Source organism: Squalius cephalus (genome assembly GCF_949319135.1).
Source record: "Squalius cephalus genome assembly, chromosome: 6".
NCBI lineage: Eukaryota > Metazoa > Chordata > Actinopteri > Cypriniformes > Leuciscidae > Squalius > Squalius cephalus.
Window position 1 is genome coordinate 42,691,165 of NC_137127.1, and position 144,179 is coordinate 42,835,343.

The following is a 144,179-nucleotide window of genomic DNA, read 5'->3' on the forward strand; positions in this document are numbered from 1 at the left end:
AAGAAAATGAGAAAAGATTAGATGAGACAAGTTGAGAATGAGGAGAGGAGGAGATGAGACATGGTTAGATGCGAGAGAAAAAAGAATCGATGAGATGATACAAGAGAAGCAAAATGAGGCAATGAAGAATATATAAAACAAAATGAGATGACAAGCAGAGAAGAAGAGACTAGAGGAGAAGAAACCAGACAAGAGGAGGCCATGCAAGATGATACAATATGAGAAGAAACTAGACAAGACTAGAGGAGATCAGAGTAGTGAGGAGAGAACAGGAAAACCATGTGAGATTAGACAATATGAGAGTAAGAGGAGAAAATAGGACACAAAAAGGAGAGAAGATGAGAATAGATGAGATGAGAAAAGAAGAGAAAAAATGAGATGAGACAAGAGGGGGAAAAGAGACAAGGTGAGGTGAGACGAGGAAGATGGATGAGAAAAGAGAGGAGAGTAGACAAGATAAGAGAATACGAGAAAGGAGACAAGATGAGAAGTGAGAGGAAGACTCATGGGATGGGAGAATGAAGAGGAATGGAAAGAAGAGAATAGATGAGAAGAGACAAGAGGAGAAAACATGAGATGAGAAGAGCAGAAACAAGATGAAGCAACGCCAATGAGTTGAGTCGTGAGGAGAGAAGAGGGAGGTGATATTAGACAATATGAGAATTGACATGAGTTGAGGAGAATAAATGAGATGAGAAGAGGCAAGAAAAGATGAGGGGAAAGGAGAGAGAATGAGAAAACAAGGTACAAGAGGAGAAAAGACGAGATGAGGGGAGAGGGAAACATTTACAAGAGACAAAACAAAATGAGATGTGACAAAAAAGATTTCCTTGTTTAAAAGCCTGAATCAAAAAAGAAAGTCCAGACAAGATGAGAGAAAAGGAGAGAAGATGTGTGAATGCACACTGCAAACCTAAATTTAAGTACTGTGGGATACAAGAAAGAAGGAGAAAACACACTGAGCTCTCCACTAGGTGAGTAAATGCCAGGTTACATATTGAAGAACACAGAGGGAGCACATTATTAACTACACACAGAGCTCAGCCTGAGACATTAATGACACACACAGTATCTGCACATACTCTGATCCTGATACGGCGTTCTTGAGTCAGTGTAAACACAGATCCTGATGCAATCCTTTTAGATGAGGCTAGACGATGAAATCATTATATGATCACGTGATCACTGAAAAGGAAATCAATGGCAGAGATTGTGCCATCTGTCTTGCTGACTTTATCTTAGTACATTGCATCAATTAACTGTCTCCATTTTAAACACGTACAATTTTTACCATAGTAATACAATGGCATTTTGAGGTACCTTAAAGTAAATATCAATGGTATGTGAATATAGCAATCTTCCAGTAGGCCTACCATAGTATCCATAAAATCACTGGGTCTCATGCGCGTGCACAAATTTGTGTACGAACATTTTCACGAACAAATAATGATTCATCAATATCTTTCGACTAAATTTAAGAAAAAATGGAGGAACAAATTAAACTGGCCTTGAAAACATGTTAAGATGAAATTTTAAACATAAATATAGATCTTAAATATATTTCATCATATACAGGCCCATCATTAAAAGAGTAAGAAAAGGTGTGTTATAGCTCAAGCTGCGAGGTAAATCTGCGTAAAGACGCAGATACATGTGTGTACAGCTGGTCTGTAATGTCTGTATAAAAGTTCATTGCGTTTGAACTTGTGTTGAGGATGCCACTTTTGGAATTGCTCGAGGATCTTGCATAATTTACATGCTTTTATGTATTTATTTAGAATACTCAGAATTCATCAACATTAGAACGAGGTTAATAAGAACAAATGATCTATTTACAAAAAACCTGCATGGTTTTACGATTTGATACCATCATTGTGCCATGAAACTTTGTGTAGCCAACTAGGATTTTTTTTTCCAAAAGGACAGCAGGTCCAACAGACCTGTGTTCCTCATAGGGATTCGGGCCTCACTCTACAGTGCCGCCAACCCCCCTGCCAGGCACAGCCGGATCTGTGTTGAAAGAGTGCCACACCTGAAAGCTTTTACCCAGCAAACAGGCCTCAGATAAGACCCAGAGACTTGCACCTTCCCCTCCAATCTCTCCAATCCTATCTTCTCTCATTGCCATTCCCCCCTCTTGAAAAAAAAAAAAAAAAAGAAAACACCCCCAAAACATTTTGTTTTTCTACTGCTCACATTTTCCAGCCTCTCTCTCTCTCCCTCTCTCTCTTTCTCTCCCAGGGCTGTAGGTCTGCCGGAGCAGATGTGTCTGGCCTCCGCAGTCTCAGACTGCTTTAATAAGGGATGTGTTTCACCGGTAAGGAATTTGGTCAGCCAGTCCGCCCCATCTGAAGCAGGCCCACTCATCCTACTCATCACAAATCAACTCCGCTTTGGGATCTCTGCCTTTTATCTAACCTTTCATCATTGTCGTTGTGTGATGCAGCATCTGCTGTAATAAAATGGCAGGGGTTGCTTTTATCTGTAAACTTGCAGAATTGTGGCGTTCCTGCCAAAGAACATTTTGTTCAATACAATATGTGCAAATCAACCGATTTCAGCATATCTCCGCAAAAACTGATATAAACATGTCATGACTAAAATTTAAGGAATTAGTTAGCCTACTTAAACTAGTTAAATTAGTTACGTAATCAAAAGTTACTTAAACTATAAAGGTCCTTGCACACTGAATCCGAAATTTTCACATGCGTTTTTTCGTATCCGTCATTCTGTGGCTCTAAACTCCAAAATTGGGTTTTCATAGCAATGCGATAGATAGAAGAACCATTTTTGGTTCCGCAAAGAACCTTTCAGTGAACAGGTTTTGTATTTTTTTATGTTTTTTTATTATTATTTTGCCTGTGTTAATGCCAACTATACATACATTTTGGCACGTGTGTATTTTTATTGGAATTTTACAAATTTTACATTTTCTTTTAATAAATCTATTTTATACTACGCACAAATATGGTTCTTTAAAGGTTCTTTACATGTAGTAACAGTTCTATTTAGTACCGTATTGTCCTGAAGAACCCTTTATATGCTGAAATGGTTCTTTGTGTTAGAGTTTAGGGTTCTTTATTCCCGCCTTTTTGTTTTTCAAATCTGTAACTGTCAAAGCCTCCTCATTACTGATTTTCTGGAGTTCAGCTGTACAACTACACAGACTGTCAACGTAGGCCTACTCTCAACAGGTAAATTATTTCTTTCTTAAAATGTCTATAAATTATAACTTTTAACAATCATTTCCTAACAATAATGTCTTTTTCTCTTTTAGTTTAACAGAACATGCAGTGTGAGCAGTTCTGTTCAATTAAGGATACTCCTCTTCTCCACAAAGTAAGTAACAGAGATATATAATTTATGTAGGACTATTGTTTGATTTTTTTTAATTATGACTTTATGCCTAAACATACCCAGTCACAAAAAAACATTAAAGCTATACCATGACTTGTCACTTTTTCCTGTTAACATGGTAAAGGGCTCATACTGTCCATTTTCGCTAATTTTGGCCTTCATGAACATAATTGTTTTGACATAATCAAATGGAAGAGACACAATGTAACTATAAACTCAATCGTGTATTTCAGATGCTGTCCCGTATCATAACCTCATCAACAGCAGAGATAAACTGCCACTCAGAATACACACATAATGAAGGACGTAAAGACATCATAGGGGATTGTGAAGATATTTCACTGGAACTTGGTCTTCATTACATCTATATCGTGTTCAATGTCAATTGTTATGTATTAATGTATTCAGCTAACAACTGTTATTAGAGCACTGTCATTTTTGCTACAATCTGCATGTCAATAAAAAATAAAAGTACATGAACAAGAACATACAAGAAAAACCCAAACAGAGGCAACAAGATATAAGACCAGGCAGATAGAGTGCTAAAAAAAACAAAAACAATATTAATAACATAATTTATAAACTATTATATTAATAATATGAAGATAATATAGCCTGCTTATAGTAATGAAAATAAATATTGTTGAAAAGGTTATTTATAACACCATTAAGGTTCTATATAGCACTTTCAAAGCATGGTTCTTTATATAAAAAGAGTTCTATTTAGCACCAAAAAGGGTTCTGCTATTGTTACGAGCCGAAGAACCCTAATTTGGTACTGTTTAGAACCATTTTTCTGAAGAGTGTAGGTACACAAAATAGTCCCACTCTGGACCTTAAGGACAAAAATGTCCCCATTGAAACCCATTAAAACTGCAATTTATAATCCCAGGGCCATTTAACTATAAAATTAAGCAGTCTTTGCTAATAGGCTTTCATTCTGTTGGCAAGGCTTCAAAATTAAAAAAACAATTGAATTTTTTTACCAAATGGGGCCATTTTCTCAGGTTTGGCCTGTATGGCAAATCCTTAGTTTTTTGCTTTCTGCTTCTCCATATTATATAGCCAGTTGGATCAATTATGCAGCTATAATTGTGTGGTTGTGTTGGTATGGATGTCAGAGTATGGATTGTATGTATGTAATGAAAAATTTGTGTATGTGTATGCGTGTAATATTTGAAAGAGAAAAACTCCTCTGGAGCTTTGGCATCTAACGCCCAAACAAAATATTTAGATCTTTTTTTTAAATAAAAGATACATTTTTTAGATATTAACCTCAAATTTGGAACACAGCTTATATAGATTCATGGCTTTGATTTTCTTGCAATTTTGGAGTTCAACATGTTTCATAAAATATATTTTTTATATAAAATAATGTTCATAAATTATTTTCTTAAACTTAAACCTCTATAACTTTTTTTGTTTAACTTTTTAAAACGTTTTTACTTTATCAATAATCTGCCAAGGGTCTTCTTTAAAATGAGACCAGACTTAAGTCTGTGCTCCCAAGCTTACATTTTTTATGACAGTTTTGGACATCTATGGATCTATATGTGTAACTGTTTTTAATTGACGCATAAGGGTTCAAATAACAATTTCTTTCTTAGAGAACAGTTTAATAATCTATCTATCTTTTGTCTAAACATTCGGGCTTTTAAACAATTTATCTTGACAAATGTAAATTGTTACCCAGCAACCAAAGTAAATAGTGTGTGTAGATGTGTGTTCTTCTCACGGAACTCCTCTGAACTTGAACTTATTTGAACGGGTAGCAGTCAGATGGGATTTCAGAAAGTCCTGTCCCTCAACCTGCTCAATAATGCATGATGCAGTGTCAACACCAGACACTCCATACCCCACTCTACCAGCAGAGAATGAAAGAAACCATGCGAACATTGGCAGTGTGACTCACTAATAAATTATTTAAAGTAACTGAGATGAAGTACTCTGTCAGTTACCTGAGTCCCAGTAGTCTCTTCATTGGAAGGTTCTGGTTTAGATGGGACAGAAGAGAAACTGTCCAAATGCCTGCTGTCGTCTGTAGGTCTGCTTTCAGCATTTCCTGAAGTTTGTGGCACCATGGGGATCGCACGATTCTTCCTCCTGCTCTGTTGCTTCCTCTTGGTTTTTGTACACGGTAAGGAGCAGCAATGATGGAGGATAATGTCTGTTTTTGGTTTGTGTTTCAAGAACGTTCTTGAAACAATGCAAGAGGAGAGAGTGTTCGTGTTTGAAGTGGAGTCATAAATAGAGGAACGCAGAACTGGGTGTTCTGTTTATGCCTTTTAGTTATTAATGCAATAATATTTGCTTGGGGAGATTGTTGTTAACGATGAAACCAAACTGAGCCAATTAGAACATCACAGGTTTTAGTTTGCATTATTCACAGATTTTAGTTTAGTGCATTTATGTTATCCTAATTTGATAAAGGTAATGCACATTCAGCCATTTTTTTTTAGCAATTTTTAAATAGTTGCAAACCTGGTAAAATGAGGGAGACTGTCATTTATGTCCATCATGTAATATTATATTATATATGGCACTAACATCTGTGATGATGTTAATTTTGTTTTGCTGACCGATGCAACAGGGCTTGCACTTTTTAGGTTTTCTCAAGTTTTAGGTTAGCACTGCCAATGCAAAAATATCATTTTCATAGTTGCATTTGTCACCTTTTATTAACAATTTTTCCGCAGATTAAAGTGTCCGATAATAGGGTACTTAATAAAACAAGTAGGCTGTTCATATAAATCTCAATTTGGCGAACCCAATTAAAGGGCGATTCACCTTAAGGAGATTTTTTCACTTTATCTCATGTGAGCTCATGTTTTATATTTAATTATATTTGTCAAAAGTGCTGGGTCCAAAACTTTAGGACAACTTTTGTATATGATTTCTGGAATTTTACTGTCGAGTTTACAGTTAGACTGTGTTTGTGTGTGCTTAGGTCTAGATATCCCTGACCCTGATGAAATCGAGTACATCAGGCAAGAGGTGCAGGCGACAGTAAACAGCACTGTGCACCTTTATTGTGGATCCCATATGCCCACCCTGTTCATCTGGGTCTTCTCCAGGCCAGGCACAGAGAGAAATGAGCCTCTGGCCTACAACCACGGACAGGGGACCAAACTCCTGGCCTTAGCCAGCACTCTGGGAGAGATTTCCCTGCTCACCAACACAACTACTCTGGTGATCGAGGGGGTCTCAGATGAGGCCGAGGGGGTCTACACCTGCCAGGCCCTATACGATATGGATGAACCGCCTAAGGTTACGTTTTACTACACCCAGCTGCATCTGCAGGATGAGGAAGAGAGATCCAGGGGGTCAGGGTCCCCGCCCCCAGAGAGTGATTGAGGGGCAGTTTAACTAACAAGAACAGTAGAATGTAACTAATCACAGTTTTCTATAGTGGACAATATACCGTATTTTGTGACAGCATACAATATATTTGTGTGAAGGTAATTCATTGCAATTCAGTTTGACTTAGAGGCAACTCCCTAAGAGTGACATATTCACATACATTAAATGAGTTTTAAAAACGAATAAAATGCTGTTCATTGCTGTGTTGATTTCATTTCAACCAAAACATCTTTTTTTCTACTGAACTAAAATCCAAGGCCTAAACACCCACATCCGACTGACTCCACCACATACACAGCTGTCCTCCAAGTTTCCATCTTTCCATCCGAGGTGCCAATAACACAGTCATATCTGTCTGTGAATATCTGTGTTGCTAAATATTTTGTTTGTAGGACACCACCAGGAAAATAACGATTCCTTAGTGTGGGAAATAAACAGCTTTTGGCCTTGAGTTATGGAGCCATAAACCACCATGTCTGGGCTTCCATGCTGCAATAGATCAGTCAGAAAACCAGAAGTACCGATATAAATATTGGTCACATAACTCAGTTATTTTTATGATGGGGAATTCAGCCTTGGCAAGTGCTAAACTAAAGCAACAGGACTGCACTACAATTGTAACACATCCAAAATGATATGTCAACAGATTATAAACAACAAATTTGTGTTCTTATTGCTCTTTGCATAGTTTTGCTTCCACTTATTTGACTCACCATATTGATGAATGTGATTTTGCAAGGTACTGTAGAAGATGGTCCTGAATCAACAAACATAGGCCAACTCTATTGCAAAACCGCAACCCTAACCTTAACCCATAATCAGAAGGAAATGATAGGTTGATATGCCGGTTATATCCGGTTGGGTAAATTCAATAAAGTTGCAGTACACTGTGATTCACTTTACCATTTCATAAAAGCACCCAAGTTAGTCAGCGCAAAAGTACTTACAACTAGCTGGTCATTTTTTACATAATCCAATAAGTTTTGGTGCCAAACAAGCTGATGGCAGAAAAAGAAGACTGCAGAAAGAGGAGTGCATTTCTGCCACCTTCTGGACTGGAGTGTGAAGCACTAACTGGCGTTTAGTAAAGCAATGGTAACTGCCATAGTGTTCCTGTTAAATTTGCTTACATATTGGGTTGTTTATTTTTTTACCAAAACCAATTGAAGCACTTGAAAATTATCAGCAAACCACACGCTTTATTATGTGTTAAAGAAAGTCACAAGGTACTGCCACTGTATGGAATTCATCCAACCAGATATTCATTAAGTTATCTCCTTTTCTTTTTCACAGAAGAAAAAAGTAATACAGGTTTGGAAAGACATGATTAGTTGATATTAATATTGTTCCAGGATAAACAATTATATCATACTTGGCAAAATGACACTAAGCAATAATACTGATAGGTATGCTCTTTCTCCCACCTCACAAAGTAAGAAAAATAATAGAATTGACTTTCACACAGCGTCAGTTGGGACTGGAAAATGTTGTGAAGATTGCCTGAGGTAATGGCTGGTCCTGTCAGCATGTATAAGTGATTTGTCATTATTGGTCTAATTATGAACTGGAGAACAGACACGTGGAACGCAGAAGTATAAAGCAGGTCTGACCTTTATCCCTTCCACACAACAGAAATATAGTGATAGCCATACATAATTTAAGCCCCATATGAAATAACAACCCAATCATCAGCTGACATGATAAGTCGTGCATACATTTCCTGTTGACCGTGGAGATCATAGTCAAGAAAATGGTAGTTTATTTGTTCAACACTGATTATAGGGCTGAAATTTGCCTAAAATAATAGAGGGCTGGGGCAGGGCCAGAGTCCCAGAGTCTTTGTGAGGTTTTGTAACCTCTCATGGATAAACGGCTTGGAAGCTGAGTCAAATCAGGCCACTCTCAGAACAAGAGACAAGAAAAGAGAAAGAAACACAGCCTAATTCATGAGTGTTACATTCATTCAGGGTGTGCCAAAGTGACAGGCGAAGAATGGTGGGCGGAGGAGGGGGTTGGAGAGGGCGCTAACAGGTCCACTCAGAAACTGGGGGAGGAATTTTTGGGGTGGACAATGGGTACATTTGTTCCCATGGTGCCCTTAATAAGGGTTCTGAGTGCGGTGCAGGAGGCAGAAGGACAGGGTGGAGGCAGGGCAAGTAAAGAGCGACTTCAGACAGAAGCAGGTCTTTATCAGGAGGTCTTCAAACTTATCTTCATCTCATCAAATGACCTGAGACCTCTGTCAACATTCCTTCTACTTTCTCTCTCTCTGTCATAGTCACCCTATTCTTTTTCAGTGTCCTTTTCTCATCCATTGTTTCTGGACTCTTTCAAAGTAGAACAGTGATGGGCAACTTCAGTCCTGGAGGACCACAGTCCTGCAGAGACAGGTGTGTTTTTTTAAAGATGGAACGAAACTCTGCAGGACAGTGGCCTTCCAGGACCAAAGTTGCCCATCCCTGCAGGAGAGTATCAAATGGTTTTAGTATCAAATGGTTGGCGGCAAAGTGGCTCAGTGGGTAGCAATGTTGCCTCACAGCAAGAAGGTCCTTGGTCCTTGGAAGACCCTTTCCCCCGGATACTCCGGTTTCCCCACCAATCCAAAAACATGCATTATAGGTGAATCGGAGGCGCTAAATTGCCCGTAGGTGTGAATGCGTGTGTATGTGTGAGTCTCAAGCCATGTAATAGCCTGGTGACCAACCCCAAAAAAAAATCATCACCAAGAAAATTCATGGATAGAATCACCAAGAGTTGCATATGACTGACATGATTAATGAACCAATTGGTTTTAGAATCACCAGTTCTGATTCTCTTGGCCACTTTTATCCAAAATGATTTACATTGCATTCAGTTCTTGGATTCCCTGGGAATTGAACCCATGACCTTGGTGTTGCTTGCATCTTCCTCTACTATTTGTGCTACAGGGATGACTTCATGGCTCAAGCTATACAGGACACCACTCTAAAAGTCATCTTCACCATATTAAAGCAAATTCACAGATCCAGGAGGATAAGCTTCGATATCATTTGTGTGATCTGATACGACTCAGATTTCTGGGCCTACCTATGCCTGTTGTTTAGATCCTGACTTTGGTTTTCCGGCTGAAGCCCAGTGGAGCAGAAGGGATATTTTAATTTCCAGACACTTGTCAAGCTCAGCCAGAATTCAAGAAACCAGCTTGAAGTGGCCTGGATTGTGCACTAAACGGTTTGCCACAATCTGGAAACAGTAAGACCTCTTCTCTTTCCTCCATCTACATTTTTCTTTCCAACCAAAAATGACAGATGGAAGCTTCATGGTGTCAGAGGTTTTGGGGGAACAATCCAGCAGGCCTGGATGTCTGTTGGCACTATAATGGAAGGATAGTGAAGGGGTTTACCAAGGACTGAGAGAATAAAAGCTGCCAGCTCTGTTAACCACTCTTACCAGCCTACTAACCAGCCTAGGCTAAAACACACAAAAGTTGAATATCTCAGTCATGAGTGGGCAAGTTATGATATCATGACAAGGGTTAACTCATGAATATAAAGTTAGGTCACATACCATTATCCCCTTATCTGCATTTTAGAGCATTTTAGCTTATTTCCAAGTTACGATAGGAACATCAACGATTAATTAACTCTTTCCCTGCCATTGACGGAAATTTCCCCCCTTTATGAGACAACGCTTTCTGCAATTTCACTGTTACAGTATATGGTAGGGGGGCGCTATGACGCATGACGCTATGATGACGCATCTTCTGAAAGAGTACTGAATCTCCTGATCAATAGACATGTGAAGAAAACGCAGAAACAAGCGATAGCACATTTAAGCAGATGCATATGTAGTCTAGTGTTGTCGAAAGTACCGACTTCCGTACCAAGTCGGTACTGAAATTAAAAAAATGTCACGTTTTGAGCGCTGTTGAGCGGAATCGTAAACACCTCTGATTGCACATTGTTCTCATGCGTTCATCAAATATGTATGTGATTGGCTACAATGATCAGCACTTCAAAAACATGTAAATATATATCAATGACGCTCTTCACCGAGCGCTTACACAGATACACTCGAGAGCGTTTGAAAGCAAGCGTCTATCAGCGGACTGGTCCAGACGCCTACTTGTGCTTTCAAACGCTCCCACTTCCGCTTTCAAAACACTTTTAAACACTTCCGTGTGCTCTCAAACGCTCCCGTACGTTAATCATTGTAGCCAATCACGGACATATCCGAAGAGTGCGTGAAACAGTTCTACAATGAAACTAAAACAGTTTCAACAATACATTGAATGAGTGCAAGTTGTGGGTGCAATCATTCTTTTCTATCAATGTTCATGCAAATACGTGAACACAACCGCTCGGTCAACACATGGCCTGGTTAAACATACTTGATGTGTATTCTTGCGTTCATCTGGCACTGGCAGTAAGAAACCTCAGTACTGTGAAAAAGTAACATTCAAATGTCTGCATTAATATCTATGTACATATCTATAAACATTGACTTGTTCAGGAAGATTCTCACCAAACTGTTGCTCTGCCATGACAACAGCAAAAACAGTCCATAAAACAGATGATTAGTGCTAATTCCTGCTATACTGCCCCTTGTGGAAAGAGTGAAAAGCAACACATTCGTGACAATCATGCATGATATAACTTTTGCATTAATACACAAAAAATGTTAACTAAGTTAGTGGATATACTTTATATCAGCAACCCGATATGTTTGCATTTTATTTTGTAATATGGGAAGAGCTGTAGATGGAGAGTTTCTGAAAACTTTGTATGACAGAGAAATTTGTGGCTTGCACAGCAAAAAACAAAAAACAAATTCTGAGTGTTTGCATTTGACTTTCTATGTGCTTTTACAGGAAGGGTGTAGCCTGGAGTCACTATGTGTATAGGGTATCGACATAGAGGGGATATATAATTATTTATTTTCATCATGGTTGTTCCTTGAGGGATCTTTAATATTAAAGAAATAAGTGTCTAGGTCCAACTTCCTCCTTATCATTTCACCTTCAGTACACACCAAATAGGCGTCCTTGATGTGCATGATGGAAATGTGTTTTTAAATCTAAATCTAGTTGATGTCAAAAAGTCAATGCAAAAAGTACATTTTTGAAGCTTTGTTTCGGTAAATACTCTTTATGGATGAGGGAGGATCTGAAAATTACGGTATGTTTTCATAGTACATCTCTCTCTTGTATATCAAAAAAAAAAGGAAAAAAGAAAAGAAAAAAATATGATGAAAACATCTTCTTAATTCAACCATCCATCAGTGGCTGCCTGAAATCAGCTGTTAAAAGACCGCAAAACATGACAATGCACCATCCACCCTTTGGCAGTCTGCTTATGTAGACAGTCAACTTGAGTACAAACCACATCTGAAGCTGAAATGAGGAGACCGCAGTAAAGACCTCCACTAAGCAACCAAACAAAAACACTCACGTGATTTGAACACGACCAGCGCCCTTCAACACATTCTGGGAGGGTCAAAGGTCATTCAAGCACTGATGTTTGTTTATGGTTAACAAAGAGGCATGGATAGGAGGTGTGGCTGGGAGGCTGCGGGATTGACTCCGGAAAACTTCAAAGAGCTGTTGCAATTGCCGGACACTTTAGTAGATATTTCTAATATCCCTCAGGCACAGACAGTCCAGGCTGCTTTATCGATTATAGTAAAGCGATCAAATTTTATGCTTGCATGGAACCTTTCTAGGTTCCAATTGTGCATTTCCATATGTGCTTTAGGGGTGCAATAAGTCATTTTGAGGGGCCATATAAATTATTCATCATTTTCGGTAGTTTGAGAGCCCTATAGTAAGGTAGAGCGTTAAAACATTAGAGAAGGATTTAGATAGACATAATACTTAATCTTCTCTTTATATTATAACAAAACTTTACACATACAATGGCTAAACTCCACACTGTGTGGAACAAACAAAAAAATATAAAGACAAATAAAGAACAAAAAATAAGTTTCTCATCCAAAAAAAAAAAAAAAAAGCATAAATAATATAAAAGACAAACTTTTTTTTCTTACAACAGATACATTCATATGAAATAATATTTTACTACTACAAAAAAATAAATAAGTCATCTAAAGAGTTTTTGCTTTTACTTTTAAAAGTCCTCCCACAAATGGGATCGTTTCAGCCTTTGAGTTTTCCACCATCCTTGCACAAAAGTCTCTCGATTCTTTCTTTTCGTTCTATTTATTTCCATCTTGCTTTCCCTCGTCAGTCTTCTCCAGCTCTGAAAGCAGTCAGTTTGGTGTCCACTTCAAATCACACAATGTCTCTGACCATTCCATCACTGGCCATTTTTAAATGTGTCCATGTTCCTGTTCCCAATTTCTCTCGTGCTCTTTCTTGTGTTTAGAGTGTATGCATGTTTGATATGTTCAGATCTCCTGCACTGTAGGCTGGATGAAATCTCCAGTCAAGCTTCCAGTAGAGATCCAGGCTGTTTTATCCTTACAGTCCAGATCAGGCAGTCCCAGCCGTTCCCAACACACCACGGGACCCTCGGAGTCTTCATGCACGGGCTGAACTCCTGTTACACACACAAACAGATAGAAAAGATTTATGCACCAGCTCCAGTATGCAGCAGTCTAGTCAGGTAAAATAATATTGCATGATGGGTAATTTACAGTTTGCCAATGCAGTAATTTCCTGAACAGCAAGAGGAAACACTGACTTTCCTCATTCGGAGGGAGTGTGGAGTGAATCAGAGAGCTCTTTATAGCGCTGAAACTCTCTCACCTCTCTGCTGCTCGAGGGTGGACTTTGTTTCCACAGGCAGACAAGGGGAATTCTGGGAAAGGGGTGGAGTCTTGCCCTCCTCCGCCACTTCGGCTGAATCTCTCTCCTGGGAGCTGTTGAGCTGTGGGCTGTCACGTCCATGGCAGCGAGACAAAACGGGGTTGAGGGGCATCATCTCGAGCCCGTCGGGTTGGCGCGCTGCCACGCGGTGCATTAGGGGGAGAGTGCCGCCCGAGAAAGTGCCATTGGTTTTCGTGTAACACCTGTCCACAAAACACAAACGCAAGACATAAATGATGGCCACTGCACTGCAAACTTTGACTTTCTTGAACCAAACTTAAAACTAAACATTTTCCAGACATTCCCATGAAAACAAATCTATAAATGTATGTCCTCTCGCCAATACTCCAATTTATGAAGCATTTCTACTCAAATCTCGCATGGACATAATTTTGATCAAAGTCATCTGAATTTAAATTGTGTGTGTGTGTGTGTGTGAGAGAGAAACAGTGTTATTTTAGTATCATAGAGATATGATTATATTTTTTATTAACAGTCTAAAATAGTTTTTATATTTTTATTTTTTAATTTTAGATAAAGTTTCAGTAATTTGTTTTTTGTGTATTTTTCTGTCTATATCGGGGTTTTTTTTTAATACAATTTTTATTTCAGATTTAGCTTTAGTTATTTTAGTACATCAAGGTAAAATTAAATGAAAATGACAAATGCTTCCTTGGCAAACTACAAGAAATAAAATACATTGTTTTTACATATTTTTATTTTATTTGAACATTTATTTTATTTCAAGTAACAATTTTAATGGTTTTAACAGACTGGTGTCAAACCTAGTGTGACGCATCTTAACAACATATTAAAACTATTATTTTCATGTTATGACCAATAACCAATAAATATATTCAAATTCTGTAATATATTGTGTAAATAAATTAAAATCAAAACACTAAAAACTAAAATCAATTGCTTAAAATACTTCACTGGAGTAAATTTAGGAATTTAGGCATCACAACATTATAATGCACAGTATGAAAAATGTATATTTATTATGAGATTTGCATTTTAAGCATTTCATTTTTTTAATTGCCTATATTATATTTTTGCAAAGATTACATTTAACAGTGTTATTAAAGTTAAAGTTATTAAAGTCTTTTAAAGATGAATTATTTGATGACAGCAAAGGTAATTGAATGTCAAAATATGGTAATTGTAAACAAATAATTGACTTAAATCATGCATACCTACCTTTATTATATTTCAAAGGTGCTTTTGGTGGAGTTTGACAGCTCTTGTCACAATATACTTTAGTCGTATGCAAAAGAGCAGCATGAGCATTCTTCAAAATTTCTCCTTTTATGTTTCACAGAAGAAAATCATACAGGTTTGGTAAGAGGATTTTTAAACGACAGCATTTGAAATTTTCTATGAATGTCTTCCTTACAGTACAGCTTGAGCCTGTGCACCAGCTGCAACAAGCATCTCTGCTGTATTCAAACTCTGATCGCATCTGAGATCACAGATTTATTTCCGCAAGTCTCTACGCTGCCTGACCAGACTCAACAGCCTGTGTCTCTGTGTGTTTGCACATGCTGATAAGACAGAGAGGCTTCAACACACACATACGTAGACATAAACACATAAACAAACAATACCTGCGAGTATAAATACACATGCGCTCGAGAAGTAATCGCGGATATAAAGTGCGCACAGATGCACACAGTTAGTGCGCTGATATCAGCTCCATTCAGAAGGATTTCCCTCTGCTCCCCCGTCGGCCGCGGCTAAATAAACACTCCGCTCATTAAGACTGTAGCGAGGGTGCGTTCAGTGTAAACTGTTACTGCCGGACACACTAGAGTACACAAACAAGCCTCGACGAGAGGAGTTGCCATGCGTGTGTGTGTGTGTGTGTGTGTGTGTGTGTGTGTGTGTGTGTGTTAGCCCAGAAGAGAATAATCTCAGGTCAGGGGTGAAATGAGAACCAGATGGAACAGATGATTGGTTTGCTGACTGGAGGCGTGCAGCGCAAAACATAATTCTGCAGGCATGTAAACACCAAACATTAACAAGCTACTGGGCTTGACTCTTCAAGTATTGCATTTCCCTCTCTCTCACCTGTTGTTGTTGCAGAAGTTTTGACAGCTCATGCAGTCCGACGAATCGTTCTGGGGCAGAGCAGTGTATATTCCCCCTCCCTGCCACAACAAACAACAAAAGCCAGATTTCATTTCTCATTACTCAAACACTACACTTATACATGACATGACTGTACTGTACAGTCTCACAATGCTATGCTATGCTATGGGAAAAAATATACAGGACCACTTTTATAAAAATGTTCACAGAGTGCACTAAAATGCCTTTTACTATATTGTATTTGACATATCACACCATACTATACAATAATATGTTATAATAAATGATATCAGGCTACACTACTGCACTATATTACATTAGAACACAGCATACTATATTATATTATTAAATATAATGACAATTAACAAAGATTATTAGATTATTAAATGAGTACCAATAATAATCAGCATATTCAAATGATTTCTGAAGGATCATGTGACACTGAAGACTGGAGTAATGATGCTGAAATTGTAGCTTTGCCATCACAGGAATAAAATATATTTTAAAAAGAAAATTAAATTGGACAACAGTGATTTTGGTAACACTACAATATGGTTTAATTGGTTAACTATATTAGTTAACATGAACTAACAATGAACAATTATTTCTACATATTTTTTAATCTTAGTTAATATCTATTACAACATTTACAAACACATTTTTAAAATCCAACATTGTATTTGTTAACATTAGTGAATTAACTTTGAACTAATAAGAACAAAAAATATTGCTCATTGTTAGTTCATATTAATGCATTAACTAATGTAATCAAATGGTACCTTATTTTAAACTGTTACAGATATTTTAAAATGTAATAATGTTTCACAATATTACAGTTTCTACTGTATTTTTGATCAAATAAAATTCAGCCTTGGTGAGCATAAGAAACTACTTTCAAAAACATTAAAAATGTTTTTTATTCCACGTATTTATTTAAAAACGTATTTATTCCAAATATACAGTATATATATACACATATTAACTTTCAGAAGCGAGGATGAAACACTTTCAAGGTTATGCATCTAATCAAACTTAATTTGAGTAACACATTATAAAAGGTTTTTTTAGTGGTTCTGGATGCTGATTGGTCAATACAGCATTCCACAATATAGTGACAGCTATGACACGAAAACTGTATGCCATATGGGAACCAAAATGGTCAGGCACATATCTTCTACTCGATTGCCAGAAAATAAATACAACCGCACAACATGCACAAACTATTACTCACATTACGAAGGTGATGAGGGTGTGGGTGATCGTACTCCATGGTGTTGTGGGGCAGAGAGGCGTCGTGTGCGTGAGGATGCCCGGGAGGGTACAGGGCTCCTGATCCGTTCAGCAAAGCAAGACCATTGGGCAGTTTGTGGTGGAGGTGATGGCAGGCCTGGGGCATCATGGGAGCGGTGTGTCCACAGCCCGTGTGCACGCTTCCATTCACATGGCTGGAGCCAGGCAGTGTGGAATATTCCAGAACATGACCGTTCATCTCTGCAGACTGGTACAGGTAACTTGGAGGGTCGTATTCTACACAGAATATTTTTACGTTAGTACATTTTTAATGCGTAGTTGACATGTGTGACAAGCTAAACTCCATCTAAAACTATTTGCAAATTAGACACGATCCTTCAAAAGATTACATTTTTTGAAAGAATTTAATCATTTAATTCAACAAGGATGCATTTAGTTGATCAAAATTTCTATTCATCAAAAATTACCACAAAAATATTAGGCAGCACAGCTGTTTCAACATTGAAAATAATAACACAAAAAATGCTGAAGAAACAACGCACGAATATGAAACAACTCTTTTGCCAAACTGACTAGCAGCGAACTGGAGTGTGTGTGATGAAAGTTAGCAGGCCCATTTTTGGCCTATTTCAGGGGGGGGTGTCTGTGTTACTACTTATACACACCGCTGTGGCCAGCACTGTTTACTCTGTTACTCAATCTCATTGAGAGTGGAAAAGAGGAAAAAAGAGAGAAAGAAAGAAAACTTCAAAGGGCCGGCAGTCGAGGAGAGGCAATGAAAACCAGGCCTGGATCAGTAGGTGGACTCCAACTCAATTTCATAAAGACATTATTGACACAGCATAAACTCTCTTAACCTTACAGAAATACTGCATAAACTAAAACAACACAGCGCGGCTGGCCTCATTACTACATATCTAAATAAAATAATAAAGGTAGCAGCAAAAGAAATTGATACTTAAAGTAACATGTTCCACCATAAAAAAATATATACATTATGAGGAAACAAAATATTGTAATGATTTTTGGACACTACAATGATGGCAATTCAATAGTTTTCTTAGTAATCACTCAGTGGCCGCAAAAAGCACAAAAACTAGGAAGTAAACAGGAAAGGTGGCACATACTATGAAGACTGTTCTGCTGACGGTTTCTCCACAAGCACATGACGATGAAGACCAGCAGAATGAGCACCATGACGCCCAGAACACATCCCACGATCAGGTAGAGCAGGCCGCCCGGCTGGCTGGGTGTATCTGCAGGGGAAAACCCTGGAGGGGTTATGGGGCGCTGGCTGGGCACACCTGGAAGTTGACGGGCTGGAGGGGAAAAAAGAGAACAAAGTGAGTCTGAGGGGATGAAACATGTCTTTCAAGCGAATATAGCACAAGCTCTACATTTATTGGTTAGTGATTACGTTTTTTTTTAGTAATTTAATATTGTTTCTCTGGCGCATAAGGTCTAGTGTTTCAAGTGATTTTAGCACTTTCCTATGCAGATTCTAAGGTGTTCTAGGTGAGTATTTGGAGTGAGCTTTAGCACATTTACTATATGATTTCTATAGTGTTATCAGTGGTTTCTAAATCACAAGAAAGCCCACCCCAAGTCTCTGTAATATTCTACTCTATGGATTACTTTTCCTCCCATTTATTGTGCGCAAGGTGAACGATCTTGAGCCAATCGCTCAAAACAGTGCATCTCTCCTCAATAAGCTGCACCATTTGATGTACCATTCATGTCTGTAGAACTAATGGGGTGGGATAAATTCTGTACCATTTAATACTAATGCTTTAATACTTAGGATTAGAGGTTTGTCCAAATCTCTGACCCCAAGTATAAGCAATAATACAAGTGCTGGCATATAACAATGCATCTGTTGTCAGTCCTAAAGTTTGTGGTAGCAGCCGGTCTGTTTGCACTCCATGATTTTTATTTGCTCTGGCTGTGAATGACGCTCTGGTTTGATTTCAACAGCGTTGCATTAAGGGCAGTTATCAGTGAATGATGTCAAGTAGAAGCAGCACAATGTCTCTCTTTGTCTAGCTACTAATAAAACGATAGCTCGCTTTCCTCTGTCATTACCACAGGGGCTTTATGGGTTCCTGTCTACATGTTAAGTATAGCATTCCTGTGACAGTACTTCAGCCTCTCACCTTTGGTCTCGCAGATCATTACGTTACTATATTCGCTCTCGCCACCGTCGTTAAAGCACTGCATCTTGATGTCGTAGGATGTCTCAGGTTGGAGTTGACCAATCATATGCAAGAATTTGAAGCCTGGGGGAGGAGGCGGGAAAAGGAAGGCAATGAGAGTGACTATTGAATGAGAAGGCTTTTCTCAAAGCATGTGTTGTTCTCTCCAAACCACAATTCATTTGCTCAATCTCATTTTTCTCTTGCACACACATACACACTCTCGCACTCTCATTCTCACAGTGTCCCAGAAGGATTCAGACAGTTGCTTTGCTGCAGACAGGCTCCTTATAAGGCAGCTTAACGTTTGTTCTGGCCTGGCTCCAGTATTCCCACTGAACACACTCAGGGCCCTGTGTGTACACACACACACACACACACACACACAGATCGTAGCAGCCGCTCGCCGCAGCCTCTCACACATGTATGCTGAGAGCCAGCTCTCTAATTACAGTTTGTTCCACAATATTTTATTTGTGTAGCTCACTTCTCTTTTTAACAGTGAAGGCATACTGTACACTAAACGAACAGCTGCTGTACTGCATAATGGAAGAGAAAAACACAAAACAAACACTTACAGACAGACACATACATGAGAAAAGCATCACAGGCTGTTTGACGCAGTTTTTTCCCTTGCACACATAATATACCAGTGTTTTGGCAAAAACAATTGTAACATGACAAAATGAATTATACATAAATTGTGAGTTTGCAGTCTGAATTGATAAAAAGTTAAGAGTACCCCAAACAATACAATAAATAAAAGTGTCTTCTTGTGCATTGTCTTTGGTGGCTGTTCACAAAAATAAAACACATCACATTGAGTGAAGTCTGATTCAGAAACAAATGACTCTAGTGAACCGATTTTGATCAATCGGTCAAAAAGACACAAAGACTCACTGTGTGTGTGTGTGTGTCTACACAGTTTACACAGAGGAATGAGTAACCTGATGACCAACTAACAGTAACTAACAATGACCAACATAATTTATACACACACACATTAAACATATTTAGAATTATACTAAAAAGCCTTTTCTTGCTAAAAAAGTTTTAACTATCCATCAAATGACAGAAGCCATGTAGTAGATTGTATACATGATTGTGAGTTGTATTTTCAGTTTTGATAACGTAGAATGCTGAGAACTGTCAGATGATGTAAGCAAAATGGATTGCAAACAACATTTCACATTAACTTTAAGACCAACTATCTATAGAACACACTGCTGAGATACTTCTGCAAAAGCTGAGACTTATGAGGTCATCTTATCTGCCCAGCGTGTTTCTGACTGCTTGTTGTTTGGATGGACGAGGAGAGGTTTGAGGGGCCAATGTGAATAGAGAGAAAAGGTGCAAAAAGTAAAAATAGGAGGCGGAGGAGAGGCGAGGCAGTTAACATTCCTCTCAGAAACTCGAATCCCTCTCTGAACGGTCAGTGTTGGGTTTCAGTACAGGCCCATTAGTGCGGCAGCCATTTATTAAAAACACATTTTACACCGACTCATTACTCTGAGCGCAGGACTCACTACACATCAATCACCAGATTACGCTTTCCTTGTCCCTCCCCCTCTGAGACAGAATATACATTAAAAACTCATTCTTCATGCTTCATTCTGATTGGTCAATTATAGCACTTATCTGTCAAATATTTGTGTGTTATGACTACTAAACTGTATAACTGACCATTGTCCCACACAACGGATTTCCCACAGATCGTAGCAATCAGTTTTCAGAGGTAAAAACTCCACAGGGATTTGTAATGTAATGTTTAAAGTCAGACCTTTGAGGTCAGGGGTTGTTAATCGATGGTATAGGCTTTTATGCAAGCAATCTGTCCACATTATTTCAACTTATTTTAAAATTAATCATGTTTAACAGTACAATTTATGGTGAAAAACTATATTAGCCATTATGCTGTGCAAAAAATTCCACCAATCAGAGAGTCGCAGGGAGCAAATTAAGCCAAAAGAGCTCTTTAGCTCCGCCCACTCCCATGAAGCACTGCGAAATAAGTTTTCGAGTAAACCTCCCTATGCTCTCGAAATACTTAAATATGTGTGTATATATATAGGAATAGTTTTCAATAAACTTAAAATATATTGTTTATAGATTTAGATATAATCAACAACTTTAAATGAATAGTTTTATATTTTATATTAGAAATACACCTTTGTCTTTTTGTCCCATTATCAATTTTTATTTATTTTTTGCTTCAAATAAAAGTTGTTAATGTTGTGATTCACCTCATTGCTGGTTGGTTTGGTTCATGACTTGTAACACTTTGACAAATACTTTTTTTGGGGAAAAAATAATGGAAAAAATACTTCCAGAACAAACGCTGCTGAAAATGTGGGCGGGCACTATGCACTCTATGGCTGTGTTTGTTTCATGTCCCTCGTCTTCTCACATAATGAAATTTCAACATTTCATGCACATTTATTTATATATTGTGAAAGTAGCCGTGTAATAAGAGCAACAACGGAGCAAAGACAGACACCGTGATCTCACCTTCCACCACATCTCTCTTATAATCACTGTCATTGTCGCTGTCTGTTGGCCGATAGTAGATGTAGAATCCCTGGATGGGGGTGTTGTTATTGCTGGAGGGAGTGTACTATGAAAGAGAGTGAAAGAAAAAGCAAATTATATATTTTTTGTTTCCTTATTATACACTCGCTAACAATTATGCCATCAAAAATCAGAACTTAACTAAAGGTTAACTAGAATCAAGACATCCATTTTTACTAAAAAAGGCCACACTTCTGACCCTTAGAATTATTATTTTTTTGGCTACTGTGCCTTTAAGACTTCTAGACGTCAATGACATTTGTTATGATGATTGGCTAACCTTGTAGCTAACATTTTAGAGTTAGTTTATCCAAAAAATTTAATTTCTGTTTTTATTTATTTACCCTCATCCCGTTCCATACATGACTATTTCTTTCAAGGAACCGAAAAGGAGATGTTTTGCTGATTGTCATGGTGCTCTCTTACATACAATGAAAGTGAATGGGAAAGAACACTACCAAAAAAGCACCTTAAAAATATCAAAATGGAGCGGTCAGAGGCAATGTCCCATTAGTAAATACAATTCATTCTTTTCAGTCTGATCCTTTTAAAGAATCCATTGACCTAATTCACAAAACAATGTTTCTTAGTCCAAGTTTTCTGAAGAGACACGTTTGGTATAAACGATGAACAGATTGAATTTAGGCTTTTATTAAAGGTGCCCTAGAATGTGAAATTGAATTTATCTTGGCATAGTTAAATAACAAGAGTTCAGTACATGGACATGACATACAGTGAGTCTCAAACACCATAGTTTTCTCTTTCTTATTTAAATCTCGTTTTTGAAAAACACCCCTGAAAAACAGGCGAATCTCCACATAACACCGACTGTGACGCAACAGTTGGGATCATTAATATGTACGCCTCCAAAAATTTGCATATGCCAGCCCATGTTCAATGCCAGGCGGAACTGCACAGCCGAATCATCAGAAGTTCTGCAGGTGAAGAAACAAGCAGGAGGAGGATCATAGGGAAAATGGCAGATCTATCTATAATCTATCTATAATCGGATACCGCTACAGTTTAATTCGAAGTTGTTAGTTGCTCTGTCCATTTCACCACGGACTGTTTTTCTAACCTGGAACAATATCAAGCAGCCAGGCATCTCTCGGCGTCTCAAACAGACGAAGGGGGCAATTTCAACTAACGTTATATTCCCGCAAGCGGTAAGTAGTGATTTTATTAACAATAATTTACACTGTGTTATCTAGATCCAGCGCGATATTGTTTTTTCCTCGAGAGACATCGTGGCTTGCAAACGAGCGAACGAAGTATGGCAGTTGCTCAGTGTTTGGATGTACAAATGAACACAAAAATATTTTTTAGCTCCTTCATCCGAGCCTCTGAAGAACCAGTGGGTTATGTGAATTTCTGATGTGTAATTGTTCAAGTTCAGACAGATAATCTTTCTCTCAAAGTCGTTCAACACTGTTTATGCATCAGTAAATCGCGTTGAAGTGATAAGATCTTCATTCACGCTATCAACAGGCTGTTATCTGCTCAATGCTCATCACTGCAACCTTTTATGTGATGGGAATAGATCTAAATACTTAAAAAACTTCTCATGATTCGTTAATCCCGATAGCTGTAATAGTAAAAACGTATAAAAGCTGTAATAGTAAAAGTTTTCCAGATAGCTCTACATGTAATGCCAGATATTTCATATGCAAGCATGTCAGCCAATCACAGCAGAGGGCGTTTACACTGAAGTCTCACAGCAGACACGCCCCCTCAAACAGAGTGTTCAAACCAGGGAATGAAATCAGGCTAGGAAATATGCCTTTTATTTCTAAATTATAACAAATTTTGATCTAAAAAACATACTAACATTATAAGGGCACCCCAGGAAACATTATAAAATAATAAAATAATCCATTCTACGACACCTTTAACATGAAAACATTGATCAGTGAACTTAAACAGAAGCTTAAAGCTGCAGTCCATAGTTTTTCCTCTTCGTCGCCATCTCTGTTCGAAATCTGCAATTGCAGTTATTTGCGGAATTATCAACCTTACGTGGGTTGTGCCTCGGCATGGCACAGCGCGGATGAATCCAATGTTTTGAGGAAAATGTGTGGCTGTCAGTCGCCGTGCCGGTGTGGATACTGTCATTCGGAATCACAGATTCTTCTTTTTGGAAGTATGACCAACATAAGAATTTTCACCGGAAAATGTCATGTGAACAAGTAAGGGAAAAAAGCATTGCAGTAAATCGCGCTGATTAAATCTAACGATCGCTTATCATATCACATAAAACCGTGCAAATTTTACTTTGTTCTCAAATTATTAATGTTAACAGCATCAGCATTGCGTGACTACATTTAATGGCCTTCCGATATTTATCCTTGTTTTCGCATGGGCCGGTTGCAGTCTCTTTTTTTCTGTAGCCACTCCGAAGTCCGAAGTCTTTTGCATTTTACAACGGGTGAATCTCCGGTTGTCACTGGTGATTGTCGTTTGAACCTTTCTGGATCCGCCATCATAATTGATAAGTTTATATCAAGTGCTGTGAGAAAAGGCTATAAATCTCCACCTCCAACATCCTCACACTCATAGCCTACTAGCCGAGACTCCTTCTTTATGTGTACAGATGTGACGTAATGATGCAAAGATATGCTCGAATTTCCCCACGGAAATCCACCAGTACCACTGGAATTAAAAACATTATTACAAGCTTACCATTTTGAATCGAGCTAAGGCAAGCAGAGAGTTTTGAACGCTGGCTGGTTATGTACTTGCTCAAATTTATTTTGGATAATTTTTAAGTGCACGCACAAAAACTCTGCTAACGTGCTGAAAAACACTTCGGCACAACTGGCACAACTGGCACAGCAGAGAAGAACAAACCAGGGAGGACTGTTATGTGGTTAGTTCTGGACAGTTTTTACACTCTCATTTTCGAATTAAGCGTGAAATGTGAGTATAATTAAATTTGGCCATTAGATATAAAAGGCATATGTCTAAGCCATTAACACACACGCTAGTTTAAAGCCCTGAGCTGCTAATGTGAGGTTCAGCGTTATTCCTTCAACAGGCCCGAAACAGAAACAACATTTGTTTGTACAAGTGGCGAGGCCCTTTTAAAGATTAATGTGCAAATAATAAACATACAGAAGCATAGAATGATAGAAAAACTCACAGTTTATTCAGTGATGAGTTATTGAGTGCCTGACAGAAACTGTTCCAAAACTTAGTGAGCTGCCTCGCTGTCTACCGCCTCTATAGGCAGCTGCCTTTATTTTAGCCAAAACATTTGCATATTTTGTTGCCCACTGTTAGTAAAAGCCTTTGTGTCAGCATTGGACTTTATGATGCGCTGCATTAAAAGCTAGATGGGCAGCTCAGGTTGTGTGTCAGAGGCAGAGCTAATGAATTTTAGTAATTTTAGATTATTTGGCAGTTACAGAATGTGATTTTAATGCATTGGTGTGGTTGCTTACAAGTATACTCACAGTCCAGCGTAACATTATCTGAGTATCACTGACAGCGTCAGTGGAAGAGATGTGAGGGCCAGCGACCGGACGGTTCGAGACGGGTGGATTCGACGAGGAGACCTGGTACGGCCTGGAGGTGGCGCTAGCAGGGCTTTCACCATAGTTATTCATGGCAATGACACGGAAACGGTATGTGGAACCTGTCATGAAAAGATTTATTAAGCCCATCATACATTTATGTCCCCAGTAAACCACTTTTATACAAATTTGGATGTTTTTCTCAGGTTTTCACATTTTCAAGTGCATGTAACAGGATTTACACACACACACATCAATTTGAATTCTTTAGTCAATAAAAAAATTATAACTAGTATTATATTAATACATTAAAATTTAATTTTCCATGACTTTTTAATACTTAATAATATTATATTATTATTATCATAAACTATAAATATAGTATTTTTAAATAATATTAATTAGGTTTTTCCAAGTTTTCACAAATTTTCCCCTCACCTGGTTCCAGGTTACGCACTTCCACAGACAGTTTAAGTGGTGAGATATTATCGGCCGCCACGATCCAGTCACCACTGCGGCCTTGTTTCCTGTACTCCACTCGAAAGGCCGTGATTGGAGAGCCACCATTGGCTCGTGGGATCCATGTGACATAGACAGAGCTTTCTGTTGCCATAGAGATAGTTGGGCGATCTGGGGCCTCGGGAACTTAGGGATGAAACCAACCAATCAGAAGTTAGTAAAAAGTAAATGCAATCTAAACCCTAATTATTTTGTTTTCCAAAAATAAACAACAGCTTTTATGTCAAGTGCAATATGTGACCTCAACATCCAATCAGTGGAAAAGACCAAAAGAGCAGACGAAGATAAAATAAACCAACACACATAATAGATCCACAGCATGCCAGAGTCAATTGAGTACTTACTGAATGGGCTCTGAGCCATAGACACAGAGATGCAAGCAAAGAGAGAAAGACAGAGCAAAATTTATGTGGCAAATAACAGTGGGCCCAAACCCATTAGGATTTAAATGTGTACACACACACACACACACACACACACACACACACACACACACACACACAATCTAAGAATACTTCACCCAATATGATTCTGTCATCGTTTACTTGCTCTTATGTCGTATTTTGTAATGGAACACAAAAGAAGAAATTCTGAACAACTTTTATGCACTCTTATTACAGAGTTGTGCAGGGATGAAGTCAAAACCTGAAAGACTAATTCGGGACTGGTTCCCTCGAGGTTTTCCTATGGGGTTTTATAATGGTGGTTTTCATTTTATAAGTAAAACAAAGCCCGTGGTAAACTTAACTTAACTTGTTCTACAACGTAAACTGCACACACTCACAGCCCAAACGTTCTTATCTAGTTACTTATAAGCAACACACATTTTCACAAAGAAACAAAACATTCAAAATTTGCATTTTCAGTATGGGTGTAAATTACGATGTAGAACAAAACGTCAAAGTAGCGTCTAGTTATGTTTACCACAGGCTTTATTTTACTCATAAATAAAAAACCCATAGGAAAATCTTGAGGGATCGAGGGAAGAAATAGTCTTCCGGGTTGTGTTGTCATCCCTGCACCACTCTGTTGTGACCATAAGGCTATTTTATGGCTTCAGAAAACTCAAAATAAAATAAAAAGGTTGTGTAGACTAAATTTGTAGTGCTTTTTTGGAGCTTAACAGACCCTGGTCACAATATGTTTCCACTATATGGGGGAAAAAGCAGCATAGGCATGTCTACAGAGGACACATGACAGGATTTAAATGTATTAAGGTATATCACTGATAATTAGTAAGCAGAAGTGGTGCAATATGGTTTTGGGATGTCCTCTTACCTCTGTCATGTATAACCACTCCATAATAAGTGTTAGTGGTTTTATCTTCCGGCACTTTCTCTGGAATAGACACAATTGGAGCCTTGGAGGGATTCTTATTGGGGGAAGTTCTCTCTGAGAGGGAGAGAAAGAAAGAATTATTTTTTTTTTGATTCCTAATGCTGATACAGCATGATCATTAAGATTAATAATATAATTCTTAATGTAGTATCTTATGTTCACTGAGGCTACATTTATTTGCTCAGAAATAAAGTAAAAACAGTAACATTTTGACTGTGAAAATTAAAATAACTGTTTTCTAGTTTATATATTTTTTGTTATTTATTCCTGTAATGGCAAAGCTCACTTGCCACATGATCCTTAAAGGAGAACTCCGGTCAATTTTAACATTGAGCTCATTTTTTGTACATTTGGAGTGCTGTCAATACAGAGAACAACGACAAAAATCGGTGTTGCCTACACAGAGTTATTCTATTTTTAAAATTTGCACCCTGTTGACTTCAGTGGGGCAAGTACTAAACCTGCTTTTAGCCTCTTAACATCCTTGATGTGTCATTACAAGTGCACAGAAAATGTGAGTGATTCCATCTGAGTGAACACGAGTGAGTCTGACTGCAGTAGATGTGAAAGAAATGTATAAAAATGATGTTATTTAAGCCAGCGCAAATACCTTTGTTTACATCCTGTTTTTCGGTTGAAGTCCAAAGTAGTCGATTGCAGAGTTCACACGCATAGGTTTAATACCTATGATCACGCGCGTGAACTCGGCAATCGACTACTTTGGACTTCAACCGAAAAACAGGATGTAAACAAAGGTATTTGCGCTGGCTTAAATAACATCATTTTTATACATATCTTTCACATCTACTGCAGTCAGACTCACTCGTGTTCACTCAGATGGAATCACTCACATTTTCTGTGCACTTGTAATGACACATCAAGGATGTTAAGAGGCTAAAAGCAGGTTTAGTACTTGCCCCACTGAAGTCAACAGGGTGCAAATTTTAAAAATAGAATAACTCGGTGTAGGCAACACCGATTTTTGTCGTTGTTCTCTGTATTGACAGCACTCCAAATGTACAAAAAAATGAGCTCAATGTTAAAATTGACCGGAGTTCTCCTTTAAGAAATCATTCCAATATGCCTATTTGGTAAGCAAATTATCTTGTTATTATCAATAGTGAAAACGATTTTTTGATGAATAAAAAAAATAAAAATAATAATAATAATAATTTATTTGAAATAAAGTAACATCTTTACGGTCACTTTTGATCAATTTAATCAACATATTAATTTCTTTCAAATGAAGAAAAATAATGACAAAAAATTGCATCTCTTGATGTAAATAACATCACAACATTTTTTCCATCAAGAAGTGCATCGATTTTTGGTCAAGATCTTGTGTTGACAATGCAAGAGTCAAGCCCTCTGTAAAGTCTCCTCCAGCACATCCCAATGAATTTCAATGAATTTAAGGTCTGGACTTAGAGGTGCCGATTCATGTGTGAAAATTATTCTTCATGCTCCCTCCTAAATATTCTTTCATAAATTTCAGCCTGATAAATCTTGGCATTGTCATCCTGGAATATGGCCATGATGTGTCTTCCTACATGGTGGTTTAAGAAATGAAAAGCTACACACTCCATAAATTAGTGTTAGATGAACTGTTGCCAAACATATAACATGCTAGAAACATAATAATCACTGCAATAATGATCCAATCATAGACTCTTAAGCATTTGCTTATTTAAATCAAAACAGTGATTTTTTTTTTTTTTTTTTTTGGCCGGGCAGTGTGAAAATATTTTGGTGAAACTACTACTGTACTAACATGCCCAAGACTTTTGCACAGTATTGTATATATTTTTTTGCAAAGTACTATGTATATATGTTCTCACCCTTTCCAGTGCGGAAAGTCAGCATGGCGGGCTGACCCTCTCCTGCGGCGCTGCGGGCCACCATCAGAACCTCATACAGGCTGGACGGCTCCAGCTCAGACAGGGGCAGAGACTTCTCACTGCCTGGCACCCGCACTGTGTGCCAGTTCCCCACCACATTCCCCATGTCGTCCACCTACAGGGACATACAGCACATGCACAATCAGGGAACAGTCTTACCGTATGCAGAGATCTCAAGCACATGGCCGTTTCGTTTCAACCCTCATATTCTGTGTTTGACTTTGCACATACTGCACATAAAGTTCAACAAAGAACAGTAACTTCTTTCTTGTTGTCCTACTCTGAATCATAACAAAAGATAAACCCACTCAACTATTCCTGAGAGCACAAGCTATGTCATTTATTCCTGAGCCAATGTGACAAGCGCTGCCAATGCAATCTTGAAAAGAACCAGAGCAGTTTTATTAGTCAAGGGAGCTTATTATTGAAGAAAACACAGGCTTTTAAAGAGGAAATGACCAACTTCTTACCAAAACGCTCTTGGCTGGCAAAGACTGCTGAATTGTGTTAGCACTGACTTTGCAGTAAACGGCACAGGGCGTTGTTATGAGTATGTGCTCATTCTCAAATCTAATAGCTATAAATCTGACCTTATAACTAACGTCAAGGAAAAAGAAGAGGGTGGAGCGAGATTCAGTCATTCTTGACGGGGTAATAATAGTCTACATTTTGTGCCCCTCTTAAGAAGTACATCAGTAAAACATTAATAACAGAAAATATATGAGCATACTTTGTGATTTCTTACCTTGCGGTATTTTACAAAGTATGCATTGATAGGGATGCCCCAGTCCCGACCTGCTCGCCACTCTAGATCATACATGTTGGGTTTGTGCGTTTGCGGTGGGCTGATTATGATTGGTGCTTCTGGCGTAGGTTTGTCGTTGATTCTCTCAGTGGGCTGTCCTATAGTTTCTCCAAGCCCCTCCTCGCCCATGGAGAGGAACAGTTCATCACCCTCATCACTCTGGATAGGGAGGACAGAAGGCTGCGTCTCCATTGGAACCCCAGACATGGAACTAGACTGTGGTTCTGTAGAGGAATAAAAATGTAATATCAATTAACTACTTACTACTTATAGGGAAAGGTTATGGTTAGAGTTAGGTTAGTTGCTTGAACTTAAGCATAATTTTCTGTTATTACTATAGTGAGTACATGTAACGTGTAACTACATCACATTAAAAGTGTCACCAGTTTACCTTTCAAGTATTAGCACAGTACTGTACTGTATATAGAATTGTTCAACACAGCTATAGTACTTTGCAATATGCAAGACCAGAAACATTTACATTTTCAACTTTGGCATTAAAATAAAAAAAAGCTGCGAAGGAATGTTTAATAACATTCTATTATTCATTGAATTATTTTCTGGTAATCCATGCTATTTAGAAGCAACATTAGTTTCTGACACTGGCTTGGCAGTCGATCATCTGAACAGAATTTTTGTGAACTTGGATTTACATAAACTTGCACACATGTGGATTACTTTTATGTTTGAGTAGCCGTGCACTGTGCGTGTTGTATACACATTACAATATTCAAGTCACTGCAGAGTAAGAGTCAGATAGCAACTGAATAATCCCAGCTAAACAGCTGAAAAGCAGTTTTTTTTTTTTTTTTTTTTTTGTTTGTTTATTTATTTAAAAGGGGCAATGCACATTAATGAACATAAGGACAATGTCCAAATGTAAATGAGCCAGATTTAGCCGTACAGACTAATTTTCGTAGTCGCAGTTGTAGGAGAGGTGAGGTTTGTTGCTGGTTCTTGGGGTCTCTCATTCTCAGTTGTTGGGTGTGTGGCACTGGTTTACCTTACAAAACAAACAGCCTCAGAGTCAGTAACACTAAAGCTCAAACTGGGCCTGCAGCCAGCCACCACACATTCCAACCATCTGCCATTAAAATACCAGAGAGAATACACCAGCTCAACATACCCACCTTCCAATCATGTCCTGTTTGAGCCATAGGGCAAGCCCTGAATAATTTAAGGGTAAGCCACTGTCTTACACCTGGCATTTAAAAAGAATGAAAAGAATTTGAGTAATACTAACAATGCTAGGACTCAGTTTGAGGTTGCCAGGCTGTTGCTAGGGCAGGGATTGGCAAACTCAGTCCTTGAGGGCCACTGTCCTGCGGAGTTTAGCTCTAACCCTGATAAAACTCACCTGCCTATAGCCTTCTAGTTATCCTGAAGACATTGAATAGCTTGATTAGAGATGGAGCTAAACTCTGCAGGACAGTGGCCCTCCAGGACTGAGTTTGCCCACCCCTGTGCTAGGGTGATCTGCATGGTTGCTGCTGGGACATTGTGTAGCTGCTTACTGGCACGAGTACGGAGCTCACCTCCAAGTCATGGCATTCTGGTCTGACTCTGGTTCCTCCTTCAAAATAAGTCTATGGGCCTGTCCCAATGCCCAGAGTTGCGGCCGAGGCCACTTGAAAGAGCATGTGTGCAAGACTGTCCTAGGTCAGACAATACAGAGGCTCAGTGCCCTTAATGCACACTATCTCCACAAAAGTTCTACACACATGTGGTCTTTACAACTACTTGAACACTTGGGCCTAAATGCTACATGTATGTAAACAAGTGGTCAAGTGCAAAGACTGCAAGTGTGGGTATTGGGACGGGCCCACAGTAATTTTTTTTTTCAACCTCTTTTATCTACCAGTCAATATGAGGTACTCATTTCCATAGCACAAAAAGTACTGGAGCCAAATCTTAGGTTATACTTACTTAAGTTACGGGTTTGTTCAAAACCCTAACCGTAAGTATGAGTAATAGTAATAGTGATGCGTGCCTTAGCAAATACCACTAATGAAAGTAAGATACAGTAAATATTGTTCTGATGCTTTGATCTTGTCTCTTTTTCAGTACAGTAGGTCTTTCTCCTTTGTGACTCACATGTGCACGATCATTAATGATTGGCACGCAGGTACAATATAAACATTACAAGGGAGAGACAGACACAGAAAGCGAGTTTGAGAGGAACAGTCAGGCCTCAGACTGCGCTCGGGCTGTACATCATCCCAACTCACCAGGAAGGCTTATTGGAGGCCTTAAAATTGATTTAATTATCTACTAGGAAAACAAACGAAAAATATTGATGACTCATCTTGTTCACTGGGGCATATACACATTTCTGTCCAATCAAATGCTCTCTAGATTGATCATGCCCCTCCGTCTGCCTTTGAATAGGAAAGGCTATAGGAATAGCATTGTCAAAGGTTGTGACAAACTAAAGCCTATAAAACAACGAGGAATTAAACCACGTCAAGAACAGGAAATTAAACAGTACACGTCAAGACATTTCATGGGGTCTTTAAGAACATAAGTCCAATCAGCATCCTTCGCAAAATAGCGGATCACGTCTAATGCTGTTTATTCCTTTTCCAGCAGCCTACGGATTACATATCTATCTCAAATCTTGCCGTTAAACATAAACAACTCTGCTTTTACACTGACCTGAATTTTATCAGTGCAAAATAAATCACTCTTGTAGCTGAGCCAGGAAAAAAGTGATACGAGCCAACATTTGAAAAAGACCTCCTTCATATTTTATCTATTCAGAAGTCTGCATATCTCTAAGCTTATCAATCATGTTTGGAGACACAAAACAAGGCTGAGGAACAGCCTCAGAGGAGGTCAGGGGAGGGCTGTGTGTGAGAGAGATGTGTATTAATAAATATAGGGCTAGTTGTGTGTGATGTTGACAGCTGGGTGGTCTGGTCCTCGTCATAACCTTGTGTAGTTACTCCTTACATTCCGCTGTCCAAGAGCTTATCCCCAACAGCACGCACAAAGCTCGCTCTCACAGCCTTCTCATTGCCAGCCAAATACACACACCCCAACTCCCCCTTCTCCAACCAAACTCCAGCTAAACTCTCTGCCCTACTGGAAGGATATACTGTCCCAACTCACTGTATGGTAAACCTGTATCTTCTGCTGGTAAAACACTGTTTTAAATGTGTGTGTGTGTATATATATTAATATAATATATATTTAGACTGTCAAAGTTAACTCATGCGATTAATTCAAAATCATTTAACGCAAATAATTTACTGAAGCACGTGAAATTGTGTCATTCACATCACAAAGTCAGATGAACTTGGGACACACTGAGCATCTACAATGGTGAAAGTACTGTAACCCTGGTATGCAGAAATGTCTATAGTGACTCTTCAACCCGATTTCACTTCTCTGTTTGCGATCAGATCATTTTAAGCCGCTAAACTCTGGGAAAGTTATATTATAGAACAGAAGGTTTTGCTAGGGTGTTCTGGGTAGTTGCTATAGAGTGCAGTGGAGCATCGTCTTACCTGATTGAACACTGAGTCTTCCTGCCGATTGTGCAGAGCTAATGCCATTGTCAAACAGGCACTGGTAGATTCCCTGATCTTGAACCGTCACTGAAGATATATGAAGGGAGAGGCCAGAGATTTGAAGGTGGGGTAACGACGAGAGAGGGGCAGAGTTGTGGAGCCATGTGATTTTGGGGGTTGGACTACCACTGGCAGCACAGGTAAATCTCACAGAGGAGCCCACAGTCACAGCCTGATCTGACAAGCCTCGCAGGATGCTTACTTGCGCTGTAAAGAGGAGAAGCGTGCTGGATTTATTATACACATAATGAAATAATACTCCACATGAACTATTACTGATGGAATGTGGGATATTTCTTCTAAATATTACCGTCATCCGATCATTCTGTTGTTCATTGTTTGGAAATAATGTATAAAGAAACAAAATGGCAATGCTTCCATTTGTTGCACAGTTGTACAAACATTTGCAAAACAGGTTTTATTACTGAGCAAATATGAACAAGTTTTACATAATGTCTCATTTTATTGCATATTTTCCAAGTAGGAAATTGGAAATTCTGACTTGGAAATTTGAAAACCTTCATGCAGTGAGCAATAAAATAGTTGAGGAACTTGAGAGGAACCTGAACTACATGGATTAAGCTACCCTAAACCTTGGTAACATGACGGTATACTAATAATATTTCCTTACCAAGCACATTCACAGTGTAGTTGAAACTGACCACAGCTCCACGGTCAGTCAGAACTGAGCAGCAATAATGTCCTCCATCACTCAGTTGAATGTCATTCAAAACCAGGTTTCTATGCAACAACATCCATTTGGAGCTCAATGAAAGCTCCGCCCCATCTTTAAACCATTTGACTTTTGAAGAAAGACTTCCTGATACGACACACTCTAGGGTCAGAGATCCAGACTGGTCCACTGTAAGATTGCGAGGGGTGATGGGATAGACAATCCTTACAGGTGAAGAGCCTTCTGAATCTACATGAAAGAAAGAATGCAATCGTTTTATTAGTCATCTTCCCATCATATTTGCAAGATTGTTCTACTAAATCCATAATTCTTCATTCTTTCAGATATATTACATACAATTTTAATTTACAGTACACATCCAGAAAAAAAAAACATTCAGAATATATAGCTGCTTATTTTTACAGCATCATAATTTATAAAAACTATGAACTATGTGGGAAATCAGATGTTAAACTCTCAAAACTTTGTGATACTTAGAGAAAAAACTAATAGAGTTTGCTCAACCAACCTTTGACTATGAGTTTAGTGCCATGAGCTTCTACTTGAGTCTCTCGGGTTAGAGGATTATAAGCACCACACTTATACATGCCCTGATGTTCTGAAGACACTGACACAATCTGAAGGTTCCCGGATGGCAGGATTAAATACTCATCTGAAAAATAGACAAAAGAAACAAACTTTCGAATTGTTCATTTGTATCTTCATGTGCTTCCTGAAGGGTTTGGCATTTGAGGCCGTCTCGTCTGTACCTGTAGACTGTTCCAGCCATTTCCCCCGTATCCGGTAGCGTGGCAGAGCAGGCGGATTGCTGCGAGGAAGTGGGCATTCAATAACAGCAGTGTCTCCCTTATTTACAGTAAATGATCTCCGATGGGTCTCCGCAAACTCCTCAATATCTGAATGAAGAAACCGTAAGAGTACTCAATCACTTCACAGCAAAGTGTAAAAGAACTCTGAAGGGGTTTATTTTGTGAGATGACCAGCTGTTTGAACATTATCCTGCTTTTTAGATGACTACCTATGAAGTAAACCAATAAATGAACATGAACAACAATGAACAAAATATTGATTTTAAGTAGAAGGAAGCTGTGGCATTATATGACAGACAGGAAACTAGCACAGATGGTAAATTATTAAGTTCAACAATCATTATACAAAATATCTAACCAAAAATGTGGCAACTGACCAATCAGAATTAAACATTTGTGAGAACTGTGTAATAAACTGGTATATTCATTCATAGCAGCAGCACTTCACACAAAGACCTTCTGTCAATGAGGTGTTTATATTGGATTGTGATTGGCAGAGAACATGTGCTTTCCACTGAATAATGCAGCCTTATCTGCAACCCTGATCAGACCCTGGGTCGAACGCAGAGGGGTTGCGTCCGATAGGTCGCCCTTCCCGGCATCAGCTCTCAGTACGACACAGGAAAACCCTGGGCTCATTAAGGATACTGCTGAAGAGGTGTCTGGATAAGTGCCAGACTGAAAAGAAAGACCCATTTCCTTCCCTTCCAACACTCATCTATGGTTGGCCATTCTAACAGTGTTAATGGCTCGAGAAATCCGCCTTCTGATACTTCCTGTCTTTCTTCACCAGCAACCTCTTTGAAGTGCATTCTTGTAGGAGTGTTGCTCTTACAGCTGCACTGAGAATGTATTTGTCAGCATACTATGATTATATGCGCCTACCTGCAATGAGCACTCGTGCATGGCGGCTGATGATGGAGCCTGTCTCGGAGTGAGCCATGCACTGGTAGGAGCCCGTGAAAGCCGGTTGGAGGGATGGCAGTGAGAGGGAGCCTGGACTAAGTTCCACTCCAGACTGGTGGCTGGGGTCTAGTGGTCGACCCTGAAATAGCCAGCTGAGTCTGGCTGTAGCTGGACGCGCCGTGCAATGCAGATGGACCGCTCCGCCTTGCTTCTGAACCACAGAGAGAGGTTCCACACGAAAAGAGAGAGACAGAACAGCTGAAGAAGACAGACAGAGAAAGAAAAGAAAGGAAATAGATCAACAGACCATAATCCATAATTATTATTCCTTCAAACCAGCTGAGAAGACTAGTTTGGACCATTGTACGTGGTTTCAATTCCAATTGCTCGACATAGGCGTGTGCTACCATTTTTTGTGTGTGTGTGTGTTACTCACATGGGCAGTTGAGGAGGAGGGTATGGCACACACACAGCACAGCGGACAATAATCTCAGGCCACCGTCCTCCATGACGCTGTTTCACCTCTGTGCACTAACCTGGGGCCTAACACACACCCCCTCCACACACACTCCACACCTGAAATGAATAAAGACAAATTAGAAATATTAAAAAACATTCATGGCCAATACGATGACTGAAAAGGCTGAACATGGTTAATGACAACAAAGGCAGTTACTAGCCAAACATAGAATGTGTAGAATTTTGCCACATTTTGTGTTTGATTGTGGAGGAAAATCTTCATAATACTGTCTTCATAAAATGTATTTAAATCAGATAAAATGTGTCATAAAGAGCTGTGAGAACTTATGTTATCAGAAAGAACAATAAAAAATGCATGTAGAAAGAATGAACAAAATAACTAATAAAACAATGTCCATATTAAATTGAGGTTGCTCTAACTAAGTGGCTGATAGGGTGTTGTGGGTCTTTACAATACTTATACTCTCCCAAGATATGGTTTAGGTTGCTCCTTCCAATGCAAGACTGTGATTTTTTTTTTTATATTATCGTTCACCAGATGAAAAACGCAAGTCTGATCACTTAGAAAGGTCATAGCACACGTCTCTTAAAAAAGAAACACAAATTAATGTAACATTCATGACTGTAGCACAAATGGTAAGCACCAATAATTGGTAAGCACCAAATGGTAAATGGTAATAAATGGTAAGCACCAAACCCTAAGCACCAATAATTAAAGCTACCCACATATAGGCCTACTCTTTATACAGATATCGAGTAGCACTGTTTTCATCTTTCATCTGTAGCTGGCTGAGAGATTCAGCTTGTGGGAATAACAACACCAAACATTTTTCAGTTAATCCTAAACAATAATACTTTTAATAATCTTTATGACGCATCCCCTTATACAAGCCATTATCTCACACAGACTTCCCCCAATGAGAAATTTCTTTCTGCTGATCTATTACCCATTCCCACAAAGTGCTTCTCTGATGAAACAGAAATTCCTGAACCTCTATGTCCCCCACCTATCCTCAACCTACAATCCATCCTCTCCCTTCCTCTCTTTTGCCCCCTTCGTTTCTGCTCATCTCTGATGGACTGCATTTAAGGGATCTGCTTGTGGTCTACTCTTAATATCACTATCCTGTCACAGTGCACTGCTTTCTCACAGACTCACTGTAGCCTGAAGAGTCTACACATGGCGTTCACACACTCACAATCTCAAACGCCCTAAAAGGAAGACAAGGGGAGCACCCAAAGGGTGAGACACGGAAAAGAGTGAAAGGAGTGTAATTAGGAGCATTCTTCTTTGCTTTTGAACCCATCCCTCCCCTAGAGCCGGTCCTCTGTATCTGGGCTGCGTTAATCCGGAGGGCCTTTGATCACAGGCTCCTGGTCTGTGAGTGTAGTTTGGGCCAGGGGCTGGCGGACAATGGCCACCCAGCTGTGATATTCATACTGTGGGTGCCATGGGGCTCTGTGCCCAGCCCAACATCACCCCAAAGGACAGGCCACTCGACTGGGTCAAATTAAAGGAGTGATGTCTGGGTGAGACCACTAGAGCTGAACAGGTCTGTGACAGGACACACACGCTCAAATTTACTCACACTCAAGCGTACTAATACCTTCTCCTGTCTGGCTTATTTCTCTTCACCATTTTTCTTTAGCAGTGCTTGTTATGACGAGCATCATTATTAGCAACTATTTCTTATAGTGTGCAAAAGACATGATAGCTCAAATTATGCACATTGCTGAGAATAAGTGTCCTATCAATTAAACAATAAAAAGTCCCATAAACTTAGACTGAAGCACGAGTTAGGCTATATCTTGAGACCAAACTAGGGAGTGGGCTCTTTTGTCAACCACCTGGCAACCACTCATAACACCCTACAATCCACATAACAATTCCCTATCAATCATTCATAGCACCCCAAACACCTAATAGCATTGTGCTAAAAAACACAAGAACATATTAGCAACCACACTGCAACGCCTTGTCAACTACCCACAACACCTTAACATTGTGACGCATGATTTGGATGAGTGTTGGATGTAAAAATCTAGTTAATAGTTGCATTATGAATGAACCTACCTTCCCAACATGCATTTTAGCTACAATGTGACCTAAAAACCAAAGCATCAAACATATACATACATATCATCTCCCCCACCCCCCGCGGGACCACTCAGAGGAAGACGAAGTAGGAAACACAGGAAATAATAAACTCTTCCAGCCTCCCGCTCACGCCCCCTCTAAACCAGAGGTCAAGGGTCACCGGAGAGCAAAAAGTCAGCGGGTGTCTGCCAGCCATAGCCCCACCCCTTGGGGTCACCCCAAAAAGCAGGGTGAGAAAAGGGGAGTGTGTCTGCACTTGACAAACATAAAATACACCACGACAGGCAAGAGGGGAGCAAGACAGACAGGCCTTAAATAAATCTACACACTTCTGTAATCTACACAAATTTCATAGAAACTTTAGAAAAGTTAGTCTAAATTAAGCAGATCTCAAGAGTAAATGTGTATGAAGTGCTATAAACGTGTGTGTACATGGTTCTTCAGCCCAAGGATTCTAAGTGAAGCATGACTTTGTCCATGAGTCCCAACAAGCCCTCTGCAGTGCCCCTATGCCATCAGTGGAAACAATCTTTTCACTCCCAGAATAATAATATATAATTACAACAATAGCGACAGCCTTAAATGGAACACACAGACAAAGATGGGCAACATCGCCCCATGTGTACGAGTGTATGCTTAGAAGGTGATGGTATGTACCCTTGGAGGGGTAAGTATAACCCTGGATCGAGATATCTGAGTACCGCTGTGCCTCTTGCTATCTCTACAACAGATCTGGCATGACGAGGAAACACAAGCATCATTCCTATGTTTTATCTTTGTGCCTTTCTTTTGACATCCGCCTGTATGTGCTAGGCTCAGGGCAGAGAGACACTTTGCAGGATATCTGCTGTCCTCCATCAGAGAGAGAGAGACAGGCAGCTACAACTAAATGCAGGCAAGAGAGACAAGCAGGGAATTAGATCAGTCTAGAGCCTTCAATAACAGAGATATAAGTATAGAGAGAGAGAGAGAGAGAGAGAGAGAGAGAGAGAGAGAGAGAGAGAGAGAGAGAGAGAGAGAGAGAGAGAGAGAGGGTAACGGAGTGCCGAGACATGTCTGATAGTGGAAGGGAAGGGAAGTCCCCTATACCTGCTGAAGATATCCATCATACAGGCCACATCAAAAGAGAAGATTAAGGGCAAAGGGAAAACATTGCAGATGGAAGCAAGGGGCTAACAAACAAAGAGAATTACAAACATTAACCTATTTACAGTGGGGAGAACAAGTATTTGATACACTGCCGATTTTGCAGGTTTTCCCACTTACAAAGCATGTAGAAGTTTGTAATTTTTATCATAGGTACGCTTCAACTGTGAGTGACGGAATCTAAAACAAAAATCCAGAAAATCACATTGTATGATTTTTAAGTAATTAATTAGCATTTTATTGCATGACATAAGTATTTGATACATCAGAAAAGCCGAACTTAATATTTGGTACAGAAACCTTTGTTTGCAATTACAGAGATTATACGTTTCCTGTTGTTCTTGACCAGGTTTGCACACACTGCAGCAGGGATTTTGGCCCACTCCTCCATACAGACCTTCTCCAGATCCTTCAGGTTTCAGAGCTGTCGCTCGGCAATACGGACTTTCAGCTCCCTCCAAAGATTTTCTATTGGGTTCAGGTCTGGAGACTGGCTAGGCCACTCCAGGACCTTGAGATGCTTCTTACAGAGCCACTCCTTAGTTGCCCTGGCTGTGTGTTTCGGGTCGTTGTCATGCTGGAAGACCCAGCCACGACCCATCTTCAATGCTCTTACTGAGGGAAGGAGATTGTTGGCCAAGATCTCGCGATACATGTCCCCATCCATCTTCCCCTCAATATGGTGTAGTCGTCCTGTCCCCTTTGCAGAAAAGCATCCCCAAAGAATGATGTTTCCACCTCCATGCTTCACGGTTGGGATGGTGTTCTTGAGGTTGTACTCATCCTTCTTCTTCCTCCAAACACGGCGAGTGGAGTTTAGACCAAAAAGCTCTATTTTTGTCTCATCAGACCACATGACCTTCTCCCATTCCTCCTCTGGATCATCCAGATGGTAAATGGCAAACTTCAGACGGGCCTGGACATACGCTGGCTTGAGCAGGGGGACCTTGCGTGCGCTGCAGGATTTTAATCCATGACGGCGTAGTGTGTTACTCATGGTTTTCTTTGAGACTGTGGTCCCAGCTCTCTTCAGGTCATTGACCAGGTCCTGCCGTGTAGTTCTGGGCTGATCCCTCACCTTCCTCATGATCATTGATGCCCCACGAGGTGAGATCTTGCATGGTGCCCCAGACCGAGGGAGATTGACCGTCATCTTGAACTTCTTCCATTTTCTAATAATTGTGCCAACAGTTGTTGCCTTCTCACCAAGCTGCTTGCCTATTGTTCTGTAGCCCATCCCAGCCTTGTGCAGGTCTACAATTTTATCCCTGATGTCCTTACACAGCTCTCTGGTCTTGGCCATTGTGGAGAGGTTGGAGTCTGTTTGATTGAGTGTGTGGACAGGTGTCTTTTATACAGGTAACAAGTTCAAACAGATACAGTTAATACAGGTAATGAGTGGAGAACAGGAGGGCTTCTTAAAGAAAAACTAACAGGTTTGTGAGAGCCGGAATTCTTACTGGTTGGGTAGGTGATCAAATACTTATGTCATGCAATAAAATGCTAATTAATTATTTAAGAAATCATACAATGTGATTTTCTGGATTTTTGTTTTAGATTCTGTCTCTCACAGGTGAAGTGTACCTATGATAAAAAATTACAGACCTCTACATGCTTTGTAAGTAGGAAAACCTGCAAAATTGGCAGTGTATCAAATACTTGTTCTCCCCACTGTATGTAATATCACTTTACTGATGACTCGAGCAAGAATGCTTGCTAATGCAGTTCTTTAACCTATTACTGAGAAAGCTTTACTCTTAGCCATCCATTCCTTGCTGGAAGAACCTGCCTAAAAGTATGGAACAGCTAATAACCATAAATTACCAGCTCTGACCAACTAGTAGAAACCATATCATTACACCATCAGAAGATACGTTTGGCTTGATTTTCCAGCAGCCCTCTACTGAAACACTAACAGACAAGGAATCTTCTTGTTAGCTTCTTGATTAGCTCTATTAAACAATTTACTGAAGATTAAGGATATTGGTAGTGTTACTGTTAGTAAATCATACACAGCTGATGTCCAGAGTTTTTGTGCTGAAAAGAGACAAGCTAAGACTAGCATGAATTTCCATGTTGGTTGAGGCTGGTTGGCTATTGGTCAAGCTAGTGGGCAAGAGCATGCCGTTTTCTCTAGGTTGTGAAGCTGGTTGACAAGTATTTTCTTAAGCTAGATATCAAGCCTAGTGGGGACAATAGCCCTCCAGCATCCCATCCCATCCCAAAACGCAACATATGCTGGTCAGTAGGGGTATTTGATTTACAGGGACAGATCTTTGGTCAGTTTGCTTCCCTAGAGTCTCCAAAAGTTGTGGAAGACCTCTCAGACATGCCTCTCTGCATTCTGTTTTTGCATTTACAAACTCGAGTCAGGACTTTCTCAAGCCAGAAGAGAAGTTTCACACACACTGAGTGCTTTTCTGAGAGGCTTCCAGAGAGCTTGATCCAAAAGCAGTTCAGCAAACCCACAGGCAGTTGATGATCGTAAATCTATCCTTATCAGTTGTCAGAGCAAAAACTGTTTTTCCTTTCTGTTTTCTCTCTGGAATGAGGGAGTAAGTCCAGGGTCATACCTGAGATGAGCCAAAGTACAGATTCATCTCCTTAGGATGTCTAAAAGCATCTGTCGTTAAAAATTATATTTTCTACAGTTTTACCAAGACTATTCCAGACATTATTTCAAGTGTAGTATAGCATACCTGGAAATAAAAGGTGGCTCTGATACCCTCATATCTGTATGTAACACATAGCCTCTGGAATAACAGTCTGCTGGAATGCTGGGTACTCTTGCAGCAAGATGGATGCAGTGTAAGCAGAAAATGACACAGGATGACAGCAAGGAATATAAACATTCTGACAAAATCCTAGGTGTGTGAGTGTGTGTAAAGGGGGAGGGAAGTGGCACCTGCAGTCCTATAAAAAAAAAGGTGTTAACGGGAATAGATGAGTCTTTCTCTGCAGGCAGTGCTCGGTGTGTCCTCTGCCCAGATTCCTGTCATATTGAATAAACATGGACAAAAGACCCCACAAGGCTCTAAAGAACAGGTCACGACTGGAACAAAACTGGAGGCCTGAACATCACCACAAGGAAACAAAGAAAGCTAGCAGTGGAAGACTAACAAAATGGAACACAAATGCTTGTCTTAAGAAACAAAAAAAATAAGTGGTATGGCTATTGTCTTTAGGGACTACAGGAAATAACCAAAAATAGAACACACAAAGCAGCAAAAACATGAGGGGCACCATAATGAGAAAGAGACCGAAAGACAGAGAACAGAAGACACCATGAAAGCAGGAGAAGAACACAAGAGTGAGTGAATATCTTTTCTGATAGTCTGATCTGACCCTATGTGGTGAGGTTGATACTCTGCCATATCCTAAACCTGTCCACACTTGCCCCCCACAAACACTGACAGAGGAGTCGCTCTCCAAACATTCCACAGAGAGAGAGAGAGGGGTGAAGGAGAACAAATAAAGCAGCACAGAGGTTACAAAAATAAACTAAGAAAAATATGACACAAAAAGAGAGGTGAGAATGAATGAAGTAAGCCCCTCAACAGCGAGAGAAAGACAAAAAAAGTGAGACAGGAAGAACAGGGCTGTGAGGAAGGGAGGGCCAGTGGGGAAAAAAAGGGATTCATCAGGAGGTGAATACTTGCCAAACCTCAACTCATTCCCCCCAGATAATGCCTGACAGACAAACTCATACTATGTGAACCTTGCTTGTAATCCTCCCAGTCAACTGACAGTACAATGTATTGACTTGGTGCAATCAGAGAGACCTGGCAAGCAAGATAGGTCAGGAGATGGAGAAGGACTGAGAGACTGAGTGTGTGGGAAACAAGGCACAGTATGGATGGCCCGAGTGGGGCTAAAAACAGGCTACTATTGGTCCAAGTGGCAGGAATGAGGGCAGCTCCAGGCCATGCAGATGGGACTAATGAATGGAAATACTGGGCCTCTGAACTGAGCAGTGATTAAAGGGAGCAGACATTATTAAAAAAAAGAGAGAGAGGAAGAGGAACAGGAGAGAGAGTCAGAGACATCTGTAAGGTACTAAGCATTAAAATTGGAGCAATTGCTCTTTCTTTTACAGTGAACAGAGATGGGAATCAGACTAGTTAGGAAGTGCCTATCATTAAAAGGCTGCAGTACCAAAGAAAAGGCAAACAGAGGTTAACTTTTAGCTGTTCTCTTTAGCGTTGTAAAAGAGTGGGTCAGCATGTATGTGTGTATAGCCATTACGTCAGGAGTTTGATGCTACTTCGCAGGCCCCAGCCATAAAACACAAATTTTCTCTGTTGACAGGAAATCACATCAGAGTCTACAAAGTGCGGACGACCTTGGGGTGAGATACTCGTGGGGTGACAGGGCACAGCCTGGGAGACCGCGGTGTGGTTAACAGAGAAAGGAAAGATGGAAGGATAGAAGAGAGGAATGAGAACAGAGGCCCCAGGGATCAGACAGTCACCTCTAACAAAGCACTGTTTACCAAGAACACACATCTCCTTCCCTCCTCTCTCCTCCCGGGGGGGTTTCAGAAGCAACAACCCTGTCTACCTCCGCCTTCTTCCCATGAGTGCCAGGCCTCAGACCAGGGAGACAGTGCTAATTCCTGCCTCGGGCTGCTTGGCCTTGGTCACAAACACTCTGCACACAGATCACCCGGTGAGACAGGGTGGGAGGGAGACCCTTAGCCTCAGTACAGTACAGAAGAACCCTCTTAATTGGAGTTTGTTCTGTGGCGTCTTGTTTGCCTGGGAATAGAAGGGGGAGGTAGTGTGGAAAGGGAGGTGGTGAGGGAGGAGGGGTGCAGAGGTAAGGGGGGCTGTTTCCCAAGGTTTTCAACAACAGGGATTAGGCAGAGGACTGAAACTCAATAGGGTCGTCTCGGACACTGGAAATGGATCTCAGGGTATCCCACCACACAAGGCCACAGCCAAAACTGTGGCAAAGCAACGCACATAGCTAACAACACCCACAGAATTGTGGGAGCTAAAGAATATCCTTCCAGCTGAGTTCACAGCTACTCAGAACCCTCGAGGGGACGTTTGCACACAGGAAGGGTAATTCTAATAGAGAGGTGGAATGTTAGAGACAGGAGATACAGCGGTTCTGTCTGCCCAGAGGGTATGCTGACAGACAAAGTTGATAGGCAGGCTGTGCCAAGAGTGTCTGATTCATCAGGGAAGCAGTGGAGGATGAGAGCAAGTGTGTATGTGTGGAGGTTAGAGTCAACAGAGCATTAGATGACTTCTCTAGTAGATGCCAAGCACTCAAATTCCAAAAGCTTTGAATTGAGAAAAGAGTAACATGTCAGACCTGTGGCCTAGTTATCTGCACATGTTCCAGCCATGTTGAGCTGTGGTTGCGCATGTGGGAAATGCAGGTTTGAATTTGGACTGTACTGCATTCTCTGTACATACTCTTTTGCAAATTTAAATGTCTTGCAAATTTAAAGACAGACTTCCATTTTCAATAGGACAAAGGCTGCAGAAAAGTTGGAGGCAGCTAGTGGTTTTCCATCTAATGTCTGCATATCTCTTCTCTCTCTCTCTCTCTCTAGATTCAGTCTCTCTCTCTCTCTCTCTCTCTCGATTCAGCTCTCTCTCTCTCTCTCTCTCTCTCTCTCTCTCTCTCTCTCTCTCTCTCGATTCAGTCCTCCCTCGCCCTCCTGGATTCCATCACCTCTCCATCCATAACAGGTCCTGCACAGTATCCCGACGATAGGTCTTTGGCCTTGTACCAAAAGCACTCACAGGGCAGGGACATATATTAGAAACTGCAATTCAGAGCATGCACAAAACAAAAACAAGACGACAGCAGGACTTGAAATCATCACTGGAAAATCAGGAACGTCACCCTAAAATTTATGCTGGCCCAAGACCCAAGACTGTAAGAGATAAAATTCATAAGTAGACATGTACTGTAAACTCACTAGGGATGCACCAACATGAACATTTTGGCCGATAAAAACAACCGATAATTCTTTATTTTTGTAAGCCGATAACCGATATATTGGCCTGATAAATCTAAATCCAAATTTTAATATAATTTTTGAGAGCCTGATTACAAAAGCAAAAGTCTCACCATTAAAAGCCATGTCCAAAGCACTTCAACATAAATCAAACATATACAGCAGTAGCCTATAGTGAACCAGTGTAAGATTAATTTTACACTCTGATGGTCAAATTTCTTTCAAATTTTCAAAAGTCATTGGACTACACGTAGAAAAAAAAATTAATTGCATGTGCCATGGATAATTAAAATGATTAAGATTTTAATTAAACCATATAGTTTATGAAAATAATATGCAAAAAAGGTGCTAGTTATTATTAATAATGCATCAGTCCTTTTTTTGTTCTCAAATTATTATTACTGTTTCAAATAACGGCATTGCCGTTTGAGTTGCAAGCGATGAAGCTGAAGTGCTATGTTAGCAGGTTAATTAACTCATCGAAACCTATATAAGATTAATCAGATAATTCTGCAACATTAACATAATATTACAACTTATATCTGCACAAAATGACGCAAATACACAAGTGAACTAATTACGTGCTAGTTTTGTGGATGCGCTTTTCCCGTAAAACAAAGTGCTGAAACGCGGCAACTAAACCCAAAGAATTTGCAACGTTTTTTTTAAATATTGTTCTCTTTATAATGTTATGTATGCCCCTATATGTCAATAGTTATTAATGTGCATTGCTGTTTGCTGAATCTAAAGATGATCCCACCGGCAAACTGGAGCTCTTTACTACCGAGTTAATTAACTTCAACTTAATTAACTTAAAGTTATGTGAGATTATCTCTATGTGAGATTAATCCGATAATTATACAACATAAATATAATATTACAACTTAAATCTGCACAAAAGGGTGTGAATGCACAAGCCAACTTGTGCTAGTCATGAAGGTGTGGATGTGCTCTTCCCGAAACATTTCGCTAAAACACGGGCGAACAAAGAATTCACAACATTCTTTTACAGAAGTGTTTTCATTATAATTTTATGTAGCCTATATGACAGACTTGCGCTGCACATGTTAAACTTAACTGTATTTTCCTTTTCAAAGTGATTCCAATAATATTTCAAGATATTCAAAACCATCATGATGAACAGTGCGCATCTGAAGTGTCTCAGCTGAAGGGAATAATACATTATCTATCAGCTTTAATATATCGGTAATTGTACCAAGATTCATCACAAATATTTGATTAGGCTAAGGGTATAGAAATGTGCCTTTTCGACCATTGCTTTTTCCAAATTGAAAAATTATCCTCCTGGAACAAAAACAAATAAGATCTAAGAGGCTGTGAAGACTGAATTATTCTTTCTGAGTGTGTTGAAACCCCCCCAAAATCATAAGGCCAACTCTCTGCCTTGTATGTACAAGCTTGAGAGCTCTGAAATAAATATCTACTCCAAACACCGCCTCTGACTGAATCTATTTAGGTTGTCTAAATGTTTATCTGGCTTGTCTTGTAGTCCTCTGCAAGCCAAGGGGTCATGTTTTCTAGCGCTTCCAAAATAACAAAACAAATTGTGTGGTGCGAGTTCAACAAACATGCTTCTCTGGATTGCTATCACTGGCTTCATGTCAGATTGTTAAACTCTCAATCATGTTGGGCTTCAGCCGTTCTCTTAACCTGGAGGTGTGAGCAGATTCTGGACAGTGGCATCAGTTGGTGCCAATAACATAACCTTCATTAAATGTCAAAATAATAATATTAATAATACAGCTTGCATTCGGTACATTTGCAATACACCTTCCGAATACTGGGAGGACAGTAGTGGCACATTGGTTTCAGCAGATGGGGAAAGCTTATAAAAGGCCTCATTCAGAGTACAAATGGATGAGGGTGTCTGTCTCAGAATCATAAATATTATGCATCTCCCATTCTGTATCTTAATCTAATCTGGGCTGTACTAAATAGATGGGTCAGAGGCGTAACAATGCAGGGCCTTCTTTGGGCTAACCCCTGTAATTAATTCCTGTTTCCTGAAGCAGTTGGAAAAGACTATAAATGACCGTTTAACTCTGTTCCCCAGAGGGGCTGCCTCTTCCCGCATCGCGAAGCTCAAAATGGCACTTGCAACCACAGGCAACTACAGTAGTAGTAGTACCCACAGTGCCTTAGGCTCTGATCTGCCAGTTATGCGGACCTTCCAAACAAACAGTCTGTTTGTCAGGAGCAAGGGGGAGCCAGCCACGGCCGCTTTTGCCTTAATATAGTCCTGCTGATCTGTTGCCTGGCTTGAGCTGTAGAGAAAACCCATGTCAGATGTCGCTTATGGGCTGCAGTGTTTGAAATAGAAAGCTGTGGTGTGGCTGGGCTGGTACTAAACAAGTTGAAAGAAAATCAAGAAAGGGTTCTGACTGCTCGCGGGGCTGGACTGAGAACAGGAGCTGGTGAAGAAGGGTCAGTTCAGGAAGTCTCAGAGAAAATAATCTTAAAAACAGGAAGGTGCTGAGGATGCAGAAAACCCCTCCTACATTCTGCACAAGGTCAGGGCTCTCCTGTGAACAGTTTAGAAATTCATCTCAAGCATTGCCACGTGTGAGTATTCTCTACTTATTCTCTGTAAGTCGATTGGTGCATAGTTAAATAATGATGAGAAATGCATTCTTCACAATAAGTGTCCAAAATAAATAAATAAATGAACACATTTTATAAATATCAAACATGCTTATTTTGAATTTATAACTTTTTTCTTTTTAGAAATACCTGTCAAACTAATCTGAAAAGACACAAGTGGTTTCTTAAACAAAACAGAACTGTGTCCTTTTGTAAAGGTATAGCAACAGCGCTTGGAAATTTCACTAAAGAAAGTTGTTAAAGCAATGTAAGATGTCACAGAAACTGAACAATCTGATAAAATAAAATTAGATTAGTGAAAATATAGGCATTCTTTAATGAAAAACATGTTTAGTCATGTTTAGCTCTGAAAGCTAAACTATTTTAATAGACTGTGTCGCTGTCCATCATTAACTTTTTCTTTGCTCTCGATTAAAGTCGTAATTATATTAGTTTTGTATTTGCAGTGACGCAAAGTTGTAATGACAAAGCTGAAGAGAAAAATATTTTGATATCTAGCTCATAGGTGAGCAGAAGGTACAGCTTTTCTGTTTAGTATGCCAATTAATTATGTGTCAAATCTAAGGAGTAGATTTTAAGGATGGGTCTACATTTTCTGTTTAACTCCAAGGACGTTAAAACTATGATGGGCAATGAATCACAAGAAACAAATTCTTATTGTTGCCTCAGACCAGTGGGAGACGACCTTGGCGTCTCCGTTTAGTGAATTCCATTGTGTTAGGATCATCTTTTTAGAGCAAAATTTGCTCTAATCTGTTACAATCTGTTGAGCGAGAGGCAAAACCTGTGAGATATACCATTCACCCGATGTACATAGCTGCTGGACGGTATCCATCACCGCTACCAGGGCCTTAAATCACATCAGCAAAGCTTTAGCAGCCAGCCGTAATCCTTCTCCAGTTCCTATGGCTCTTGAAAAAGGATGGCGGCTGTCAGCTAACCCGAACTAATGAGACCTGGACTTCAGGGATTAAAGGCAATTATTCCGGGTGGTGGACCAACTCAGTATCACTACAGTTATGGTAGGTGAAATGTACCATCATGAAATCTTCCAACTCTATGAAATATCCTTTATCCTATTTGAAGTCAGACGTCACGTCGCAATTAAAAATAACCTCAAATTTGTTTGGTGGTTCCTCTAATCAGAATGAGGCTGATTAAGTATGCAGTGTGACGGTATGCTTGCCACACCGCATGACCACATTTGTCCTGTCTGCAAGGAATGAGGGCAGGGCAATATATTGAAAATCCATCATAAACATTACTCACATTGGCCTTCATAAAATTAAGCAACAGTGTATTTTGGTTACAAATGTTAACAAGTTAGATCACCTATATAAAACTAAATCATTTCATTTCACCATCTATGGCCAATAGCTAATCTCGGAATGATGCTGAGAGCAAAGTTCATGGCCCAAAGCTAAATAAACCTTCAAACCAAACCACATAACCCTACGAAATCACTTTCATCCCTCCCTACCCGGAGTGGGGGTAAAAAAAGCTGCCTAACATCTGTTGGGCAACAGAGGCTGGGTAGAGGATGACTCTCTGAATACCGAGTGCCCCCTAACTGACTCTCCAACTTTCTCTCTTTCGTTCAAGTCTCCCACGGCAACACGCCCGGACTGCCGCTTAAAGCTACTCAAACACATTCATCACTCATTTTTAATGTGCATTTACATTCTATCCTGCCCACAGCCCAAGAATACACAGATGGAACTAAAAAAAACTAGCAGAAAACTTCAACTGCTCAATCCATTTTTATGAAAACTAGCCTGCCTCTTCCTCCCCAGTCTGATCTTTCACATTAACCACAGTCCTTACCAGAGACAAGGTTTATGCTTGCCCATGTATTGATCTAAAGCAGAGTTTTCAACTCATGCGACAAAATACGACAGACCACCAGAATGACTGGAAAGTCCATCACTAGGTCCGAATCATTACACATGCTTACATTCAAATTGGCCAATTAGCATACCTTTTCAACAGCCCCATGTGTTTATCATTACCCAGAACTCTCTAAACGGCCAAACATTATTCTAGCGCTCTAAATAGAACTGCAGCGTTTAGCTCCAGTCTGCACTGGATAACCGATTCCCTTCTAATGATTTATAAATGCTCATAATTAGTGAAGGAACACTGATGGGTCATGACTTTACAATCACAAAATGTCATCAAGCCATTTAAAGTCCCCCTGTAGTCAAAAATGTTATCCCTTAAAACTCATCTTTGATCACCAAAATGACATATTTAAAAGTTTTTTCTTTGAAAAAAAAAAAGATGCATGCCTTAAAATAGCTTGAATGTAACTCTACACCCTTGCCTCACTTAGTATACGCAGTTCGATGAATATGCAGATTAGCCCCGCCTCCACTCACTCACACCAGCTCAGACATCCACTTGTTGACGATCACACGTTGACGTGATTGGTTACAAGGTAGTTTGTGACGTCAAAAACACCAGCGATTTCAAGCCGCGTTTTTGAGACTGTCACTGCAGTTTTAAGGAGAAAATACTCAGCAATGGTGTGTGCTTATGAATTTGCACATGGTTTGTCTTAAAGCAAATTAAAAACACAACATTAAAAGCTTGATTTTCACCACAGGGAGACTTTAATTAGGAGGCTATGAGGGCTTTGACTACAGACGTGAAAAGGAACAAAACGGGAAAGCAAAAGCAACTGAAGACGAGTACTTCAAATTATCTAGCAAGATAAATGCTAAGATGTGGGAAAAAAGAGTGACCTTCGAAACGAGTAATCCTCCAACTAAAGAATGAGTGGGTGAGTTAACAGGAAATGCTTTTTCGTTCCCCCCTCCAGGGCAAAACTCAGATTGAGAGTCTCTGAGCATGGGTTCTCTGAAGGTGCCCACCTGTGGCCCAAAGCGTCAATGAAAAATTTTCAGGAATATATTCTGCTTTCTGGAACATCAACTCTTCCAGATTCTAAGTGCAGCCCCTATGTAAGAAAAGTCAGTTTGAAACAGTGAAGGCATACGGGCATCATTCTAGTACCAGGTAGAAAAAGGAGATCTCATCTGAGATGTGGGAGCTTAATAAACACTATCAGTAAACGATCAAATGTGACAGAGGAAGAGGACCGGAAAACTTCCTTTTCATCCTTCTCTTTTTAAGCTGATGAAAAATAAATAAGAGGGATGGTGAAACATCTCCATGGTATATTCAAATACTTGTAGATACATAGGCATTATCTTTTATAACTATATAAATATACAATATTTTATATTTTTCTGGCAACAAAACAATAAGGGGTTTCTCAAACAGAGTGACAGCCTTAAACTAAAACTAAACCGATAAAGAAAAGAAAAAAAAGTTAAAAGAAAAAAGGTATCAAATTAAATGGGTTCATTTACATTACTATGTGAATAAACTGATTCCCTAGAATCCTTTCTTCAACTCACTCAACTCTAAAGCTATGTGTGCAATTCAAACACATAACAGTGATGTAGCATTATGAAAATTAAAGGCTACTCGTTAAAAAAAAGCACTGTAAAAGTTACTGTTTTGAAGACAGCCGAGCCATTGTCAAGATACTGAAAAAGTAATTACGTTTCTACTCGCTTTGATAACAGAACAAGCAAAAACTAGGCAACTTCCCAATATGAAGGGAAAGTGACATCCTGAACTGTACAGTCACATGGGAATTGAGAGCAAACCAAAAATATGACCGAAACAACAAAACTAAACTTTCTACCACAGCAAAACATATAACACACAACAACTCAAGCTGTATATATTTGTGGTTATGAACTCTAAACATGGTTTTATCTCTAACTAGAGCGACAGGAAACAATTTAGACAGTTCCAACTGTGCAAAGTGAGATTTTATTGTGTAGTGATTATGTTTATGATGAGATGATAAGCATATGTTTAACCCATCAGCATAGTTGTCTTTCTCGACATACTTTATTCTGTGAAGATCGTCGAAAAAAATGAGAGCCAACAGGTGAAAGAGAACAAGTTGGATGATATGCGACCAAGCTCAACATTCCTGCCTGGACAAAAATAAAGACATGATAAAAGTTCACTCCGCTGTCCTACAGTCTCTCATCCCTTAATTCTCTACGCCTTTCACATGTCCCATAAAATACCGCAACGTAACCACACAGCATTTTTCAGATAAATATATGGTTTGGGCTGTGAATGTAGCGAAAATAATCATTAAAAAAAATCACATTCTTATGATCATTCATAACACTTGCCTTTTCCTGGGAAGCACTTTTTAAATCTTTTATTGTGTTGGTATCTTGAGACGATCTCTCAGCCTCTTTCTCTCCCGAGCAGAAAGCATGAGGGCTTTGTTACCCAGCAGTCATGTTGTCCTAACCTCTCTTGATCACACAAAAGCCACTCACATGCCACATGTAGGCATCCATTTACGCCTCTTTAGAAGCAGAAGATCAAAAGAGTCATTACGCCCACAGGAGGAACAATACAGAGATACAAACCTCTATCTGCTCCCGGAATCATAAACATAAGTATGCGAATAAACAATCTTTTTTTTAAATAATCTACAAAAGCCTATGAATATACCAAAGATATGACAACCCATCAAACATAAGACTATCTATTACACTGTGACAGTTATGAGACATTTAATATGAATTTGGGTTAGAGAGTTTGATCTTTCAGCTGCGAGGTTTTTATAAATATTGACATATTTCCTTAAATCGCTTTTAACCAACTTATCGGCACGCCTTAAAATATTAGCAAATTCCAGCAGTTTGTCTCTTTAAAAAAACTAAAATGTTTTCATCTTAAGCATATTTCAATCAATGCGGTGTAGTTTAAAAAAACCTTTTATCTGCAAGGACTGAAATTCAACTAATAGGTCATTATGACACTTGTGTTATTTAAATGCAGCTCTAAAATAACCAATTCTGTAAATTCTCTATTCAATTTTTCTATTTTATTGTCTTTTGTTCAACTGCTATTTATTTTCCAGAAAGAAAAAAAACAAAAAAAACATGGGTTCTGTCTCACAGGTATCTCGTTTCAAAGAGCCGAGTGTTTGGGGTCTGACTAATACATATTGTGGGGTTTGTTTTCATCAAGAAATAGCTCAAATCAAACTGCAATAGAGGTGAAGAAATGACCTTCTTTCCATGTTAATAAAGACGTACAATCACAAATACATTCATTACATAAGATGGATGACAACTTAGACACTTCAGAGGAATGCCAGCAAAAAGCAGTTATGTTAAGTGATTATGCACACTAGTATAAGGTTTTATTTACGGATTCAACAGCCAACCCTTCCCTAGAAGACACACAAGTGCTTATGGACACACTAACAATACAAACAAAACACTTGTCACAGAGGAAAACATTTCCAATAGTTTTATGTTTTCATATTTACATAGATAAATCTGAGTGCTCTCAAGGCCAACAAGAACATCATGTTGTGTTCATACGGTTATAGTTATGATTAAAGTCAGAAAAAAAAAAACTAAAGTCAACTCAGGAAAACTGAAGTGGTTTCATTCATGGGATAGAAAGTTTTTTTTACACTTGCCACTTTTATACAGGGACAGTTTGAACAGTCTGACTCTAGAAACTTTCAACACACTTTACACTCATGCATTCCAACATAAAATCTTTTAGACATACACTCTGTAAACTTGTATTTACACTAAAAACTTTATAAACTTTAAAAAATAAATGTTGTTTGATGCACCCTTTTTACATTTCTGTTTCTACATCCTATACAATTACAATTTACACTGTACATTCAAATAGTGTGTTTCAAGTCTTTCAACTTTGTTTCTACGCTGTCTACACTACTGTACATCCTGTAACACTCAAATAGTTTGTTTTAACTCTTGATTTCTACACTTTAAACTTTGTTTGTACACTCTTTACAATATGGAAAGAGGGTTGTTTATGTATGCCAAAACAAAACTTTTTCACTTGGAACTTTATGCCAATACATTACACTTTGACATCTCCACAGTTTACAGTGACGTCGAGTTTGGTGTAAAACTTTGTTTTCACATCTACACGTTCTGAGGGGAAAATTATCTTCATGCATTCCAGAACAAAAATCATATTTAACACTTTACACTTTCTCCTCATCTATGGTGTTTGCAGTGCGTCTCGTGCAGGATAAATGAGTGAATACACATGAACTCTTCGCACTGTTACACACTTTCAGCGGAAGAGTCTCTTCACTGTGGCGGTGAGTGAAGCCTCTCCAAAGTTTCTTACCTTTTACAGGAGGGCAAAAGCTGCGGGCAGCCGGACACACTAGCAATGAAACACATTCTCTTGATAGCAGATCCGTACGGGGCCCTCCATTAGACGCGGGCGCAAAGTGCAAAACAACGGGAAAAGGAGTAACGTTAGCGATATGCCGTTGCGTTGCTCTCTGTCCAGGACGTACAGCCGAGTCAAAGTCAAAGTACGTACTCAAACCTTCAGGTCCCGGTGAAGTTCGTAGTAAGTGAACCCTACTCGTCTAACTGTTTCACTTTGTCTTCTCTTTCCCCTGCACACATTTACTCTCTCTCTACTACTACTGTCTTTTTCTACACACACGGAGAGTGAGAGAGGGGATCATATTGCTCTGTAGCTCGTCAGAGCAGGAATGTTCCAGCCCTACAGCAGCAGGGCAGAGCTTCAGTATGCAGGGGGTTGCCCTACTCTACTGCCTCTGTGTGTGTGTGTGTGTGTGTGTGTGCGCGCGCGCGCGCCCTTTAATGAATATTACCCCATACCCAACATTACCCCAATCATCCTCAGCTTGCATTTGTCAGACTGGAATTATTTTCACTTCAGTATTTATTCAAATGATATTTAATTTAGTGATATTTATATGCTTGGTTTTTTAACTAAAATAATAAAATAATACTAGGATATTTAATTGAAAAATGTAACACTTTACAATAAGGTTTGTTCCAAAATAATTACACGTTTGTAAAGAATATAAAAATACAGTAAAAATAGTAATAAATAACTTAAAATAACTGTTTTCTATATGAATATATTTTAAAATGTAATTTATTCCTGTGATGTCAAAGCTGAATTTTCAGCATCATTATTCCAGTCTTCATTCACATGATCCTTCAGAAATTATTCTAATGTGCTGATTTACTCAAGAAACATTTCTTATTATCAGTGTTGAAAACACTTGACTGCTGCTTAACATTTTTGTGGAAATATAGTCAAATAGAACTTTTTTCAGGGTTCTTTGATGAATAGAAAGTTCAATAAACAGCATTTATATGCATTTATTAAATGCATTTATTTAAAAGTATTTATTAAATAGAAATCTTTCATCAATTTATTGATCAATTCATTGCAATAAATGTATTAATCTCTCTTCTCTCTCTCCTTACAGACAAGTACAAGTATTTAAAAAATATATATATAAGTGTTTTTTTTTATCACACAACTGATTGTTTTAAAATTTCACTGATCTATCAGTTTACATCTACAGCTAATTGAATTAATTTCTTTCATATTTTTTCCATTGCTCTAAGCCTGTGTAAGGTGAACGTTTACTGAGCGCTACTGAGACAGATGTTGTTGCGATTGGCAGGTGGTGTCCCTGTTTATGCCTCCATAATCCTCAGCAATGCAGGAGTTTTCAGGAAGAATGTGATATATTTGTACAGAGCACATTCCTCAGTCATTCACCAACAAGGACAGTTACAAAAAAAGGACAGAGTTTAAAAAGACCATAACATGGATTAAGAACAGCATAGCATTTGCTTTTATAGCGCCTGTTTAAAACGAGTGTGTGCCTTGTTTGAGTAGCTACATTCTGTGGATCATTTTTTGGGCTTAGGATCATTGGTTGGACGTAGCTTATGTTGTTTGGCTGGGACTATTTTGTGAGATGAGGGTGTGTGTGTGGGGGGGGGAGAAGTTCAGGTGTGGCTGACTGGTGTGTGTGTGTGTGTGTACAGCCAGAATGTGCTGTGTGCCTGAGCTTGTGTGTGAAACAGTCATTTGTTCTGTGTATGGGCATGTGTAAATAACTTAATAATCTTTGCACATGTAATAATTGGACTAGGCCGGTGATGGGACGGCCCACCCGGACGGGAGGACAGCAGGTGCCGCCTGCTTTCTGACAGCCCATTCCAGTGGAAGGAGTGATTCAGTTCCTTCCAGGTCTGCAGAGAAACATAATGTTTGTGGTCTCGGCCAAGCTGAACAGCCTATATATTCCTGACAAGAGAGAGAGAGAGAGAGAGAGAGCTGATGGAGTGTGAAGGCCCTCTTATCTGACAACTGCTGCTTTTTATTCTGCTTGAGAGGATCTGGACATGCCAACATGCCCCTAGCTCCCCACTTTTCTCCCTTTTGATTTTTATTTGAAACAGATTTACAGCTGTTGTCAATACATATTGTGAAATAATGATCAAACCTTATAAACTTGTTAGTGGTGGTTGCATCACTGTTATTATTTGCAGATACCTATATAGTGATTGAATTATTAGTATTAACATTTGGCATGTAACTCGTCACACATTGTTAGTGTTGAAGTAGGGATGACCAGATCAATCCTCACATAAAAATATGAATTATAATTTTTTTTTTTTTTTTTACCTGAATGTTAATGCATATTATAAACTTTGAACTGGGGAAATTAACCATATCTGCATTCAGAAGGAACTATTTTTCCAGTGGCTCATACAAAACAGTTTGATGCTTATCAAAGTGATAGAGAAAATAATAACCAAGCTAAATATTACTTTTTTTCTTCTTCTTTTTTTCTTTTGGTTATTCATAGGTTTTTGTAGTATATACACTACCAGTCAAAAGTTTAGAATAATCAAGAATTATTTTGTATATTTTTGAAAAAAGTCTCTTATACTCACCAAGGCTGCATTTATTTGGTCAAAATACACTAAAACAGTCATATTGCAAAATATTTTTTTTCTATTTAAATATTTTCTATTTCTCTTTGAAAACAAAGGAGTAATGTCAGTGCTTGCTTTTTAATATTGATGACCATATAACCCATTTTAATCCCACAAATCACTCAAATGCTCTACAGTTTTATACAGGTATTGGTATTTATATCAATTATATAATTCTTGATAGTACTTGATGTTGGATCAAAAAGTAAAATGTATCACCAATTCCTAGTGATAAGACTTTTTGCCTGGTAATGATAAAAAGGGAAAATATTAATGAAAACTGAGCCATATAGGAATATAATATAATTATAGGGATTATTATCTTAGCATAGAATTTTGAGGTGGGCTCTTTTGAACCATTCAGTTGAACACCCATTGACCGCTTGGCAACACCTGCATGACCACCAACAACTTGGCGACAGCAAGCGCCCCTCATGTTTTCTTACTGTTTAATATTCTTAAAAATAAAGGTTCTTTATTGGCATCTATGGTTCATTGGGGCACCTTCAACATCCATGGAACCTTTCCATTGGACAAAAGGTTCTTTATAGTGGGAAAAACATTCTTTAGATTATTAAAATGTTCTTCATACTAAGTTCTTTTGATAACTGTTCACTAAAAGATTCTTTGGGGAACCAAAAATGGTCCTTCTATGGCTTCGCTGCGAAAACACCCAAATGTATCCATTATTTTTAAGAACGTAGCTTTAATTTTCCTCACACATTGTGGTTCTGGACATGATTTCAACATTTTTTCCAGTCCGTATTATCGGCCTTTAACCCCACCAGTTCCATTCCTCTCACCTCTCTGAGCTTTTCGTCTTCTTGAATGGGATTTTGTCAGGGAAGAAAGCTCAGCCCAAGCCAAGAGCAGCATGCTGTCCGTGAGCCCTGCGCCGACTCTAAAGGCCTGTGTGTTGGGCTGCGTGGATTCGACAGGTCCTGGAATGAAATCAAAGCTGTTAGCATGAACCAGACTCCTGGAGAGTAAGTGTAGACCTTTCCACACACTGCTCATGTATGTTACATCTCTCTGTTCAGGTCGGAGATCTTTCCTCCTCTAGTTCATTACCTCTCTTTTGCCCTCCTTGTCTCTGGCTTTGTGTTTTGCGCTGGTGGAAGTGTGTGCGTGCACGTGAGAAAGAGAGAGCTACTGCTCAGAGGAGGGGGAGTTCGAGGGGAATAATTTGACACAGTCTCATGTGAAAGGCCAGAAAGCTGGCAGTCCACAGTGAGCAGGGGTCTTCATACAAAAGAGTTTGGAGGGGGTCAGGCACAGCAGCGAGAGATTTAGAGAGGCCGGAGCCATGCTGGGAAGTGAAGCCGGTACAGAGATTCCCCTCTGGTCCTGCAGTCTCGGTTTCTCATACCAACATGTCAGTTCAGAATGAGAACGCTTCTGAAAAGCCTTTATTTTATTCATAAATATGAGTTCTGAACTAATCTTAGTGTTTGGTATCGTTTCTTTTTTCTTTTTTAAAACAAATGTTTTGGAACATTAAGTTCACCCAAAAATGAAAATGATCCCATACTTTACTCACCCTCAAGCCATCCTAGGTCTATATGATTTTCTTCTTTCAGCCAAACACAATCAGAGTTAAGGTCCTTGCAATTTTCGTCCGAAATTTTCGCACGTTAAAAAATAAATACGACCTCACGTTGTGTCAATCACATTTACACACTGCCTGCGAAACTTTCGTCCGTCATAAAATATTTGGATCGAGTTCGATTTTCTGCGTCTTTTGAGAGGTGTGTTGACAATTCAGAGACACTGAATGACAAACATGAAAAAACGCATACGAAAATTTTGGACTCCGTGTGCAAGGACCTTTATAATAAAGAATATTCTGGCTCTTCCAAGTTTTATAATGGGAGTGAATGGTACCCTAGATTTTTGAAGCCCATAAAAGCACATCCATCCATCATAAAAGTAATCTATATGGCTCCAACTTTATAACTTTATAAACTATAATCACTGGCTTCTTGTAACGGCCATACTCGAGTCTAGTTCCGGTGCAAGAGTGACCTCTGACCCGACTCATGATGTATTGACGAACACAGAAGTCACGAATTAGAAGTCTAAACTGAGAAGTTTTAAAAAGAAATGTTGGAGGATATCGATATAAGAGAAGAGGAGCTTGAGGTTGTTGCTTAGCCCTATTTGTTTGAACCGCGAGAGGCGTCTACTCTCACCTTTATGCTATTCCTACATCCTACGTCATGCGTCGGGTCAGAGGTCACTCTTCTGCTGGAACTAGACTCAGCTATTACCGGAAGCCAGTAATTATAGTTTCTATTATGAATATGGATATTTTTCTTACAAAAACACATCGCTTTTTTGGGCTTTAAAATCTAGGGTACCATTGACTCCCATTTTAAAGCTTGGAAGAGTCAGGATATGTTTTAATATTAGTCTGATTTTGTTTCGCTGAAAGTCATGTACACCTAGGATGGCTTGAGGGTGAGTAAATTTCATTTCATTTTTGGGTGAACTATTCCTTTAATAATTAATAGCATATACACATTATTTTCAGGAGGGAATCCACATAATTGAGTTTTGGCTCTGGAACCATAATCTTATCTATATCAGTTCAAATAAACAGTTAGCATAGCATATACCAATTGTCACTTGCTTGCAGATTTAATAACAAAGTAAGATATTATTGGTCACTGGCATTTAACACTCATATTTTCAATATAGCCTATACTTTCATTTAGCCACTAACAACATAAGCTCCACTCTTCAGCACAATGACAACCACAAAAACTCAAATATAATTTCCCTTTACTACAAACGCATAAAATAACACTTAATTAAAATATATTATATTCCTTATCCACTCCTATGCAAAGCATGCTGGGAACTAGAAAAATCCACCGGCTAATTTTTAAAGTTATCAAGACAATTTCATTAAGTTACTATTTCAAAATAAAAAAATTAACACTGAAATTTGTAAATATTAAACATTACAATGTCAACAGAACTCATCAAATAATGATTGCAACTTATAAGATTGTTTTAAATCAATAAATTAGAGATGTTGTGGTAATAAGTCCCCCTGAATTTGCAAATAAACCTTTTGAGATCATATTTACCCCAATATCAAAAGAAGAAAAACATTGCTTAAAAATAGAAATTGTAGAATTTTTTTTTTTCAAGAACATTATGCACATTTTGCCAAAATGCTAATGAATCTCATTTTCATTATAGTTATGTGAATAAAAAAACAATGAAGTTTACTTAAAATGTAAAATTTTTATACATTAAGTATTTGTAGTACTGCAATGATTTTATGCCAATTAATGACCAAATAATAAAATTGTTTTTTGTTTGTTTTATTGTTTTTATTTTTTTTTTATTCACACCTGCTTTTTTAGTGGAACTGTAAAACACAGTCAGACCCAAAACTAAGACCTCCTTACTTCAAGCACCTTAAAATTAGCCACTGTATCACAAATCCCTGTCAGGTGCTCAACCCACGGTCCTGTTTATTGTTTGCTTTGTGTGAGTGTGTGTCCCGGGATAATCAGGATCTGATCGCTGTCAACAGAGTGTTTACGAGCTGCAAAGCGAGACAGGGTGGTGTTGACTTTTCCAGCGGGGGCCGTGATGCTCCACTGTCTCTCCTCCTCTCCCACTATCAAAAGGTCATTAGAGATAGCAGGAGTGCCATCAGGGCTTTGGGTTAGACTCAGGGGTCAGAGGTCAGAGTACACAGCTAAATCAAACCTGTGAGAATCCTCAACCTCGCACAGGAATGTGTGTCCTTATGTCAAAGGTTAGCTTATTAAATCCTGTCTGGAATAACTCATCCTACTGTACGGGTTTGGATTTCAATGTTTATGAATTTCGAACACAATAATATAATTATAAAGTTACTTTGAATATAAATTTTTAGAGTGGAATGCATCAGCAGAATGGGTAAAATCAACGTAAAATGTTGTTCAACCCTTTTTGCAACCTGATGTAGGTATTTTGCTTTGTGAAATAGAATATTCATGGATTATCCATGTCAAATTGATTGGATCGTTAAAATTGTTCACTATATAACGGGTTCAGAGGAGGAGGATTCAAAAGTGACATCAGACAAGAAGGAAAGTCATTGAAGAGGCAGAGAAAGGTACTTTTTGATTTTTTGGAATAATGAATTGTGCACCAGACTTTAAGTGTATTAAAGTACATTTCATGCTGGTTTTAAAGGGATAGTTCACCCAAAAATGAACCTGTTGAACACAAATCGGTAACCAAACTGTTTATTTTTTCCCCTACTATGGAAGTCAGAGGGGTCCATCAACTGGTTACCAAAATTCTTTAAAATATATTATTTTGTGTTCAACAGAAGAAAAAAACTCATACAGGTCTGGAACAACATGAAGGTGCATGAGTAAGTAATGACAAAACTTTCATTTTTTGACAGAACTATCCCTTTAAGGTTATTAAATTAACAAATAATAATAATAATAATAATAATATCAATAATAATAAAACAGAAAATACTACACACAGAGTTAATTTACTAATATACCCATTTATATCCCACAATAAAAAGCTATATTATTATACTGTACTAGTTTTTGAACACATTGCTCCAAATACAAAATATGAGTCTAAATCCTGTTTAATCTTTGCAATTGCAATATGACCAATGACCATAATATAATATAATATAATATAATATAATATAATATAATATAATATAATATAATATAATATAATATAATATAATATATTTTGTAAAAGTCGCAGTACAGTGTGTAAAGAAACTCCCTTTACTGTTGTACAACATACGTAACCAATATCCCTCAGGAACACCATATATCTCTTAACTCAGACAGGTGTGTGTGTGTGTGTGTGTGTGTGTGTGTGTGTGTGTGTGTGTGTGTGTGTGTGTGTGTGTGTGTGTGTGTGTGTGTGTGTGTGTGTGTGTGTGTGTGTGTGAGAGAGAGGGATTTAAACACCACGAACCCCCACCCATCTGGTTTGTGCATCAGTGGCTGAGATTGTATTATCCATTCTGGCCTCTCAGGGAATTTCATCAGAATGTTACATCTCACTTATTCACTCATCTCTCTCCACTCTGTTCTTTCTCACACACATACTCGCATACATTCTTTCGGCCTCAAACATAAGTCATTCATTCACATACACAAACTCAGAACCCCACTTCTTTCCCTGGAGAGTCTGCAGAGTGTTTGCCCTATTTACTCCCCTCATCCTATCATTATGTTCGGACCAACTACACTTTGTTGAGATTGTTCTGTTTTAAAAACTTAGACAGTGATTTAAGGCATCATAGGTGTGCTTCTTCACAAAAGCTGTAAGTTATGCTACATTGTAAGTTACCTTGTGTTGGCCAAATTTTAAGGAAGCATCACCTACTCACCTTCAGGGAGAAGGCAATCCCAGAATGCACTGTGATAAACTTCGAGAATCTGAACATTATAGATAGGCAGCAACTTTTGCGCTGCACAAATAAGTAGGAGACTGAATTGATTTCAATAGACTATGGCATTAGCTTGTTGCTAAGCTAAAGGCACAATCCTTTAATACAATACATATGTATATTGGGTAAAATAAAAACTTATTGCACTGACCTATTTTATAGAAACTTAAAGTTTTGAATGAAATATAAGCTTATTTCTCTCATTTAGTCCACCCAATAAAATAATTTTACAAGGTAGCGATTTTGTATGAAATTGTACGGAAAAGTACGATTTCTAGGAAGAAAGTAAGCCTGAATGTCCATCCCTAAACCCAATTGGCATACGCAGATTTTACAAAAACGTATAAATGAGATTGTACGAATTCATAGCCACCAATTTCCCCAAAACATAAAATAGATATGAATTGCCAGAAGAGTGTGTTGGTCCACCATCTTGGATTTATTTTTTCACTGAGCTTGTTGCAATTCATTTTGGGATTCTCTGTGAAGGACACATGTAATCCACATGTGAACTTTAACCACAGGCATATTCTTGTGTGATCAGGAAGTTTCCCAGAATGCAACTGTGTAACATATACATGAGGCAGCTTTAAAAAAAAAAAAAAATGTTGCTGTCTTTTCCTCTCTGGAGGACATTACATGGATATTGTAGACAGGGTATCATTAAAGATAAGCTGGAAAGGGATGACACAACAGGGCTCATCCGTGATGGAGTGAGTGAATGTGGAACAGGGGAAACGGAGGGGAAGGAAGCAGGTAAAGAGAGTGAACAGTCACAGGGTTCAGTAATGTCTCCTTCAGTCCCGCAGCGTCGACCTCTCCGCTGATTTATAGCCGAGAACATCACAACACACTCACTCGCACGGCTGCGTGTGTGTGAGAACATGCGGAGATACACACATGGAAGTATGTATAAGCTGTGGGGGACAGGAAGGAGCATAAGCGCATACACTCGCTTGTTCACTGTTCTTAAACTAGGCTAAAACAATCTGGATCAGTGTTCAGGGCCCTTTATGTATATTGGCAGTTTGTGTGTCAATCTGTTCCATATTCTGATATGTCCAGTTTTGTTTCCCTCGGTTCTAGTTAAATCACAAAATAAAATGTAACTAAATGCACCATGTTTCTGATATACATCCAAATTTAAACAATAGTAATGTTGCCTGGTCTGGGTCATCATTTATGTTATTCTTTTTTTCTAGCATATATGCATATAGTACTATCACAAAAGTTGGATCACGGGTAATTGGTTTTTGGAGATGGATATAATTTAATCCTCCAAAATTCCAATTTAAGTCCTGTATGTGACTTAACTATCTGCAGTAAAGTACTGTTTAAGCACTGTATAGCAAACTTCACCAATGGGAGTTACATCAGTAACAGAAGTTCTTCCTTCTAGAGAAGTAATGCACCAGTAAACTGCTGATTTAGAAACTTTAAAAGCTCAACAAACATACATTTTAGTGTACACGCTTTTCGTAGAGAAGTCGGAATTTGATTGTTATTTTCTGCGGAAATTAAAAGTGTCACAATTCTGTCAACAAAGCTTAGCTTGTATTAACATTCCTTTAATCAAATACACTACTGTACTGTTTTTGAAAGAAATTAATACTTTCATTTAATATTGCTACAAATAATTTATATTTTAAATAAATGCAGTTAAAAATGTATCACAGTTACAACAAAAAATTAAGCAGCACAACTGTTGTCAACATAGATAATAATAACAGGTTTGAACACCTAACCAGCATAATAAAATGACTTCTAAAGGATCATGTGACACTGATTATTGTTCAAATAAATGCAGCCTTAGTGAGCATAAGAGACATAAGATGAAAAAAATCTTACCGACCTCAAACTTTTGAACGGTAGATTCTGGGGACATTTTTCAGACATTTTGTCCCCAATTAGAGTTCGATTAGGAGCTCATAAACACACACACACACACATTGGGTTTCCATGTTTTATGACATAATGATTTTATACTGTACAAACTGTATATTCTATCCCCTAAACCTACCTATCACAGAAAACTGCATTTTTAGATTTTCAAAAAACATTACTTAGTATGATTTATAAGCTGTTTTATAGAACAGCTAAAAAAATGTCCCCACAAGGACAAGGATTTCAGATATTACCCATCTTTATGGGGACATTTTGTCTCCTTAACGTAGGGTATACCTGAACCACACACACACACAACTTTGTTTTGTTACTGTATCTTTGTGGGGACTCTCCATAGACGTAATGGTTTTTATACTGTACAAACTGTATATTCTGTCCCCTTTACACTAACCCTACCCCTAAACCTACCTAAAAAAAATTTATGCTAACATAATTTATGCTTTTTAATCCATTTCCCTCACCTACAATGTAGGTGATATCAGGTTTTACTCCTTGTAATATGAAGTAATATAAACCTGTACACACACACACATACATATAATCCCATTCCGACTCTTATTCACACCGTTGCTGATGCTAACAAAGTCTTCTTAAAACCTCTGAAATCCTCCATTCATTTGCAAAAAACAAGTAATTGGTTGGTTAGAGAGCACATCACATAGGCAAACATTCACACACACATATGCTAATACTGTTTCAGACTCCCGCTTCTAACTGAACCACTAATCCCTCGAACTGAAGTATTGCCTTCCTTTCATCACATCCGTCAGCTGATGACACCCGCTACACACACCTGCTCTGCATGAACCTAACCTGAGGGTGCGTTCGAAGGGCACACAGAACGAGGGAAGTAATTAGATGACATCACTTACTAGCTGTCATGCAGCCGACCAATGGCAAACTAATAAAAGCAATAAAGGAGGCAGACACGGCTAAATACCGTCGTGGTTGTGACTCTGAATGGGCTGAACATGAGTGGGATTACTGCTCACACACTCAGAGAGAGAGGGCTTATCGGCTCTCATTCACACCCGTCAGAGGCGGCTGGGTGTTGTCATGGTAACAGGAAGTGAGAGGCAAGCCTTCAAGATGGCCACCAGCTTGTGAATGGGTGCATTCCTCAGTGCAGGGGTGTCCCGTTGGGTCTGTGTGTGGTTGACGGGGGGAGGAGGTGATTTTAGTGAGTATTTACTCCAAAAGGGACACTATATAAATAGTAACTGCTGCTGTTTAAGAACTTCCTGTCACTAGGTATTCCATAAAACAGTAGTTAAACAAACAATGGCTTTTCCATCGGGCCTCAACCGTGTCTCTCCGTGAAGGACTGGGGAAGAGAGTTCAGTCCAGGAACTCGCAATACTGCACTGAACTGTGACGTCTGTCAATCAGCAGAGCTTTACTACATCATTGAATAACTTTAGTATTTAGTAAGTATTTAATTTTTTTTAAGTTATTTAGTATTTAATTTAGTACAAACTATATACAGTGCCTATCAAAAGTTTGGAAACATTACAATTTTTAATGTTTTTGAAAGAACTTATGCTCACCAAGGCCACATTTATTTAAATTAAAATTACAGTAAAAACAGGAATATTGGTGAAATATTATTGCAATTTAAAATAATTGTTTATATTTTAATAAATTTAGAAAATGTAATGTATTCCTGTAATGCAAAGTTAAATTTTCAGCATCATTACTGCAGTCGTCAGTGTCACATGATCCTTCAGAAATCATTCTTTGCTGATTTGATGCTCAAAAAACATTTCTGATTATTATTATTAATGTTGAAAAGGGTGGAAACAATGGTACCATTCAAACATTTGTGGTGAGATAAAAAAAGAGAGAAATTAATACTTGTATTCATCAGGGATGCATTAAATTTATCAAAAGTGACATTTAATACATTTATATAATGTTATAAAAGATTTCTATTTAATATATGCTTTAATAAATTTAACAAAAACGTAATAAATGCAAATAAATGCTGTTCATCGAACTTTCTAAGAATCCTGAATAAAGTATCACCATTTCCACAACAATTGCTCCACAACTATTTTCACCATTGATAATAATAATCAGAAATGTTTCTTGAGCATCAAATCAGCATATTAGAATGATTTCTGAAGGATCATGTGACACTGAAGACTGGAGTAATGATGCTGAAAATTCAGCTTTGCATCACAGGAATAAATTAAATGAAATATAAATGAATAACTAAAATATATATAAACAAGTAAAGCATATAATCTGCAGATTAAAATTTACTTAGACATTTTTTATAAAATCGTGTTATTTTATTACGGATCTCTGTATGAAAATATATTCATAACGAACAGACATCTTCTCATGCATTGCACACCCTGCTTGCCAAGTGAGACCAAATGTTTTCTTTGCCCATTAAATATGGTTCTTGCTCCGGTCTGTGCCGTTGGTAGCAGTATTCCCAGCTGCTGAGTGAATGTCATGCGTGTTTACTCAGTGTTATGCTGCAGGCCTGTTGCTCAGAGTTTTGGTTGGACAGGGATATGGCACGTTGGATGGGGTTGAGAAGCAATAACATATGCAAACATGCAGGCGTTGCAGAGACTGAGAATACAGACATGAATGCATGCATAGCATATTGCAAGCGCAAATAGAAAACTGTTACAGCACAGAGTGTGAGTGAAAACAGCGACATAATTTGAGAAAACGTTTGAACAAATATTATGTAAATTTCAGAATGTCTTAGCATTTGGTTTGTCTCTTTTGCTTTAATGACAGCAGCAATTGAAGCAAGAACATCTGACTGTCTGTACGAAGGAAGCCACATGATCAATGCCACAAATGTGCTTACAGTATTTGATAAGTGACCTAGTGCAGAATCTAAAACATTTCTTCTTCATTTTACATCCAACTTTTTCAATATCCTAAAATTTCCTGTTTAAATAATATATATGAAATATATATTATAATATAATATACAGTAGTCAACATTTGAAGTGGATCAAAAAAGTTTTAAGACAAGAACGGGTATTGTTCAAAATTCATGTATAACTTTGATGAAAGGTTTTGATCCACTTCAAATTTTGACTACTGTATGTATTATGTATATATATTATTTTTTTAAACAGATTGTCAATGTGATCTCAGACTTTTAGAGCCCACAAAACATTCAGTTTCTTTTTTATCTTTTGCATTTTTTAGCATGTTTTATTGCATAGACATTTCCCTGTAAAAAGTATTGTGTTAGCACCATGGTATCTTGATATATGCCATAGTAGTGTATGATAACTATACTCGTATACCATGGCATTTAAACATGAAAATATTTTAACATTATGGTGCACAGTATTATAAAATGGTATTACCATGGTACTTTTGTCAGGGTTTTAAGCGTGAGGAAGTGTAAGGCGAGAGGTTAGAACATGTTGGCGATGAAAGATTCCCTTCAACAGGATGTGAGGCAGGAATCTTAGGCAGATGTGAAACCGGAGACCCGGACTGATGTCTTCATAATAATCTCCATTCACTCTCTCTCCCACTGTCTCTCTGTAATGGTCTCATCCATGCTTTCTCTCTTTCTCTCAGCCTCACTCACCACCAGAGAGACCCTCTCAACCCGTGGACAATCGGTTCCAGCCTTCCAGGCCATTGCGCCTGTTTCAGCCCCATTCTCTGTGCCTATTCCTAGGGCATAAATTGCAGCTCCCTGGGGGTGGATAGAGAGACAGCCGGCCATAGAAAAAAAAAAAAGAGATGAAACTGTCTGAAGAAGCTTCTGTTTCAAATTAGTTTTGCAGGACAGAAGGTCACCAAGAAAAACAACTCAAAAAGCCCCTGATAGTCCTCGTATTTATATAATATCTCTGCATATGAGATAGTATCACTTGCCCATTGGCCGAGCGCAAGAACAGACTAAACATTGACCGGACTCTCTTGTCGACTGCTGGAAACACAGGCTTGAGTAGCCCAGGCTTATGGTGTCCTGGTTGGGGCATTGAAAGTAAGTTTACAGGCCTGTTAAAAGTAAATAAAGAGCGCTTTCCACTGAGGCATGTATTTCACGGCCTTCAGTGCCTCAGTCTCGTTATCTCTCTCTTGTGCCTTTGCTTTCATTCACAGTATTTCATAGCCCACACAACGTGATTATTGCTGTAACCCTGCTCCTCTCGAAAACAGTGCTGTCCTGACGTCTCTGTAAAACTACTACAGAGTCAGGTCAGGTAACCGGTTAAACACAACTTTGTTCGGCAACCGGTTGTATACTCAGAGAAACAACAACCAAAAAATGTCTTTCAGCTTATTGGCACAGCCTAATTGTGTCTTATAAGGGTCTCAAGTTAATACCATAGCTACATTTCCAATAAAATTAGCAAACGGGCAAGTCATTAGAATGTAGCTAATACACTCATAATGTCATCCTCTGCCAGTATTCTTGCTCTCAACTACAGGATTTTATATTGGAGAAGTGGAAACCATACATAGTACGGAATTTGTAAAACAAATCGAATTGTGGTGGTTTTAGCCAATAATTCACTGAACAAAACATACTGTGGTCAGCACAAACCATGTTTATTGTTTTGAAAATGACTTGGTAGATGAATCTTTTTCTAGATATTTTGTTAAGGCATCAGATTTTATTGCTGTTTTGCAGTTTCAAGGTTGTTGTTTTAACTTTCACATTGGAAATTTGACCCCCGGCACAAATCGGGTGAAATAGAGACGATGTAAGGCAGGAGACAGGACAGTCTCTTATCCCGGTGCAGGACAGATTGATGATGCTGCTGGGAGCCGTCAGAGGAAGGGAGTTATTGAGATGATCCAGGGCAAGAGGCTAAGCATTCTGGGTGAAAAGGGTAACAGGTAGCCACAAATCAGGGAATCATGGCCCCTTTGACATAGTCCTGTCTCATCCCTGTTTTCCCCTTTCATTTTTTTTATGTGTCAAGTCATTGCTGATTACAGAAACAGCACAAGTTTCAACCTCAGTTTGCTTTTAGGTCTGATTATGAGTATCATGATTTGACTGCCTTAGCCCCAGTGGCGTCCAGACGTTCCTCAAGTGTAAAATGTATTGCAGTGGTGTAGTTTTGGTTTTGGGGGGCGTGACTGTCCACACAGGTTCTCCTTGGCAACCCTGCTGATCATTGTACAGCCACAAATCCAAGCCCTCTACCGTAAAAACAACACTGCATTCACATGCCCCATCCTCTGGCAATTACACCAGCTTAGAGCGCCAATAAATAAGCAGAAATTAACCTGATCACACACTTAACCTTAAGGAAACTGATGAGGAACATCTTTAGCACAGCTTTACCAGGGCTTTAGACAGGCTCTTATTTTCAGAGATGTCTAATTCTTTTCTCTGGTCAACTTCTGTAGATCCATGGTCTCTTAAAAATAAAGTTAAAAAACATTATTCATTGCATTAGGTTTTTTAGATGATTTTTTGGAAAGAATATGTATTCCCATTGATCTCAATAGTAGTTGCTCTGGTCTGGCTATCACCAGACCAAGCTCAATCTTTTAAGATTGAACATTAGTCTTGGGAGTCTGCTCTGTATTTCTATTGCACAAGAGGCGTGATCAACGGGCATAGTTCAAATGACTCTGTACGCAATTGGATAGTCCTTCAACCAATCAGACCAACGATCCGGGTGACATACTTTGCAGAGTGACGTAAAAACTCCAGGCAGGAAACGTGTTGGTTTGTAGCATTGATCAGCGGTTTGCAGAAGCAGCAATGGTATCGAGCGATTTTTGCAGGTTGTGCAAAAAAAAACATGAAAGTGAGTGGTATTTACACTCACTCGAACGATTTGTTTGCTAAACTACAGAAGACATTGAGCATCGTCGAGAGGCTAAAAGGAATTGGACTGACGGTTGTGCGAGAGCCAATAGCACACCAGGTGGATAAGCCAGTTTGTGATTGGTCCCCGCAGATTTGTAACGGAAGCAGGATAGAAAAATGTACAGTTTTGTGTGGCAGACAAAACTATGATAGTTTCTTCTGTAAGATAAATTGGGTTTTGAAGCATCAATTATATAGATGTTAACTAAAGAACTTGAAAAGGTTCTTATATAGCTACATAGGAACTTGAAATGATTCTCTTATACCCTAGGGCTTTAAACCTATTTCTGAAACATTTATTTTTAAGACTGTAGCTCTCTTGCGTTCCAGCTGCTAGAAATGAAAAATAAATTGCTTTGCCGTTTTTGGCCCACATTATCATCAAAAGTCCGGTTCCACACCTACAATGTGTCTCTCTCAAGAGTTACGGCACATAGTCCTAATCTCCTTTTTTCCATTAATTCACTTCCCCTGTATTAGAGCCAGCCTCTCTGGCCCCACTCCCACCACCTCTGACCTCTGTTCTAAACCGCTTGTTCTCTTGCCTCATTAAGAGGCGAGTGTTCACACCTCTCACCATGTTGGGCCCAGCTGTGAGTTACACCACGTTTGCAGTCACATATCCTACATCGGCCTAGTGCGGCAGCAGGGTGTCCTAGAGTGCCCTATAGCGCCCGGTTCTCTGATCTCAGCATTGCAAGCAATAAATCAGTCTGGAAAGGTTACGAAGGGAAAGCCCTCATTAAATTAAGGTAATAAATGGAGAGAGAGAGATGTTTGGTGGCTAGTGTGGCGGAAACTAAAGAGTGGTAGCAGATATGCTGGTAAGACTGCACAGTAGCCTATTAGCTGGTTGTAGAGGTAATGCTTTTAAGAAAGGCTTTCATATCACACAGATGACTTTATGCGCAGTGTCAGAACTATGTATTGACAGCACATGTGTGAAAGTGTTGTGCAATGAAGTAATGGCATTTTTTAGATCAAAATCGTGTTTATGGAGCTGGAACTGGTGTTAGCTTGTAATTTTCCTCAGTTCAGACATAATAATCGTCCTTTGTCCATTTAAAATGTTGGCACACCCTTTGGGCCAAAATGTGCAGAGGGACACATCACTATGTCCAACCTTATCCAACCTTCAAATAGGAGCTTGTTAATACATCAGTATTGATATAGTGCATATTTTCCTGGAGGTCAAACGTAGTGCAATGGCCAAAACCTCAACCACCGTCACATAGACAGACCCAAAGTGTTTCCCTTGAAATTCAGGATCTTTTACCCACACACAATAAAACAAACATGCTAATATTCATTGGCTGCTTTTGGGCTGGTCATAACAGGTAAGCTAATACTGGACTGTATGGTTTGGCTGTGCTGGAGCGGATTAGCGACTAGTGAAAAGTGTGAAAGAACTCCAGTCTTTCCATTCTTATCTCCATCTGCTATCCAACCTCAGGGATCAGGGCAGCCCAGGCCCGGCCAAAAAGCCTACTTTCACCAGATTGAGAGTGAAAGAAGGTTGGAGAAAGGGGATGAAAGAAGAAGATTATCATGTCTGTATCCTTCCTCCCCTCTTGAGCAATTCCACCCTCAGTCTAAGGGTCTCGCTTTCCATAGCTTCCACTTCCTGTCTTTCCATCATGCTGGCTGGTGGCACCATGACTGGTGGCTGACTGATAATCTCAGTTGTGATGTAATCTAAGAGATTTACAGAGGATATTTAGTGTCTTTGGCCATAGTACAGAGGAGAATTACAGAAAAAAACAATTCTGGAGATACAGATGCCAATGGGATAAGAGTTTTCTTCAAGGGGACCTACAGTATTATGCCCTTTTTCAAAGTCTTGATTTTTTTTAAGGTCTACTAGAATAGATTATCGTGCTTGAATGAATTTTTCACATATTTTACATTATTGCAGCACCTCTCTTCCCAGTCGTGTTTGTAACGCTCTGGGGTGCCTTTCCCGTAAAACAACGTAACTCGCTGTTTAACTACCATAGTACGATGAATCTAGCTAGTAACGACTTTTTTCCGAAACCATATTGTCTCAAATTGGTCATTCAACCACATTAGTTAATGATATCATGCACGTGGTGGAGTAATAACTTCTTTTAATGAATCTGTTTAAGATCGATTTAATGCTAGATGTTTTGCTATAAATTACGGACTTGGCATCTGAGGAATATTTCTTGCTTTATTTCCAGATTCAATCATAGGCTTGTTCTTACGTACTAGAGCACATGTTATGGGAACAAGAAACTATGCTATTAACCACAGTTCGAGAGCTGTCGTTCCAACCACACAACTTTGCGATTTTTGTTTGCGAATGTTCGTTGGAACTATGGTTTCGGGAAACACAGACTCGTTGAACTATGCTGATAACGACAGAACGTGCGACCATAGTTGGCTAACGATGCTTTTGGGAAACGCACCTCTGTTTAGTTCCGGTCTCTATATAGCCCCTCCTTCTGAAAAGCGAATGAGCTCTAATTGGTCAGCTTGGACCAGTTTGTTGTGATTGGTCAACCGCTTTGAGCATGTTTCAGAAATGTCAAACCCCGAGTTTCAACACACCAGTAATACAACTCAACCAGAACTCGCCCCTTTTTTTGCATATGCCTTGGGTGGGAATTATTTAAATGAGGGATATTGTGACGTGTAGGTTACTGTTAGAAAATTCAACACCACAATCAAGGCATTTCAGGGAGTTTAGAAACAGTGCTTAATGATGTAGAGAATAACTCTCTTTGAAGTGGACTTTGTAAATTGCAGAGCTTTTTCATGCTCAAACAGCAACATTACATAATAGGACCCCTTTCAAGAATTTGGTTTGAAATCATTAAATAAAATGCTCACACAAAAATTTACATTATGTGATCATATGCCCTTGTGTCATTCCAAACCCGTGTGACTTTCTTTCTGTCTTCGAATACAAAAGCAGATTTTTAAACGTGTTGCTGTGCAAAGAGTTAAAGTTATATGGAAAGAGCAGCTTGAACATTCTGCCAAGCCTCTCCTTTTGTCTTTCACAGAAGAAAGAAAGTCATACAGGTTTGGAACGACATGAGGGTGAGAAAGTTAGAGAGTGCATTTTTCATTATTGGGATGACCTATTCCTTTAACAACTTTGCAAAAAACAATACCTCTTGCTAAAGTCACTGTTTAGTTATCTTTCTGCTCATTCTCTTCTTGCTAAATCAAACACTAGTCAGCAGAGCTTCCTGTGCGGGGCGTTCCGGTCACTAAAGGAGGAGTCAGCAACATGTTATCACACATACAAAACTGAAACACCTTATTGTCATCCAATACTCATTTGAAGTGTCTTGAGGAAATGGAAGGTAACAAAAACGTGTGGTATGGTTTCAGACTCTTGCTTGTGGGAAATGTTTTTCATTCTTGAAATTTAATCAAAGGACAGGAAACGAAGAACGAAGAGAGACGGAAAGTGAGAAGGAGTTGAGTGGAGATTGGATAAGAAGAGAAGGCTGTTATTCCCGTTCATGGCGTCCTGTAGCGGAATGGATGGGTGATATATATAGGTGACAGGAATGGCAGTTGGTTTTCATTAGGTGCTCTGCCACATTCAACAACTTTTTCAACTCTCTCTCTCTCTCTCTCTCTCTCTCTCTCTCTCTCTCTCTCTCTCTCTTCTGGTTTTGTTTCAGTATTTTGCTCAAATTGTGCAGGTGACAAAAGTAGTTCTTACTATAGAGTTGATGTCCTTTTGCAGTCGCTTTTTTCTTGGCTTTCCAACCTTCACACAGTCAAGCACACAATCTCTCTCTCTCTCTCTCTTTCTCTCTCTCTCTCTCTCTCTGGAAAGGTACAAAATTGCTCCTGCCGCAGGGGTGCTCTTTTCCTCCTGTGTATTTTTTTAATATCCTCTTCAGACTTGAAGTCTCCTCCTTGCCTTTTTTTTCTTTTAAATAAACCCTGTCATCTACCCTGTGGGGGCTACTCTGGAATTCGACTTCAATATAAGATCTGTACCTATACACGCTAATGTGCGCCAAGTCTATGTGTGTTAAAATGAATCTTAGGCCCAGGGGGGGAAGTAGGGGCCTGGTGGCGGCAGGCAGGAATATGGGAACAGGGTGGGACTGGAGCTTTGTTTGTTGCCCTCTCCACATACCGATGCAAAATTGAACACCAATAAAATAAGGGCCAGATGTGCCTTCCTGGCTCGGACTTCAATTGCTGGCGACCCCGGGTGGAGCTCTGGTCATGTGCCATTAGGAGGTGGACGGGCTCTCTGGGGCTTGTTATCTCTCAAATGTGCCTGGCTGCATGGATGCCAGCTCCGGCCCGATAACCACATCCAGAGCATCTTTCTTCTTTTGCTCTCTTTCTCCTTTTCATATCCTTATCGGTAAAGTTAGTCACGCCATGCCATACCTACTCTGATCATTCCTTCAAAGCCGTAATGTGTGTGTGTGTGTGTTGCTGGTTGATTGTAAACGGTTGAGACAAGTCTTCGCTGCTCCATGCAATTACTGACCTCTGACTTGGGGCTTAAGAGCTGACAAAATGACACTGTTCGTTACATTCATCGGGAACATATAGCCATACAGCTAAAACAGTGCGTTTATTAGAACCATTACAATATGGAAAAATGTAAAACAGGGTATAAAAAGAGTTGACCAATAAATACAAGAGTATCCATGATAAAGAAATGGAAAATCTGGTTTAAAACACTTATGCCAAGTCCTTAGAAACAAACTTTTTGTATGGATTTTGGTTTTAGAAATAATATGGAAAAAGAAAAGCTTTAAATTAAAGACTCTAAAAAAGTCGTCAAGTGGTGTAACCATCAAGTAAAAAGTAAATAATATTTTTCTTGCACCTTGAGTACAGTATATAGAGTAAATGAGTATATACATCTTAATCATTCACAACCTTGAAAAAATATATTTCAAAATATTAATGAAAATAATGATTAATTAATTAGTCACAACACATGACATTTTACAATCTGCAGCTAACCAGCTGCCTTGTCGTAAAAAGGTCAAATTATCTGATATTTTAATGGACTTACTTTCCTTGACACAGTCATGAGGGTCTGCAGGGGTTTTCTTACAGAAAGTTTACACTCATTCACTTCACATTCACTTCACACAATCATTGGCTCGGTTTCATAGCCTGGAAATCCAGACCTAAATCTGAAAGATTAATGGTCTGGCATCGACTAATGAAAATCGGCCAGCTCGAGGGGCGGCACCAAGCATGCATTTGAAAATCTCACTGCACGCAATTGGATAACACTACGACCAATCACAACAAACCCCATACGCTTAGCTACCAGCGGAGCTAACTGGTAGATTAGACTCTTGCCGTATCCGGTCGTCAAAACAGCAAAAACGCCCTTCTTGCAAAGGAAGGATTCGAGCGCCGTCTTCTGTTCCTCTTTTAGATAAAAATGCAAGTCTAACTCGTTTATTGTAGCGGCCAAAGCCGTTTAAAACAACTGGTGTTCATCCATAGCCATCTTGCAATGTTTACTAATGACTTCGACGTCGCAGCGCTGTCGTCATCTGTTTAGCTCGCCTCTGGCCCGCCTCTGACCCGATGTGATTGGTGCAGCTCAGATCGAGGGGCATATTTAATGAGCATCATTACTCGACACCAGAGTAACTCACTGAGCAAATTCAACTTGTGCTCTCGCAAGAACTCTGGATTTCCAGGGTATCGGTTTCACAGACAGGGCTTAGATTAAGTCAGGATTAGGCCTTAGTTTAATTAGGACATTTAAGTAGCTTTTATAAATGTTAATTAGAAAAAAAAAAAACATTACTGTTGTGCATATAGAGGCAAAACAATGGCACTGACATATTTTAAGATATGTCAGTGCAAGTTGCTTTCTATTAAAACAGCTCAAACATGCATTTTAGTCTGGAACTAGGCTTAAGCCTAGTCTGTGAAACCGGGGGGGAACTGTGTAGTGATTTTAGAGGTTTATGTGTAATATAGTGCTAGGCTATCCCCTGGCTCACCTGTTATCCAGCAAACACGAGGAGTGACTGTGTCTGCCAAATATTTTTCCTATTATTTGGTAGAATTAATTATTATTTGTTTTGAAGCATTTTCTTGCCTTTCCGAATAAGATATTTGGCTTCGGGCATGTCCTGATTTTGCAGAGTTAGAAGCGTTCCCGGGTCAACATATTTTGTTGAACCTGGAACAACATTCCTGTCCAAAAATGGTTTCACTTTATTTTGATGGTCCCTTTAACACATTCTGTTGACTATAAGTAATGTTGCACCTACATGTCTACTAACTCTCATTACAGTGTTAGTAGAGTATTAGTAGACTGGTAGATGTAGACTGGTAGACTGACATGTAGGTGCAAAGTTACTTATAGTCAGTAGAAAGTCTGTTGGGGGATCAACACAATAAAGAGTTAGCAGATATTAAGTAGACAGTCCACTAATACTCTAATGAGAGTTAGTTGACATGTAGTAGTACTCAGAATGTTCAAAAGGGACCTTAAAAATAAAGTGTTACCAAATTTAGTCCTAACTGTATCCCTACCCCTATACCTAACCCTACCCATAACTTCTCCCTAAAATCAGAGGGGAATGATAGATGAATAACACTGATGTAGAAGCACCTAACCCTGGTTGTAAGCCTAAACTTGACATAAACTGTAAACTTGTCCCTCAAATTTGATTGGTTGATTGGAATGTTATTCCAGGATCAGAAAAGATAATGATCCAGGAACATGTTGCATTTGGTGAAATTAAGCTATGTTCTGCTTTCAGGCACATCACTATTTATTTTATTTTATTTGAACAAATTAAGAGAAATTACAAAAAAATTAAGTGTCCTGTGATTGACCAAATTGCAAGTAGTCAAACACAATATATGCTGTCACTATATATCACATATCTAGGCTGCCTGGACCTGGTCCTGATTATTAAATGATTTGCCACCATGAATGCATCCCACATCTGTTTTCTTTCTGAATAAGAAAACAACACAAATGCTATAAAATGATCCATAATTCCTACAAGGACGCTCATTTATAAAGCCCCGCTGGCATAGCAAATGTTTCTATTCAGTGTATTTTTGAGTCATTGCATGCGGAATGGTGGGTGTGCCGCTAACATTAAGCTACGTGTGGTTGGTTGGGTGGGATAGTACAGATGCCAGCAGCAGGGTATGACCTCAGTGGCAAATGCTTGCGTGTGATAACTCAAGTGCCTCTCTTTTTGCACCAGCATTGCCAGAAGAAGAGTGCATTGTGGGAATTCTTTAAAATAGTGACCGGCAGCTATTTGCTGAGATAAGGTATCTCCGCTTACCCTGCCAGAGACCCCATGTTCCCCATTAGACAGGAGGCTTTAATCAGACCTACCAAAATTACGCAGATTTCCCTGGCTTCACTGACTCCATATATCTCTTCTGTGATTTTGTCCTTGCAAATTGCTCTGTCTGTCCCCGGACATCTGCTTAATGTTCCTGTCTCATGCGAGTGTGCTTTTTGTTACAGGGGAAAATGCACTTAATAACAGACCATGTAAACAAGCTTGATTTACAAACAGCACAACACAGAGGCAGCAAATACATGTAGGGTAGTCAAATTTGTTATGTTTTTTCATTTGAAGTCTTAGACGATTCATTTTGTTTGCCTGAGTTGCATTAATAACTGTCCTGTGAGCTATTAGACATCTCTTGCACGGCTTCTGAACCTTAAACTCTGCACTGATGACTAATGCAAGCAGATTGTTCTTATTTAATGTTCCTAAACGGCTGCATAAAAATGAGGGCTGTCAAAGGGATCCCATGCAGTTAATTAAGTATGTTATTTAATATAACATTATTGCCATTGGCAAAACATTTGGTTTTGACATAATGAATATATTTATCTAGTTCTGGGCAATTTCTCATAACTGATCAGAATGTATGGTGCTGGATGGCACAGCACAAGGATTCTCACAAACCCACAAAATTATCTTGAGGAGCATCCGTTTATTATTAAATGATGGAGAAAAACCCTTTAGAGGTCCCAGATGGGACGTTTATCTAAAGTAAAAGTCATTGGAATTTCTGTATGTAATTTAACCATCATATAGGCTCAACAAGTGAAATGTCACCATTAGAAATGTGTAAGACTTCAGGTCAGTGACAAAAACACACACAATGAATGTATGTTCATTAAGTGTGTTCGTTTGTCCTCGGGGTCCCCCCTACACAACAGGATTTGTGATCGTGATTCGAGATCGGGGCAGCTCTGACGTTCTTCTGAGCAGATTCAGTCACTCTTAAAACCTCGCAAAGCTGATAAAATAATCTGTAGAACCATCAAGATAATCGGGACTTTACATAGGATTGTCGGAAGGGGAGAAATCAGTCCAAAATCGCACCGAATATCTTGTAGACTAGAGTGTGTACAGCTTAATGAGGAGCACTGCTAGATAACACTGTGATAATTACGATTAAATATTTGAATCGATTAACCGGCCTAATATTAACAGAAAATATAAAAAAGAGGCAATATGGTTCTGATTTAGAACCAAGAGCAGATTTTATGGTAAAATATTACATGGCTCACTGAAATACTCGATTCTGGTTGGTCAATCCAGAACTCTTCATGTATGAGGACCACTATACTGTACTATAATTTCTTTGTTTCATTTCTGTCATGCCTTTCTGTGGTCTCTTTCTTCTTGCATAATAAAACAATAACAAGAAGAAAAAAAATATGGATAATTTACAGTCAGCTGGTAATAATTCCAAAATAAACCCTTTCAACTTAAATTTATTTTGAAACAATGACTGACAGACTGTACATAATCCCTTACATATATATGAAGAGTGTGAGATGGTGTTTGTGAGTCTGAGACTCTCCTGTGGTGTGTGTAAGTTTGCAATAGTTCTTAAGCAAGTGTGTATGTGACTGCCTGTGGGGTGAGTATGTAGAGTTGGAATCTTCCAAGCCCCCTGCTGCAGCCGGAACATCTGCCCGCTCTGCGGAACCAATCAGAGCGCAGAGCCCAAGGCCGTGACGAATCAGGCTGCTTGGTGATCTTTTCATGGAATCCTGGGGTGGAGCTGGAACAAAGGCCGCCATCTCCCCCCACTCCCCTCTTCTTCCCCCTGCCTCCCCACACCCTTCCGGCTTTGATATCTTAGACCCCCACATGGGGAAATCACCTCCCCTTCACTCCATAATCCCACGGATCATGACAGAAAAATGACGGACTTAGAGTCCCCAGTCAGATGGCACATATGAAAGCTTGTCTGTTTCACTCATCCAAGACTCTCTGCAAGCCTTTGAAATTGCGTTTTAGGAGGAATGCCTTAAGAACGTACAGACAGGGATGTGTTTTGTGCTTCCCTTATTCATAGCCTGATGCTCTACGAGACGGTCTAATGGAGATCTGACTCTAACTATCAGTAACTATTTTAACAGTAACTTACAGTATGTCTTTAGTAGTGTGAGAGTAGTTCAGTCCATTTTTTTACATTAACAATCTACTTTTTTAACTTTCTCCAGTGGTGTAACTTCCAGTGCTTTTGTCTTCCTCATTGAATTATCCATGTCTTAACACCACGGTATGCAATAAAAGGTATCTTTTCCATGTTCATTAGAGTTTTTGTCCTAACCAGCCACAACAATGATACACGATGAGTCGCAGGATTCTATTTTTGGAATGGTTTCTATTTCTGCGACATCTCAACATTGTAAAAAAAAAAAAAAAAAAAAAAAAAAAAAAAGTAAAAATTGTTGTGTTAACTTAGCTAAGTTAACTTAAACCTTTAAAGCTAACTTAACTAATAAAATTTGTTTATTGAAATTGAAATTTGAGTTAATACAATGAAGGAGATTGGTTTAATAAATAGAAACTCAAAATATTATGTTATCTGCACCACATTAGCTATCTATAAGTTGATTTGACAAAAGATAAAACGTTATGTGCTTTATATAATCTTAATATTAGTATAATATTAATTTTAGTTTGAATATCATTAACGTAATGAAAGTGACAATGGATAAGTATCTATTGAAATAGGTTTTTTTAAGTTTTACGTTTATTTTCTAAAGTCAGATTTATTTTAAAGAATGTTCATTCGGATGATTCATGTACATCAAGCGATTCACTTTTTGTAAACCAGATAGTTCATGGAAATCAAGAGAAATTCACCATAATGAATTAATTCATTTAAAGGCTCTGCATAGAAGTCTTTTGCGAGGCATTTTACATATTTTTTGGAGCAAAATATCTTGGATAAATTAAGTTTTTGATATTTTAGCAATCTTTACCTGTCACCCTATTTCGTGTTTGTTCCAGAAATACTGCTCTGTTTTCTTTTTTTAATAATTGAAATTTATTAGACAAAACTTGTCTATTTAAATAGTTTACTGAGCTTCAGCATAGTATGCTACTTTTGTAGATTGTGGTGTTGCTACTTTGACTACTTTTTGTAGGGTAGTTTGAGTCTAATTTAACTGCAAGTGATGTATAACTTGTCAAACTCCAGTTTCAAAGTAGCTTCAACATTGGAATATCCATACATCATCCCCAACAATACCATCATCTCATCGTCCTACCTGAGCTCGAGAGTGACGACGACTGAGATTAACCGCAACAGTCTTACCTCGGGGAAAGGTGAATTTGATAGCTCAATAGTTAATAGATAAAAACACAGAGGGGATACACACAGCCCAGACATGAAAGAGAGTCACGTTTCATCCCAAATGTGAGAGAAAGACCAAGACAAAGAGAGAGAGAGAGGGAAGGAGAGATCCAATGAGAAAGACTATAATATGACCATGCGAAAAAGAAAAAAAACTGAATGACAATAGCATATGCCCTTATAGAGGACATTAGTTGCTCCACAGACAGACAGAAGAAGTGTCTCTTCTCAGAGTCGTGTGGGCAGACCGGCGACAGGCCGTAAACACTCTCTCCTCAGGCCCGTCCACGCTGAGCTCATGACATGCTTCTCTAGCGACATCTGAGGAGCTGGCAGCCGGGCAAACAGAGACAAGCTGGACTAAAGAGGAGAAATCCTCAAGGTAATTATGATGGTGTAATGGGGGGTGGAGATTTGAGGCAGAGGACACAACTGAGAACATGGCACCATTCCCAGGAACACCCGCGGTGGGTTGTAACATGTCAAACACGCTACTGTAACATGTCAAAGATCGTATGCTTCACTTCAGAGATGTTTTGTACAAGTTTGAAGCCCATTTTTTCTTTCTTTCTGTCTTTCTTAACCTAGTCTGCAATGTGTAAGTTTAAGGTGGGGTTATTTTTATTTATTTTATTTTATTTGTCCAGGCTCACTCAATTCAGGATTAGTTATGAAGTGTAATATGTGTTAATGCAGTAATGTTTAGCATAGGGGACCTTGGTATAAATCCTTCAGTGTATTAATTCAGGGGTGTACACACTTAGTTAGGTTATTTATTTATTTATTTTTTATCCTTTTTGTCTAAAATGTGTTTTTGGTTTCACTTTGATGGTCCCTTTAACACATTCTGTTGACTATAAGTAACGTTGCACCTACATACACTGTAAAAAATGATTTTTTGGTGAAGTAAATACTACTGAAAAAAAACAATGTAATTTACATGAAAAAGTTAGTTCAGGCAAGAATTAAAAAAACTAAGTAAATTCCATATCAGTACTTAATTCAAGCGAGTAGAAATGAAAGCGTAAATATCAACTGAATAAAATTAAGTAAAAATTACTCAACTTTTCTGATACTGGGGTTCCCATCATGCACTGGACCTTGAATAATTAATGAGGTTCATTTTTCACTGGTTTCCAGCTGTATTTACACTGTTTTATCATTGCTTTTGTTGTCAGGATTAGTAACTTGCCATTTTGTGACATTTCGAGTAAATTTTCTGCTCAAAATGACACATTCAAACACAAAAATGATCCATCAAATGTTACCGTCATTGTGTATTGTCTACCAAGTATTGAGGTCTTTGCATTCACATGATGCTTAACATCTGACATGATGTAGTATAAATTACTTAGATAATCTACGTAAAGCACATATTATAAATGACTGGTATAATTCAATATTATTGTTTGAGTGAAATGTTATGCAAAGGAATTTTCAACTAAACCGATATTAATCAACCATTTACTAGCCAAGTTAAAATTACTTATTTTCTTTGTTACTTTCACTTAACTAGGTTAAGTAAAGTTTACTTAATTCCATATTCCAAGTAAATTTAACTTAAAGATTTCTAATTAAAGCTACTGATAAATATGTTTAGGTTTTTACTTGGCAAATCTTTGTAAATTTACTAGCATTTTCTGAGTGGAAAAAGTTGCCTAGCTTTTTTCAAGTAAATCCTACTCCAAATTTTTTTCAGTGTACTGTACTAGCTCTCATTAGTAGAGTATTAGTAGACTGGTAGAGTAAGAATAAGTTGACATAGTTGCAAAGTTACTTATAGTCAGTAGAATGTGTGTTGGAGGATCATCACAATAAAGAGTTAGCGGATATTAAGCAGACAGTACACTAATACTCTAATGAGAGTTAGTTATTATGTCGTTGCAAAGTTAGTCAACAGAATGTCCAAAAGGGACCCTAAAAATAAAGTGTTTCCATGTTTTTGTTTGTTTTGGTTTGTTTTTTTATTTGGTGGCGTTGCATATATTGTAATTTTGATATAAAAGGTGCAAAAGTGCTGATATGATTGTTTCTTTTTTTGCACAAAAACCAGCTGTTTTAACAGGAGTGTGTAGACTTTTTATATCCACTCTTCCATTTAAAAGTTTGGGGTATTGGTTTCTTTACACAAAAATATTAAAATACTGTTTTCAACATTAATGATAATAAAAATAAATGTTTCTTGCACACCAAATCAGCATTTTAGAATGTTTTCTGAAGGATCATGTGACACTATAAAGACTGGAGTAATGATGCTTTGATTCACATTAATAAATTAGCATTGACAATATATTAAATGGAAAAAATGTCATTTTAAATTATAATAATATTTCACAATATTACTGTTTTACTGTATTTTTGACTAAATGCAGCTTCGGTGAGCATAATTTTTCCAAACATTTGACTGGTAATGATATATAAATTGCATCTGAAGTTGACTGTGGTGGGAAAATTAACAACAAATATTCTGCTGAAGGTACGACTCAATGTTTAACCTAATTGTGCATCTGTCAAGTTTAATTTTTATTAAATTTAATTTAATGAACAAAAACACAAATAGATTTTTGTGGAAGTTCATGAGTTTTTTCGTAATCCTCCTCCCTTTGAACGGGCGTGACTCTTCTGCCAAAACCCGTGCTCACAAGGACATTTGCTCACAAACACACTTGAATTAGCTGTCGAACTTCATAATAACAGCGTTTAAGGGGGCCGTTTTAAAACCGATGAGGTAATGTGTTGCACTGGCATAACATAAGTCTCCATTTTACAACAGCCTCATTCATACAAGCAGTGGATAAAACTGCTCTTTGTCTGCAAGTGCGGACACACGCACACACCCATAAAATTTCGTTTCTCTTACGTCGATACTAATCATGCTAATGCCTGATGCTAGTCTGGTCTGAAGGTTAGCATGCTACAGCCAGATTTAGCCAGTGAGGTAAAGCTATGCTAATGGCTATAATAGTTGTTCCCTGAGGCCGCTGCCTTGAGCTGTGTACTCAACATGGTGCTGATTTGATCTCTCTGATTAGCCTGTCAGTGTGGAAGCGAGACAAATGCGTCCCTCGCAGCAAATGCATTTGCTTGATGGCAGTGGAAAAGCGGCCATCGACGAATGGCACGTTCGCCCTGCTGTCAGACCCAGCTGCGCCCCAGTGCAGCCTGGGTAAACAGGTGCCTAATGGGACCCAATCTGAACTAGCATACTCATCATTAGCGCTCAGCTCCGCTCATTAGCCAATCTTATGCTCCTTTCATCTGCTGTTCCTTGTCAGCTCCAATTTAGCTAATTGGAGTTTCTGGTGAAGAGGCACTGACCCTCCACCTTTAACCCCACGGCCCCTCAGCAGACACCCTGAGCCGGCCCCACGCTGGCCCCACCGCCAGGCCTCATCCAAAAATGACAGTTCACAGACTACTCTTTCTCTTTCCTTCTCTCTCAGTCTCACTCTTTCTTATAAACTTCTTCTTGGTACCAAGAATGAATGAGCAGCAGAGACTAGACTACTGGTCCATTAATGTTCCAGTGATGTTCCAGGTAGCTTTATGAATCAGTGAAACCTGTCGTTCAGAATGGTCATTCTGGTAAAAAAAAAAAAAAAAAAAAAAGATCAACCAAGACATTTTTGCTGCTTAAAGGCACCGATTAGTTCTTTTTCGTTTATCGCTTGAGAGCGGCATTTAGATGAATATGTAAATATTTGCTGTGCACTTTTCTCTAAATAAAATAAACACACAAAAAAAATGACAGCAGTGAGAAAACAGCAGTTAAGAAAGCATCTGATCATAGCGATGTTTGCACGAGCTCTGCAATTCGGCACTCCAAGTCATGTCACGTTTTTTTTATACAGTACTTTCTACAATACATTTAAAGCAGTTTTACGGTATTAAATGTGGGAGAAAAAACTATTTCTAAAGCAGCTCTCCCATGTGTTCATGTTTTTAATTGTGTCTGACCCCGACAGACAGAACAGATGAAAAGAACAGGAGAAGATTTTCACTTCAAAAAAGTGAAAATCTGAAAAAAGTTAAATTTGCTATTACATAATCGCAATAGACCAAGGGGTTTACCAGCCGGAGTGAACTTTTCTGAAAATATCGCTTTGGCAAGCTGTTCCGAACTCCCGAAATAATCTCTGAATGAACTTCATTTTGGCCTGACTTTGAAATGACGTCACACCAGCACATTCCTTAATTTCGCTTAAATTATATCGAGGCCTTACCCATAATTGAAAAAATTGTCATCAATTATTCACCATCATGTTGTTCCAAACCCATAAGACTCTCATTCATCTTCAAAACACAATTGAATATATTTTCAGTAAAATCTGAAAGATTTCTGTCCTTCCTTTGACAGCTACACAACTATCACTTTGTTGCTAGTTCATAGTTCATGAAGAGATTGTAAAACTAATCCATATGAATTGAACAGTTTAGTCCAGCCGTACTTGCTTGATGCATGAAAACAAACCTCATTGGTTCTTGTGGAAGCTCAAACCTGCTGCATAACACACGAGAATGAACCTCATTGGTCCTCGCACATCAAGCAAGCAGGTTTACCATAACTGTGTGTTGATGGATGTTTATATATGTGAATAAAAGCCTACATTTAATCTGTTCAACATGTAAAGTTAATTAGTGTCTTTTCTTAAAAAATGTTTTTCAAACATTTTCAACGATTTTCAAATGTAAACATTTTTTTTAACTAATCCAATTGATATGGATTAGTTTTTCAATCTCTTTTGAACATTTTGAAGCTTCAAAGTGGTAGTTGCGTATAGCTGTCAATGGAGGGACAGAAATCTCTCAACCAACAATGAACAAAAGTCTTATGGGTTTGGAACAAAATAAGGGTGAGTAATTAATGACAGAAATTTTTTAATTTAGAATTTAAATAATTCACATTTTTAGGGTGAACTAACCCTTTAAGATAGATGCCTTGTGCCATTACAATGCTTTGGTGGTACTGTGGTTCTTTAATATATGCAGTACCATGGATTACATGCCATATTCACATACCATAGTACTTCATAAATATAGTAGTCTTACCAAAGTACATGTTCAAATCAAGGTGTTATGTTCATATTATTGAACATAAGTTTATCAAATGTACAATAATATCATTTTTAATATAATAACCTACAATATATTAACTACAAAATTGATAGCTCTAGCATAAAATACCATGCTACAAAAAAATACATATTTTTTCTTAGCTGCATGCAAATTAATATATATATATATATATATATATATATATATATATATATATATATATATATATATATATATATATATATATATATATATAATATACATTTTGTGTCGACTGATCCCCCTCGAGGACGAGGTCGAGGAGCAGAGAGCTGTATTGCTGTATGGAATGGAAGGAGGAGAAATGGGGAAAGTAGAAAAGAAGAAGACATGAAGGAAGAAGTAGACAGGGAGAGTGGGAGGGGCTTTATGTCTTAAAAAGGAAAATGATGGACAGAGAGAAAGAGAGAGAGACTGGGCGGGAGAGAGAGAAGGCACAGTGGCTGGTGGGTAATTTATAGCACAGAAAGGCTTGCAGGGTGAAAAACATTATTTTAGCGGTCCCCACATGCTAATAGAAGCCAGATGTGCACGGATTAACAAAGACCATTCCCCCCGTCTCCCTCTCTTTCTGTCTTTGTCCTTCTTTGTGTCTCTCTCTCTCTCTCTCCTCATTTATCTCGTTCAGTCTCAAAGTTCTTGTTTCTCATTAGCTCTAAATTTTAAGGCCATACAGAGTGAGTGTCATCGTGAATTTGATCGCTGGACTCAGGACATCAAGGTCAGGTTTTGTTCACCCCGACTGAAAAGAATCTTTGTCTCGTCCTCATCGTAATGACGCTCGCTGATGTCACCTTATTCCATTCCGTCGCTGATGACAACAGTTACTAAGGTACACTCTCTCACATGGCAACAAAATAATCCAGCACAACCCTGCACCCCGGCCAAAACAAAGTCGTTTTATGGGATGATGTCACTGCATTCATATTCTATTATACATTATGAAACACTGTTAATATATGTGTAGTGTGCCATACACCAATAAACAGTCATTGAGTCCATAATCAACCCGGTTGTTTATGAATTTGTGGTGACATATTTACACACCCGCACAATCATCTCTATTCAACACAAAACGGAGCAAAAAAACTTGTTTGACTGACTTGTTTGAAGAACAGAATTACTAATTTCAAATAATCTCCCTGCTGTGGAAACAACTTAAACCAGTCTAAGGGGTTATTCACTCAAGATGCATTTTTGCTGTTCCATCTACTGTAAACATTTGTTGTTTTTCTAGCATCTTGTACAATGAGCACCATGATATGGTATGTCAAGTTGTGGTTTGCAATATGGTATGTCAACAGCATCTAGCTGTTACTGAATGCAAGAACATGTTCTATGTGAGTGGCTTCTGCTGGTCTTTTACCTGGTCTTGGTGTTCTGTTGGTTTAGATCCAAAGCTAGCTGATTTTCCAGTCTTGCCAGCTGCCCCAAAATCCTCTAAAACCAGAAAACTAGACCAACCTAACCAGTGGGAGACAATTTGGTGGCCAGAAAGAAACCTTAGGCTTTAAGCTGTTTATTCAACAGGCTTGTACAGTAACCTTATGGGACACAAATTCATAAATTATGAAAATTTACACCAATAGACCTTAGTCAGGATAGATGCTATATTGAATTGTGAGGGACAAACCTACGATCTTTACAATGGCATGCACTGTATAAAGGTTCTAGATCACATGTAATTTTCAAAAATCACAACTTTCAAACCTGTTTTTTGTCTTCTGAAAGTTCTTTTGGAAAGATGTTTCATCAGCTGAACAAATATGTTGTTAGACAACAGTACAAACCATTGAACACGCTACCCTGAGGTTGGAAAGCTCAAGCAGTCAGATGTCATACTTTATGCCTGCTACAGACTGTGTGATTTCGGCAAACTCATGCTAAAAGTCTGATACTGTCAAAAAAGTATCGCAGGCTATCTTTGGTCGCAAGACCGTGACAACGGCCGTCTTTGAACCTCTCTCTCTGTACGACGTTTAGAAGCCACGACCACAGAAATCGTCACGATTAGGGATCTTTCGTCTAGGACAGCCCAAAATCGTACAGTGTGTACCGGGCATTAGGGATGCGAACCAGGTGTGTTTAATTAGGGTTAAAGCTAAACTCTGCAGGGCTGTAGGTGCATTCATGCCATGTCGTAATTATCGTAATGATTCTGAACTGTAGAAAAGCATCCATGTGCTTACAGTAATTACAGTAATAGTAATTACAACTTGTAAACTCATCCTTTTCTGAAAGATCTATGACTTGACCACGTGGCCGCTGTACCACCTGACCACTACAGATTTAAGATGTGTTCAACTTGAAGCGGCGCTGTGCAGACCGATCGGTGTATGACATCAAAGTACAGCGAGAGCGATTATAAAGCAAACAAAGCTCTTTTTTGCGATAATTACGACATGGCGTGAACTTAAACCTGCTGAAACCCTGTCATACTTTGAATGTCATCTGTTACGTCATACACAGCAAAGCTCTTGTGATGTCCAAATACAGTATCTTTTTTGACCAGAGACCCTGGGTTACAGTAGTCTGCAGTCCATTAGTGAGTGCAACCAACCTGACAAGTGAAAGACAATTTGGTGGCCAGAGAGACCACTTTAAGCTGTTAATTCAACAGTTTTGTAAAGTAATATAATACGGGGCACAAATTCATAAATTATGACAATTTACACCAATTTTACATGGATGAAATGAGGCTGTAAGGGATAAACCTACAATCTTAACAAAACACGTTTTTGATTGTAGGGGGCTAGTCAAGGAGGGCAGATGGGAACACACTGTACGTACTTCTATCCTGTCAAAAATTTAATATGGCGCCAACCTGGTTATAGTAGCCTGCAGTCCATTGGTGAGTGAGCCTGAAAGGGGTTTAGAGCGTGACATTGTGTGGTTTTGTGTGTTTATATACAGTATACACATAAGTGTGTAAGAGAGAAAGAAAGTGCTATTGCATATTCAGTGACTGTAAGATGAGCTCTCTGATCTCAGTTTGGCACTCCTGGTCTCCAGCTGTCGCTCTGCCATTGGCGCCCACAGCGCTCCGCTCCGCTCCAGACCCCTCTAATAACCCCCTAAAACACCTTACATGAAGTACTACACCAAAACAACCCTCATCTAAACCCATGTCCAACCCAAAAAACACTTTTTGTTTCCAACCTACTCCCATCACCTGAGCTGCTTTCCACGGGAAAGAAATCTGAGGTCTTCACATGGAGAGGAAACAATAGACAAATGGCACTACACAAAAGACCCTTAATAACTGCAATTTTAAGATCTCTGTCATTTTATAATGACATGTCTCAAGTGTCCAGATCTTTTGTCACCTTATTGCCTTTATATGAAAGGATTACAATAGGAATATATTCACTGTCTCCATTTCAGTATCTTGCCAGGTTAGTCATCATAAGTGTACCTCTGGAATCAAGATCAGTGATGTATTTATGTATTGAATTATTTAAACATTGTTTTCCATATCACCAGTGTTCTTGCTAAATTCCATGCGGCCCAGGACAACTTTTAGTCTGTCACATTACAGCATAGCCTGTCCCTGAGTGTTACATATAGTACAGTTGTTCTGTTGACTAGAAAGGAAAATGATAAAGGAACCATATTCTAAAATTATTGTGAAAGTTTATTTTTCCACTGATAATGTTTGTCAAGGGTTCTTCCACCAAATGCAGTCATGATTTAGTTTTACACGACCATTTTCCACCCTCTCGCTGACCTTTAGAGCTACAGTGACAGTCAGAGGTGTAAAGTCCAGGTTCAGAAAGTAAAAGTCCTCCTCAGTATTTTGTTCCAATCACCTGGATTTGCTTATTCAGCCAGTAGATAGAACTAATTAGTGAAATCAGTTCATGGGTGGAATAAACATATGGCAGGACTTCGACTTTCTGACCCCTGGACTATACACCTCTGGTGATAGTTCACCAAAAATGAAAATTATATCATTTGTTCTCCCTTGTGTTGTTTCGAACCCATTTGACTTTCTTTCATCCATGAAACTCAATAGGAGAGTTGTAATAGATATTTTTCCATTCATTGAAAGTAAATGGGAACTGGAGCTGTCAAGCTCCAAAAAGGACAGGAAAGTAGTCCATATAACTGAGGCAGTATTGGAAATCTTTAAAGTCTGCTGTAGCTTTCAAATCGCCTTTACACTCGCATTAAATAACGTCAAACATCATTGATTCATGTGTTTCGTGGTGCAACCAGTTAAATGTACACAAATGTGAATGATGTTTGAAAGCTACTGCGAAGGAGATGATTTTCAGTTTCAGTAACTTTAAGTTGACTAAATTTGAGTCATTATTTAAGATTTCTCCTTTTTGTTTCTAAGAAGAAGAAGGAAGTCATACAGGTTTGCATTGTCATGAGGGTAAAGAAACAGTGACAGATTATTCATTTTGCTGTTTTTGTTACTGTACCTTTGAGACTCATTCTGATTGACTAAGTTGTGTACTGTCTGTCGCAGGGCTGATGTCTGGAGAGGGAAGGTTCATGGGGAGGGCACACAGTCTGACTGCAGGGGGCTAGTAAAGGAGGGCAGTTAGGGGGCAGATGGGACGTGCCAGGGCCGCAGACGGACAGCCAGGCCTCTCTGCAGGCCCGCTGAGCTGGATGGTGTGACAGCCCTCCGATAAACTGACCCAAGTTAACCAACAGTTCTCCATGTTGGACAGGGCAGAAGGTGAGAAAGCTTTCCGACATGACCGGGTAAAATTCTAAGGCCTGTCAGAATCAAACACTTTCCTGCCGCTTCCAATTCCAACGGTTTCTGTTTCAGCATTTTCCTGATTTTGAAGTCTGTGTGAGCTGGTCAGCTCATTTTGTGTTTCTGACTGTGTTCTTGTGCCACATCGGCAATGCTGCTATGTGGCGCCACCGGTCCTGGTCTGAGCCAAAAAGAGAGGGAGAGAATGACTTTTTGTGTGTGTGTGTTTGTGTTTGTGCCAGGACAGAGTCTTGGCTTTGCCTTCGGGGAACATAATGGCATTCCAAAGAACTGGCACAATTTCAGTGCAAAGAGAGCAACGGGGGAAAATACGTCTGGATTACTTTGACGCTCTGACAGTTGGTCTATTTGACATTTTTAAAACACATACACCAACACAATAGAGAGCCGGCCTCAAAGTGCTACTAGGAAAGTGTGCAAACCGTCATCAGTGTTGGGCCTCTTATGATTGCAGACACTATATCTGTGTTTGAACTACCCTTTCTTCACCTCCATCAACAGACGGATCACTTTTACTGGTTAAAGTAGCAGCTGGGTAACACACTCCCCTTAGGCTAGAAAAACCAGAGACAGAGAGAGAGAGACAGAGAGAGAGAGAGAGATAAAGGAGATGGATATCACTGCACATAAAGAGTCTTCAAAACTGAAGAGCTTTAGAAACTGAATACAGTTACAGTCAGACACTTATGTTCTAGTATGTGTGTCTGTACTCTATGCATGAGGTCATAGGTTTATTGCTGCGCCTGTGTCAATGCCAGTATACTTTAAAAGAGGTCATATCATGAGATATTTTTCTTGATCTTTTGAAAAAAGAGCTTGATTTACTTTGAAACATGAAAAGTTCTTCTACAGTCCAAAAAGACCGTGCTACAGAAACGGCTTGTTCTGAGCTTACAGATGTTGGACAGATTAATGCATCAACATATCAGAAAGGAGGAGGTTCGATAGAGAATATCCCTACACACCAAAAGAACTAACCATGAGAGTTATAAATGGGAAAGTCTGCTTAATATTGTTCTGTTTCTGGCTGTGTGTAGCTATAGCTCTGCAGATCCTTCTGAAGGATCACAAATGTTAGAAATTAGTATTTGAAGTTTATTTTTAACAAGGATATTAAACATTTTAGTTTGATCTTAACAGTTAGCGTGGCACATTTCAGTGCAGATTGTTTTGTGAATCTGTCGAAATGTAATGGATATTTGAAAAGTGACCGTATAAAATATATATACTGGACTCACCTGCAAACCTGCAGCCCTGAATTTTTCATTTAAAGATTCTGTTTACACAAGTTTTTAAACATTTTATTTTTATATTTTCTGTCTTAATTTTAGTTAAAGTTTTAGTTATTATCTTTGTCACTTTTATCAGTTATTTAAATAAAAAATAAAAAATTCTATATACTTTTTAGGTTTAAGGCTTATTTTTTTTTATTTTATTTTTTGTTTGTTATAGTTCATGATACATTTTGAACTGGCCCAACAAAAAGTCAGATCGAGGCTTGAAATGGCTGTGAAAAATTGTAATATATATTTTTTAAATTCATTAAATAGTTTTAAACATCAGGGTAAAAATAAAAAAGATTAAAATATATATTTATTAAATATCAATACAGCAGTGACCAAAAGTGATGTCCAGTTGGGATATTTGTTTTTAATAACCCTATACTAATTTGATTAAATCGTCAAACTATGAAGAAAATATTTTCAATTCTTTAAAAAAAAAAAAATGTGAAGGAAGAACAAAACACTAAAGTTGGTGAAGGTATTTATCTGACAAAATTATTTAGCAAAGAAAGGCTAGAGGGTTTATTTTAGTATTCAAAAATGCATCACAAAAAGCTCACAGGAAAAATCATTCATTGACTACAACATTATTAGTTAATAATATTTTTTGCTTCTCTCTTGTTTTTGCATGTTCATAATTTCTTTGAATGACAGCCAGGCCAAAAATGATGTCGCACAATTTGTCATGTTTCATTGTGTTGTCACAAATAAAACAATTGACTCCAAGCACAAAAGCACTTACAAAATCATAAAAATAAAAATTCTTAATATTTTGAATAAAGGGTGATGGACACTGTATATTTCATTCATTTATTTTTAAATGCATATTTATACAGTACTGTGCAAAAGTCTTAGGCATGTTAATACCCCCCCCCCCCCCCCCCCCCAAAAATGTACATTTCCAAACATTCTTTTTGCCATTAATTGTAATAATCCAGTGAGATTTCTGTATGCACAAGGAGTCTGACAACAGCCGGTATGATCTGATCTCACCATCATCGAGTCTGTCTGTGATTACATGAAGAACCAGAAAAAACTGAGACAGACTAAATCCAGAAGAACTGCGGGAACGTCTCCAAGATGAAGAAACCTTCCTGCAAAGCTTCCTGAAAAACTATGCGCAAGTGTACCTGGACAAAAGCCGTTTTAAACGCAAAGGGTCGTTACACCATATATTGATTTGAATTAGTTAATAGAAGTTAAATCATAAATAAATTCAATTTATGATTTTATTTTTGAAAGCATTCTCACTTTACAGCATTTTAACAAGTGCCAGTACTTTTCACAGTACTGTAGCTTTGCAGGAAGGTTTCTTCAAGCGTCTCGGAGATGTTCCCGCATTTCTTCTGGATTTAGTCTGTCTCAGTTTCTTCTGTTTCTTCATGTAGTCACAGACGGACTCGATGATGGTGAGATCAAATCATACCGGCTGTTGTCAGATTCCTTGTGCATACACAAATCTCACTGGATTATTACAATTAATGGCAAAAATAATGTTTGGAAATGTAAACTGATATTTCCTACTGACACACTACAGCAAAAGATATAAATAACTGACTTAAAACCATTTTGGGGGGGGGGGGGGGGGGGGGGATTTAACATGCCTAAGACTTTTGCACAGTACTGTATGCGCAGGCATTTTTCTCTGTTTCATTGCACAAGTTTTTTTTAATTCTCCAGGTGCAGTCGGAGTCAAAGGTCGGCTCTTTATAAAGGGGAGGGCAGGGGTCAAGGCCTGTGCTCCATGGAATTTTGTGTGTCGCTATTGTGATCACTATGGAGCAAGGTGGAATGACAGGTATCCCTCAAGGGCAGTAAACAGGAGATATACTTTAGCGTTGGTGGGGTTCAGAGCAGGGGCCCATGCTGAGACCCCTCAGCATAACTCAAAACAGGAAGCACATACGGAGAAGAGAAGGACAGAGAATAATACAAACAGAGAAATGGGCTACAGGCTATTACACTCTGACAAAGAGAGATGGATTGAGTTTCAGACTGAAACATTTATCAAAATGCCCATATGGAGAAAGAGTAAAGTGATAATTCCAAAACAGCAGAATGTTGTGGGCAGTGTGATTTGATCCACTGCTGAGATCAAAGGGACGGAAAAAAAGAAGAAATGGAAATAGAATAAAGAACTGTAAGAACTGAACTTCATGAGCTGTCATCCAGGACCTAGTCAGCTGCCTAACTAGAAAACATCACTGGTACATTCCTGATGTAGAGGCTTTTTCAAAACATACAGTATATAGAAAAAGTGGTGTCCGCTCAACTGTGCTCTTTCTTGCAAGAAAATGATATCTATGAAAAATTTCAGTCAGGATTCAGACCGCATCATAGCACAGAAACTGCGCTCGTTAAAATTACAAATGATTTACTTCTAGCTTCTGACCAAGGCTTTATCTCAATACTAGTTTTACTCGATCTTAGTGCTGCGTTCGACACTATAGATCACAAAATACTCTTAGACCGACTACAAAACTACACTGGTGTTCAGGGACAGGCATTAAACTGGTTTAGATCGTACTTATCGGACCGTTACCATTTTGTCTGCGTAAATGGGGAAAAATCGAAGATAACGTCAGTAAACTACGGTGTACCGCAAGGATCTGTGTTAGGCCCTCTGCTATTCTCAATATATATGCTACCACTTGGTAATATTATAAGAAAACATGGAATTAATTTCCACTGTTATGCTGATGACACTCAATTATATATTTCATCACGACCAGATGATAACAATAAATTATCTAAATTAACAGAGTGTGTTAAAGATATAAAATACTGGATGACGTGTAATTTTCTGCTATTAAATTCAGATAAAACGGAGGTATTACTTATTAGTCCAAAAAACTGCACACAAAACCTCTTACAATACAACTTTAATTTAGAAGGATGTCCTGTTACTTTATCCTCTACAGTAAAAGACCTGGGTGTTATATTAGACCGCAACTTGTCTTTTGAAAATCATATTACATATGTTACAAGAACAGCCTTTTTCCACCTTAGAAACATTGCTAAGCTATGTAATATGCTATCTGTTTCCGATGCAGAAAAGTTAGTTCACGCATTCATGACCTCGAGACTAGATTACTGTAATGCTTTATTAGCAGGTTGTCCTGCATCCTCAATAAACAAGCTACAGTTAGTCCAAAATGCCGCCGCTAGAGTTCTTACTAGATCAAGAAAATATGATCATATAACACCAATTCTGTCGTCTCTACATTGGTTACCTATAAAGTTCCGTATCAATTACAAAGTATTGCTACTGACCTATAAAGCCCTAAACGGCTTAGCTCCCGTGTATTTAACGGAACTTCTATCGCCCTATAATCCATCACGCTCTTTAAGATCACTAAATTCGAGGCTTCTGGTCATTCCTAGGATATCTAAGTCCACTAAAGGAGGGAGTGCGTTTTCACACTTAGCTCCTAAACTCTGGAATGGCCTTCCTGATATTGTTCGAGGCTCAGACTCGCTGTCCCAGTTTAAAACTAGATTAAAGACGCATCTCTTTAGCCAAGCATTCACATAATACTTACCTTTTATACTACAGTTGAATCAGATTGAATGCATTAATATTGCGAACAGCAGCTACGCTAATTATTTCCCATATGCTTTTCTGTTGTTATCTCGGGACGCTAGTCCCGAGGTAAATACAGATCGTCAGCTCCAGTTTGTATCCAGCCTCTCATGGAAACTACAGATTCTCCAACACCCGTGCAGAGACGACTCGACGCTGGCGATATGTTTATGCCCTAAATCAATACATGATTAACTAACTGTATTTCTCTATGTATATTTCTGAAATGCACTTTCTGTAAAGCTGCTTTGAAACAATATGTATTGTGAAAAGCGCTATACAAATAAATTTGAATTGAATTGAATTGAATTGTTTTGGCTAAATTTGAAGGCATCCCTTACTAAAAAGAAGTTTATTCAAGTGTGCTATTCGCATATTCTTTTAAACTAAAAATAAGGAAGTCTACTTTTTATGTACTTTGCAGAAATGTACTTTATTCTCAGTACTTAAAAATACACGTAAGATACTTGACTTATACTGACAGAGAAAAAAAATCTAAGTATATTTGACCTACACTTGTACTTAAAAGAGATATACTTAAAAGTATAATTAAGTATTCCAAGTATACTTGGTTTGTATACTCTTTTGATTTAGTAGCCTATTAAATACTTTTTTCCACTTAGTTTTACAGTACATACTGTATTATAATTTACATTGTTTGAAAATACTGATAAAGAAAACAGATATGTTCCTAATTCTGAGTATCTGAACTGTTGTATAGTCCACTGGTCGTGAATAGGAATTTACTTCAATTCTACTTTACTCTTTTCCGGCAATCCATATTTTCACTGTTATACGGTGGGGGGGGGGGGGGGGGGGCGCTATTATGCATCTTCTAAAAGAGTACAGAATCTCTGGATCAAAACACAGGTGAAGAAGAAGCAGAAACTGTGGCTGTGTTCGAAATCGCCTCCTATACCCTCATTCACTATTCCCTACATTACTCCACTTATATAGTCCACTTGAGGGAGTGAATGAAAATAACTGTATTCGGACACTGAGTGCGCCTGCTGCTTAGTTTGTGCTTATTGTTTAATAATCATTTGAAACTTAGCAAACTGGCAACTACAGTAGTAATTAAAAGATTTATCTGGAACTCTGTTATGGAAACTAGCATGTATAAACCTTAATTAAACAATTTAATAATCAATTAAAAAGGAATTTATACCTGTATGATATTGCGCCGCAGCCACATTGGACCAGCGGTGTGGAAAACGGATGGACGATTCAGCTGCGGGCACCATCTTTTGTTCAGACATGGGTATTCATTCGACGTGCGACCCTCACAGTGCATTATGGGTATTCTCTAACCGTTGAGAGTACATCAGTTGTTATGTATGAGTACATCACTCAATATTGCGGTGCATTGTGGGATTGAATGAGTGCACTCGAGGAGAGGAGAGGAAGAGGGATTGAGTATTACACCTGGATATTGTTGTTGAACATTTAAGCACACAGACTGTTTCAATAAAAACTAATGTCGGTTCTACTAATAGTCCCCTCACTATGGTGCAATGGAAAAATATCTCTAATATTTCTCACTAAGTATGAAATCTAGGCCTCTCTGGCCATAAACTATACTTTAACAGACTTGATAAATATGAAAGTTGTAAAAATCAATGAGGCAATGCTAACATTGGCCAGTTTAAATACTTGTAAGTTAGCAGCACGAGTCAAAAATGGCTGTATGGCTTATTTTGAACATGTATGACATCACACAGCAAGAGTAACTAGATTTTTGTGAGAGGTGTGTTGTGTGTGGGTTTTTTTCTCCATTATGGCACTATATGTAGTGGATAAGGCATTATGCATGTTTTATTTGGTTGCTATGCAGTTGCTAAGGTAGCCCAGGTCAAATGAGCCCACCTTCAAGTCTTTATGACATTTTGGTCTCTGGATATGGCTTCAGTGTAAGTCTATGGGATTTTTGAAGTTTAATATTTAAGGTTATGGGGTTTGTTCATGTAACTATGAACAATGCTTTCCTTAGAATATACCCTTAATAATTTACCTGTTACTAATAACAATCTTTGTTTTAAGACTGATTTCAGTGGCAGTGTTGTCAAGTACGATAATGATTAGAGAGAGAGAGAGAGAGAGAGAGAGAGAGAGAGAGAGAGAGAGAGAGAGAGAGAGAGAGAGAGAGAGAGAGAGAGAGAGAGACAAGGGGTCTGTGAAAAAGGAGCCGGCGGCTCTATCAGCGGGCTGTCAGGTGATCCAGCCACAGGTAAGAGCTTCAGGTGTGTACAAAATAAAAACCCAGGCATTGAGGGGCTCTTTCATGTGGAGTGGGGGATGGAAGGGTCATATCACCCTCAGGGCAGGTCATGACCCCTGACTCATGACCCCGCTCTGAAAGAAGGGAATGCAGGAGACGAGGGAGGGACAAGACCGAGCACGGCCTTCATAAAATCTAGAAGGCGACATGGACAGAGCAAAAGAGACTTGACTCAACCTTCGACAAGAGAAATATTTTATTTGAATGACATATATTCTCTTGAGCAGTGTTTCTAAAAGACTTTAAAGTCAAATCAGTTCTACGTTACTCCATGTTCTACCATCTTACTAAACTGATGTTCTCATTGTCACGCGTACCGACACACATACTTGTTGCTTTGTTGCCGCTCCTCGCCTTTTTATCTTAATTAAAGAGTCCAAATGACCTCTGACCTTCTCACATCTGTCTCATCAACATGTGTCTTCCAGATGTGCCAATGTCACTCAGGCCCAGTGAGCATGTCATTTTTCAACTGACCAATAAGTGGCAGCACAAACACCACCTCCCTTGCAAAATAATGAGCCAGTGCCTTGCACACACAACAGGGCGACTTTAAATTACCTAAAAGGGTCAAAAAAGGGTTAAATACATGGTACATACTTTACAAACCTCAATTCATCTTTCTTTTGCAAGTACAACAGGGAAACATGAATTCAGATTTCCTCATAAAATATCCAGCTTAGCCGAATGCTTGTCACATGTGATGCTTAGAGCAGAAACACAGATATTCGGATTTCAGAAGGTATGAATTATTAAACATGAAATGATTAAATGTGCATCATTAAACAGTTTGTTTCCTGAATCTGTTATGGTTTATGTCGGGCGAGAAATAACTTCCTAGAAGGATGGAACATGAATTTTGCCTAATAAAATGTTTTTGTCCTTTGCATTTTTATTTTGTAGTAACCATTCTATAAAAGCAATAAGGAGCTTTTGACAAAGTTGCAGTATGCTATATTGTGAATATAGTCATGGCTGAAAGGCTTGTAGGTATCCGCCCATTAGCCATGATTCATGTTTATTATTACTTAAACGCCCAACCAAATGTCATAAAGTAACAACAGCAAAATGTTCGTCTCAAATCGGTTGCTTTTAGTTGAGCCTTTTCCCTGCCAGATGTTCTTTCTCTGTAAAAATCCAACTGCCAAAAAAAGAAAAGTAATTGTTTTTTTTTTTTTTTTTTTTTTTTTTTTTTCAGTCCTCTCTGGTTTCTGGCAGTGGCCCAGTCAGCAGCCGCTCTAGAAAAATATTACATAAATATTGTTTGTGTTAAAATGTGTTAAAATAAACCTTTTCCCCCCCGTGGGAAATGTAGACAAGCCCTTAATGATAATAATCATTTTAGCGGCTGACTGGGGAGAAAGGAAAGCGTGAGGAACCCCCCTTCTCCTCTCACAGTTTATCCGTTTCCAACACTTTGAGCCCCATTCTGAGTCGTTGTACTTCTCTCCAGAAAGAAAAACCCAGTAAATGAATGACATACGCCTCTGCCTTCCCCAAGAGAATGTCTTAGTCCTGAGTCCTGAGTTCATAAAACTAAAAATCTTAGATTTCTAATATTTAAGTCTTAAACTTCTCACATTTATTTCTTAGGGTTCAAATTTCTTATTTAGGGTTGCATTTAGGGTTTTCAACAAACTGTAATGCTATACAGTAAGTGTTAAACTTCAGCATAATGTTGTCACATGCCTGTCCTGTCTTGTGCTGCACATGGGTGTTTTGTTATTTTGGGCCATGTGCTCGTGTTATTGTCTGATCCCTCCCCCTTGTTATCTGATTATTGTTTGAGTTCATCCACCTGTTCCCTCCTGATTAGTTTCCCTTTATTAGTTCCCTCTTGTTTGCAGTCTGTGTCGGTACGTTGTTTAATGTTTCCTGTTCCCTGTTATTCTCCTGAGTATTCTAGTCGGTTATGGTTATGGTATTTATTTAGATCTGTTTTCCCCCTCGTGGGTTTTGTTTTGTGTTTAGTGTCTTTTGTTAATAAATATTTGATTTCTCCAGCGTTTGAGTCCTCACACCTTTTTGTTCACAAGCGATCGTGACAGAACGTACCGACCAAATGAGGACTCAGCGGAGAAGAGAGGCGCAACCAGTCTCCTGTCCGCAATGGGATCGGATTCTTCAATTTAATGAGCTAGTCTCCCTCCGTCAGCAGGGGACGGAGGTAAGAGAGTTCAGCCAGAGGTTCTGTAGTGCAGCTGAGGGGCTGAACCTTGGCGAGGAGGCACTTAAGGATTTATTCAATCATGCACTTGACGAACCGATGGACTGGCTGATCCGAAGAGCATTTGATCGGGTCAGTTTTGTGGCGATGGTAGAGGGTCTTATTCGCCATCGGGGGAGAATTGCCAGGGGTGTAGTCCCGGGTCCGGCGGTCCCGAGTCCGGCGGTCCCGAGTCCGGCGGTCCCGAGTCCGGCGGTCCCAGTTCCGGCGGTCCCAGTTCCGGCGGTCCCAGTTCCGGTGGTCCCAGTTCCGGTGGTCCCAGTTCCGGTGGCTCCAAGACGCAGGAGGAGGAGAAAGGCTCCCTCCGTCCCTGTTCCGGTGGTCCCTGTTCCGGTGGTCCCTGTTCCGGTGGTCCCGAGTCCGGTGGCTCCTAACATGGAGACCATCCCGGTGGTGACTGCCATCCTTGATGCACCGCCCAGGCGTCTTGCTCTGCCCGCACCACCCAGGCGTCTTGCTTTGCCTGCGCCGCCCAGGCGTCTTGCTCTGCCCGCGCCGCCCAGGTGTCCTGCTCTACCCGCGCCGCCCAGGCGTCCTGCTCTGCCGGCCCCGCCCGAGCTGCTCGCACTGCCTGCGCCACCCCAGCCAGAGACTGTTCACGTCACGTCTGCCCAGCAGTCTGCCCAGCCAGAGACTGTTCACGTCACGTCTGCCCAGCCAGAGACTGTTCACGAGCCTGTGTCTTCGGACAAGATGGCCGCCGCCGAGACTGTTCACGTCACGTCTGCCGAGCCTGTGTCTTCGGACAAGATGGCCGATGCCGAGCCTGTTCACGTCACGCCTGTCGAGCCTGTGTCTTCGGACAAGATGGTCGCCGCCGAGCCTGTTCACATCACGCCTGCCGAGCCTGTGTCTTCGGACAAGATGGCCGCCGCCGAGCCTGTTCAAGTCACGTCTGCCCAGCCAGAGACTGTTCCTGAGCCTGTGTCTTCGGACAAGATGGCCGACACCGAACCTGTGTCTTCGGACAAGATGGCCGCCGCCGAGACTGCTCACGTCACGCCTGTCGAGCCTGTGTCTTCGGACAAGATGGTCGCCGCCGAGCCTGTTCACGTCACGCCTGCCGAGCCTGTGTCTTCGGACAAGATGGCCGCCGCCGAGCCTGTTCACGTCACGCCTGCCGAGCCTGTGTCCCCTGACAAGATGGCCGCCGTCGAGCCGGTGTCTGTTCCTGAGCCTGAGCCGGTGGTGTCTGTTCCTGAGCCTGAGCCGGTGGTGTCTGTTCCTGAGCCTGAGCCGGTGATGTCTGTTCCAGTGCCTGAGCCGGTGGTGCCAGTTCCAGTGCCTGAGCCGGTGGTGTCTGTTCCTGAGCCTGAGCCGGTGGTGCCAGTTCCAGTGCCTGAGCCGGTGGTGCCAGTTCCAGTGCCTGAGCCGGTGGTGCCAGTTCCAGTGCCTGAGCCGGTGGTGCCAGTTCCAGTGCCTGAGCCGGTGGTGCCAGTTCCAGTGCCTGAGCCGGTGGTGCCAGTTCCAGTGCCTGAGCCGGTGGTGCCAGTTCCAGTGGTGCCAGTTCTAGTGCCTGAGCCGTTGGTGCCAATTCCAGTGCCGGTGGTGTCAGTTCCTGTTTCTGAGTCAGTGGTTCCAGTGCCTGAGCCGTTGGTGCCAGTTCCAGTGCCTGAGCCGGTGGTGCCAGTTCCTGAGCCTGAGCCGGTGGTGTCTGTTCCAGTTCCTGAGCCGGTGGTGTCTGTTCCAGTTCCTGAGCCGGTGGTGTCTGTTCCAGTTCCTGAGCCGGTGGTGTCTGTTCCAGTTCCTGAGCCGGTGGTGTCTGTTCCAGTTCCTGAGCCGGTGGTGTCTGTTCCAGTTCCTGAGCCGGTGGTGTCTGTTCCAGTTCCTGAGCCGGTGGTGTCTGTTCCTGTCCCTGAGCCGGTGGTGTCTGTTCCTGAGCCGGTGGTTCCTGTGCCTTGGCCGCCCGAAGGATCGTCTCCGCCCTGGCCGCCCGAGGGAGAGTCTCCGCCCTGGCCACCCGAAGGGTCGTCTCCGCCGTGGCCGCCCGAGGGATCGTCTCCGCCCTGGCCGCCCGAGGGAAAGTCTCCGCCCTGGCCACCCGAAGGGTCGTCTCCGCCCTGGCCGCCCGAGGAGAGGTCTCCGCCCTGGCCGCCCGAGGGAAAGTCTCCGCCCTGGCCACCCGAAGGGTCGTCTCCGCCCTGGCCGCCCGAGGAGAGGTCTCCGCCCTGGCCGCCCGAGGGAGAGTCTCCGCCCTGGCCACCCGAAGGGTCGTCTCCGCCATGGCCGCCCGAAGGGTCGTCTCCGCCCTGGCCGCCCGAGGGAGAGTCTCCGCCCTGGCCACCCGAAGGGTCGTCTCCGCCGTGGCCGCCCGAAGGGTCGTCTCCGCCCTGGCCGCCCGAGGAGAGGTCTCCGCCCTGGCCGCCAGATGAACTGTTGTCTCCACTCTGGCCGTCGGCACAACCTGCTCCGTCCTGGCCTCCCGAATCCTGTGGGCCACTCCGGTGTCACAAACATTTTGTTCCTCCCGTCCCGCCCTGGTCTGTCCCTCCCGTCCCGCCCTGGTCTGTCGTCCGGGTCTTATGGAGCGTCTGGTAGCCGCTCCGTAGGGAGGGGGTAATGTCACATGCCTGTCCTGTCTTGTGCTGCACATGGGTGTTTTGTTATTTTGGGCCATGTGCTCGTGTTATTGTCTGATCCCTCCCCCTTGTTATCTGATTATTGTTTGAGTTCATCCACCTGTTCCCTCCTGATTAGTTTCCCTTTATTAGTTCCCTCTTGTTTGCAGTCTGTGTCGGTACGTTGTTTAATGTTTCCTGTTCCCTGTTATTCTCCTGAGTATTCTAGTCGGTTATGGTTATGGTATTTATTTAGATCTGTTTTCCCCCTCGTGGGTTTTGTTTTGTGTTTAGTGTCTTTTGTTAATAAATATTTGATTTCTCCAGCGTTTGAGTCCTCACACCTTTTTGTTCACAAGCGATCGTGACAAATGTGTCCTAAATGATATGAGCTATGGACATGAATGTATCTCAATTGTTGTGGCTTGTTTAGGAGAGCGACTCTGTTACTTTTCTAAGCAATTAGGGCCAGATTTACTAACCACTGCGCAATTCCAAAAACACACCGATGGGAGTGGAATGTTCTGCACGTGATCTACTGACAACACGCACATTAAAAAACACAGCCGGATCATTTCCATAGGCTAATAACCAACGCAATCTACCAAATAGCATCCGGTTCAAGACATGCTTTTTTGGGCGTTAAATACCTGTAAGTTGACTAGCGCAAACCTTATTAAATCACCTTGCACAAATCATTTAAATACTCTCTAGCCGCAAAAATAACCCTGTCCATGCCCTTTCAGCGCTAATTTTTCACTGTATGTCGTTAGTAAATCGTGACAGTAGTTTCAAAAGAGGGTTAGTAAATCTGGCCCATAGACTAATGATTTTTGTCTCTCAGATGATAACAGCAACATGCTAAAAGCCCTTAAATCATTCTACCAGCTGGATAGCATTAGCAATGTGCTAATAACACTTTGAACAATCAAACAAACACACAGTAGTGAACTAAAACACTCAGAACACCTTACCAACTGTACAACGATGTGCTACAAACAGTCAGAACAACTTAATGCATAGTAGTGTGCTCAAACACTTATAGCAACTGCATACTGATGTGCTAAAACACTCAGAAGAACCAAACAAACAAATACTACTGCATGCTAAAACACTTTAGCAAACGCATAATGTGCTCTCAAAACACTCAAATCACCCTAACAACTGTATAGCAATGCACCAAAAACATTCAGGACAACAAAACAAACACAGTGCTTATACACTCAGAACACCTTAGCAACTGCATAGCTATGTGCTAAAAAACTGATCTATATAATGTGCTCAAAACACCCCAACAACCACATAGCAGTGCACTAAACACATTTTGAACAAGCAAACAAACACATAGTAGTGTGTTAAAAAGACTCGCATTGGCAACTGCATAGCAATGTGTTAAAACACTAAGCACAGTTTAGCAACTGCATAGCAACGCCCTTACAGTCACCAACAACACCTGGCATGGATAAACTCACATTCTCTTCAGAAATTGTTCAAATCTAGTTTTCATATTACAGTAGTACAGGATATGATCCAGTTTGTGGCAAGCCCAACCTCTGCTGCCAGACCCCAGTGGTGTAACCATTAACCCTAATGTAAGGAAAAGACCTCTCTTCTAAACACACATTTAACCAAAGATTTTCACACCTATACTAGATCAATGTAACACACTGTTACATTATGTAACCTGTTCAGGCTGACCCCATCCAAACCCTCTCTCTATTCTGCATTTCTCCATCACACTCTAATTCTCTCAGTCGCTGTATTCTCACTGAAAGATTACACACTCTCTCTGTCCAATTAACCATGCTAACAAGCTTAGCTGTGCACTGAAAGGCAGATTTACTGCTGCTTGGCTGTACTGGTAATTACTGGCAGGGTCCGCTGAAACAATTCAGCGCTTAACCCGCTTACTGCTCAGTCATGGTTCATCTCTTGCTCCCTTTCTCGCTCCCTATTTAACTCTAGATCCCAAACCCCAGGCTTGGAGCAAAGGAGTAAAAAGACGATGGGAGAGAGAGAGAGAGAGAGAGAGAGAGAGAGAGAGAGAGAGAGAGAGAGAGAGAGAGAGAGAGAGAGAGAGAGAGATTTCTCTTCATGAAGGAGGGAAAGGCTGAGAACAAGTTGTAGGGAAAAAGGGGGCCATTGTAGGGGGCTGGCCTGTGGACAAGCTGCCCATTCAGAGTTGCCCAGCCGTGTACAATGGCTAAACTAACATCACTGACATTTGGAGTTGCCCAGGCTTTGGAGCATGAGGGCAGGGGAGGGATATGGTAATGTACAGGGGCGCGCCGCCCCTCTGCCTGGCAAGAGGAACTGTTTTGGAATAAACCCTCTGGTGGTTCCAGCTATTGATCAAATATTCATGTCACAGAGTGGGAACTGAGATGGCTGACCGGTGAGACAAGGTGAGACAGGACAAGTTGAGGCACAAGGAGAGGATAACATTTTCTCAATTGTTTCTCCTTGACAGCAATGAAATTTGTTGGACTTGCTTTATTTTTCTGCTTCTCATATTTTTCCGTTGAAAAAAACACCCTACTCTCTTCTAGAGTTTCAGAAAATATTTTAAAATTGTATTAAACAACTCAGATTTATTTAGACACCAAAGTCAGAGATTTCATTATGAACTCAAATATTTTTCAGCAGATTATCCCAAGACCAAATGATCTGAGCTATGCCATCCACATTCATTTCATAACTCCATCCTAATATTGTTTGTCAACGATTCTTATTATCCTCTAATTGTCTATACTTTAAAAATTCCTAAGGATGTTCAGGAGAAACATCTAAGAAAAAGTATCCTGAGCTATGAAATGTCCCTCCTCCTGATGACTGCTGGTGACTCGAGTTCTCTGTGGTAGAACAATATGCAACTGAAAACGGCATTCAGGAGCTGGTGTGATGGGGTCACCCCTGTTTTGATGCATGCCTCTATTTATCACGGTGACATAGCCAGCAGTGGGTGGCGGTCACTCTGTGTCAGTGCCACAAAAGAAAGAGGGTGGCGGATCATCTCACATGTTTGAGGTTCTTCATTTTACAAGTTGTTTTAAGCATCCAGAGGGAAATGACTGTTCTAAGTCTGCTCTTCCATAGCTCAAAAGATCAGCTTTGTCACAGATTTGTCAATTTTCAAAGAAATTAAAATGAGATAATTGTTAACACAGCATTTGCTTAGAGCTTTGAAATACATTTAGATAGCACAGCTTAGATCATTTGACCTTGGAAATGAAATCTTCAAATCTTCGTCTCCATTTGAGTTCCTTTTAAACTCAATGCTGTCTAGGAGAAATTTGACTTCTCTATGCTCTTCATATGTTATCTTATTACTTAATGTAACGCCACAATATGTATCTCAGATGAATGTGTCCACTGCAAAACCTTGTGGAACCCTTGTAGCACACAGACCAACCACAGTTACGTCAAGCTTTTTAATGACACATAAAGTTATACAAGCACTTACAATTCACATGTCAACAGCTTTTTCCAAGCTCTGATGATAAAGCAGAGGTATAATGAAGTTATTGAAACAAATCTGCATGCTGAAAAGTCTCTGGACCGAGGGTGAGTTTGCACGGAGGGAGTTTCCTGCGGTAGTGCATAAGGTTTTTATTTGCTCTCTGGTGCAGGTGAAGGAGCACATAACTGACTTCATTTCCCAGCACAGCCAGCCAGTAGAAGTCTTGCGGAATAAAGAACTTTTGATCTGGGATTTGCTCGGCCCAAACCTAACGACGTTAACATTCAAGCTTGTGGGATCCATACTTACAGGAAAACGTGCACACATGCGTGCTAATTTACACACAGATTATCTTGTGTTTACATATCTTAGTTATTTTTCCCATTCTTTTGCTCGCACACACACACACACACAGCCTCATACTTGCGGACAGCAGTGGCGTGTCTGGTGTAAACAGTTTGCGAAGCTCCAGGGAAGAGGGTCCAAGGCAGTAGCTCCAGAGCTGATGACGTGAAGCGAATAAGGGGAAGCTTACGCAGGCACCCAGGTTTGTTTAAACAAGCCTGGCTCGGCCAGGCACGGTAAACAAGGCTGGACCACCAAGCCCGCTGCCGTTCTGCCGCCAGTTGCAGCATAATGTTGAGCCTGGCGTCCCCTGTGCCTGCTGCACCAGCCTCCGTACTACACAAGGACACCAGTGTAAGCCAACGGAAGGGGGGTAACACAGAACGCCATCCGTATGTGTTCGTGTTTGTGCGCAGGAGGGGTTGAAGGGGGTACTTGAGCCTTTAACAGCAATAACAGCTGCTTAAACCAACAAGCGGAGAACTTGATATGTACACAGAGAGAAAGAGAGGCCTCAACTGCCCTGCGAAGAGCTGCAACAAAGATCAGGGCCACCAAACACACACAGCTGGTTGGGGCCGCGGTGAGGTCACAGGCCTTAGATGTACATAATCTGCAGGCTTTGCCGTTTGATCACATGCCAGGGATCCGGCGGGGATGACAGCTCTGTCCGTTTCTACCCCTCAGATGAGCAGAAACAAGATAATTCCTAAATCCTTCTCAAACTCGCAATAGAAATTCATCTGGACATCAGATCACACACTGGACAGATCACACACCACCGAGAAGACCAATTAAGGGTTTGCATAAAAGTGCACTGACCCTAGTCAGTCCACCAATGCAAAAAAGAAGAACATTTCCATTTCCTGAAAGCTACACTGTGTAATTTTTTAAGTTGATTCTTAGCAAAAAACTTAGTTCTTTCAAAAATATATGTGCTCATTAATGTATATTTACTTCTTTCAAGTAATAAAGTATTCTCGTAAGTTTATAATCTGCCATTGAAAGTACATACGGGTGAGGGGTTTGAATGCCGGTCGCCATGTTGCCCCTCCATCTTGAAACTACATTAGCCAAAGAGGGACATACCTGTAAATTCAAGCTTCGCCTTTCGCGCTTTACACTCAGTGACACAGAGACGATTGCGAGGGGGAGATTACTCGCGACTACCGGCAGATTTGAAAGATTGCTGATGGAGGATCACGCCTATTTTCGAGGACATGTAGCAGAGTCGCCAAGGAAGCGAAAGAGAGAATTAAAACGTCAACGCGACAGGCAAATCAGCAAGACCAAAGTCAATACTGGGGTAACTTTTCCCAGATGGAAAGAGCTCATGAGGAGCAAAGATTTTAAAACGGACGGCGAAGTTGCCTGCTTTCTTCTCGACAGGTAATTCAGCCTATTTGTGTAAATTCGAAGTTTTATAGTTGCTTGTCTAACCATAGCATGGTTGTGCATAACGCCAGAACGACCTCTAGTATAACTTGCGCTACTTTTCCTCACGTCAATGGTAAAAAAGTATTGTTTACCTTGTAACATAAATCTGTGCTGCGACGGATCACAGGTGATAGTTTTAAAGGCGCAATTGGACGAAGTCGAACTGGAAGCCATGTTAATCTTGGAATAATACGGCCACCGTAGGAGTTAAAACGCCCTCGAAATTGAAAGGAACAGAAACTAATATTCACTGGGTAGTCATATACAATTTCACCGCTAGATGGGGGAAAATATCACACAGTGTAGCTTGAAGGAAATACCAGTGCTGCAAGACAAGAGTGTTTTAGTTACCATCAAAGTTAGAAAAGTTATACTGGTGTAAAAATGACCTATTAGAGCTCAGTATGCAAATACAAGAAGGTCAACCAATCACACATTACAATGCAAATATTACAATTACATCAGTGATTATTTTGAAGAGTAACATTCTAACAGTCTTGTTCACACATAAGTTTTATCAAGTGTCGTGATGAACAGGACTCGTACCTGAGCGCAATACTGTACCAGGGGAGTTACCGAGCAAGTTTACTATGTCAGAAAAGCAATATATATATATATATATATATATATATATATAGCTGATGATGTGATACAAACATCAAAATGTATTAGTTTACAAATCAATTTTTCTGAGGTAATAACATAGTATTGGGCAAGGAACTGTTAAAAAATAAGTCTTTACTAATCCATAATCTGCCCCTGTAAACATATTTTTTTGTGAAAAGGAATTAAAATTGTTGGGTACTTTACTGCCATTAGTGTTCATTTCAGCTGGAAATTGCAGTGAATTGTATTTATCTTTGTAAAAGCTCTGGGCTTGTTACCTTGAGCACTTTCTTGCAAATATTGCAAGAGCATACAGAGGTGAAGTGATTAAGTATTTTGCTGTCATCAACAACAAAGCCACATATGGATCCATTTAGGCATTTTTAGTATTACCATAGAAATAAACTATTTCTTTAATATGGTAATTATTAAACGACATAAGCATACATAGCATATGTCAATGGGAGACTGTTGAACTTCAATTTAAAATTCCTTAAGTATAAGATTTATAAAATAGCACACATAGCAGCAAAACAAAGTTTAAAAGTAGGCTTTTTTTTAACAATTTGTTATATTGGTTGAAACTCTCTTCACATCCTGATAGAAATCAATAATAGATGTGTCTAAATATTAAAACATGTAAATATGTCTTGTGTGAAAGTCTCAGGACCAAAAAATGTTTGTCCAACCATTGCATTCAGTCCGAAAGCAATGATTGGACCTCTGAAGGGAGGGTGGGATCTCATGCTTTCAAAGCTAGCTTGCTATTGCTAGCCTCTCCTATCTTGCTGAAATTGCCTTTAAATGAAATCTTTATGTTAAGTTTGAACTGAATTATTTAAAATTTGTGGGAAAGAACAATAATTAAAAAGAGGATTTTGCAAATCAGCACATATAGTTTAATGGTTTAACACAGTGGGTTCTAGGTCATAGATTCCCAGAATGCCTTGCTGCAGGACAGCTGTGAGTTGGCTGTTAACACTTGCAGGTTGTGAGTGATTACGACTCTCTTAAGATAGCCAGCCACACACTGGACAAATACTGGACAAAGAGCGGCCTATCCACATTTCAAGCGAGCCTGTGCACTCGCTAACAGAATTAATATCTCATGTATATGGGCAGAGATCCAGCCTCATCCACCTCCTCCATCCACAAGCACAGATCCAGATAAATACTGAGAATTAGACCCAGAACAGCAGAGAGACAATGTTACATACAAAAATGTGCCAAAAGATATCAAAAGACCAAGTTTCACAAAATAAGCAAACATGAAATGGTACTTCAAGCCATTAAAGAAGTTATAAGAAGTTTTGAAAAGTACGTAATAATCATTAGAATTATTAAACATGAAGCCTGTATAGGCCTATATGCTACTGTAATGCATTGTACTGTATTTCTTAATGTTCAGTCCATAAATAATTGTAACTAAATGATAACACTCAATATAACACATGGCATTACGGCATTGGTGCTGTAATATATTTTAGTTTCTAGTGGTATAACCAATAATAGGTACATTTACAGTTACAATTTTTGTATTTGAACTTGCAGCTGATTATGTGTGTTGTAAGGTATTAGTAATACCCTTAAAATTAATTATTCAAATTTCATACAAATTGCCACCAAATATTCTCTCATATATATATATATATATACATTTATATATTTATAAATATTTATCATATATATATATATATATATATATATATATATATATATACATTTTAAATGTGTAATATTATCAAATATTCGGTCACACTTTTCACTAACTATTAACTACAACTTTTTCTTCAATAAAACCCTAATGCTTGTTAATAGTCAGTAAGGAAGTTCTTAATTTTAGGTATTGTGTAAGATTAAGGGGTGTAGAATATGGTCATGCAGAATAAGGCATTAAAATGTGCTTTAAACATACTAATAAACAGCCAATATTCTAGTAATATGCATGCTAATAAGCAATAGTGAGAATTAGACCCTAAACTTAAAGTAGCGTGAAATGAATCCATAGGACTAATCTGGCATATTCAAACTCTTCTGAAGCAACACAGTCACTTATATGAAAAACAGATCAAAATGTAAGCCTTTATTCTCTCTCAAATCAAGTTAATACATTCTCCAAAAATTTATTTTAATTCTTTTTTGGAGCTTGAAAGTTTTGGACCCCATTAACTTTCATAAAATGGACAAAAATGATCTTCTATCTTCTATCTTTTTCAGAATATCTTCTTTTGTGTTCAAAGCAGAAGAAAGAAAGCCATACAACTTTGAAACAACATGAAAGTAAATTTAAAAATATACGTAAAAATATATGGTTCATACCCACACTGCAAGGCATTAGAATAAAAAAATAATAATAATGTTGTGTTTCAAAATGAGCAGGTGTTGTAGATAAGCTCTTGTTTGGATTTTTTCTCTAGTCTAGTGTATTTCATGGCTTTCAGGTTTACGGGCACTGAAAGTAACTTTCTGTTTAACGACACTATGTTCGAGTGCATGTGTGTGCGTAAGATGAGTAAACCATCTCTGTCCTTCCCCCTCTTCACCTCTCCATCCATCTGCCAGGGTCATCGGTGAACAGCTCTTCCAGAGAGCATAGCACAAGAACATGTATGAAGCCAGTCAGCAAGTAATATCCATTAACCCACCGCACCATGGCTGTTTGTTTTCACTCGAGGGGTGAGAGGAACACGGTGACATACACCTCCGTTCAAGAGTGATAGAGATCTCTGCGCTGTGAAGACAGGAATCAGGGAAAGGAGGAAATTCATTTTCAATAATAATGACTGTTCTCCAGTAATCTTTGTTTATATGACAGAAAAAGACAGTGATGGCTTGGGAAAACCTCCAGTTTGTACACCGTGTTTTTATTCCAACAATAATTTTGTGAAATTGAACTCTCACAGATTGACTTGGACGGTGCATATAATGGAAGATTGAAAGCAAAGAAGGAGGTTGATTTTGCAACTTCACCGAATGCAAATGATTTTTCCTGGAACGCATCGATTCCAAACCTTTCAACGGCTTTACCGGATTCTTCCCTTATCTGCATCTGAGGGTTGCCAAGATTTTGTATTGTGCAAGTGTGCGCGCACAGGGAACGGCAGAGGAATCGTGTTAAGTTAAAACATTATTCACCACAACTGGTGCAGTTTTTTTTCCCACACAAACCTGTCAGTGTGATTAAAGTGTGATGTGGTTGGACGCAATGTGGTCAGGACAAGAGTGTCTGAAGTGCATGTAAGACTGTTTTGCACACAGGAAAAAAAAAGGCCTCAAGGAGAGAGAGACAGAGAAAGAGCGAGAGGCCTCTTCCTCTCTCAGGAAAAGCACACACCTGACCACAATTATGTCTTTGAAGCCTCTCTGTGACCTTTACCCCCTCACCCTGGACCCGGAGCGCAGCGCTTTCGGTGTGTAACTCGATGGAGCGTCCTGCAGAGATTACGCACACATCCCTGTTTCTAATCACAGTTACATACAGATCCATACATTCACACACACACACACACATTCTAGCAGCTAGCAACTCAACTCATCTCATCGCTGACAAGCCCAGTTTGTCCCTGTAGACTCTCCATAGCTGCCTTTCCAACAGCATAATTCAATTCATCGTATTCATGGCCAACACATAACCTTAGAATGCTAAATCACATCCTGAGTCTTTACGCTCCAGAGCTGAGCAGAAGGGAGGAGAGGAGACGGGACGGGACAGGGGAGGAAGGGGGCTTTAACATGTCCTCAAACCTTAGAGAAACCGTCTCATGTCCACTCATCTTGTCTTGTCCTTCCTATCCTCTCTTCTTGTGTAGCTGTGTGTGACTGTGTGCGTGTGTGTTGCTCTTTGCAGCACATGTTGCTCTTTTGTTAAAATAATTTGGTGGGAATTTTCATGAGCTGCGCAAGGCCACAGCTGGGATACAGGTGGAGACATGAAAAGAGAGAGAGGTTGATCAGAACACTGCCCCCTAGAGACGGAGATAAGAAATTATCAAGAAAACTATAAGAACAGAGATTAGTTGGAAATCTAAACCGCCACAGTAAAAATGATTTCCGTAAAAAAATACTAAATAATTTGAGGAGTTTTTTTAACTTTCCTTTCTATGGTAATTATGCGAATGTTAAAATAAAGTGAACAGAGAATGCTTTCTCAAAGGATCTTATAAGCGATATTGTTTATATATGTATATGCATTAAATTGATCAAAAGTGACAGTAAAAACTTTGTTAAATGTTTTTTAAAAAATTCATCAAAAAAAAAAAAAAAAACTCAAATCATGTGACACTGAAGACTGGAGTAATGAAGCTGATAATTCAGCTTTGACATCAAAGGAATAAATTACATTTTAAGATACATTCAACTAGAAAACATTTGTTTTAAATTATAATAATATATTTAACAATTGACTGTACTTATGATCAAATAAATACAGCATTGGTGAACAGGTAAGAGACTACTTTCAATAACATAAAAAAAAATCATATACATTAAAAAGTATATGGGAACATTGTTTTATATGTTGTATAAAGTATGGGTAAAATATACATTATATATTCCCCGTACTTTATGGATGTAATCTTACATATGTAAAGATGTATTTCTGCACTAGTGTTTGCATTAACATTTCGGTTTTGGTTCAGTCAATCATTTTCATTACACAAAGACTACAAATGCCTTTACTTTTGTTAAATGTCCCATTCAGATATGTTTTATCGTGGTCATTTAGGATAATAAACAGGTTGCACACATTTTGAAATCAAACACAGCAGTTGTCAAGCTGAATATACAAATTAAGAGTGTTAATGTGTTAACTTTGACAGTCCTAAATGACATATATCACACAATAAAATGCCTTTTGTTTCCAGATGGTGTAGTTGCAGCATCTACTCTAAGCTCCTGCTGTGCTCTACAGGCTGTGACCTCTGACCTCTGACCTCAGCCCTGTACCTGTGCGAGACCTGAATTCACTAGTACGAACTCCAAACTGTGCACATTGCTGTCAGATGCAGCACAGATCTAAAGCTCTCGAAAACACATGCTTGAGTTTGGATCGTATACTGTTGGCTTTTATTCCTCCCTCTCCGCTGTTGGAGAAAGAGTGGAGGGAGGGGAAAAGGAAAGTAAAGGAAAGACACACTGAGCGGCAATTACCTCAGCTCTTGGCTGGAGTTCTAATTAAAACCAAACTTGTTTCCCTCAGTGAACAAACATGACAGGCGCTGAGGCTGAGGAGCTTTTTTCAGTCCTGCCAAGATGCAAAGTGAGTGCAGGTGCCTCAGGAATGTCAGAGACTAGCGAGGGGCCGCGACAGAAGTGACCTTTCTCTTTCCTTCGCTGTGTTTCTATCACTTCTTCTCTCACTTTGCACCTACATGTCTATGTGTTAGTTTAGAAGGTTTTTGTATGTGTCCTGTGCTTCAGGGTTCCAGGGTACAAACTAACATCACATGAGGTATCTTATATACACCTGTACATGTAGGCTACATCTCGGCAGCTACATATAACGTTTACTCCCCATATTCCACAGTGAGCTGCCTATATAGACAGTATTTTAAGACATCATAGTCATGCTCTCACTGTAAAGCATCTTCCAAAAGGTAGGCAGTAACATGCAACTTTCTAAGAAACTTTTTTTAAGTATAAATTTACTATATTTCATTTCATACAAAAATAGTATCAAACAAATATTCATTCTAAAGGAAATGAAATATTTTACCCAATATGTTATGACATATTTTTGTAGGCCAGCTCTGCTGTTCACATCACCCTGGATCCCTCGACAAAAACCAATACGATTTTTCCAATGGCTTTTGGATTATTGCAGAAAATAAGCTCTGTGACCAACAAATGTTTAAGGTGCTTACATGTGTTGTTCATAATGATAATCTTTATAAATGTACACAACTTTGAAGCCTAAATACAATGGCTATAAATAAAAAGCTAGACGTGAGCTAGAAACTAACTACACCTCAGTCACATGACTTCAACGTCACCATCAATAAACTTCCGACAACTCTTTCAGTGTTTATTTAAAAACATTTTCCCTGTAATTTTGCGTTTAAATAGTTAGCAAGAACACAATTATAAACACACTTGTTAGCAACCGCTTTTTATGTCGTGAAGCATAAAACGTGAAGGTATCACAGACCTTATTTCAGGCATTTAACCAAAATCCCATCGACTTTAGGGCGATGGAACTAGAAATGCTAAAATGCTAACTTGTTTACAGGTTTTGGTCAACAAAAATACATCATCCCTGCAGCAACACTCATTTGTGTAGCTATGTGTTGTGTTTTACAGAGAGTCTCAACAAAATCTGAATGCAAGTGGACATAATACCAGGGCTGCGTTCAGCCCCGACAAAAAGTTGCAAAAGGTTTTTTAAACAGAAACGGTGGTGCGTTGAACACCCTGTTCTAATGACGCAAGAGTTGCATCTACGGCAGCTGAGAAGGCCATTCTTTGTGTTCTTTTTGAAGAATTTTCAGAGCCTGATGAAATCGGTATAAATATTTAATACTGCAAAATACGCTCGATGTTACAGTCACTGCCCTTGCCGTCCAGAATAAAAGAAAACATCCCGATCGAGTGAAGGGATTTGTGGAAATTGTGGTTTCTAATTATTGTGATCCAACATTTGCCTCGCATTTCAGGATGAAAAGACAAACATTTCAGGTGAAGAAATCTCCGAGACTGTTATGATCTATATGACCTTATTATTTTTATTGTGAGTATTAGGCTTATCGTTATTGCTGATCACTGTTGATATGCTATATTTTTACTAGAGGTGGGCATAGATTAATTTTTTTAATCTAGATTAATCTAGATTAATTTTGAAATTAATCTAGATTAATCTAGATTAAAATGGCTCATTTGAATTCTGCCGAAGGCATTCAGAATATGTGTGCTACCCAAATAATGACTATAAAAGTAAGTCTTTGAGAACGGGTTTCTCAAGCCAGGTGGCGCATTAGACCAGGGGCTCATCTCCTGTTTCCAAAATGAATCACAAACTGCTTGAGAAAGCTGTTCTACTCATAGACTGTAAAAGGTTACTACTGTACTGTTACCATCCGTAGGCAACATTAGGTAGGCCTATGTTATTATCAACTACTATAGGCTATCAATTAGGGATGGGCGATATGGCCTAAAATCCATATTGTGATATACATTGCAGCCTCTTGCGATAACGATATTAAAATAAAACCATTTCAGAACAGGTTACACAGACACTGCTAAACAACTGCTAAAAGGTTTTTTTTTTTTTTTTTTTGAAAGGGTGTATGTAGTTTTGAGAACATATATTGTGCAAAACTGTAAGTATACAACATAATTTTGCAGATAAATAAAATTTAAGTACACTAGCTGCAGAGACTTAAGTAGGTCTAATCTAATGTTTATTATGGCTTGGAGCTTATGAAACCCCAAATTTAAAATTAGAATAGGCTATTGTCTAACTGATGTCTTTTCAGTTAAAAAGAAACACAACAACGATTCTTAAAATCGGGCGCTTTTAATAAAAAGAGATTATGTGCTACACCACTCACTAAGATATATTGGGAATAATACGCGCGCGCTGGTATTATTTAGTGATATGTTTCGTTTTGAATTTGAGGTGGTAGAACGGATTAGTCGTGTGTTAACTTAACTGTTACCCCACACAGTCTACGTCGGACGGCTAACGGCTTAAATCCGAACCAAGTCCAATGTTGCACGGATCTTTTACACCAGCTTTCACTTTCAGCCGTGTTTACTTAAGATGACGACGAATATGATGCGTTGCAGCCGGGTTTACCTCGCGGCCGCGGGTAGATTGCGTCATCATAGCTTGTGTAGCTTGAGCCAGCTCCCAACCCAACTTGGAGAATAGATTAACGGCGATATTTTTTTTATCGCGCGATAAGAGTCTCGCGTTAACGCAGCGCGTTAACGCCGATAACGGCCCACCACTAATTTTTACTATAAAACTCTATTACGACAAACATATCTTCTAATATCTTCAATTGTTGCGTATACCGAGCTGCAGCGGACACATTTGTAAACGACTTTACTTGGATCCGTTGTGTCTCTTTAATACCGTGTGGTTTACATACATGTTGTTGCTGCTGAAATGGCTGACATTTTTGACACACCCTAGCCTGGGTTTCCCTATGCTGCCTTGAGCGCAGCGCGATTTTATTCACGCTGCTAGGCAGCCTGGACACCATGGACCAGATTTTCCCCTCAAAAAGGGAACCAATCACAAAACGGGGAGGGAGCAGCAAGACGATGACGACGTCTATGCGACACACCGAAGCAGTTTGTTTATATCTATGGATCCAACATGACAGCAGACGCGAAGTTACCTTTCGATGCAGCCTTAGATAGTGTTCTAAGTAGTTTAGTCTTCTTCAGCCATCGTCTTCTTCCTCGTCGAATTTCTGCTGTCTATGCTCTACATATGTCATCTGGTATAATTGAAACGATTGGCTATGATCTACGTACAGGTGCATTTGATAGACATTTGTAGTGCCCAATAAACAGCTCTGGGCATTCGTAAACCACGCCTCAAATACGAGAAAATTAACATGTAGTTCCCAGACCACATCTCAATGAGACGAGGTCTGACGTTAGCCAGGCTAGCCACACCCACCAAACAAGAGAAAACGTATCTCAAACCCCGTTGCACACCATTTCCAGGAAACATGTCTTTCAACCCGGAAACCGTTGCAAAACGCTGCGCACCGACTTGAGCTTGAACGTGCCCCTGGTGTAACGGTAATACGTCTTGACTGACTGACTTGTGATTGGTTCACCAAAAATGCATCAAGTTGGAAACAGGCTTTCTCTCTCGCTTGCTCATTTTTCGGGATATTGTATATAATTTGCGGGTGTCAGGGAGCCGCTATCAATATGCAGGAGACTCCCGGACCTTCTGGGAGAGTTGGGATGTCTGGTTTTTAGAATATTGTTTGTTTGCTCTCATGTGCTTAAAGTCTGTGTGAACCAGAAGTTGCAATGTATTTCTGAGTGAAACAGAATATTGAATGAGAAATAATAAAGGGTGGGACTTGATTTTAGCACACCACATTTTCACTAATGATTCTAAAGACATTTATTTTCTGTGGATTGCACTGTGCACTGGTTAATTGTTCTCCACGTAATTAGTAATGTGTGATCAGATAAATGGGGTCAATTTTGATTTCATGCAGACTTTAAGGTTACCAACTTCAGCAGAGAAGCTGCCTATGTAGACAAAAACAAGGTAAAGCCAAGGACGCTCACTAGATTTTGGAACAGGGTTATAAGCATCCCCACACATCAAGCGTATCTTCAGTTCTGGCAGGTCACATTAGTCAAGCTCGTATCAGCTGACTCTCAGCTGATCCACATCTACCTATAGGAATACGATGCCTATCACTGTACGTATATATATGCTCCTTCAGTATTATCAGCAGCTATCGCGTTCCTCAGGAGCGAATCACCCTCCTCCATCCCCAGCTCCTCCTCTCGTCAGTCAGGATTTGGCATTCTGATTCCCCCTGAATCAGAATAAATTCTCGAATCATGTTGTACTTTAAAAATCTTGAATTAATGATATCTGCAATACATTCATGTTGGTTCTGTTCTGTTTACCCTAAGGGGGGGTTATTGCTGCTCTCCCTGCTCTTATCCATGCTAGGCTGCATGGATGCGCAGGGAGTTCTTGCCCAGAACAGAATCATACCGCTAATCCAAACTGTATGCTAACCGTCAATCGTATTTGACGATAGTGGTCCTGACAGAAATGTACATAAAACACACATTTCTTCCAGATTCAGGGTTTAAAAGTGAGAATAAACCTCATAGTAGTGTGGTTAGTCTGGAGCGTGTGGCAGGGGCTGGCGGTGAGCTGGAACAGATGCTGGTTCAGTCCTTCATACTTTCATGAATTTTTCTTGGTCTTCTTTCTGTGAAACACAGAAGATGTTTTGTTCTTTTGCATACAATGAAAGTAAAAGGTGACCATAGCTATTGAGCTAAATTGTTAGTGTTTTATATGGTTTTGTAGAATATATTGAATATATATATTCAAGTTGTTCCTATGTACCACTTTTACTGTGTTTTTGTGCTTTTGGTCACCATTCACTTTTAGTGCATGAAAGAGAGCAACACAAACACTATGCTTTTTTAATAGAAATAGAAAGTAATTTGGGGTTGGAACTTGGAAGAGTAAGTAAATGAAGACAGTATTTTTGTTTTTGGTGAATTATTACAGTAAGTATTAACACACATCGACCTGAGCACCTTGTGGTTTGGAACAGTTTTGATTTTGTACTTGTGCTCACAGATTTAACTTACTGTGAAACACAACACACTCAATAAATGCTCATACTGCCCAACCACAGACATATGACCATATGAGATTATTGCAGGAATGAACAGAAAGCAAGAGGTAAAGACAAATGCAGAGCAACAGAGACAGACTGAGTCTGGTTTTAAAATGCGATTAACCTTCGAAAAATAAAACTATTTTATTAAAAATGACAATGAACTAAGTTTACTTCAACAGAAAACAAAATAACAAAACAGATTAAGGAAAATAAGGGGAACACAGAGAGCCAGCACTGAAGAACTCTTTCCACTGGACATAAGCCTTGGAGCCGAGATGAGACAGCAGAAAAAAATTAAATAAATGATACACAAAGGCATTTTGAGGCCTTGCTGGAATAACAAAAGGGAAAAGAGTCAAAATAAAAAATGATACTTAATAGACAAACAATTGCGAATAAGTGAAAACAACTGGAGAGGAACAAGACTTATGCATGCAACTCTTACAAAAAAATACTTTGATGGTATCAATATACTGTACACTTACCAGCAGGTCTTCCTGTTCAACTGCTCGTTAACACAAACATCTAATCAGCCAATCACATGGCAGCAATTCATTTGCATTAGGCATAGACATGGTCAAGACAATATGCTGAGCATCAGAATGGGGAAGAAAGGTTGTTGTAAAAGTGGTTGTTGGTGCATGGCCGTCCTTAATTTATATAATGAGACCATTAGTGAACCAACAAAGAATGGTTTAAATGTATATTTAAAGCTGTTATTTTATATAAAAAGTATGATAATGTTAGATGATATAAGTAAAAGTGTCTAAAAATCAAATGCTTAAAAAACACGAAACGTAAAGGCAGATAATTATGTATGATTGAAGACTATATGGAAACAGTAATAACACAAGGAAATAAGTTCGTTTTTGAAAAGGAATAGAAAGCCCATCCTTGCACACTTACCCAATCCAAAGACTCAACTGACCCAATACACAGAATGTTCAGGCCACTGCTGAGAACGGCCCTCCTCAAATGGCACAGGGATCACTGGTTCAGCTAATGAACGTGCCTTCATAGAGAAACTAGTGCAATTCCACACCAGCACCTGCAACGACACTCCAGCTTTTCCAGATCAGAAACCAGCTGAAAGTTTCAGTACAACAGCTGAAAGAAGCAATAAGAACTTGGTCCTAGAACAAAGGCACTGAAAAGAAACTTGACTGAGCCAACACATATATTAAATACAGAGCTGTGACAGATTAATGGATGAGGAGAGAGCATGTAGGTCTGAAAGTGGAGTTGCATCAAAGGGACTCGAAACATTTACTAAAGTATTGGACTATTGGGCTCATGGACTTGAGTTGAGTTTGAGTGGGCATCTAGTGATGGAGGGTGGTGTGTGTGAGAGAGAGATGGTATATTATCCAAGTAATACATGTTGGTTTGTGTATGTTTGTCTTAGTGGTTTGTAGTGTGGTATGTCTACCATCTCTTATGGCCTCGCTGCGATGGTGTCTGGGTTTGTGTGGTATAACCCATGCCATTCCTTGAATGTTTTGGAGGTACGCCAGGCTTCGCACTACAGTTATCACCTTCATCATATCCACAATTTTCTGAATGGCTGCACACGTGACTCTGGTAAGATGCACTTGCACCCACTTGTACATAAAAAGCCACTTAAGTGTATTTAAAAAGAGAGCACTTTCATGACTGTTTCTTAAAAAATGCACTTTGTAATAATGTGAAATTAAAAGTTTTACTTTATGTTTTCAAATTTAATTTGAAATTTAATTTGTCATGCTTTAAAGTACACTATTTGTATCTGTTGACTAACATACTAAAGCAATAGACGTAATTATGAAATTACATTTAAAATATACTTTTGTTCTATAACTGGTTAAAAAAAACATGTCCGAAAACATTACATTCAGTTCACACTTCAGTATTGTTTTAAAGTATTCTCTTTTTAGTATTCTTCTTTTTGGCTCAGACACCTTAATGTTTTTAATTATATCTTGATACACAATGACAAGAAAATTAACTGGATGAAAAAAAGTGCTTAAGTTAGCAATTACTAAGATAGTGACTGAGAGCTGGATAATTAGTTCATCTGAATTCTAAATATCTTGTCATTTTGACATTTATATCTATAAATGTCATTTTTGATGTTTTTAACAATCATTTGAAAAAAATATACAGATTTTTGCAATTATATCAAATAGGATGCTGTTTTTGTAAGTGAGATTAATATCACCAAACATTACAGAATTTCTCAAGGTAATATGTTTGTGTTGTTGTTTTCCTGCTGAAAATGGTGTCACTTCCTGGTGGATAATGCTGCCTTCACATGCTATCGGAAATTTCCTTCTTCCCACTTCTGGAGTCGTGATTACGAGCTTGTCGCATTCAAGTGCTTTGTTGTTGGAAAGAACAGGAATCATGGAGGACACCAGGTTTATTTTTGCCTTTTTACTGGAAAAAGTTTATTAAAGTCAAAATGATATTTAGCATCGCATTCATTGACAACCATATAATCATTCACCGGACAATCTATCTAGTCAGCTTGCTGACAATTCTGGAATTTCAGTCAACTACAGGATATTTTTGCTGTGTATAAAACATACAATACGCTTATGGGTTATTCATATGTAAATATGCACAACTTTAACAACAAGACAAAGCGATGTAGTGGTTGTTGAAAAAACAAATAAAGAATAGCAGTCACAGCAGCAATCGTTCTCCCCTCCGCCGTGTTTAAAGTTCATGGCCCGACCAACTCTGAAACTCGCATTTCAAAAAGATCTCAGATCTTCCCAGTGGTAAATACATTTTGAGAGGGAGTTCACGCAAAGAAAATTATACAATGTATTAGGGGCATGAAAATGTTGTGCATGACAGGAATGACTCAGCTGGTGTGAGCAGTACACGACCCACATCCTTCTGTCTGTGTTTGACTGCAGTGAGATGGATGTTCGGACCTCTCATGCGCTAAAGGAACACCGGGAATATGGTTTCAGTTGGAGGCACTGCTGTCTGTCAGGTGAGTTATGCTCTGTTTGGTCAAATCTGCGGATCTCTTACGGGAAGAGCAGGTTGATTCTCGCTCCTGAGAGCTGGAAGCTGGCTCATGAGGGAGGGAAATTTTCCACAGCTCTGCCCCATCCAGAATATACATGCAACACACACTGAACCACCTTTCTCAGAGGCAGCCACCTTCTCTCTCTCTCTCTCGCTCTCTCTCTCTCATCATGGAGGCATAAACCAGCATGCTGGCAGGTCTAATCTACAGCACATTTCTCCTCGCTGGTCCCGAATCCCAGCTATGCCTGCAGGCGCCATTTTATACCCATGAAATGCAAAACAATGCAGTAAATAAGCTGTAATAAGATTACACTCATACGACGCCCAGAGAAAGGAAGGAAGAATAAAGACCTAAGATCTGGGTTGTTTAAGATTATTGTTTAAGATCTGTTCTACTGTCTCTGTAATCCCATCAGAAAAGATTGTTCCCATGATTCACAGATAATGACAGGTGTTGGAGGAGTCACTAAGATTTTTAAGCCGTTCAACAGACTTAACTTCCTCTGTATTATTCTGTGAATATACAATAGAGGCATTTTCTTTGTGAACAAATCAGTGTTTTGAATTTATCTTTTAAGTGAACTTACTGTTCTTGTTTACATCTGTGTACTGATAGATATAATTAGTTCACTGAAGTTCCTCCCTTTTAAAGTGTATGATCCTTTGTGAAAAAGAAGTGTGGTTATTTGTATTGAATTGAATGTGCACTTTTACCTAAAATATTAAAAGTATAGACTACTTTTAAAAAAACTACACTGGCAACTACTATAATATTAATGAATAAAAGGCCACTTAAAGAGAGTACACTTTCATGACTATGTTTCTTAAAGGGATGGTTCGGAGTAAAATCAACCTAGGGTCCTTTGCACCAAGACCTCAAGCCAATCACCCCCCCTAGAAGACTTTTTTCCCTTGGTTGAACATTATTACAGTTAGAGCTCATTTCGAGATATCAGCCGAATGGCTTAGTGCAGGCGCTAATGGATCCAAGGATCTATCTCGTTATTTGCCCCATTAATAATGCCCAGAATGGTACCAAACTTCTACAGTAGTACAAATAGGTTCTGTACTTATAAAACGAGGCATTGGAAAGTTTGTAGTACATCAGTTTTGCCTGACGGCTCATGCTACTGCTAACCCGGACGTCGAGGTCACTTCCGTAATTTGAGAAAAGCACGTAAAAGTCCTTGCAGAAAGCGATGCATAAGGACGTAGTGTAACAACGCCCATTTCCAGGAATGCTCTAATATTTTGAATTGCATGAAGCTAGAATAAAACGCAGAGGCTCTGTTCTTTCTTTTGATATATTGCTAGTTCAGATATTCTAGGGGCCATTCTATTTTTGTGAAAATTATCAAAAATGCTGGCGGTGGCTGGCAACCTTTTTTAAAAATGCTGGTGGGGAAAGAGTTAATACATCATGACGTATGCATTTGACAGACACTTTTATTCAAAGCACTTTACAGTGCATTCAGGGATTATCTTACACTTCTATCAGTCCATGTATAATCATGGAGTCGAACCATGCATGATATTGGTGTTTGTAATATGAGATAGCAGTGCAAACTTCACTCTAGCGGCTGCGGTCTTTAGCTTCTCAGCTCTCATGCCGGTTTGAGTCCCGCTCGGCCTGCTCCAGTTGAGATGGTGCCGTGACCCGTATGGCATTCCCTGAAGTTTCTGCTCAGCCCACTCAGACAGGCACTCCCATGTATTTCTAGACAGGTAGGTGTGCCAAACTAGCCAAGTCTGATGTTAGTTGCAAGTTTAGTCTGACCTAAGGAAAACCAGTCTGATTATTCTGTATGTAAGGACAGAGGGCTTTGCTCCCAGCATTAGGCCTCCTGGTGGTTGGGTAATTACAGCACACCAGAAGTGGCATCGCCATGGTAATGCTGGCAAATCCAGACATAGAGGCCAGAGCCACAGGCTCCACTAATCCTGTTTGAGACCATCAGGAGCCATGGCCGCCCCAGCCGGAAGACTTACAATTACCCAGCGGAGAAAGAGAGGGAATGAAGGAATGGGAAAAAGAGGGAGAATTAGAAACTGGAGGGGATTTATGCACAGTTCTATTCTCTCTCACACAGCTTTTGTTCAAAATAACTTCAGACCTTTCATTGTTCAGCCTGAAACACGTGGAACTTTCCAAGAAAATACACAATACAACATACACAAATGCTGTTTCCAGCATTTTCAATAATTGCATCTTAAATTCCCATGAAATATTTGTACTGTTGAAGGCAAGTTGATAAAAAAAAGAATATGTCTGGTCCTGTGAGTATGTGAGTTGGGCTGTGATGCGTTTGAGTTTCAGTGACTGTGAAGAATAAATGTGTTTGAGTGAGTAAGGTCCAGTAAAATCCTGCAGTACTACAGCCAACACTACATTATTGAAACTCAAGTGCTCTCTTAGCTCCTTATAAACGGTTCTAGTCTTCTCCCTGAGGTCCTTAATAAAGACAAATTCCTATTATACTCCATGCTGTATAAACAAGGCTCTTGTAATGTTCCCATTGCCCTTCACAGTGCGTGTTCTTGCCTCATTTGACCTCAGTAAACCTGAACATTTCTCAGCCATTTTCTATCACACTTCAGTGGTTTGTTTTGGGGCCAAAGGACCCGACAACTTCCTTGGCCCCTCATGTGTCCTGTCCATTCTTTTTAACAAGGTTGGACTTATTGAACACAGTTCTGAATGCTACACACACGCACACACTCTAATCCCTCATATTGGGCGTATAAGCTCAGAGAATAGAGCTCAGTGGTAGTCTCTCTCTCTCAGGTTTGTCCCCTTCATTTAGGCTGCTATCAGGGGTTCCGCCCAGGCCCGGTTCATTCCCAATCCCCGATCCAGCTTGCCAATCCAATCAACCCCTCATTAAGACACACAGCGGGGAGGTCAGGAACTGAGCTTACTGCTCATTCACACATATCTACTCATCCACAGGGGTTACACACACACACACACACTAGTGTGCAAGCACCATACACAGATACATCCTCAACTGCATTCATATATGAACATCATAAAATAAAATACACAGAGATATATTTTCACTCAGTAAATAAAGCCACTAATCTATGTATGAATTTCATATTTTATACAAATATAGTTTTTCTTATCTGTAACACTTTATTTTGATAGTCCACTTTAGACATATAGTAACTTTGCAACTACATGTCAACTAACTCTCATTAGAGTATGAGTAGACTGTCTGCTTAATATCTGCTAACACTTTATTGTGATGTTCCCCGAACAGACATTCTACTGACTATAAGTGACTTAGCAACTACAAGTCAACTTATTCTACTAACCCGAACCCTAACACCTAACCAACAGTCTACTGGCAGTCTACTAATATTCTAATGAGAGTTAGTTGACATTTAGTTGCAAAGTTACTTAAAGTTAGTAGTATGTCTAAAGTGGATTATCGAAATAAAGTGTAACCTTTTTATCTATATGTAAGATGCAGATATTTAAATATATATGTCCGCTAGAAGTTTATTTTGTCAACTTCGGAGAACTCTAGCATTAGACCTCAACGCTATATGTGCTATAAATATTTTAATATTAAATGTTTTATTTTGCCTAGAAATGTCTTTAAAAGATATGTTAACCTAAGACTGCAGGAAAAGCAGCCAACAAATATCCAACATGGAAAATCCCTCAATACTTTTTTAAAAGGATCCCAGGATGCAATTTCTGGCTGAGAAAATGTCCACAATCATGATATAAAATATTTTAATGTGTTTACCATAGTCACAGCACAATTCTCATATTTTACCATTTGTGGATTAATTTGCTTTTTATTTTGTTGTGATAAAATATTTGTAAAGGGTATTAATAAAGAATGTGTACAAAGATATGCACAAACTGTTCTCTGGTGCTGTATATATTTAATTAATACTATCACGTTTATGTTCTGTTTTGAGGACTTTTAAGCTGATATGTTTTTCTGTTTACTTTTGTTCTGTTTACTTTCTTTTTTGGGGTTGGTTTCTCATGTCCTAATTTCTTTCCATAGTTATGTTCACCTTTTGCGGTGCGTACTAGTTCACTAGTTCACGTACTTATGCATTATTCTGCTGATTTGTAATATAAATAGTGCGGGTAGTGTGTTCACCAAAAATATACCAATAAGAAAAAGGAATGTTGGACACTTCATGCACTCAACTGTCACAGCTTTACATAGCGGAGGGAGAGGGGCTATCAGACTCCAATGTTTACATCTCCCCATTTCCTCATTTTAGTTCATTCGTGGCCAGAATTAAAATGAGGGAATGAATTAGTAAATTGTGGCCACAGTTGAATTAAAATAAGAGAACAAATTAATAAAACATAGGAACATATTCTTAATTTGTAGCCACAATATTTGAATGTCATGTGCAGTACATTTAGCAGGGCTGGCTGAAAAATAAATGTACTAAATACACTTGGGGCTGTGGAAAAATAGTACCTCTGAAGGAGGCAGGGCTGTATCTGGTATCCAGTGCCCCAGTGCAGGTTGGGTGGGTTGAAATCCCAAGATTTCCCCAAGAATCACCACCTTTCGCCCCGCTAGCGATGGCCGAGAAGCTTCATAATTTGGATTAAAGGTGCTAACTCGCTATGTTAAACTTTGCTTTACCCAGGGTTAAAAGTGGCCATAAGGGGTGCAAAGTAATAAACAGTACCAGTGAAAACCTCACAAACCTGCATCCACACACACAGTAAGTTTCCGACACACCATTTAATGGGAGAGGGAGTTGTCTCTTCCAAAAACACAAGATTTTTGACACAAATCTGACGCGCCTTTGGAGGGATAACGCAATTCACACCAACAAAACATTCTGACGTGCACCGTTTTCCATGATGGAATCATGTCCCCTTTGGGCGGACCAACAGAGTGCTGCAGTGTGAGTCTGAACTATTACGGCATACACATCACCCCACTCTGAGCACACGCAGGAAAATAAACACACAGAGGGGAGGACATGGACATAGAGAGAGCCATGTGTGTGTGCAAGGCAGAGAGAGACAGACTGTAGTAGATGAACAAAGAAATGATAGCTTCAACAGCCAGCATGTGGCATTAGACAGGAATGAATGGGTTGGTGTGAAGTGGCAGGCCGGAGGCTCGGGGAACAGGGAGGCAGAGGAAGGTGAAGCATTACTGCTGGATGGAGAAGTCTAGTGCCCAGGCCGTCAATCTGCCAGTGTAAATATCCATTGCCCATTCCACGGTCCTTTTTCAACACTGGGATAAAGTAAATGGAAGAGTAAATGGGCAGCATGGAAAACAATCTTTGGAATGTTTCTCTATATACAGTATTATATTCCATATTTCTCTACAGTGTCTTCACAACTTTGTATGGATATGAAGATACTGACAGGAAACATGTTGAACAGAGATTAAATGCAATATACTTTTTTACATTTGCTGTTTGAGCATGAAAAAGGTCTGCAAAGTTACAAAGCACTCCAAAGAAAGTTATTTTCTTTATCAGTGCGCACTGTTTCTGAGCTCCCTGAAACGCCTCGATCGTAGTCTTATGTTTTCTTATGGACATACATGTCACGATATTCCACATTTAAATAATTCCCACCAAAGGCATACACAAAAAAGGGGTGAGGTCTGGTTGAGTTGTGTTAGTAGTGTTGAGGCTTGCGGTTATGGTAAGGACTGTTACATTTCCAAAACATGCTCAACGTGGTTGACCAATCACAACACACTGGTCCAGCTGACCAATCAGAGCACATTGAGCTTTTCGGAAGGAGGGGCTTCATAGAGACCGTAACTAAGACAAATGGGAAGAGAGGTGCTGTAACAATGATAATGAAAATAGTATGTTTTTTGGAAACACGTCCAAGCATGAAAACCTAAAAACAAAATCAGGACTTTGAAAAAGGGCATAGCAGGTCCCCTTTAATGGGGTTTTCAGTTATGACGCTTAAATTGTATCAACTTTGTGTCAGATGTTTCTCCTAAATCTCCTTAGGATAAAAATTAAAAAAATAAAAATAAAAATGAACTCTGGATAGTTCCACCACTATCCTATCTGGTCGGATTTGTCATTTTTCTTTCCTACGATTCTGCACATTTCCCATAGAAGTTTATGATGAATGTGCGGGATTCCACCTGGCGTCTTACACTCCCTTTGTTTGGGAGGAGATAAAACTAACACAAAGTCAGACAAAGCTCTCTACACGTCTTCTGCCTACACAGCAAAAATCAAGCCAATGTTGACTTAGTTTGAGGTGAGAGTGGCTATCCATGCGAGAATAGCTGATTTATTTTACATGCATGTCTTCATTTGATTTGCCAAAGAAAAAAAGAATCCTTTGCTGTGGGATGTTATTCTCTGAGACTTTTTCTCTCTTTCTGTATATTCAGTGGCCCCAAAAGTCATGATCAAAGTATTTGGGCACTTAGATCATACTAGATAACAAAATATTAAACCAAGTGGCATTTATCTTCTCATTGGTCTGACCTCGTGCAGCGAAGAGGGAGAGCGTTTTTCAGGGTGAAAGGGTTACAGCTCTCCGGCGCATTCCAGCAGAAATCGCAGAATCAATGGCCATGAAATTCATTTCTCACATGGCTGGATGTGCGTCTACTAATCATAACCTGGACTGACAATTCAATCACGCCTCCAGTGCCTCTCTTTCACGGCTTTTATTCTTCCTTCCACCTGTCCTGCCCGCCTCCACCACCACCCACGAGAACTCATTACACAAGCCCCCCCAATACTTCATTAGCCTCTATGAAAAAAAACAAAAAACAATTAACAATGCCAACCATGATTACTGTAATGGCTGTAACGGGGCTGGTGACCCGGTTCTCCTCTGTATCCTTCACACAAACACACGCTGCTCCTGGGAGGGGCCCAGTAGGATACGGTTTCAAGGGCTCCAAGAGCTGAGTAATGACCAGTCTGTGTGGGTGATTTGGTAAGGAAATGGAGAGAGAGAGAGAGAGAGAGAGAGAGAGAGAGAGAGAGAGAGAGAGAGAGAGAGAGAGAGAGAGAGAGAGAGAGAGAGAGAGAGAGAGAGAGAGAGAGAAATATAGTCAGAGAAGGCGGCCTATACCCAGAGGAACATTTTATTGTTCTGAGGTTTCTCTTTCATAGCTCAGTAGACTTAATGGAGTTCTTCATTATGTTTTGTTGAAGTACTTTGTCTCAGGTGTTTCTCATAAAATCCCTAATGAGACACAAAGACACAAACAAGTTAGTCAAATTACTGACAAAAAACTTTAGTTAAAAAAGTTTTTTGGGGATTTGGTCAATGGTAACGAAGACAAGCTGAAGAAATTAACAATGACGATATTTAAACATAGGCCTACTGTTGACAAAAATATGACTGACAACCCAAATGCTGTAACAATGTACTTGAGATCAGTATTTCTCAACTCTACACATTTTGTATCCCTGCGTCCCATTGTGCATACTATCCATCCTAAATAATATGCAGAGTTGTGGACTTGAGTCGCATGACTTGGACTTGACGTCCCAAATTTGATGACTTTTGACTCGACTCGAAAAAGTATAAGTAGGCGAATTGGGACACAGCATGTGTCTCCCTAATAAGACACACCTGATTCAACTCATCAGCTGAACATTTAAAATCAGTGTAAATTAATAAATATGAATGATGAAATAAATGTAAATGATAATTGACTTGTGGGAGAATTGGATGAAAAATAATATTGAAATTGTATTGCAGAATGCACACAGATTATATTATAAAACGTTGAAAGGATGTCAATGGGGAAATGCCTACATAATGGTGTAGGAAAAGCATCTCCCAGCAGAGGTTAATGCTGAAGCCAAACAGACAAAAGACAATGAGATACCAAACGTGTATTTCGAAAGCAAATAGGGTTCATTTGGCTATAATGCTGGCCGAAAGATCTCCATTTAATGTAATTGCTGTCTAGAAGAAATATTAAAGCAATCATGAGATATTTCTTTCCTATGCATATCAGTTGAGAGAGAGTCAGGTCACATTGTACTCCTATCAGGGGCCCTGTTTTGTCTTAAAGCGTGAGCTATGGGCCTGTTAAAACACTTCAGTCCATCATTGAAGAGTCTGGCGAGGAAAGAGTGCTTGCGAGAGAGAGAACAACAGAACATGGGAGAGGAAGAGAGTGATGAATGCGCAGAGTTCAGTAAATGGCTGCATTAGACTAATGGCTGATTACGGCAATTTACTGTAAGTCCTGCCAGGGAGCACATTCCAGGCCGCGGCGGTGGTTAATCTTGCTCTGGGTTTAGGGGATGAGTGGATGAGGGGTCCCTGAGAAAGGGCCCTGGGCGCTGGGCTTTTGGTGTGGGTGAGCGGGGCCTATAGCGTGCCTCTAAACAGGCCAGCGTGAGCCTGCGGAAGAACACGCTCTCTGGCAGAGCTGCACTCAAGACCCCAAACTCGCTGGATTAATGCCGATTGTTTGGGAATGACTGTGAGCTCCGGACCACACAAGAAGAGTGCTGAAAGAAAGAGAGATGGAGGCAGGGATGGAAAAATAGAGAGAGAGAGAAAATAAAGAAAAAGACAGTAAAGCAGCGAGACAACTGCATCGAGTTACAGCAGATCTCCTCTTTATTCCATCACTTTATTCCTCTTCTGCTGGTTTTCATCTACAGTAACTTCCCTGTTCTTTCCCTCTGTTTCAGTGAATTTTGCACTCTCCACAAAAACATTAAAGTCCTAGTTCCCAAAATCCCAAAAATAAATATTCTGTCATTGTTTACATTATGTGCCCAAAAGTTGTTCCAAAACCTCATACTGTTGTTATTCTTTTCAGTGGAAACACAAAAGGAGAAATCTGATGCAGCTCTTTTACAGGCAATGACCACACTAATAGTGACCACAATTGTAAAAAAGCACAGATAATGACTCTTGCACTATATTCCAAAAAATCATAAAATCGCTTTGTGTGATGAACAGGCAGAATTACATGTATATGCCATTGTCATGCCCTCCCATGAAGCTTAGGTCAAATATGCCATCATTCCAGGCTCATTGGAACAACATGACGCAAAACTGTCATACCCATTCCCATGCCAAACACTTTGAGTCGAGAGTTGTCATGACATAATTACAGGTTAATGTGTGTTATATGTATGACTTTTCTGATGTAGTAAAGTTGCTCTGTAGCTCGAGTATGAATCAACATGGTTAATGACACTCTACAAAAAAGTTCAAATCCTAATAGAAGGGAGATAAATGGTATGGTTGCTTCAACAAATGAGTTTTTATCTCATGTTTGCTTTTTCTAATACTATCGGTTAGGCTTAGGACAGGGTACGTGTGGGTGTTACATTCATTTCAAACGTCGTAGAGGAAATTATTTTTTGCCCCACTCACCTGACATTTGATTTCTGTACTGCTGTGATACGCACAACAACCAACATAATAAAACAGCATGTTTCAGGTTTTACGGAAATGTAGGCAGTATTTCCAACGAGTCTAGGTTGCGCTTATAGGTCAGGTCATAGGTCATGATGTTTGGCCTCGAGACACACAAGAACCAAATGGCGTCAACCATTTTTGTAGCCTATACAGTCTTCTGTAGTCCATTTCAAAGCTTTGGTGGAGGGTTTTTTTGTGTGTGTGTGTGTGTGTGTGTGTGTGTGTGTGTGTGTGTGTGTGTGTGTGTGTGAAAAAACAAGTAAAATTTCATTCTGTTTTATACTATATCGTATGACTCTAGAAGACTTGGAATATAGGAGTCATAAGGACTATTTTTATGATACTTTGTGTTCTTTTTACTGTTGTTGTATACAGAGCTGCTTCAAAAATGTCCTAATGTGCTACTTTGGAAAAAATCAAATAGTATAAGAGTGAGTAAATGAAAAAAAATTCATTGTGGGGTGAACTATCGCTTTAATTCTACCTGCCATGGGAGGTCCGAGAGAGATGGAGAAATAAAGGGAGAGAGAATGCTTTGAGAGGGAAAACTAAAGGGCAAGTAATTAATCACAAAAACACAAGCACGCTTATTGATTTGCTTCACTCCTTCACACACAAACAGTCTCTTTCAAAGGCCAGGAAATGGCTGCATCCCCTGCAAAATATCCTCGGCTGACCAATGAGGTTAATTAGAGACTCTAACACACACAAACATGTTTACACACCAGTGAAGAACTGCTGGGACTGACAGATTTTGTGATGGAGTCTGAGTGGGCGGATGTAGAAGCAGAGAGGGTGGATGAGTCCGTCTGTACTGTACTGAAATGTCAGCACTAAGAATGAAACACAACAGACGGGACATGTGAGTATGCCAGCTGCAAGAAAGAGCCAAAAACATTTCTGCTTCAGTTTAAGTCAGAAAATGGGCTCAATTTCCATTTCATGATTACTTTAATGCGCTGCGCTCGTTTGGCAGGAGCAGAGACAGGAAGTAGGGATGGAGGGAGCGAGAAAAGGAGACTGGTGCACAAAGAGGTGAGAAGGCCGTAAAATCTGTGGGTGCTTCTTCTCCTTGCACAGTAAATCATGATTTCAGATGAGTTTAACTGGTGCTCGCACACTTAAACGCAAGACCGGAGCAAAAAAAGGGTCCCAGGTTCACGAGCAAGATTAGTGACAATGACTTTTTACTTTTTCCAGAGTCAGGGTGCACTGGGTTTTTATCAGCCTATACTGGGAAACAAGGTTGTGTTTAGTTACAGCTGCAACAATGAGCTTTTGAGGAAGATCTAGTGGATTTGCCAAAGTTTGCAATGTTTATTTATATATTTGCTAATTCATTCATTCAACAATCCAAGCCAGATCCAAACTTTTTGTCCAATTTCTTTGATAAAACAAAAAGGGTTTTACTTTATTTTGATGGTCCCGTTAACACATTCTGTTGACTGTAAGTAACGTTGCACCTACATGTCTACTAACTCTCATTAGAGTGTTAGTAGAGTATTAGTAGACTGGTAGGGTTAGAGTTAGAATAAGTTCACATGTAGGTGCAAAGTTACTTATAGTCAGTAGAAAGTCTGTTGGGGGATCAACACAATAAAGAGTCATCAGATATTAAGCAGACAGTCTACTAATACTCTAATGAGAGTTAGTTGACATGTAGTTACAAAGTTACTCATAGTCAACAGAATGTTCAAAAGGGACCTTAAAAATAAAGTTACTGTATATGTTACCAAAAAATATGAAGAAAAAAAGAATGCTTATTGTGTTACATGACCATTCTCCAATGTCTTTGAATGTTTGAAAAATTCCACTTTGTTTTCTGACGATAATCAGTCCTTATTTCTTTTGGATGGATGGAATTTCAGACCACAGTCAACTCACATTTTCCACAAATTTCTTTGGTGTTGATTGCGCAGTAGCGGAGACTGAACTGTCATTTATTTCAGATTTACCCGCTTTTAAACATCTCATTAAAAAAAAAATGTGTTGGGGTGCTTTAGATATGTCATTCAGACAGTTTCTTCCTGTCTAAGCAAGTGGGCGGTATAAACTGCAGTGAGCACCACACTTCATAACCCAAGTCAGAAGTCTGGCTACTGAGACGCTGGGACGAAAGTGACTTTTTAATGTCGTACTCTACCCTCACAGGATGGAGCGGTGTGAACTTTGACCCCACGTCTCTGTGCGTCTGTATGGTGCAGTGATGAGATGCACTACAGGGGATTAATGTAGACTCACACAAAGACAGCCTGACACCCTAACTGACTGACTGACTGACTGACAGCACCCGGCCCACAGCCACTCGCTGCTAACCACAAGAAAAATTAGCAGTGCGGCTACATTCAACAGTCCCGGCTTTTTCTGTCCACTGCTGTTCCTGATTTTCATTCCAGAGCAATAAACACACGGATTTCTATCCCCCCTCCCTCTCAGCTGTCATCCCTCTCTTACTTTCACTTCTCCCTTATTCTTTTTTCCACAAGTTTCTCTCTCTTTGTCTGGAAGTTCGACATGCCGCCCCCTTTGCCAAACCTCCCCCCAGGCCCTCAAGTGCAGCTGCCAAAAATAAGACAGGCTGCCGAGGGGCCCTGGGGCCTTGTGTGTGTGTGTGTGTGCGTGTGTGAGCGCGCACTTACTCCTCCTGCCTGCTTGAGTACTTACCCGACTGTATTCAGCCACTTGGATCTGTTTATTTAATATTCAGTCAGCTGTGGGGAGTGAGGTTAGCCACAGCACATAAAAGTCAGGCAGCGTGACCGAGATATACCCCTCGCACACACACATTATACACAGATACACACACATGCCATCTCTAACACGTGCAAGCTCCCTCAGCAGTATATTTTTAAAAATACCAACGGATGTGTAAACAAAGTTTACAAACTCATGGCTTAAGTGCATGAGGGAGTATATGTATATATGTATGTTAACACGTATTTTTATGGTATTGTCAGCATGGTAGGCTATATATCAAATCCATGCCTTTTACCATCTGATGCCATCATGGTACCATAGTATCACTTATATATTTAAAAGTATATAAAAGTGATATGTAAACAAAGTTTACAAACTTGTACTTCAAATCTTAAATCTTCAATTTTGAAAAATTGTTATTGCAGATAATATAATAATACTGAAATTAAAGAGAGTACACTTTCATTGACACTTAAGTAAATAATGTCAAATTGTTTTGATTTTAAATCCTTGATTTTAAATTTTAAATTTTGATCAAATAAATTTTGATGTGTTGACTAACATACTAAGCACATGTTACTTGATTATAATTTTAACTATTAATATATTTTAAATGTTATAAATTGCAACTTCATCATTACAAATGTGAAATTTCAAATACAGTATATTTAAATAGATGGCAAACAATATAAATGACATTAAAGTATATGGTAACACTTTACAATAAGGTATTAACTAACATCAACTAACAATGAGCAGTACGTTAGTTATATTATTTATTAATCTTTGTTAATGTTAGTTAATAAAATACAGTTGTTTGTTCATGTTAGTTCACAGTGCATTAACTAATGTTAACAAAAACCATCTTTGATTTTAATAACATATTAGTATATGTTGAAATTAATATTAACTAAGATTAATAAATGCTGAAGAAGCATTGTTAGGTATTGTTATTGTTAAGAAGTAAGGTAGTTAACTAATGTTAACTAATGAACCTTATTGTAAAGTGTTACCGAGTATATTTTAGTTTGCCTTAAATGCTTGTCAATACATTTGACAGTAAATTTAACCATATGTCAAAGACAATATAATAAGAAATTACATATAAAGATGTACTTAAGTGGGTAAAAAAAAGCATTATATGAATATGGTACATAATAATTGCATACCATAGTATGTATCAATATCATATAAAGTACTGACGCAGTACTTCACGTAAGCATGTGTTCTGTGACCTGAGTGACGTCAACACTAATATCTTCAGTCATGCTGACCAGGTGCTTCCAATCTTGACAATATATAAATATTCAATTAAATGAAAAATCTTGCCTGTGACATTTCATGATAAATAATAATGTAATTTTATTTTGAATACATCAGATATCCATAAAACTCTGATGAATGATAAGTTCACTAGATGATTTCTCCGAACCTCAAAACACTTTGATGTTTTGAGCGGTTCACTAAACAGAAACACAACACATCCATTACCCTTCTCATTACTGCCACGGGGAGAGAGCCTTATGAATACCAATTTTTGTGCACGCACACGTGTTTTGCGGTAACAATCATTTTCATAGCGGCCCTAAGTTCCTGCTGGGAACCATCCCAGCATGCTCCGGTTCAGCCAGGACTGGCAGACTCCATGGCAACCCCTGAGGTCAAGGGTCACGAGGAAAGGTTGCTTTTATCTGCTAATGAGGTCGGTACCTAATGTCTCTCTCACCGTCTGTCCCTCTTTCCCCGCTGCATGGCAAGCAGGGGGCAGCGGCGAACTGAAAGAACAGACTTGACACCGATGCCATCCGTCCCCGGCGTGGAGGGATCGGAGCCGAGGGGGGACTGGTCCCGAGAACAGAAAACAAAAGCTGCAAAAATTGCAGTCAGTCCCCTGGAGGTCCACCTTGCTGTGTTTAACGTCTTCTCATGCTAATATCCTGTGATCGGCGGTTAGGAGATCTGATGGATTGTCAAAGGTCTCAAATAGCTGATGGGCTACAGTGACTGCGATACAGAGGACAACAGATCTCCTGTGGAGAAGGTTGGGACCCCTCTCTGTATCTGTTGCACTAAACATCTATCCCTGGATTTTATGCGGCCCTATATGCTAACACATTTGTTTATGCTCAGTTTGTTTCAAACAATGACACGATAAAGACTGTTAGAATTCAATATTCTGATCTTTAAAACACATCTTGTTCAAAACAAAATGTTCTGTGTGTGCGTTAATTTGCTCCATCCATCTGTTTATGACTAGCATGCTAAGCTAGTGCACAACCTAGTTGTGCTAACAAACAAAATAGATAGTAAATAGATATGTTTTGATTTAAAGAGTTAGTTCACCCCAAAATTAAAATTCTGTCATTATTTACTCACCCTCATGTCGTTCCAAACCCGTAAGACTTTTGCTCATCTTCAGAACACAAATGAAGATCTTTTTAATGAAATCGGAGAGATTTCTGTCCCTGCATTGACAGTTTACTACCACTTTGACGCTTCAAAAAGTTCATAAAGAGATTGTTTCCTGAAGGCTCACGATCGCTTTATATGATGAACAGATTTCATTTAAGCTTTTATTGACATATAAACATTCATCAACTCACACATCAGTTATGGTAAACGCATGTTTGCTTGACGTGCGAGAACCAATGAGGTTCATTCTCGTGTTACGCATCACGTTTGAGCTTCAGCAAGTACCAACAAAGTTTGTTCTCACACGTCAAAGAATGTACGGTTGAGCTTCTGTTTATGTTAATATGTGAATAAAAGCCTAAATTCATTCTGTTCATCATATAAAGCGATCGAGTCTCTTCAGAAAATTTGGACTAAACCTCTCATTTGATATGGATTCATTTTACAATCTCTTTATGAACATTTTAAAGCATCAAAGTGGTAGTTGCATGTCATGTTTCTGGAGGGACAGAAATCTCTTAGATTTCATTTAAAATATCGGTAACACTTTATAATAACTGCACGCTATTAATCATTAGTTAAGCATTAGTAAACAGTTAATTCATCATTTATAAAGTATTAATATACATTAATAAGCAGTTTATAAATATGGCTATAGATGCTTTATTCTTGATTATAAGCATATCTATAAGGTGTTTAACAATTGTATTTTCATAATTTATTAATGATCAATTTATCATTTTTAAATGAAGTATTACATTATTTACAAACCAGTTATTTAGGTGTTGTCAGTGATTCATAAGATCACTTAGAAAGTGTAAGTAAATGTAGTAAATGCAGGTAGTTATAAAGCATTTAGTAGTGGTCAGTTAACTATTTTTGTGAGCTCATCTAAAGTGAGGACTAGTTATGCCTTGTAAAGCATTTATAAAGGAGATTTAAAGACTCATTTATCTTCTAAACAGAAAAAGGAAACAAACAACACAGTGATACAGAACATAAACATATTTAACAGCCTTTAAATCTTTGTAAATGCTTTACAAGTCATAACTAGTCCTCACTTTAGATGAGCTCACAAACATAGTGAACTGACCACTACTAAATGCTTTATAACTACCTGAATTAACCCTGAATTACAGTATAAATACATGTTAATAAAGCATTTATTAACACACTAAGTAACTATTACTATATGTCTGAATAATTAAGATGTATGAATGTACATTTAAATAATTTATTAATCATTTATTTACACTTTCTAAGTGATCTTATGAATCACTGACAACTCCTAAATAACTGGTTTGAAAATAAAGCAATACTTAATTTAGAAATGATAAATTGATCATTAATAAAGTATGAAAATACAATTATTAAACACATTATAGATATGCTTTTAAATCAAGAATACAACATTTATAACTGTATTTATAAACTGCTTATTAATGTATATTAATGCTTTATAAATGATGAATTAACTGTTTACTAATGCTTAACTAATGATTAATAGCGTGGAGTTATTATAAAGTGTTACCAAAATATCTTCATTTGTGTTTCGAAGATGAACGAAAGTCATACGGGTTTGGAAAGACATGAGGGTGAGTGAATAGTGACATGCACATTTCCGTCCCAAATTCTCATTATCGTAATGTGTATGAACATTTTGAGTTTTTAAATGATTACGACAACACAAAAAAAGTTTTATTTATAAATTTCCTTGGCAAGTTTTGGGAGATTCACATTCCAGAACCTCATACACCCCATCATGATGTAAAGGCCTGAGAAAAGAGTCCATTAACTCCTGATTTAGCCTGAGTGTCATGTAGTCGCTTTTGTGTACTTGTGACAATCTCTGAATAGACATCACAACCCTCCTCCCACTGCCCTCTCCTCCCACCTCTCTCTCTCTTCTGAGGGAACACTGTAAAGAGGTTTTCCGTCACATGTGTACGAGCAGTGAGGCCTTTGTCTTGAGGCCAAGCTGTTTGTTTGTCCTTTAAGTGAGTGGCCAGCCTCACACATTGAATGAAGAGGGTGGTGAGAGATAAACAAAGAGACATCGATAGGGAGGAGAGGTGGACTAGTAGAACAAAACTTGTAGGAATGATGATGGACATTCCTGTGGGATTAGCTGATAAACAAGACCTAAATACAAGGACCATGGAAAATCAGAACAAACATGATTTATTAAAAATATATTATCAAATAAATACTTTCAGTCTTTGATGCTAACTGGTTAATACAACAGTCCTTCCATTCTAAAATGCATGGCCTACAGTTGACTTATGAGACAGCATCCTTTTTGAAGCTTAGAAAAAAGTTCCCAGTACATTCTTCAAAATATTTTCATTTATGTTCCTGAAGAAAGAAATTCATACAGGTTTGGAATGACGTGACAGAGTAAATGATGGCAGAATTGCATTGTTGGTTAAACTATCCCTTTAAGCAGTTCAGAGGTCATAATGGAAATTGCTTTTGCCTGTGGCTTTTAAGTTCAATAAGAACTCGTTTATAAAAACAGGAAGTAATGTAAGTATTTTGTAATGATTGGAACCACATTTACGCTGCCTTACAAAAACGTACCAAAAGAAGGTGTGCACACACACTCACTGTGTCCTGTAGTGATAATCTGAAATACAGGTAATGTTATATAGAATAAAAATATAAAAATAGAATGTCCGAATCCACTTTTGCTAGTTTAACGACAGGAAAAAATGGTCTAAAAGGGTTGTCCTTATTCTCATAATGAGTATGGGTGTGTTTTGGGATTTACATGCGTTAATTCAATCAGAATCTCATCTCCCATTCCCTTTAAATGCCAGTTGCGCTCACGCCATGGCAGATTCGCTATTTACATTTTGAAATTTGATAGTGGGATGACCGAACGGAACTGCTCGCGCGCGAGGTAAAAGTGCGCAAGCAGATCATCTACGGGACAAGCCGGATTCCAACATATCTTTATGTACACAATAATAATCTTTTACATTGTAATCCTTTTATTTCACGAGTTCACACTTACATATAATTTGAAGGGGTAAAGTTTAATGCGTATTTGGCGTGCTGTCCGGCGGGAGGGCTCCGAGCTCGGAGTTCGGCCCGAACGCAGAGTACTCCCCCCCCCCGTATGTAAGTGCTTAGGACTAGAAGCGTGGAGAAGGGGTGGTGAAGGGATGCTGCAAAACTGTCAATGGAATGAGGTGAGACTGCTGAGTATATATACACCTCTTACCATTGATTGCTGAGTGCTCTCCACTTGTGTTAATTATCTGAACGTGCTCCTCCCGAATCTTGTTAATAAAACATCATTTAAAATATTTGGCATGTTTGTGTGCTGCTGTATGTGCGTCCCAGTGTGTTTAAATAAGCAGAGTGTATGCGCGTTGTGGACCCGCCTAACACGCTCAGTTGGTCAATGGCGCAGTCTATTTCTGTTGCCTCAAAATAGCAACGCGCCAACAATGCGCCAGAACACACCTCGTTTTCAGACCAGCAGCCCATGGGCGCACAAATGGGCGCAAATGCATTTGCTACAATTTGGCGCAGGACGTGAAAATGATAACTGCGTCGGACTGAAACTAGCAAAAAAAATCGCGCTTGCCGCTGCATTGCGTCGGGTGTAAGATAGGGCCTAACCTACTCTGTACAAGTGATGCTGTCTTCAAATTTGGCAAATGAAATCTTACTATGTAAAACAGCTTTCTCATCGGGAATGCATGTGATGGTTTAAAATACAACCTATGTAGGCGGCTCAAAAGAATTTGGTACAGATGCCTAAGAGTGTTTTACTGTTTAGATTGACAGTTCTGAAATCTGCTAAATGAAAATATATAATAAGATATAATTAAAATGTATATAAATATTTTCTTTTTTAAATTGGATTTTATTGGCTGGATGGAAACCCAGAATCCCAGAACTGGATCAGACAAAGAGCTGTGACACCCGGACAGCTGTGGCAGGAACGTCTGGGGCAGTCCCAACAGGAACTTTTGAGACATGGGGAACATGACAGGAACATGATTATCTTAAACTTTACACCTGCTCTGACTTATTGATCAAATTATTCTAAGCTGTAAGATCTGAGTTTCAGAAATCAAGTAAATTTCATGCATATTCCAAATGGCCATCTTATATAGTTACTTGTCTCAGTTTTGTATGATTTGAAATTATAATTGGACTCCTTGTTTAAGATAATGAGCTTATTGACATGCCAGGTTTGGACCAGAGTTTCACTTTGAGCATTTGCAGATCGAAGAAAGTTGGAAAATGTCCTCACACCATTCTGAATAACAGAATCCCCAATGACCTGGAACTCGGGAGGGGAGTACATACTACAGCTGGAGGAAAGAGATTGTGTCTGATGTGTAAGTTTGCATTGCCACTGCAGTTTTTTTCTGTTTCCATTCAAATACAAGAAATATCTAAAAGCTGCAGTATTTGATTCACAATAGTGATGCTTCAAATTTGAGCATTGGTCTGTCCAAAAGTTGTCATTGAGGACTCATTGTAACACTGTGTCCCAATTAAAGATATGCTTGTTGTTGCTTTAATGAAAAATGCCTGGTTAAATCATAATGTAATCATCACTAGAGTTGAAGAGGCTGTATGCAATAATTGACCTGTATTATGTAATGCACACGTGTTGACTGGGCACTTTTGATATCACATTTATGATATAAGTACCCAAACACACACAGGGAGGGTAAGATGTGTTGGTGGGTTCCCCTGTATCTTTGTTATGTTCTGTATAAATTTAGCAGGGACTTTGCACAAATGCTAAGTATTCTTATGGTAAAAAGAAAAAAAAAAAATGTTCTTTGCGTTTCAAAATGTCAGATTAAGCCAGATTAATTGCCCAAAAGTCAAATCTAGCCTACATGTGTGTTTTTCTTCATGATGTTTCTGGTTTCGGGATACCTGTATGACACCACAAAATCCCTGGAGCAACATTTGCAACCACAAAGAATGAGTAAACTTGACATTCAAGTGTTCTAGCAGGACCTGTGGATTGAAGTTAACTAATTTGTGCATTTGAACTGAGTAACATGTAGTCGCTCACACAAATCACAACGTAATGAATTTATATCAGTCATTTTAGTTTTGACCTCAGATATGATTTGATGCTGCCTTCACGTGCTATCAGAAATGTCCTTCTTCCCACTTCTGAAGTCGTGATTATGATGGCATCTTTTTCAAATTTTGACTTGAGAGGGCATGTCCAAATTTTTAACAAGGAAAATAATATGTACGATAATTCATGTGAAGGCAGCATAAGTACCCAAAGACACACAGTGAGGGTAAAGGTAAGATCTGTCACACATCTGTTTCACTGGATCTTTGTTATGTGAGTATATATTTATATATTTTACTGGATTTTGTTTGCAGCCTGTGGTTTTTTTACTTCAAGAAGGTTTACTGATGTGAATCTCTTTGCTGTCATATGAACTGATGTTTTTGCTTGGTGAAATCACTGCAATGCCTATCCCACTCTGTTTGGAAACTACACATTCAAATTCACATTCAAATCATGTGATTTCAATGTCCTCTGTCCTCCTAGAATGTCAGCAAACCTCAAGCGAAAAACAACATGATTTTTGTAGAGCATTTCTAAATACATTACTCTGCTGCATGTCCAGTAAATCACATCTGCAGTGCAGTGCTGTGCTGCCAACAAGGTCTCACTCCCAAGTGGTTTTTTGTCAGTCTTTGCAATAAATAGCCTACCTGTGACTATACTTTTATTTGCCTGTTACGTGTTTTATATTGTTGAGAAGTGGGGAGGTTCCAAAATATTGATGAAAGTAGAAATATTTATCAAATAATTTATACTTTTAAAAATGCAAAGAATTAAATGCGTCTTGATCTGAAGCTGTGCATTAAAAAGTGACCCCAAAGGGTCCTGACCAAGCATATGTGACGAGTTTAGGAGTGAGAACGTGTTGCCCATGCATCTGTCCTTCCCCGATATCCCAGAGTCCCTTGCAACAAGTGTTAAGACTTTTGCCCGTCCAAAACACACGTTAAAATCACACATCTGCTCTTAAAAGTTTACCAGTAATAACTTATTATCAATTGGCATGAGGTCCTTCTCTTTTATGACCTCTATAAAACTAGAATCCAACATGATTCTATTACAAACAGCCATATTATTCTGCTTAAAATCTAATTGCATCGAACACAAGAATAAGCCACTCACAGCCTGTGAGCATATGGGCATTCAGCACACTGAACATTTGGAAAACTATTTATGGAGATCTCGTCCTTGAGTAGATCTCGCAGAGCACTCAATCATAAAAATGAATGATTTTACTTTTCCTCAGAGCTTCTCGTTTATCTAAGCAGCAGACGCACCATCGGATTGGCCCATATCTCAAAATGCCATCAAAGACCAAGGACTTAGGAAGGAAATAATGTTATATTGGCTCAACAATGAGTTACAGATCCGAATTAAAATAGGCCTTTTTAGTGGTGTTTGTGAAGGCAAAAATACTACTAAAAATATAATCCCGAAAATGCTATCAGATGGGGCGGTGGACTTGTTGGGCCAGTGAGAAACCACCTTAATATAACCACCTAAAACACCCAAGGAACCATCCAGGGAGGGGTGTTTCCCAAAACCATCCTTAGCCAACTTTGGTGGCAAGTTCCGTTGTTATCAGCATAGTTCAACGAGCCTGTGTTTCCTGAAACCATCGTTCCAACGAACATTCGCAAACAGCATCGCAAAGTTGTGTAGTTGGAACGACAACTCTCGACCTGTGGTTAGAAGCATAGTTTCTAATTTGCATGACATGTGGACTTAATAAATCCTTATCTTGAGCAAAATAAGCAAGCTGACATTCAGTACAATGTATCTTTTATTTAGAAGACATGCAAATGCCATTTATCTTTTTAGTTTGTCAAGAGATTTAAAGCACCGTTTTTGAAGAGTGCACATGTGCGAACGTGCTCTACCACGCGAAAGTACGAGCCTATGACTGAATCTGGAAATAAAGAAAAATGAGAAAAAGTCCTCAGATGCCATGTTCGTAATTTATAGTAAACATCTAGCATTAATTCGATCTCAAACAGATTCATTAAAGTTATTACTCCACCACCTTCGTGACTGACATTATTAACCAACGTGGTTCAACGACCACTTTGCGACAATACAGACAAATGAGTCGTGACTAGCTAGTTTATTTCTTCAACGATGCGTCGTACTATGGTAGTGAACCAGCGAGTTCTTTCAAATATTTCTTAAAAATGGTTTAATAATCCAATTTAATAACCCAATAATCTGAGGGTCAATGAATAAGTCAATTGTCCAAGATAACAGCAGCAAAAACAAAACAAAAACTTTCAATTTACATTGGTTTTATACTTTTATACCAATTTATATAGGCTACCAGAAAAAAAATCAATTTAATGAAATTTGTGTTACTTTTTTAATGCAAAAGTAATTAATGTAAGTAAGTGTACAAATGTAAGATAAAAGGCATTTTTTAACAAATATAATGAATTATGATTTCATAAATATCATTGGGTCTTCTTTTGGGAGTCGCACTACGTCACGTTTACAACCTGAACTAAACTTGCCTTGTCATAAAAGTGTCAAATTACCAGATATTTTAAGAGACTTATAGACCTGACACTGAGGCTGTGATGAATAAATAATTACTTAACACATTTCGTATTCAGCCACAGTCATAAGGGTCTACATAGGAATCCCCTTTTTATGACATAATTTCCTATTTTGATTCTGCACAATATAGAGAGAGAGAGAGAGAGAGAGAGAGAGAGAGAGAGAGAGAGAGAGAGAGAGAGAGAGAGAGAGAGAGAGAGAGAGAGAGAGAGAGGTGTATTGAAGCGTTTGTATGTATGATTGCATTTTTACTATATTTTGGTATCAGTTGACACAAACCAAAGTAACCACACAAGCTCAAAACTGTATCTTCTCAGCTATGGTGAGCGTCCGCCAGCACGTTTCGATCGCACTCATCTTTCTAAAGGTCTG

General features: G+C 39.2%; 2 protein-coding genes across 2 annotated transcripts; one reads left to right on the top strand and one right to left on the bottom strand.

Annotated features, from left to right (window-relative positions):
* The first annotated feature begins 5,353 nt into the window (after nucleotides 1–5,353).
* LOC307160720 (V-set and immunoglobulin domain-containing protein 10-like 2) lies at nucleotides 5,354–6,719 on the top strand. Its single transcript, XM_079874908.1, has 2 exons — nucleotides 5,354–5,494; nucleotides 6,305–6,719. The coding sequence occupies exons 1-2, from the start codon at nucleotides 5,437–5,439 to the stop codon at nucleotides 6,709–6,711; spliced, it is 465 nt and encodes a 154-aa protein (XP_079731034.1). The 5' UTR covers nucleotides 5,354–5,436; the 3' UTR covers nucleotides 6,712–6,719.
* Nucleotides 6,720–13,020: 6,301 nt separating this feature from the next.
* cdon (cell adhesion associated, oncogene regulated) lies at nucleotides 13,021–54,681 on the bottom strand. The gene is made up of 19 exons (XM_079874617.1): nucleotides 54,229–54,681; nucleotides 36,114–36,253; nucleotides 35,657–35,935; nucleotides 34,712–34,858; nucleotides 34,471–34,614; nucleotides 33,900–34,190; nucleotides 33,206–33,475; nucleotides 29,637–29,920; nucleotides 28,832–29,006; nucleotides 26,934–27,047; nucleotides 25,575–25,781; nucleotides 25,077–25,258; nucleotides 21,565–21,670; nucleotides 19,018–19,140; nucleotides 17,992–18,183; nucleotides 16,845–17,140; nucleotides 15,593–15,672; nucleotides 13,463–13,725; nucleotides 13,021–13,253 (listed from the first exon to the last, which is right to left on the bottom strand). Exons 2-19 carry the CDS (start codon nucleotides 36,184–36,186, stop codon nucleotides 13,102–13,104), a joined length of 3,378 nt encoding a protein of 1,125 aa, XP_079730743.1. The 5' UTR covers nucleotides 36,187–36,253; nucleotides 54,229–54,681; the 3' UTR covers nucleotides 13,021–13,101.
* Between the last annotated feature and the right edge of the window lie 89,498 nt (nucleotides 54,682–144,179).

Bases quoted from the DNA above. Each gene is read 5' to 3' on its own strand.
- cdon (XM_079874617.1), bottom strand. From the start codon at position 36,186: ATGGAGGACGGTGGCCTGAGATTATTGTCCGCTGTGCTGTGTGTGTGC. The intron at 29,921-33,205 runs GTAAGACGATGC...ATTCCTCTACAG, and splicing joins AAGACTCAGTGTTCAATCAG to AACCACAGTCTAGTTCCATG. The intron at 21,671-25,076 runs GTGAGTATACTT...TCTCTTTCATAG, and splicing joins AGATAATGTTACGCTGGACT to TACACTCCCTCCAGCAATAA.
- LOC307160720 (XM_079874908.1), top strand. From the start codon at position 5,437: ATGGGGATCGCACGATTCTTCCTCCTGCTCTGTTGCTTCCTCTTGGTT. The intron at 5,495-6,304 runs GTAAGGAGCAGC...GTGTGTGCTTAG, and splicing joins CCTCTTGGTTTTTGTACACG to GTCTAGATATCCCTGACCCT.